General features: G+C 41.5%; 1 protein-coding gene across 4 annotated transcripts; it reads right to left on the bottom strand.

Annotated features, from left to right (window-relative positions):
- Positions 1-1,793: 1,793 nt before the first annotated feature.
- On the bottom strand, positions 1,794-103,094 carry cntn4 (contactin 4). Of its 4 annotated transcripts, none has more exons than XM_027005010.3 (23): positions 102,717-102,815; positions 88,702-88,838; positions 75,736-75,868; positions 70,130-70,305; positions 58,290-58,385; positions 43,953-44,156; positions 42,607-42,709; positions 42,227-42,411; positions 38,834-38,973; positions 35,527-35,656; positions 32,943-33,093; positions 18,792-18,919; positions 12,327-12,502; positions 10,941-11,058; positions 10,078-10,236; positions 9,418-9,567; positions 8,835-8,905; positions 6,518-6,752; positions 5,997-6,112; positions 3,332-3,554; positions 3,101-3,213; positions 2,725-2,893; positions 1,794-2,166 (listed from the first exon to the last, which is right to left on the bottom strand). In XM_027005010.3, exons 1-23 carry the CDS (start codon positions 102,725-102,727, stop codon positions 2,075-2,077), a joined length of 3,216 nt encoding a protein of 1,071 aa, XP_026860811.2. In that variant the 5' UTR covers positions 102,728-102,815; the 3' UTR covers positions 1,794-2,074. The 4 variants fall into 4 exon arrangements, with proteins under 4 accessions (XP_026860811.2, XP_026860814.2, XP_026860816.2 ...); XM_027005013.3 differs by having other exon boundaries at positions 10,078-10,227; XM_027005015.3 differs by lacking the exon at positions 102,717-102,815 and adding an exon at positions 102,822-103,094 and having other exon boundaries at positions 1,795-2,166.
- Between the last annotated feature and the right edge of the window lie 11,859 nt (positions 103,095-114,953).

Raw genomic sequence — 114,953 nt, 5'->3', positions numbered from 1 at the left:
TTGGCACTTCAATTTGAGGCTCTCTTTTGGAAATTGTGGTTCCTTAAACTGCCAGAGCACATTCATCCACTAATTAACCCTCCTTCTTGGTTCTGAATCGGTTGCAACGAACAAATCCACATCAAATTCCAACCAATTTTTAAAAGAAACAAAAACCCCCCAATAATTTAAAAAAACTTTATTCTTTGACCTGGTATAAATGCACACCAAATAAAATAATCTGTGGATTTTACAGTCAGATTTTTGATGATGTTATGATGTTGTGTACCGTGGGGGGTGGGGGTGGGGGGGGGGTAGGGACAGAGAGACAAACAGACAGATGGAAAGAAACAGAAAGAGAGGTAGAGATGGCTACAGCAGGCACACACATATACACAAACCCCTCGAAATGGACACCTGTATTTCTGGACTTTTGCATGGTCACAAGCCATTAAGTCTGCAGCAAATTAACGGATATGGAGAATAATACACCAACATGCAGAGTGACACAGCCACATTTTTCTCTTTTTCATTAGGTAAAAACTAAGTACAGCTCTTAGGAAACTTTTTGTTGTTTTTGTTTTCCCCCTTAAATATAAATTCTGAAATATACAAAAAAAAAAGCATGTTATACATTTTTTTTTTCCCTTTGAGTCTTAGAATTTCAACCTTTAGATGTAGCCTACATCTTATGAACCTCCACCTGACTAGATTACAAGCTAGCTATTATAGGGTACCAGTCCCACATGACATTGAGAGAAAGGAGAACAGAAAGGTCAGCAGCAGATTAATTATATCTTTTCTAAATGCAGTCCAAGGCCCTTCTACACGATACGCTGTATTGCCCTTAAGCCATGGATAACAGCGTACAATTGGTACAGTGTGAAAAAATTATAAGTGGTGGACTAGGAATGATGGCCCAAAACCTTCAATGGGAAACCCAAAACCCCAGCTGACTGTAAGCCCCCAGCCTCCTGCCCCAAGCCATCTGTGCTGTCTCTCGGTGTGTAGTACTACTACTCTGTAGCATGTTAGGAGATAGCACTAATGATGTGATAAGTTAAGGCTTTTTTTTTTTTTTTGAGGACCTGAGGATTTTAAGACATGAGACGAGGCACAAACGAGGTGAAGAGAAGCTCTGGACGTGTCACAAACTAAACGGTGAGGCCAAGAATGAGATGGCAAGAGAGCCATGTGAATGTCGATGTTGTTTTTGTGCAGGTGACAGCAGAGTTCGCTGATCAAGTCAAGGAAGTCGAAGCAAAGAGTCTTCAAAGAAGACCACCTCCATGTGCAGTATAAGAGACATTCTTGTAGGTTCCTAGTCTGTCACTGTTACCTTCTTTTTCCCTCTTTTCTTCTTCTTTCTTCCCAGCAGAAATGAATTCAGTTTAAGGATCCACTCGGGGTGAACGCTTAGAAGTCCTGGACAACTCTCGGTGTCTGGGCCCCTTAAGCAAGATCTATGTCATCTTACACTTTGTTTACTGCCACTGCTAAGGACTAATGGGTCTTGCTTTAAATGGTAAAGGATTGGAATACCTGCACTTCCCTATGAAACATTGTAAATGACATGCATCTACAACAATTTCTACACACCCTAACCTCATTGGAACAACAGAGGCCATTTGATCAGCTAGATCAAACCCCAAAACAGGATGAAAATGTAGTTATGGCATACAAAAATGAATAAGATGTATTCTAATATATATATATATATATATATATATATATATATATATACACACACACACACACACACACACACACACACACACACACATATATATATATATATATATATATATATATATATATATATATATATATATAGTGTATTATCTGCTTTGGTAACAACAAATTCATGTCCACCGACAGGCATCCTGTTCTGAACAGTCATCTGAACCGCAAACCCATATAATCATTCCGGTATGTTCTTTCCTTGGGACCTGTCCTTCTGACCTTTTTCCTTCTATAATATGAGCGGGTTTGATTGGGTGGAAGTTTTCATTGATCCGTCCAAGTCTCTTCTCTCAGAGTCGCCTACCTAACGAGAGTGTCTCGTCTGGAACCGGGGCACCTGGGCTGCTTTTTGTCATAAGGACGTCCGGGCTGTGAGGGACAGGGCTATTGTACTGAGTGCAGAGAGAGTGGACACACTGGAGGCAGATCCGATTGCGTTGGGACCTGGGGAGGAGCAAAGACAAAAGGGAACGTGAAAGGGTGCTTAAGGACAAATGCATTTAAGGGCAAACACACTGAAGCTGAGTGAAGTGGATGGATGTGGGAAGTCTTGGGAATTTGGAGATTATCTTTGTTGAAACAAGTAAAGGCAACATAACCACAGAGGTCACTAATCATTATTTTGAGAACAAATATGCTGTTTTATTCAGGACAAACACAAACCACATTTGGTGAGTGAGATGAATTCCACACTCAGTACAATCAGACCAAACACCAAAATGTTGAAAGCACGAACGTTGAATAAACTTTAAAATGTTGAAAGCACATCATCATAATAATTCATTAATTCAGTAATTCAGTCAATATTTCAGTAGTTTTGTGATGCAAAACTAATAGTTTGATGCGCACATGTTTTGCCAGTAGCTGGATCTGAACATAATTGTGTTCTGCATAATCTTCTCCTATTGTTGGTGTTTAAATTAGTGCACTCGTATCCTGATGCACTACCCACAGGTCCTCTTCCAAAGATATGTTTTTAATAGTTTGAGGAGGAGTAAGTACCTGATATTCTTGGGATGGTGATTTGTCTGCTGCTGCTTCCTTCTCCTCCCTCCCCAAATGGTTTGATCTGAATGATGTATTCCTCGTCAGGAGGCAGAGACAGCTCCACAGATGTGGTGTTTGTCTCCATGACTCGAGTCCGACTATGACGATTCTGCTTGTACAAAACCTACAAGGGAAGTGCACAGGTCAGAGGAGCGTTCTTTAAGGTTTTGCAAGAAGGCTAAAGTTTGAGTCCAATGATTCGGCAAGCAGAAAGATCCATATTTATGTGAACTTCATAGTTCAGTTTCAGTTCTCTTATTGATGGAGCTGAAATGGACTGCAAGCAGGTCAGTTCCATTATTGACAGGAAAAGAACCAGAATGCTGCTCACCTTATATCCCGTAACCTCCGATTCATTCTCCAGAGCTTTCACTTGCTCCCAATTCAGAATGATCTTGGAGTTGGATGTGTTCCACATGACCTTTACAGGGGGCTGACTGGGAGCTGGAAATGAATGGTAGAAGAAATACTTTTAGAGCTTTCCGAGGGGGGGGGGGACAGAAAACACTGTAAATCATTTTTCTTTACCAGTAATTCTGTGCTAGAGCATCCATCGATTCACCTCTTGTAGGCACATTTCTAAAACTTGTTTGCTTACGAGGCTTCTTAGTTGTCACGTTGACCGCAGTGCTTGGTGGCCCAGTTCCAGCGGTGTTGTAGGCCCTCACTGTTACATAGTAGGTGCTGCTCCCTCTTAACCCCTGAATAATGGCTGATGTCCGATTTCCCACCGTCCTTAGGACACTAGCCATATCCTCTTTCTCCTTCTTCTCCCAGTATCTCAACTGAAGAGATAAAACCATAATAATTCCTTCATGGCCAACTCAGCTCTGATTTATGTAAAAAAAAACAAAACAACAACCCAAAACTGAAATGCTTGTCCATATGATTAAAAATTCACACACACACACACACACACACACACACACACACACACACACACACACACACACACACACACACACACATGCATACATATATACACAAAATTTCTGTCAAATGCCCCTTGCAGATTAGAGTTTCTGCCTATCAGCTTCCCAATGGAGAAGGAGATTTGGAGGTCTGGTTAAGTAGCCACTGAAGTGTAAGAAGTATTTAAATGACACTGTCACGGGTGCATCATGAAAGGTGACATTTCTTAGCTGTCGGGTTTACTGATAATACCTGTCTGCCTCTCTCTCCCAGGATTGTCCTGGGATTGCCCTGGGAGAGAGCGGCAAAAAGGCTGGAGGAGAAAGCAGCAGGTGCTGACACAAATAGGATATGTCCTTCTGCTCATTGTGGAACTGTTTGCGGAGGATGAACTGTGCGGAGTGCATCATACACCTCAGTGTCTGGGCCTCCTTAAAACTACATACTGCCTTTGAATTCCCATGTTCTGTCAACTTAAAAATACATGCAGTCAGCAAACAAAGCCAAAGGTCAGTGCTACAAATTCAGTTATATATAAATAAAATATAATAAAATTATATATATATATATATATACACACACACACAAAGGGGGGGAATAATATATATATATATATATATATATATATATATATATATATATATATATATTCCCCCCCTTTGTGTGTGTATATATTCCCCCCCCTTTTTTCTTAGCATCATAAAAATTTGCTGCATCAGCACTGGCAGCACAGAGGTAATGGAGAAGAAAGAAAATGAACAAAACAAGTGCTTCAGGACCAAGGAAGACATGAAACCACTTGCAACATGCTATTAGGTGGGTTATCCGCTGCCCAAAATGCATGAACAACTTGACAGTCATCAATACTGCAGCAGAGCCAAGATTTAAAGCCTTATTAGTTACTCAGTGTAGCACAAAATCCCACACTCAAGCCACAAACACAAACATGGATTTTTCTGAGGGGTGGGTAATGGGGGGAAAATGAAAAAGAATCATTCTTGGGGGTGAAAAAAAACAAAACACCCACAGCACATTCGGTGCAGCCTTTGTGTGCTACGCGGTTAAAAACACAATGGAACAGCTCCATGATGTCACTTAGTATTAAAAGAATAGTTCAGCCACAATAAATGGGGTAACTAATAAAGAATAAAATCTAGTAAGCATTCGTTTTCAAAATAGCGTTCCTAGTCCTCATTCAGAAATACTGCTACAATGTATGTTTTAGTGCACTTCCTTTCCCAAGTACACCTGACTTAAGTCATTCACAATTCATAAGGCTTAATGAGTTTAAATGGATGTTGAAGCAGGAAAAAAATGCAAAAAAGAAGTACAGGTAAGGGCTCCTGTTGGACTGAGAGTCAGAAACGCCAGCATAATGTAAATTAGGGCTTCCATTTAAGCTGTTCACTGCTAGCAGATGGTGCAAATTGAAAGTGAGTGCGGCAAATGAGTGACTGATGAGGATGTGCATGCGCAGAGCCAATGCTTTTAAGGGTGGGGAAACCCCGTCAGTTGGGAAGGCTACTCATTCAATCTCATGTTCTTGTGGTTGGGAGTGGATGGTGTGTATTTATCCTTCTGTGTTTGGCATTTTGATTCAACTTTGGAGCTTGCCAGAGCAGGTGCTTTATGACATTCTGGGGATTTGCTTTTATCAAGTTTGATTAAAGTTTCAGGGTTTCATATTGATTATTGATTAAGTATTTTAAGAAATTCCAAGTGTCATTTTTATTTGTTTTATTATGTAATTTAGAAGTATCACGTGCACTGAATGAAAGTACATCAGGGTGTGGGAGATCTAAAGCATGCTTTAGTCTCTGTAAATATTTAATGCACCATTTTGCACATTTCATTAGTTTGGTTTAAATGAAAGCTAACTGCATCTATTTTTCTTTGTTGATAATATGGCTAATGTTTTTTTTTGGTTTTTTTTTTTGTGTATCTTTTATGTACAGGGTCATGTTTTTGTTCCTACTTAGATTTTTTCCTGTGTGTTTCCATGACATGATTTTATACCATAGCTTCACGCTTATTGATCACTTAGTGTGGCATGTGGTTTGAAGATTTTTAAGGAACAACTGAAGGCTTTATTTATAAGGATCTTAATTCCCATATCTAATATTAGCCATGCATGTGTGTTACGTGATTCCATTTGACACTGAGACCCAGAACTAGACTAGTTTCATTGCTTGCTGCCATATTTTTTTGTCCATAAAAAGCTGTTGAGTGAAACCTGATTCTGGTGGTGGTCTTTTTTAAAGGACACAAGGTCATACCTGTTACACATAGCATTTTATGCTATTTTTTTCTTGTACCTCATAGCCAAGAACACGCCTTCGACTCGTGCTCCAGGGGAGGGCTTTCCACATCACCTCCAATTCTGATGCAGAGAGGCTCTGTGCACGAATCCTGGTCGGTGCTCTGCCCGGCTCTGAGATCAGAGAACAACAGCTTATCACAGTTTGATCTGCCACACTCCTGAGAAAGAGCACCTCTTTTCCACTAATCCAGTGGGGAGACAAAGTGCAAGAACTGATCAAGAGCACCATGACGTCAGTGGAGTACCCCCAGGGGTGAGCTTAAACCATTAAAAATGTCTTATGATGAACCATAATAGGTTGAGCCTCTTATCTGACATCTCAAGTGTCTTGTTTCAAATGAAAATGTGAAATTAAACCAAAATATAATTCTGTATAATCAGAATTAGCCAAACAGGAGCATTTAACCATTTAAAAGCATGCTTTTTTGGTGCAAGGGTTCTTTAAGGTATTTGTAGCATTGCAAATATAGAGGACATGCACTGCAAGATTAGTTACAAAGATGTATGCAGACCCACCCTCCTCAGCAGAGTAGATGGTAACTACAGGCCCAAAAGGTCCTTCGCCCTTGTTGTTGTAGACTCCAACTTTGACCTGGAACTTGGAGAAAGGCTGGATGCTTTCATTCTTGAAGACGTATCTGGAGGCTTCAGCCGAGGGCACGGCTGCTTGCATCCATCCTGTGGCACCGAAAGGTCGAAATGCGACCACGTAGCCAAAGCCCGGGCCGTTCTGAAGTTCCTCTGGGACAGGCTGCGACACACGTGCACACGCACACAACCCAACCCCGCAGACCAGTAGACATGCAAGCACATGTACCCACGTGCACACACACACGTGCCAACATGTATGCATAGACACACGCACACACATGCAAACACACACATTATTAGCCCCCTCAGCATTGCAGCTCTTTTAGAGTTAAAACCCATCATAGCCTCTATTTCACCTCAACACTTTACAGGGTGTAGCATTTCCTTTACCAAGTGTGGTAGGCCCTAAAGGCCCAATGTTTAGACCCTGGCACGCTCATGTCTGAAATGGGAGCCTAGCAGCTGACTCCGCGGATGGCTTTTCCTGACACCTGCCAGGCCTTGACGCCTCACATGCTATGTGGACTGACACTCTCTGCTGGGAAGAGAGCAGCAATTCCTGTTCTGGTCTTACATATCCAGAGGCAGGCATACAGTGAACTGCATCTTCTACAACTGGCTGCTTTTGGTGCTTGTCAAAATGTAGATGGGAAATGGTCCCTAGTGCATCAGACATGTCTGTCATAGAAAGGGGCTGCGTTTCAGATTGTCGGTGTCAAATTTGATCATTGGGCTCTACTCGGTGCAGCCTGTATGTGGCCATATGTGTTTCCAAAGATGTTTGCCCTATTGCTCATAATTTTAAAAGCATGCTCATTAATGCTGCTTTTTAGAAGAATCTTACACGGCACTGCAAACAGAATTATTGAAACCAAATTAAAAATGTAGAAACAGATAGAAATAAGTAAGTAAACAAGGATTCTTTTGAAGGATTGATTTTCTGGAAAAGAAAACTCAAAGAAATGGGAGTGGTAAAGCTGCTCATGTTACTACATCACCTTCAAGTAAAAGATACGTGAACGAACACCACATATTCTCAGTTTGTTACGCCAACACACACATGTGCACCTGCTTTGAATATCTCTGCATGAAGTAAATGAATAAATGAAAATGTAAATGTAATCAAGCACTCTGCCTGCACCTTGCTGCTAAATAAGACACTTTACACAACAATTTACCAAAAATGAAGCCAAGAATACAGACATGCAAGTATACACAAGCGAGCGTGCCCTATCTTTAACATGGTGGGAACAAATTAAAATAATGAATAGGATTAAATGTGCTACCACTGCAGTAAAAAAGGTACTGAAGTATTGAAGTTATTATTTCAAAGACAAGGCACTTGCAGAGAATTCCATCATTTGGCAGTGAAATATTTTAACCTCAACAGACACTGCCGACGTTTCTCACACTTAGCTCTTCAAAACCAGAACAATAGAAAATCTGTTATAAAAACAGAATGACAGACAGCAAATATAATCTTTTAAAAATTGGTTCACAGCTTGTTAGAAAACTTCTTAATCTTATTAAGGGCTCAAAAGCGTTTCTTAACTTTCTCCAAGTTATTACTTCTCAGTTATTGCTTTTTAGCAAAAATGATATTGCCATGCCTTACACAAACCATTTTTTTACTGTGATTTCCAAAAGCCTAGATAAGATGGTGCCTAGTCATGTTCTGGGATTAGGTTTGTTTATGTGAATTTTAAGGAGAAAACAGAACTGACTGTGTCAGGAAAATCACATGAATGTTAACCTACCTTATAAGAACCTGTAAAATAGTCCTGGCATTTACAGGACATTTACAGCATTTAGCAGAAGCTCTTGATGTCTCCACTGAAGTAATTGGGACAAAGTAAAGTAATATGAAATACAAAATCAACAACTGAAAGAGTAAAAACTTACTTTTTGGTTAGTGAGGTAAAAGATAGGGTTAGGTTTAGGATTAGGATTAGATTCCCATTACATAAAGGATTAGGATTCCTATTACATAAAGGTGATTGCATATGTATGATCCACATATTAGAGGTATACTCCTGTAGCTCACCTTGTAGAGCAGGAAGAGTATGGTACTAGTATCACTAAGGTCATGAGTTTGATAAATATGTAAGTTGCTCTGGGTGAGTATGTCTGCCAAACTCTGTAAGTGTAACTTTATAAAAATTCACATAAACAAACGTGGGAGTGCGTGCACACACACACACACACACACACACACACACACACACACAGTTGGCCAGATTACCTCCCAAGTGATGACTAACTCTGAACGACTTCCACCTCCTCCGCTCACATTAGCTGGAGTGACTTTCGGGACTATAGGAACCAGGAAACACACACACACACACACTTAACTAAGGTAGGCCTGTTAGTTAACCCTTACTTCCACACCACAGATTATATTTAACGTCATTATGGACATTAACACAATCAAGATAAAAAACAGTGGGCCAGTATCACTTGCATTAACAATGAGTTCACCATTATGCATTTCTGTTATGTATTTAACTGTTTATTGTCTATAATCTTTTTCTCTTTTTATTTTGCATGTCATATAACATGTACATCATGCAAAAACATTATTTGTCCATATTGTGCATCTCTGGACTGGATCAAAGACTGAATTAAAAGTTTCCTGGCAAATTACTAGTTTATTTTGGTAAAATATTTCCAAAGGTGCAGTAAAATAAAACGACACCACTGAGTGCACCCATAATGGATCTCAATGTGAGCTTACATGCAACCTGCCTGCAGCACGTTTGGTTAAGCCATCTGAAAGAGCGGCATGTGTGTGGTGCAGGTATAGTGTGCATGCCCGAGAAACTTACGTGTGGCCTTTGTCCTCGCCTGCTTGGAGGGCTTGCTCGGCTCGCCGGTGCCCAGCACATTGCTTGCCAACACCCTGAACTCGTACTCCACCCAGGGGCTGAGCTCGATTACTGTAGCTTTCAGTCGCTGACCCCCCACCTCCTCTGGCACTGGCAAGGAACAAAGCACAGGCGGTTAATCAGGAGCTGTCCCGCCGCTAACGGCAGCGCTCTGGTTGTGCACAAGACGATAGCACAAACAATATGTTGGTCTGTGGCTGGAGAGACAGGTGGTGAAATGCCTTACAGGAAAACAAAGACCATAACACCAACACAAGCCATGCCTGGGGATCGTTAGGTTAGCAACTGTTAGCAAGGCTGCATGGCGACCTAACAAGGCTTTAGTGCTGAAGGATTTGTGTAACAGCTGTATATTTTAGTACATATGGAGCGTAGTATCTCTGCATAAAGAACATAAATGACTGCAAAACTACACCCAGAATATCAAAGTAACTGTCATTTTGTGATCACTGCTCACGTCATGTCCAAGTGATATTTGGCAGTGGGGGAAAAAACCAAACAAACAAAAAACAATGTCATTGGAATGTGGAGTGGTGGTGGTGGTGGGCGGCAGCATGGTGCAAATGATTTGATCAGACGCCTGCTGGTTAGAGGCCATACCTGTAGTGACAGCTTGCCAGCCCAGGGAGAAGGGGGTTCTGGCCTGGATGGTGTAGGCGGTAATTGGACTGTGATTATCAGGCCCGGGCTTCCAGGACAGAGTGGCGGTGGTATCTGTGAGCTCTTCCACATGGATGCTGGTAGGAGGCCCTGGGGGGCCTGAAATAGGAGGCAGCCACACACACATGCACACAAACACACACAGACACAGACACAGACACGCACACACACACACACACACACACACACACACATGGGCATGTTGTCTAAAGGCTTTCTTATCAACAGCTGCCTAAAGCAGAGAGGTCCAGCTTATAAGTTATGGCAAAAGGTGCCTTTTGTTTGCTTGAATCATTCCAATTAGTTATAGCTTCCTCCCTGCATCAGCCCGAGCGAGAATGGTTTGAGCCGGCATTTCTTAGGTCTCTAGGTCTCTCCGAATATTCATAGTGCACGTGGGTGGGAGTTTTTATTTCTGCAGCACTGCGTCATTGGCTTTATGAGCGTCTGTGAGGTAGCTAACAGCACAGATCCGCAAAAATGGGGATGATGCAATGAAAGAGAAAAGAGAAATGATCCCAAACATAATCTGTAAATATCATTTAGGCACCTGTGCAAGTGCACAATATTTATGCACTGGGGTGTTATGGGTGTGACAAAGTGTACATCCCTCCATCCTGGAGCTCTACCCTACTGAGGATGGATCTCACCTGGGTCAAGTCACCATACATGAACGTACCGACTGGCTGGACCAGGTGCTTTAAGTTAGGTGTGGGATTGAACTTTCGGAAGGAGATTCTCCAGGATCTTAGACAGATGTCCCTAGGGTGCTGTACGATACGTTTTTGCATTGCGGTTGGTACCTCTGACGATCAGGTCCGTGGCAATAGAGCTGCTGTCCACCTTGGTCTGCACAGCACAAGTGTATTTTCCTGCATGCCTCATTTGGATGTTCCGGATCATGATGTCACCCGAGGAGCGCTGTGGGGCAGAGTTCAGGGAACATCAGTCACTTATAAAAACCTGTGCTTCAAGATCCATCCACCAGAACCCACCCCCAGTCCACAAAGTCCATTTGAGCAAAAGCTTGAGATGACCTGGACATTTGGCTCTCTGCACTGATTCTTAAACTAAGAGGAGTAGCAGCCTGAATATCATTTGTGTTTCTCTCAGAAGTGTTGCCTTTCATATACACCATTCCCCATACAGTGAATGCACCAAGTAATGCGCGAGGGCTTTTAACGTGAAAATTAAGTGCACCAATTTCTTCCAAACTTCCTCACGGTGGAAGACTGTTGTGGTCTTACTGGTGTCCCATAATATGCCTTGAGTTGAGAGCCAAAACAATGAATCGGCTGAAGCTGAAGTAGTCATGCAATTCCAAACAAAAAAAGAAAGAAAGAAAAAATAAAAGATTCATGAACTTTTAATGAAAATCAAATAAAAGTGACTCTAAAGTGCTATAATAAACATGAGCACACGAGAAGCCCGATCTCACACTATATTAACACATTTCAGCATGTCATTTCCCATGCATAATGAGACTTTAATATTGCTAGATTCCTTTTTTTAATAAAAAATCATGCTCAAAACCTTCTGTGACGAATATAGCTGGAAACACTGAAAATGTTCAGGTGACAGTGCGAATCATTGCCACAGACTAGTGACCAAAGGTAAAAAGGTAAACCCAGCTGCTCTTTTGAAGTACATGCATGAGAAAGTGTGCATATGCTAGCAGATACGCACTAGTCTTCAGCACCGCTCAATGCAAGAGACATACATTTACAACACCAGTACTGTCCAAGACCAGAAAAATCAATAGTTTTCTGTCCCTAACCCTCGAACAGTTGCAGTTTCTTGGAAGATAAGAGTATTATAAATAATGCATTAGCCTTTGTAAGATAGAAAAAACACTAGGGCCACTATTCATTATGGGTAACAGTGGCAACTGTGGCCAGGAGAATAATGCATTCATTACTTATAATATGATTCCCACTATACAGCTATTAGAAGTACAGTAGTTTGAGTGCACTTGACAATAGCTATAATGCATTGTTACTTTGCTGTGAAAGTGATGCCCTAAATCTGTCTATACATTTTGCATGAATACTCGTTTGAGGAAAGTCAGCGAATCTTTAATGTTTTTGACATGAATAGGAGTGTTGGGATTAGTATGGAACAATGTAATGGTCCTTATTGGAATTATTCATTCATTATAAGCGAGCACTGTGTTTGACATCTGTACTTACTCCACCGACTTTCTCGAAGTATCCACCATGGTTGCCAAAATGAATGAGCTGCTCATTGAAGAACCAGGTGAACTTGAGCTCCAGTGAGGGGTCGTGGGCCACTTGGCAGGGCAGGACGATGCTCTCGCCCACGGTCACGTCCAATGTGGATGGCAGGGTCATGATGACGGTTGCCTCTGCAAAGTACAGTGTACAGAATTCTGCTTAATGCTCATCGTAAGAGCTAGCAGGCTGTGAAAACAACACAGCAATTCATCATTTGGTTGGCTGTCGAAGGCAAGTGCTTGAAATGTCCTCTTTACTCTGCATCATGCCCTACAAGGATAGCAAAGAATTGGCTGAAAAATTTGCCATTTCACATGAGCTGTATGAAAAAAGTAGAGAACATTCTCTGCAGAAGAGTAATTGGTGAGAGATGGTAGGCAGAAGGACGGCAGACCCTTCAAGGGCCCTCCAAGCTGCGTCATGTGTCACTGTTGGGGCTCCACCAAAGCCCTCGGAAGCTCTGTCTGTGCTGCCCCAGAATGCAGTGCTCCCTGTGTTGTGAGGGTGCTAGTGCTGTTTTGGTGCAAGGTGACGGTGAGAGTGGGGTGCAAGGCTGTGTTTCTTTCTCACAAAGCTCTTCAGCACATACAGCATATGTATGGAGAGGGACAGTGCAAAGGGACTGAGGTGGGTAGAGAGAGAGAGAATAAGAAAGAGAGAGAGAGGAAGAGAATGGATTTGAACTGAATCAGAAAACTCAAAGCTTTTTGTCCAACTGCAGAAGACCTCTTCAGCCTCATGGGGGTGCTGTGTGTGTGTATGTTTATATGTGAGTGGAATTTTTCTCCTGGACTAAATTAAGCATGGAAAACGACACCCCTATGAAGGCCCCGAATTTAGGTGGAACGTATCAGCTGGCCCATCGGCTTTCAATCTGCAGCTGAACATGTGGATTGTATTATAGGTCCCCTACATACGAAACAATCTCCCTCATCTCTTTTCTGATATCAGACGGTGATGGCAAGGCTATCAGGAGTGCTGCCGGGGGTTTTGTGCCAGACACAATAGGGAGGCGTCACTTCTTTTATTGCGCGGATGAGATCCCACTCCGACCGTCTGTCAGAGTGGCACAATGGCTGACAACACCGTGCAGCATGGTATTCTGATGGCAGCTCTTAAAGTGGATCTGCAGGCACTTTCATTCGACATGGGAATGTGTTGTCGAGAAGAAGGAATGGTCCTTGTGTCGGAAAATGCCGCCCGATGCCTTGTGAGAAGCACACTTCCAGGAGAATAAGGAAAGGTCTTTCGTTTCCAATCTGAGGGGACTTCCCTCTCTCTTGCTTTCTTTTTTCCGTGAGCTGTCCTTCCATGAAGAAATTTCCTTCATTATTGGTCTTTGTCTTTCCAAAGCGATGGGAGATCCCCTGATGGGAGGAAGGATGGGAACGAATAAATAAGGAAAGGTTATATTTAAACAGTAGTTATATTTAAGGTTATATTTATATTTTATATTTTAGGTTATATTTAACCAACCTATCAGTGACTAATCTGTTTAGATATTTGTAATGGAACAGCACGTTCTGTGTGAGAATATAGGGTAGTCCAGGTTTAGGCTATGCTCTACATACATACTACAGTGGACATTTAATAGAGCTCGCCACCCTGGTTGGGTAGTTGGCAAACCTTCTGATGCAAGATGAACTCATCTGTGCCAGACTGACCCGGGAGGCTGGCTCAGGAGACACATACGTGGAAAAGGGGCCTTATTATCCTACTCCATCATCATTTGTGACAGATTGCATGGACGACCCCTGCTTTATGAAGCAGACACTCCTGCCAGCACTCTCAAGTATAATCTGACTGATAGCCATCAATATAATACCTTGTTATGGACAGACGTTTGGCTCGCAGGATGGGTGGGGTGGGGCGGGTAGGCAACCTTCACTCGCTGCAGAGGTCTATCAAAGGCAAGGTGAAAAGATCTTCGTCACTCTGTCAGATTCCATGGCTCTCTCTGGGGGGCAGAGTTGCCGGCTTCTAGACCGAGCGTCGGTGGATGGGAAATTACACAGTAATCGGGCTAAAGGGAAAGGTCAGTGGCAGCAGGCCACGCTGTGTTTACACGCCACCATTTAATGTGGCTACCAGCTCAGGGCGCGGTGACAGGTCGGACATGTCTCAATCTGCAGGCTCCTCTGTGTCACACACACATGCACGTGCACACACTCACACACACACACACACACACACACACACAGAAAAGGTGTGCTCATGAATAATGGCTAAACCCTGCACAGTAAAACCAAAGTGAGGTAATGCTTCCATATTCCCCACGTTGCTCATCTGGTTCCACCTCTCCAATGGGCAGCTGACTAATGAAGGGGCTTCTCACAGGGGGGTATGAGCATGTGAAACTCAAGGCTTAACATGGAAAAGGATCAAAGTCAGCCTGGGTCAAGTGTCCCTATCAAGCTGCAATCTTCTTTTTGTCATTGTTATGCTACAGCCAGGTCATGACAGAGGTAACAAGTGGACGCCCTGAGGCCTGAGACTGACTGCATGAGCGGCACTGGTGAAGGAGGGCAAAGGTGCATAATCAGCGCTGATTACAGATAATTGGACGACACTCATGGTGGAGTTCTCCACCACAGCCCCTCCACTAAATGCAATGTTTTTCGAATTGATGCTGAACTGTTAGGTGCTCAGCAGTGTGGCTATCTGCTCTGAAGGTTATGGTATTGTAGCCACACAGCTGGTGCTACAGTGAAGTGCCTATTAAAATTTCCCCTATCTGTAAACCTGCTTCCGTGGCAGGGGAGGAATAGTTTAGAGCTTATTACTCAGACAAATCCAGTGTCCTAACAGGTTTTGAATACATTGTCTCATCTCAGAAATTTCCTGCCTTCATTTCAGAACAAGCATCACGGAAGATCGGGACAGAGTGAAGTGAGAGTGTAACAAACTCTGAAAACTTGAACGATGAATAAACTATGCCACCTTTCAGACACAAAGCCAGCTCTTCCAGTGATGACAATCTGCAGCCTGCAAAGAAAAGTCACACAACCCCCTCCCACAAACCACTGTCACCTTGACCAGTGCATTACAGTCACTGGGAATCAGCCAGTGAGCTTCATCTGCAGCTACTGGTCAGACTGGTAAAAGGGTTAGATGAAGCTCCGCCATGAGCATAGTAGCCACCATGGAGACACGCGCAGTAAGTCCTTCAACTCCTTTTTGCTCTTGGTTGTTAAGTCGAAAGGCTGCTATAACAGGCCTAAAGCTGTCCATGTGTTGCTGGATTGAGGATTTGGAGGAAAGCAGCACTTCTGAGTTTAAGGAAAAATGGTGTAGATACCACCAAAAAAAAAAGACACCACAAAATAAATGTGGTGGGCGCTGGGCATTGCTTTGAATAAATATTGTCTGATCATGTTTGGAAGAAGAGGCTTTGTCTGAATGAAGGGTTTCCCCATAAATTTGTCTGAGTGTGAATGTTCTTAAGGGCAGGAGATTGGATCCAAGGGTGGGGAGATATTCAGAAGGCACAGACATTTTGACTGGCTTTTATATTAAAGGCCAGACTTCCAAACACATGATTTGATCCTCTGTTAATCTCTGTCCAGAGAAAGTAATTTCTAATTAAGACTAATGAATGTGGTTAATATCCTCTTAACATTCAGATAATTGGGACATCACTTGAACTGATAAGTTGCCTTGCATCATTTGCTGTTTGGGGGGTATATATGTGTGTGTGCCTCTATGTACGCACGCATGCGTGTGTGTGTGTGTGTGTGTGTGTGGGTGGGTGTTTGTGTGAGTGTCTTGCATACACTTAGCTAGGAAGTATCTGATGTGACAGGTATTTTTCAGGTGTCATACCACAGCAGTCAATTTAAATAAACTACTGTCATGTCCCATAAGGGCCACCACAGTCTCCAGTATGCACACACACACACGCACCATGGGCTCTGATCCTCAATGAAATTGTGAATGTAAATTAGCCCATCCCATTTCCTGTGCATTATTGATACTGACAGTGAGGAACTAGATCATATGAGGGTGTATTTGTACACCAGCCGAGGATGCGGGAGCACTTAAATAGGATGATGGAAAGCAAATGCTTAGGGGAAGCTTGTCATACAGCGACCGGCGTTCCTCCGCCATGTCTATAAATCTGAAGATTATCACACAGTTCAGGCGAACAGACACAGGTGCATCTTCTGTCGCTGCAAAGATGGATAACAGGTTGAATACCCTGCGGCTTGTCTTTCGCAACATGCAGCAGCGTATTTGCCATGAGAGTAGCCTTTAAGAGCACAGGAGAGGTTGGGGTCCAAGCACTAGATGAACGGCTCCACGAAGAGCATGTTGGAGGGAGGTGAGAACGTGGCACAACGGAGTGAAAGGGAGCTGTGTCTGATTACCCAACAGCATCGGTGCGGAAGGACGACCATGTAAGGCCACGGTATCCATCTGGGAAATAGCTTTGTGTTACTATTCTTTCCTGTTCAAAGAGGCCATCCCTGATTAGAGACTGCGGATCTGACATATTAAAGGCTTCTGTGTATAAATACATAAGCAAATCTGTTAACACCTCTCCAAAAAAAAAAAAAAAACCCTGTCCAAGCTGATCTTCTAACAGCATCTAGATAGGATTGCATATCTGATTATGTGTGTAAATTAACACGCCTGAAACCTAGGTACTGACCTGTCGTGTTGTGTCTGCTGTCATTGTGATGTGAAGGAGACGATGAGGAATGGGTAATATATGTCCTCATTTACAAGGATTAAGTCAAGTGAGTCACGTTTCAGCAGATATAAGTGAACTCTGCTTCTCTCGCCCTTTCACTCAATCACACTCTCTCACTCTGTGTCACTGACCCATAAAATATAGTATGTATCAGGTACGAAAGGCTTATTTTAAATCATAGTATGTGAACATATGCTGACTAAGGTTTCACCTGAGCATACCTTTGAAGACCACATTAACGAGCTTCTCTGTGAGTCAAAATATGTTAAATACAACTTATATTTTGTACTCTTCAGGGTCTCCACTAAGTAGAAGGGAATCGGCCACCTTCAGCAATAATGATATGAGTCATAAAGCCTCTGCATACCAAATTCCCAGGTCTCCTAGAGAAAAAAAAACAGCCCAAGAGAGGAAATCCAAGCAGTCTCTATAGCAACCAGTATCAACCAATTGTAATAGGACAGCTACCCCAGAAGGTGTTCTAATATAGTTCCCACATTGTTGACTTGGTGTCTCAAAGGGACTTTTGGCGAATGCTAACTTGTGAGGGGCCAGGAATAAGCAAATTTAACAGATTGAACTAGTGAGTAAACATGACAGCATGCTCGCCTTGACTCTATTGTTGGCAGAGGAAGACTGCATCGAAGTTCAGACCCAAAAGGAATGTCAAGTATTCTGAGTGCTGGGATTTAAGCTCTACCTGAGCACACTAGGAAGAATGGCACTTCAATTTTCCTGACTCCGCACTTTTCGCATTGCTTTTTGTCAGTTTCCGAGAGATGACGTATAGCTGTCAGAGGCACAGTCACTTAAACCTACGACTGCACCTAGTTTAAGGCGACATGTCTGCCATTGTATGTTAATCAAAATCTTTCAATCTCCCAATTTTCTGTCTTGCCATACTCACCAATAATAGCCTGACACGATACTCATTGCGAATAGTGATGAAAGGGAGATCGATGTTTTGTTGACATACAATAAGTTGAGGTTAAAATATTTGACAGTAGGTTAATGAGATCGAACTCTCCACTGATCTGAAGTGAAGAAGCCCTTTGACTCATCTTTAATTGAGGTATTATTTTTTCTAACGCAATGAAGAGAATGTGCAAAACAAGAACTAAAGAAAGGGATTTAAAAATGTGCATCATATTGAGGTTTATGGAACTTTCTACCATTTTGTGTTCAGGGTCACGTTACTTCTATCGCCTCCTTCAACGATGCAAAAACCTACAGCTCCACGCCTTCTCATTCATATTAAACATGGCCTAAAAACTCTCTGCAGCAGAGACATGACATAAATCTGATCCAGGCTCCCCCAGGGTCTACCACGTTGTGTTTGAGACAGTGCACTCCGTTTTTGTCTCATTAGGAAATAAAGCATTTTTTCCCCTCTCGCTGCGGTTCAGCATCTCCTCACAGCCTTCCGCTAATCGGGCGGAGGGAGCCGGCGTGAGGCACTGCATGAGGAACTGCCGTGTTTGCCCAGCAAGAACACAGGGCACACAAGGCCATTCAGCTTTCCTAATTCAGAGAAACAAAAGCAGGAAAGGAATAGCTAGTAGCAAGCACAGAAGGAAACTGACTTCAAAGTAATGAGAGCAAACATGGAGAATGGATGCTCTGTAAAGTATGTTTGCATGCATCATTTGCTTTGTATTTTTTATTGTGTGTGTGTGTGTGTGTGTGTGTGTGTGTGTGTGTGTGTGTGCGTGTGCATGCATGCATACCTTTCACCATTAGCATCCCTGTGCTGCTCGCTTCCCCAAACTGGTTGTGTGCCTCGCACGTATAGGAGGCTCCGTCGGACTTGGTGATGTTCGCTATCCGCAGGCTCCCGTTCTCCAGGACGGTCACCCTGAAGGACAAACAGCTGTCCGTGACAACAGGCCAGGCTCCAAAACACAACCTTTACCTATCCAGAGGCAAAAGACTAGGCCAATCCCTTTCGCACAGCTAGAGGGGTTTGAAAGCAGCACAGACACAGCGTGCAGACACCCCAGCAGAGCAATCACAATGTCCCCTGCATCCAGTTTACAAATCCACTTTTGTGTCCTCTTTTCCGTGTTTATCAGAGCTGCCTGTAACTAGATGGACTTAAACAACAACAAACCCACCCTGAAGTAAGACAATAAAGCATTTCAGCATCAAGGCTGAAAATCACAGTAAGACAAAAGGCATGTCAGCAATGGGACCACAGTGCAAGAGACAATAAGGGATGTCAGCAAAAAAGAACACTAAAAGAAATGGTTCACATCTCAATGACTGCAGTGTTCCTTTGACCGCAGAATACTGTAAGTGCATTTACCGTTTTCATCATCCACTCATATAACACAGAATAATGCATACAAACATACATTTACCTGATGCTTTTATCCAAAGTGACTTACAGTTATGACTGGGTACACCTTGAGGGTTAAGGGCATTACTCAGGGGCCTGATAGCGGTAACTTAGCAGTGGTGGGGCTTGAACCAGCAACCTTCCAATTATAGGTCAAGCACCTTAACCACTGAGCTAGCATAAATTTCCAAATATACATAGTGAAAAAAAGCTTGTAACAGTTTATTGGGAAAGCTGCTTCTTCTAAGTGACAATCTTCTACCCAGCACTGTCTACCCAATGGTGCAGAAAAGGTCAGTGATCCTTAACAAAGCGGGATGCTCTCCAAGCTAACAGGGAAGACATGGATCTGTTGACCTTGAGAGAATAGAGAACAGTGAGGACTTCTTCATTAAGCCATGGAGCAGCTCTAATTATCCCAACTGCTCTGCTGAATCTGCAAACTGTAAATATGAAAATATGAAAAGGCCCTGGGCTGGGTTGTAAGAGAGAGAGAGAGAGAGAGAGAGAGAGAGAGAGAGAGAGAGAGAGAGAGAGAAAGAGAGAGAGAGAGAGAGAGAGAGAGTTAGAGAAGTGCACCATTAACAGCTCATACACTATTAGGAGTCTCTAGTGTGTGTATGCAAGTAAGAGAGAGGGAGAAAGAGAGACACACACACACACACACACACACACACACACACACCCACTCACACACCCAAACACAATTATGCTTTGTCGCATTAGCGATGCCACCAATTTGAAATGCTCTGATTGCTTGGGAGAGAGCATGCTTAATTGGTGTGGACAAAACATGGAATATGAATAATCCATTTTCACTAACTGTGGACTGTATTAACGAATGCGAAGGGAATGATCAAAGCAAACAATATATTTCACGGTAATTAACAAGGTTCCAGTGTGTCGAAATGTATCTGTTTGCCCAGAGCTTTCAGCTAACTTTACTGCATAGAATCACAACCAAACTGGAGAGAGGATATCATTTTATTTTAGAGACTGTGTGGGTGTTCCCCAAAAAGTTTGCACACAAAGCCTGGCGTATTCAAACAATTCAATAATAAAATTCCATGCTACCATTCTGTGAAATATATTGAGAGATGGTACAAGATGATGTTCAATGGCTTTTTTTTAATATAAAACATCCAAGAAGGAAATGCACCTGTAAATAAAGCAAAAGACCTATTCTTGATTGGTGAAGACCCATTTAGGGTTCTGTTCCAGGAAAGAAACTATTAGAATCTATTCTGGCATTGGATGTTATATACAACTGAGGATGTTTCTGATAACCTGAAGTTGGGCAAACCATTCTAACACTCATGTAACATAACACTCAGTGAGACAGGATGTAATGGGCAGGCATATGTTTTGAAATTGCAATTCAAATCAGAGACTAGGCCATCTATACACAGGAAAAGGGCCCAGTAACTTAGCAGACCTTTGAGAGACTTTATGAAGACAACTGGAATGCAGGGATATATATATATATATATATATATATATATATATATATATATATATATATATATATATATATATATATATATATATATATATATATATATATATATATAATCAGTCTTTTCTAATGAGACCATATGGCAGACTAGGTGTGACTGATAGTGGGATTGAGACAGAGATACTGCATGTTATTAATGCAACAGCCTGAGAATGTGTTGTGAAGATGTTTAGCCAACCTGCTCTTTAACAACAATTTTTTTATTCACAGTGTCTCCTTTAGTCTAACATTTGATGAAGATGGTGCATAAAGTTGATGACTTCAGTTGTACTACAATGGCAGGTACTGGAATTTATCCTGAATGCTACACTACATGTTTTCATGCTCATGGAAGTTTGTTAACCTGTGGCATTTCCTACTTTCCATTCACCAGTCTTTCTTAAAGCCAAAAATAACTATTTTTCACAAACTTCATTTCGTCTGTAATTAGAGAGGTTATCCCAATACATTTCAGTAAGGTAGACTTAACTTACAGAAAAAAGAATCTAAAAAGAATTTAATTTAAAAAACTTTCTCCACCAAGAAAAGATGTAGAAAACTATAATTAATAACTCTGAAGGACTTTACTCTGAACTTTTCATGGTGTAGTTCTGAACCCAAAATATAAAAACAATGTTTGCATTGTTAGGAAAAATGAATCACTGCTCACTGTTATGATGTCCATTATATCAAGTACAGTGGAGATGTTTTGCTTCTCTAACTTCTACTGAGGAAGCTCAAGAGACAAACAAAGAAGGCAACAGCAGCACAGCACAATATCTTATCTAGATCAAGCAATGACCTGGTTTTTCTTCTGGTTTCGCAGCTTCTAGGGATACATTAGAGCTTTCTCTCCCACATCTTCATACGGACAGTGTCTCTGTGTTCATCACTTCAGGGCAGCTTCTCCTGCCACACGGACTGTCTTTACCCACAGTGAAGAGTCTCCAAGTGTCTAATTCCCCAAAGAGGTCTGACATATCCAGGTTACACTCTCTTTGAGATTTGTTAAATAATCATAGCTGGTTTCAGGTGTAGGAATAATGTAGAAGTAATTTGTATGAAAGAGAGAGAGCCTAGATGGTGAAATCCGTGCGTGGGCTCCTGTGTGAACTAAGACGTCTGGGGTACGGTGTGCTGTGGAGTCAGATTCTTCAGCTCATCAATACTAGGCCCCAGAGAGCACTTCTGTCTCACACGTATGCACACACACGCACACGCGCACACACACACACACACACACACACACACATGCACACACACACACGTACGTCTGCAGCCAGCTATCCATTGAGTTAGTGCAGAGAAGAACGTATCAATAATTCACCAGCACAGTGACTCTGAGTGTGGCTCTTATCTCAGGATAACACTGGCTAAAGAGTACATCCATAACCTTCCTACCAGGAGGCCCATACATGTAGCTCTGGTGGATGGGGGCAGGGTGGAGGGGGGGATGGGCAAGCTTGTGAGCAGATCCCTGAACATCGGTCTAAATGTTGTCCAGCACGGTGCCACGTGTGTGAAAGGTTCAGAAACCCAAGGTGAGGAAGAGCAAGGAGAGTGTCATTCCTTTTCATCTCTGTTAGAGGGGGTGCTCGTAAGAATGGGCCATAAGAGTGTCCGACAGTGCTTTCCTACACTTTCTGCTGCTCTGTGAAGGGAAATTGAAGGTACTGAAGGAAACTTGCCTTGTTATCTACCCCCATGAAAAAAGAAAAAAAATCCATCCAGAATTCCATGTAGCTAGTCTTCTCATTCTTGGATGGCTTTTACAGATTTTATTATTGTTTTGTTTTTTAATCTAGTGGAATGTTTGGGCTCACAGTGTGAAGTCAGAAAAACATCGATTAAAAGCATGCAAAAACTGACCCTGGAGTTTTGTGGGTATGTTCTAAGTTGTCTTTGAAAGTGGGATTGCTGTGGATGTAATAATAAAATTATGGTTGAGCTCACATCTTCGGTAAGGGCGGCCCCGTGAGGTCGCAGCTTAATTGTATCGTTTAATAAACTTCGAGCCGCTCTCGTGCATGCCATTCATACTCTAGCTCTGTTCCACTTGACGTAACCTATCAACCCGCCACCTGTTCAGATAGAGCCGCTATCACCTGTGTCAAAATCCAATATGACCTATTCCAGCGGGACCCAAACCTAAAATGGTGATCCCTCGCATATACATGTAAATTTCATCATACTGTCCGATTACCATGAAAACATCATTAGTAAACATGAGGCAAGAGCAAGTTATTACTAGATCTTGTATACTACTTTGATTCTTCACCTCATGGTCGACGATATATTCAGGTGCACGCTTCTCAGAAGCCTATATGCAATCTTCATTAGCAGGGTAAATAACACCATGATGAGAATCAGGGTACGGTTTGATCAGTAAGCCCACTCAGGCATGTGGATTGGAAAGGGTGGGCAATTTTTTGCTTTCCTCAATAATTATTTTTTTTTAAACAAAATAATTAACCTTGTGCTGTGGCGCATTAAATTTGTTGTGCCTTTACAGTGTGGCAGCTAGACACAGCAAACACCTCCACCAACAAGCACCTGCTCTTCATGAACATATACAGGGCAATCCCCAGGACCTGTGACTGAGTGGAAGAGGTGGAAAATACCACAGACCTCAGTTGTGTTAGCAGCTTGTTCATATATCTGTATGTTACCTGAGTTATGCTTTTCACTCCACTATATGTTGGTCTTGGGTGGGTATTAGTTGTACCACACTGACATATGTTACTATGCTACCACTCATCCTAAATGACACTTTATAACCACCCCTCTTCTATTACCCTTCTATTAACCTTGGACTTGTCTTCAAAACAAACCCAGAACATCATACATTTCCATTTATGAACAACATTTTAAGAATTTAATATCATCAAACAAGACCAAATAGGCAATCGTGCAGGACTTCAGGAAAGCCATATCCTAAATTCAGCTGTGTAGCAGACTTTCACTACTTGAGGATTCTATGTCATGTTATCTGCATTTTCATGGCATTTTTTAGAATTTTATATTTTTCTCAGTGGTAATAACAGAGTGACAATGTGACAAAGACAGACCAGCCACTGAAATCAAAAGATTCTCACTTCTCACACCAAAAGAATAAAACAACAGGCCATCTCTGACCTACCCGCAGGTGGCATTTCTAATCATGATCGTATCGAAAGATTAAGCACAGACGGGAAGGAAGGGCGCGTGTGAGCCATCAGGGGGGAGAACAGCCCAGGTCTCAACGTCTCAGCCAGATGTGCACCGAAGTGTGCATCTACACTCCGGTCCAGTCCCAAAGCAAAACGGAAGGGAGGTTTCTGCAGAGGAGGAGAGCGAGCTCCTCTCAAGGGGCAGCTGCCTTTTGATTGCAGACACGTCGGACCGGGGCTCAGAACCTGCTGAGGTCTTGCAAACTGTTAAGAGGGACTGGTTGACGCACCTGCCTCTTCTGCCGTCTTGGCCACCTCAAGGTTAACCCCCCCTCCCTATTACATCCACATGAAAATATGTGCTTTTATCACCGGAACAGAGCAATCACTTGTTGTTGGTAGGAAAAAAGAAGGAGGGGGGGAAGGTTCTTTTCCTGACAGTTCTCCAATAGCCAGGTAATTGATATTGATTTTTTAGTGTATATGGGCCTGTCTCAATGACTCTTAAACTGCAACATTCATTATGTTGCTATCTGATGAGCACATAGCCAGAGGTTGGAGTCTGTTTTCAAATAAACCGAATGGGTTAAAGCATCCATCCATGCTTATTTAGGTGCCAGGGCAGTGGGGCTTCTTCCTTAATCTACTCTAAATTAAATTAAATTAAATTCATGTAAGTTTTATATATTGTATTTAATCTCTGAGCATAGAGACATAGTTGTGGGTTGTGCTGACAACTATATATGACAATAGGAGGACTCGGTGGTTCCAATCTTCTTTCTAACCTTCTTGAATACTGGTGCAGATATTTATAGTAGGAAATGAGCTGGAAAATGATCCATGGTGTTTCCTGCCAGTTCATGCTGCATTTCGTCAGCCAGAACTCACAGCTGAGTGCAAGAACACGAGTGTTGTTCGTCCCACATCGCATCTTAGGGGCTCACGGAGCCAGCGATAAGTGGCAACGATAACGAATGACTGACAGAAAGCGTCTAGACTCGTACTCTGCCTCCCAAGAACAGGCATGGTGTGTCTATGCGTGTGCGTGCCTATAAGTGTGTTTTTCTCTTTTCCTTCTGGTTGTATTAAAATAACAGCAGAAAGACACAGTTGCAGGCCAAAGCTGGAATGGCATTTCACCACACGCTCTCTGTGTTGACCCTTGTCTCCAGGCGACTATGTGGTATTATGGGTTTCCATGGAGATAAGGAGAGTCGTAATAAAAAGCCAAGGCTAGAGGGGAAGACCTGGGAGCTTCAGATGGAAGTACCATATTAATCTCTCTTTTGTAAAACAAATACAGACCAATGCCAAACATTTATTGTTATTGTAGCACAGGAAGGAGTCAGATTTGTCTGGGAGAAGGCATTGTAGTTTTCCCTACATAAAGTCAACTGGGTTGAAATTTTATTTTATTTCTTTCCCTTTAATAGAGAAGTACATACTGACCTGATACTTTCCTGGAGCTAATTTTCTTAACACATTTTTTGCTGTTCAATAATTCAGTGTGCTGATTTAGTATGGGAGCTCCTGATTCGGTTCAGTCCACAAGATGTTCTTCATTCAGATCTTCATCTGAAATAAATCCACATAGCCCTTAGTGGAGACTAGTGAGTGTGTGTGTGTGTGTGTGTCTGTTTGTGTGTGTGTGTGTGAGAGAGTATGTATATACCTGTGAGTATTTTAAAATGCCAAGGAAATACATACTGCTTTCTCTTATTTTTCCCATCTCCAGATAAACTAAACTGCTTTGTTACTAACAACACCACATGACAATATCCATGTATCCATGTTATACAGCTATTGTAATAAACTAGACATCATTGTAATCTGATTACTTCTTAATTTCAGGAGATGGTTAGATATCCTTGAATTAAAGAGTGCATGGAGTTCAAAGAGTATTAAAGGTGATGATCTCAATTAAGCCTTCTCATTTAGCCTGCATCTTTTCCCAGCTGAAGAAGAGAGACAGTGTTTGTAATTAAAGTAGGAGACAGGGAGCAAGAGAGAGAGAGAGAGAGAGAGAGAGAGAGAGAGAGAGAGAAAGAGGTGTTTATCAGAACTAGACACAGTGGTGTATAGATATATTCTGCAAATTGGTCTCTTGCTTTATTCCTTTCCATACATAGTAGTAGTCTCACTTTCACTCTCTCTGCCTCTCTGTCTCTCTTTGTCTGTGCAGGAATCCTTCCAGGAACAAAGAACATTACACGTGCGCTGCCCGAAATCTGCACAGGGACCAAGATGGATTACCGGTGCTGCGTTGGATGAGTCTTACTTTGAAAAATGATATCAACCCCCTGGTCCCCTAAGATAAAACTAATCCTACTGAGTCCAACATGGCATATGGAGCAGTAAAGAGCACAGTGACCTAATCTAAGGAAACATCTTTACCTTCACTTGTAAACTGGAGAAACTTTTTTATTTCATCCAGATGTATACAGTTCTGAAGTCTTTTTTAATGAAGAACAAGAAGAACTAGAAAGAAAATTCACAATGAGGACATTATTGGCTCGTAAAGACCTCCTCATAGAAGTTCTTACTTAACAAATGTGTTTTTCTCCTATGCCTTCAATTAATGTTGAGTATCAATTGTGTAAGTCTGTAAACATAACATTAGCGGCGGTCGATGGCCTGTCCACCATTGTGATTGACCAATTGACTGTTGAGAAAATCCATACATATGGATCTCCTGTGGCACAGCCTTGCGATGTGCCATATCAAATTATGCCCCACTGGTTAAAGAGTCATTTAGTCGACATTAGCAATAAACCTGTCTACAGGAAGTAATCCACATTCCTTTTGGCTTTTTTAAAGGGCAAGTGATGGGCTGTTTTAGAAACAGAAGGTTGATGTTAGCAGGGAATTACAAGCTTTAGGGCATGTTACAATTCTTTGCTGAGAAGAGAGTGCTCTCCTTCACATGACATTCCCAAGATTAAACATGCCAAATTTCCCTGGCGGGAGAAGAGGCCAAAATTTAAAGCAGCAAACATAAGGCATCCATGTAAATATTTGGGCAGGTGAACGCATCCCTTCAAAGTGAGGGAAAATCTGGATGATGGTGAAGTGTGTTTTTGTTTGTGTGTGTGTGTGTGTGTGTGTGTGTGTGTGTGTGTGTGTGTGTGTGTGTGTGTGTGTGTGTGTACATATGGGGTGGGGGAGTGCTGGTAGGACCTGATAGTCTCTAATATTCTAATCTGACATGATGGTCTCTTGCGAGTGATTTAGTCTCCCAGTTACAAGCAGATGTTAAATTAAAGCTTGTGCAAGAACATTACAGGAGAAAACAGAACAAGACATTTAAAACATGACAACCATCATTTGCTTAAACAGCAGCATTTCTGATCATCATGTGCTGATGTTATTTAAATAGTATGCTGGTGTAATTCCGGAGAGACCAAAGTGTCAGGCAACATGCATCAAGAGGCATCACAGAGGCTGTCAAATACACACATTTAGTGCAGGCAAACAGATCATAAATGCATCATAAATGCAGAGACAGGTAACAAGGTCGAAACCAGAAATTCTACCCAGATAAGAAGTGGAAGTTTGCAAGAGGCGTAGTAAATCATCATAATTTTGCCTTGTGTCATTAGAATCATAAGTATATATGACAGAAACAAAGGCTCAAAAAATATCAGGGGAGAGTGAGAACTGACGTGCTCCAATCAAGACCGAAGAAACTGGTGTGGACCAATCAGGAGTGAAGGAACTGGTGTTGAACAATCAGAAGCGAAGGAACTGGTGTGGACCAATCAGGAGCGAAGAAATTGGTGCTGAATCTCCCAGGGCAGGACCTCCATGCTGACTAGGTTCCCAGTGCCATAGTGTTATTAAATGGAGCTCCTTTTTCCACAGCAAGCCCAGTATCTGATTAGCATTTCAGTGATAAATCATTAAATGTTAGAGTGACGTCTCATCTTACTGTGTGTAAAGAAAAAAAAAAAAAAGACAAGGCCACATTTAAGAGCAACACAGAAAATCAAATTAAAGTTCAGTTCCAATATAACAAGACAACAGAGAATGGACAGGCTGTAATTAGATAAGTAAATGGATCTCGGCTATTGGGCATGTCCTCTGAATCAGGAATGACAGTGGCACTGCTGGCCTGCTGCTCCTCCTCCACCTTCGGCCCTTTGAACTAACGTTCAGCGAGCCTTGATTCACCTGGCACGGAGCCTTGGTGACAGATGTGCTTTTAAATGGAAATCATCCTGACAGCAATCACTTCATGTCCAAGAGTGTACAGTCGTGAAGGCTGACTCGTTCCCCTTTCCTCTGTCATGCTCTCTCTCATTTTTTTTCTCTCTCACTTGCTCACTCGCTCGCATGCTCTCTCTCTCTCTCTCTCTCTCTCTCTCTCTCTCTTTCAACACAGTGGGATGTACACGTTCTGCACGTGCCTGGTCCATCTGGAACCTTAAAGTTACCTGAAGGACGTGCTCCAACCTCAGCAGTACCCTGTGTCAGTGATCAGGGCTGCATGTACCAGCACGCCATCCCCCTGGGACATGGCCTGAGGACCTTCTTGGGTCACGCAATGTGTCGGTGGGGCCCCAGTCACCGCTAGCCACTGCTTGGAGATCAAAGAAGCGGAGCCTAAATTTTTCCCTTTCTAACTCATTCTTGAATACATTAGGTCCAACCTTTCATCTTCTTTAAAAGAAACAAGGTCTATTCTCTGTGGAAGCAATCCCAGTCACATGTAATGAAAATGAACTTACCATTAGATTGTCGCTTTGTTTATAATTACACCTCTGTATCAAACCCCTTCTGTCTTTCTATTCTGATATGAATGGATTTACGATGTGGAATATGGGACATGAACCCATATATAAATGACATTTTACACTTATGTATTTGGATATATTGGGATTAGTCCTCTATGAATGCTTATTTCCTGTTGGAAAATGCATTTAACACCATTTCCTGGATGCTGTCTAATGAAAAGGAAGGGACCTATAGGTAGGTCAGTCTAAAGTACAGATCATGGAAAACCATGTTAATCCACTGCTGTTGTGCTTTACTATAAGACACTATCCAGGAGCTAAAGGCTTGTTTCGCATCTGACCACTGTAATGAAGCCTCTTGGGTTGTGGAGTGTACGGAGTCATGGCTTTGGGTGAGCTCATTACACAGCACTGCCCGCAACACGCATGCACGTTAAAAAGAGCAGGGACAAAAAGGAGCTGCTGCCTTAACCGGCAATGGGCTTGCGCCACACTGTCTGTTTGTCACTGTGGGAGTCATGCACAGTTGCCCCTGAAAAGACCGGGAAAGAAAGATCATCGCCACATCTGCAACGTCAGCGACGAAATATCAACACACCCTTAATCCCAGTCTTAACTGAGAAACAGCCAGGTGGGTGACAGCTCATAGCTGCTTTTTTTTTCTTCGTTATGCTTAACATCACTTATTTCCCTACGGCAGGAAGCATATCGAATTTACGTTGGAAGCACTGGGCCCCTCCCACCCCTCCCACCCTTTCCCAGACAGTTGTCAGCCGAGAGCTGCTCTCTGTCATCTCAGCTGCTTCCTTCATCTGATGTCATCTAAAGCACGTCTCGTCTAAAGGAAGAAAAGATGGATGCAGAAGCCCCCCAGCCCCCTGCCTTTGCTCACTTGCTTTTTGCTCTCTCTCCTTCCCTCACTCTTTTTCTTTTTTCAAAAAAAAGAGAAAGGAGGAAAAAATTGTAGTGGAGGGAGGTTGGGCTCTGCTATGAAGATGGATTACCCTGCCAGTGACACAGACTCCCCTCCTTCCAGCTCTGCTGAGGAGAGCTCGCGCAATTAAGGCAATTAATCTTACACAAGGAGTTCACGCACACCCCGCTTTGATTACTCTCAGCTCCTAGACAGGTGCATACACGTGCACACACACGCACAGGTCCGCATAAAAGAATACGCCTGATTATTTATTAGTCTCGAGTGTCATTTGTAGTTAATGAGAGTGGCAGCTTTTTTATTGGTAGCTTTCGCAGAGCCGAGACCAGGTTCCACTAAGTTCATAGGGTAAACGGGATCATGGGCTGCGAGAGCGAGGTAAAAATGCAGTCAAATCTAATACTAGAGGGGTACAGCTGATATAATCGCTGTAATATAACATGTGAAGGTTGGATCAACAAGCCACATTTGCAACAAGGGTTTAAGATGGAATGGGTATGTGGGCACACACACACACACACACATACACACATACACACACACACACACACACACAAAGCAACCCACCATTCTCCAGGGGGTAAAGAGAAAGTCAGCATTTTCCAGAAATACATTCAGTTCCGCAAAAAGGTTCTTTGGCTGGCATCCAGCTATTGACAGTGCAATCCACCATTCTGACAAGACTTAATCCCCCACAATACGACCTACGATGCACATGCACAATGTGTGATCTACACATTTTTCTTTTTAATTACCCATGTGTCAAAGACCAGGTAAGTGGGCTGAACTACACTATGTTTACACAAAAAATAAATAAATAAATAAATAAATTAATTAATAATAATAATAATAATAATAATAATAATAATAATAATAATAATAATAATTTGGTTTGGTACATTGAGCCTGGGGTAAATAAATTAAATACAATTTATATATATATATATATATATATATATATATATATATATATATATATATATATATATATATATATATATATATATATATATAGAGAGAGAGAGAGAGAGAGAGAGAGAGAGAGAGAGAGAGAGAGAGAGAGAGAGAATGTGAGATTTCATCTCCACCATACTAATACATATTCAAACAGAAAGAGTGTTTCAGGAGTGTTTCAGGAGTTTCAGCAGTGTTTCTAAAACTTAATAACATACTATAATCTTGTGAAATGTCAATGCAGTGTTTAGTAAGATGAAATGTAAACACTTTGCAAAATAATTTAGTTGATTGACATATTTCATTAACTTCAATCAAGATCAAATATTTACCACTTTATGTGTAAATCTCACTTTGTATCTCACTTTATGTGCAAATGGAAATTTTATTAAAATGGGTAGCATCCTTGATTCAATTACGACAGTAAGTTTGGTTTCAAGTGACATTTATTTTACATTGTAGATTTCCACTGATTCCACCAACTTCTAAGTGAGTCAGATTAACAAATACCAAGGGAGGTAAGGAGAAAAGGAATATGTAGTCAGATTAACAAATACCAGGAGAGATAAGGAGAAAATTAATATGTAATCAGATTAGCAAATACCAAGAGAGTTAAGGAGAAAAGGAATATGTAATCAGATTAACAAATACCAAGAGAGGTAAGGAAAAAATGAATATGTAATCAGATTAACAAATACCAACAGAGGTAAGGAGAAAAGGAATATGTAATCATATTAACAAATACCAAGAGGGATAAGGAGAAGAGGCATATGCAATCAGAATAACAAATACCAAGAGAGGTAAGGAGAAAAGGAAAATGTAATCAGATTAACAAATACCAAGAGAGGTAAAGATCCTGTCTGTGCCCAGAGAAAAGAAGCAAAAGAGATTGTTCAGTGAAGTGAGAATGCAATGCTGAATTGAAACTCTATTTCAAAGTCACACCTTCTAAGTGCCGGGTTTGTGTGTTGAGTTTCGAACTACCTTGTTCCTCTTGGGTGCACACGCGCATGCAGAGAACAGCTGAAGGACACCAGCAGCGAACCCTCCATGCAAACATACCACCACTTTGTTTGACAAGCACCAACACCGACTTTGGATATGTAAACTGCAGGCAGCTGTGATGTGCTTTATTTCTGTCGCTTTCTCTTTTTTCTCTCTATATCTCTCTGTTTCTTATACATTTAAACACACACACACACACACACACACACACACACACACACACAACCCTGTTGATCTGACCCTCCCCCCCACCTCTTTGCCCCTGCTTCCAGTTTGGCCTGTCTGCTAGTTTCAAACTCGCACAGGGATGCAAGACTGCTGATAAGGGCCAGGGTGGCAGGAACCATGACCCCCCCCCAACAAGGCTGTGGAGAGAGCCTGATTACCGTCCAAGCCAGCCTCGAGAGGCTGTGGCCATGGTCGTAAACTCAAACTGCTGAGCCCAATAAGCCAAGTGTGTTTTATCCATCAGGTGCAACACATGCAAATATTGACAGTGTCATGCTATACTGAGGAGGTGGGATTTTTATTTATTTTTTGATGTTTGAAAGAGATACAGTCAAAGAGAAATGAGAAATCAGTTGAATAAAGGAAGAAAGAAAGAAAGAAAGAAAGAAAGAAAGAAAGAAACAGAAAAAAATGGAAACAATGCTAACACAAACATTTGATTTTTGATGTGTAAGCAACCATAACTCATTACTCAGTTGCCTGAACACAGTGATTCATATATTTTTTTTCACCAGGTATTTATGCTCCATGTACCCATTATTTAATTTGAGTAAAATTTCTTGTGTATGCTTTTGCGCTACTGTACCCATGTGTGTGAACACGCCACTAGTGGCCTATATCACAGTGACGCTTCTCCAAAACCTTTGCTGAGCATGCACTTCCTGGAAAACTTATACTGCACTGCTGCAGCTGGAGACAAATGGCCGTAATAAGCATGTGTGCTTTTGTTGCTGCAAACAACAGGAACAATGTGAACGAGACATTTAAAAAAGGGAGAAAGAGAAAAAGTGCTTGTTTTGAAACAAGCTAGCAGTGTGTCAGGGGGCTTCTCAGGACACTATAGGGGGTTATCATCTCGGATCTAGCGCTGCTTTCAGAGCCCTACAAAGGAACTTGTTACCGAGCGATAGGATCTGTGGAAGGACTACGGTGGGCTGGGGTGGGTGGGGGTGCGGTGGATGGGGCTGGGGTGGGCAGGGGTGGGGTAGTCTAGGCTGGGCTGGGGTGGAGTGAGGTGGGGGGGATTAGTGCTCCAAAGTACCTGCTGGTTTCTTTGAGAACCTCTGAGCCTTTCCTCCAGGAGACTGTACCCCATGGGGACATCTTGGGCCTGCAGTCGATGAGCACATCGCCTCCTTCTCTCACAAGGGTGTGACTCCTCAGCAGGTGTTCTCCGAAAGTCGGAGCCACAGCTGAAAAGCAATGGAGGGTGCATGGATTAGACCATACTATTGCACAGCCACTGTGCAATGAATGTTGTATTTAAAAAAAAGTTTATAATGCAAGTTTAAGGTTGATTATAAAGCATTGACACATGTGAAAGACTAGAGGTTGGCTAACACGAATTACACCAAATTGACTACTGACTAACTTGCACACATACAAAAGTTTACACACATACATACATACATACATACATATATATATATATATATATATATATATATATATATATATATATATATATATATATATATATATATATATATATATATATATAGAGAGAGAGAGAGAGAGAGAGAGAGAGAGAGAGAGAGAGAGAAAGATGAGAGGGAGGGAGAGAATTGTACAGGTTCCCAGAGAAACAGGATGTTTTGAAAAACGCTCTTTCATCAGCTGCGCAAGCCACTGTGTGTGTGTGTGTGTGTGTGTGTGTGTGTGTGTGTGTGTGTGTATATATATATATATATATATTTATCTGATCTGGCAGAGTTCAAATAAAATGGTCATGTGTGGGCACATCAACATGACCTGATCTGAGATCCAATCTGATGGCCCTGTTGCAGTGATACTCTCCTGTGTCACACGGCAACACCCTGGGAGTGGCAGGGTGGTACTAAGATCTGAAAACGAGTGTGGTGGTTTTGGTCTTCAAATGGAGTAGCTGGTTGAGACAGTCAGGACCTGTCATTGAGAGCCCGATTCCACTCCAGTCAGTGGTGTAACCCTCTGTAGGCCGGCGTCCAAGCAAGCACGAGTGCTCTCTGGGCAGGAAGAATGCTGATTTACAGCAGCACTGGCTAGATCCTGAACTGTGCGCTCAGCCTTCTCCTCTGAGCATGCTCAGCTGCCTGCACCCAGAATGCATCTCTGCATTTACGGTTCAAGGTGATGTGGTGGCTAGTTTCACATTCCTCAGGGAAGCCCCGTGTTTGCCTGCTCCCAGGGTGTGTCCTGCTCCCAGGGTGTATGACACAGGAGAGTATCACTGTTCGCTTTACAGTGCTGCAGTAATGGGTGCTGCCAGATTGGATCTCAGCTCAGGTCATGATGTGTCCACACATGACCACTGTATTTGGAACATACTATCGCACAGCTACTGTGAAATGAATGTTGCATTTAAAAAAGTATATATATATATAAATATATATATATATATATATATATATATATATATATATATATATATATATATATATATATATTAGTCACAGTCAACAGTGGCTCGTGATGAGAAACTGACCATCTCTCTCTTTTTCTCTGGTTTGAGAATCTCAAATAAAAAATGGGTTAGCTGTGTAGTCAGAAACCAGTAATGACCATTAATTAACACAGCGGAAGGTGTAAAGAAGGTACTTATACCTTCTAAAATGGCGGAAGGTGTATGTACATATTTGCTGATAGCAATGTTCTGTAATGTGATGTTTACTTACAACTCATCAGCAGTTTACTATATACTTCTTCAAAATGAAGTAAACATGTGCAAGTGCATGTGCACCTGTCTGCCTCGGCATGTGTATGAGTGCCTGGTCCAAGATGGTGGAGGTTGAGCTAAATATACACACCTTAATTACCACACATTCATTTTCTTTGGTTGGAAAAACACAGAGAAAATGTCACGTCCTTTCACCCCCCGCCCCCAATTCAAGTGCGTTTTTATTGTGATCATTTCCACTGTACTGCATTTCCACTGCTTCTCCCTCCGCTTTTTAAAAGCTACTTGATTTACTGAGACTGTCTTCAAGAAACCGATCTGTCAATTACTTCTCATCCCCTTTCCTTTGGCTTTCGAATTTTGGCTTTTGCCTCTTTGGCTTTTGAATTTTTCAAGCCGACAAATCACAAAACAATCAGACAATCAGGGGCAGTAAGATGAAGAGAAGGAGAAAACAGAGACAGCTCAGGAAGATGGAGGAAATGAGTGGGTTTCACGGCTCACGAGGGTCTGGCCATAGCCACAATGTACATCATCATTTTTCCTAATCGGGAAGCCCACACAAACACAACAATACATTAGACTAGACATCACTTAATGAGGGAGGAACTGATGGGAGGAAAAAATGTCACCTTCCTATAATGATGATATGCCATATATATGACAATGACAATTCTATTTCTCTCTCTCTCTCTCTCTCTCTCTCTCTCTTTCTCACACACACACACACACACACACACACACACAAACACACATTTTTTCTCTGTTCTCACTTGGCCAGAATCAAATTTCATTCAAGTCCTATCTTGCACAAGCTTCACACACAGCCACAATCTACACTAAGGGACAGTGCACACTTGCAATCCCTTTGTACGTGCACACAGCAAACTTGCAGCATGCACTAGTGTGTAGGGTCTTATTTCTTTCAATTCAATCAGGCTTATTGGATCATTGACACTCAGCAGCTTACCAATCACCCTGAGCTCTGCGTTGGAGTAAACCTCCCCGTGCTTGTTCCCGGCCACGCACTGGTATATCCCGGTGTCGGACAGTGCCAGGCGGCTGATGGACAGGGCGCCATTAACCACCTGCACCCTCTCCTGTTGAGTACAAAGATGAATTAAGGGTCTTTTACCGAGATTGCTAATCTGCATAAAAGCGGTCGGCATCTGGGAGCATGAAATATGCTTCTGGGCTGGCTGTCCGTATATTGGGCCGCTCGTTGCTAATGGGTGGGGGGAAAGGAAGCGAGAAGGTGGAGGGCACACTGATGAAAAAATTGACTGCAATGAATCTGTATTTAGTACTGCATATATTGTATGATAGTGTTTCCCAAGCAGTGTTAAAGTTTCGTTGGTTTTTTTGGTAAGAGGAGAGAGAGAGAGAGAGAGAGAGAGAGAGAGAGAGATGGAAGAGGAGGAGCTAGGTAGGTGAGCCTGGCTTATATTTTTAATCTCAAGGATGTGTCCCCATATTAGATCCACCCACACATTTGATGAGTGATCCTCTTGGGTATCATTAGATAAGAATAGATCACATTTATACACCTAAAAACTCAAAGGACATTGTTCTGTTATGACTTGGCACAGGATTGTTATAGAAACTGTTACAAATTTCAAGGCTTCTAAATATAAAATCACACTAAAAACCATCATAAACTCCAAGTCCACCATGTGTGCTTTAGACACCTCTCTCTCCCACTCCCATTACTATTCTCTGGCTCTCTGCCCTTGATCTCATGTTTTTCTTCAGACCTTGTCCCATAATGCTGTTAACGCACTTTTCCGACAATGCCTGTGGTCAGAGACACACACCGGCTAACCTTAAGCAAAACCTCAGCTGTTAATGTGCCACGTCTATGCGGGGGTACTCGCATAGTAGGGTGCTCTACCCTGCCCCAATCCAACCCTGCAGGGGCAATATAAGGGAGGGTGGTGGGACGGTGCCGGATGAGAAAGACGCGTGTGTGGTGGCATGCGTCTGTCTAGCACAGTTTGGCCAGTGCTATTAATTAACCTTGACAGTATTCTTAAATCAGCAGTTCTGCAAGGAGGGGGACCAGAGGGGGAAGCATATGCATGCCTTATGCTGAGTTAAAGTGATCGGCAACAGCTTTGATCACTTTGGTGCACAGGTGAGGCAAGGCAGCTGCTTGGAGCAACATCTGTGCTGTGGCAATGTGTACATTGTCGTACTCTATATCTTGGGCTGTTTTGACTGGTCTTGAGGGTTTAAAGATCTATAAAGGGAAAGTGAAGTGAAGACACAGTTGATCTTTGATTGAAAGGAATGGGCATTTAGAAGACTAGTTAGTGTATTTGTCATTATTGCATATCAAATCAAAGTCATTCAACTGCGTTCAAGTGCATTCCCACAGGCTAGCTTAGCTTAGCAGCTAACATCCCACCACACCAGTTCCATAGGAACTACAGAAATACTACAGTAGTAGTTCCATAGGAAGCTTCCAAGACTGACCAAGAACAGTTTTGAGCAGGTCACATTAGCAATGCTATATTTCAGAACACAGGGCAGAATGAAAAAGGTCCCCATTGATTAAGCATAATAAATGACAGTGAATGGCAGAACTTGATGCTTTCTACTTAAACAACATCAGTGACCTTTAGTTATCAGATTGATTAGGCAGCTGATGTTGACAATGACATTTGAAAATTGCAATACTCCTACACTGATTAATTCATTTACTTGACTGAGAAGCAGTGGCACACTATACCTTTCTGATGCAAAAGTCAAGGACCTCAGCTCAATCAAGCATTTAGCATTTTTCCAGCAAAATATTACTCGATTTAATATATATAGCACTTTTGATTGCTGTGTCTAGCTTTATAAACACAAGCTTCTGAAATTCACGTGTGCTTTGCAGGTATTGTGAACTGAATCAGTGAGAGAGTGACTTTTCCGATGAAGAGCCTAGAGTGAACTTCCCTGAATCTTGGCATTAAGACAAATGTATTATGCACAATGACATTAATACCTCTAATACCCCTGAATCATTCTGCTGGAGGTTGGAACTTTTCTTTCAATAAAGCACAAAGAAACCAACTGACAGAATGTTAATTATGCAGTGCTGAGAGCAATACAAAAGTGTTGGTGGATGGAAAGATGGCTTTTGCTGGGAATTCATTTGGACAGAAATATAGTCCCATTTCATATATATATATATATATATATATATATATATATATATATATATATATATATATATATATATATATATATATATATATATATATATATATATATATATATATATAATATAATCTTTAGATGGATCAGTGCTGTTTTGTTTGCCAACGTATTGCACAATGAAGTAAAGTGTCTTTATTTATTTATTACATCCGTGCTGCACTGAGGATCTAGCGATCAATCTCTACTGAATAATGCTGCTTCCTAATGGCGGAATTTGGTTAGAATTCTGGGAAGTGGAGTATTTTGTAAATGCATCACTCTACAGGCCAATAACTCATCCAAGAAGTCAACAAATAGTGGCTGAATATTATCAAGGGTTGTGTTACATTTAAAGAGATAAAGGTGAATCACAGTTTATTGTATTCCAGTGAATTGCTATAATAGAGAGAAAAAAGCAAGGAGAGCATGTTTAGTAGACAGTAAAGGTATATTAGCTCTCTTCCATTAGTCTGTAGGGAAAATAGGATTACATTTTGCTCTGCAATTTCACAGATTTAATGGAAGATCACTGTGCCTCTGTCATAACTGTGTCCTAGGATGAGTATATCATGCAATAGATTGTCTGCTGCTAGCTACAAGAGACCACATTTAAACAATTTTATTCAACAGAATACATGCATTAATTAGAAATGGATTAATACTACTCATAGGATGACTCAGCATTGCAAGTTCATAGTCAAGGACAAAGGTAGACTGGTAAAAATCATTCCAAGGGGCCTTGCTATTGTTAATACAAGTTAAACGTTGTCTGCATTTGGGTCTGTACCAAATGAGATGAAACCACCAAAGCTCATCACGTCTCACACTAAACATGAGACAGGACCCTCTGCTGGATGGGCTATCAGAGAGGCCCCAGAGCCACCATTAAGGGCACTGTAAGGAAATGGTACCAGCTGTTTCAGGACAATTTTCATAAAAATTCTCATGTAGTAAGAAAGTCTTGCCTGCTAAAGGTAAGATTATTAAATCACGGCTATGTTTTACTAATCTGTGCAGTATCTTATAGTCATGAATTACAGAGAGAGAGAGAGAGGGAGAGAGAGGGAGAGAGAGATAGAGAAATGACAAACCTCAGTGGGTTCGAGGTTCTCTCCGTTCTTCATCCATCTGTAGGAGGGCTTGGGTTTGCCCGTGGCCATACACTCCCACACCAGAGAGTCATCGATGGCCTTCTGCACATCCTGCGGCTTTTCAATCAGCTGCGGCGGAGCTGGCAGAGAAAGGCAGGCACGGGAGTCAAGCCAAGTCGTGCTCTTTGCCCAGCCAACAAACAAACAAACAAACAGACACGCACATAAACAACAAAGCAAAATGGCTGATCGGTGTTTACAGGATGAACCAGGCAAAGATGTGCCACTGAGATGTGCCGCACTGCAATGATTGTGAGTGATGGTATGATGGGGTGGCCCCATGAAAGGTACCGCCATTTTGTGTATCATAGGAAAACAACAACAAAATAACAGCTACAAAAATAATCAGAAAATTGTGGGGATTTTGTGTTTTGCTCCACTACACTGCTAAGGGCAAAGAAAGGACGTTAATCCGAGCATCATTCGTTTGTGTGTGGGCCATACCATAAACTACTTTGCTCGATGCCATTAAAGTAAATTATGCCTTAATTATACATGAGTTGTATTGATTCCTATCTTTAAAGGCATGTAACTCAAACCTGGTTAATAATTGAGCAAAAAACCCAAGAGCACAGTCAGAACATCCTTTACGGACATGGTTCCTGTTGGGAAATAAATACATAAATAAACTGCAGAAATAAATAACTTGAATAACTAAGAGAGACAGACAAACATACAAATAGATAGATGCTGGAGGTCAGTTTCATGCATTTGCGCATTGCATTATGGCTCCCCTAAGACAGATAACTTCACTTGTTGTATTTCAGCACATCTGTCATAATTATGCTATAGTGGCCCAGAACCAGTCAGAAAGAAGCGGATGTCTTTTGCACACTGTGTACATGATGGCACTGCAAGAACGCCGTCGGTGTGCGGCCTCTCCCAGCTTTGTATTGTTGTTTGGTTTCTCCCTTCTCTCCTCCCTACCCTTGCTCCGTCTATCTCTCCACCTCTAGGAGAGTATTGACTATCAGCCCCCATCGCCTAAATCAAGCCCGGCAACCCGACAGCCAGGCAAGCCCAGCCTAAGCCCTGCAGAACACCAGTACACCTAGGTTTTTGCCTAGCAAAGAAACTGCAGGTCAGCCTAATTGGAATAAGTGCAGCGGGGTGCATTGTTCACGGACTGACCCTAGGTTGATTTGACATGTCCTGGAATGTACATTTCCACAGCCTTTCAATAGGTCTGCTTTATTTTATTATTTTTTTTAAACTCCAACACACTGCAGCTGGTTAAGAATATCACAGACATGCTAAAATGGACAATTAATAGCCCTCCTTTTCAGGTGGCCTTTGAATAACATAAAAAACTGCTGTCACTCTCGCCTTGCGAAGCAGGCTGGGAAAGCACTAATCGAGTTGACATGGGCAGAGAGGAGCGGGTGGACACGTGCTGCGTGGCTCTCGGCGAGAGTGACTATGTCTCCCTCTGCCTCAGCACTGCTGGTGGAAGTGATAAACATGAGATACACTTATTGATCTGCACATTCCCAGGCTCTGCTGACGAATGTCTTGCAGGGCTAATTCCACGGGACTTCAAAATAAGATTACAGATTTTTATCACCTGGCTGAGAGAGAAGTGGGGGTGGGGGGGAAAGAGAGAGAAGAGAGAGAAGAGAGAGAAAAGAGCGAAACAAACACAGAGAAATCTAGTGATAGACAGAAAAAAAGAAAGAGAGGACCAAGGCAACCGCAGAACCTAATCGTAGTTAAAATACGATTCACTGCTATTTGGCTATACATGCACCACAGAGTCCTTTATTTACTGGCTAGTGGTACTTTCAAGTGTCTTGTAAATAACAGCAAATTGTTTAATGCACAGAATGAGTTATAACCACTGGATGACCATAGGTGACATACAGGCAGAAGCGGGAGGGGACCCAATTGATGAGAGTGCGGCTGGTGCTGAAGGAATATCAAGGCGAACGGTTGTAAATTATCAACCCTTCTCCAAACGAACTGAGGCAGGTGGGTTGCAGAAGTGTGCGTATCAGCAAAACACAATCCTTTCCAAATAAAAAAACAACAATAACAAAACAGGCTTCACGACAGGGTTATGCTAGCTTCCTATGACACAGGGCTACTTCTCTAATGAACCTACTTGTATAAATCAGCACTAACACACATTTTATGCTAATCCTTTAGTTCAATCATGGGCCTTTTTTTGATGAACCTGTCCCCTCGCATGCACATGTCAAGGGGAAAATAAACAATGAGACAACGAGGCTAATAAAACATTCATCTCCGCACAGGCTATTCCTGTAAATGGGCCATTGGGCATCGGTGGTTGCGGCAGCGGAGCTAATGCGAGCGCTAGTGCCAGCGAGAACTCCCATAAGAGGAGGATAAATCCCACTGCTCTGTTGCCTACAGGTACTTACTTAATAGGGAGCTGTCTCATATGAACAATGCGGCGGTGCCAGTGTGGCGGTGAAGGGGAAAAAGGTCACGAACCCTTCATTTGAAAGTCCATATTAAACATGCTTCTCCTCATATGCCTGCTGGACAGTTATCCATGGATAGGAGCACAGGGGTCTGGTCATACACAATGAAAGGCTTGTTTTTACCATTAAAATATATATTCAGTTAAAACAGACTATAGAACAAATGTGCACTAAAGTTTATTGTGCAATTCACATAATGCAGACGTGTGAATTACTGTAAATTCTGTAACCATTTTTCATTCCTAGGCAAACTACAGTCCTGTAGGCTTCGAGTTTTCTTGTTTACCAAACAGTGACTTCAAACAGCCACGTAATATGTTAAATATTTCATAATTTCCTCCATTACTGAGACAGTATAGTGTGGATTAAAGAATTTCTTCAAAGGGTTTGCAAAGTAAATAACGTAAAGGAACAGATTAAAATAAACCTGAAATTAATACATAAACAAATTCCTAAGGGATATAATTGAAGTCAACAGTAATAATATTACTGGATGAACAAAACCAGGTGTTTTTCTTGATCCACATATTGCGTTTCAGTGTGTATTCCTGGCATATGTGGCTCCAAGAGAGTAACAGATGATCTAGACTTGACTTGGATGTCAGTCCCTGTGCCATCTAGTAGAGCACGCAAGCACACAAGATGAAAACCAAGGTCGTCTCCTCATTCTTTTTAATCTGGATAAAAAAATATCATAGGGCCTTATGACTTGAAAGCTTTAATCATTTTGATGCGGTGGTGAAATGCGGAGTCGCCCACACTCCTCCTTACGCTGATTTCCTGATGGCTGCCATTCAGGGAGGGGCGTAAGATTATGACTTTTGCGCTGAAAGAACGTGACACATGGCAATATATAGTCAAATATCTGGTGGCTTGTGGGTAGCCTTACCATAGAAGGAGAGCTTTCCCTGCACTGAATTCCTGCCTTTCGAGTTCTCTGCAATGCACTCGTAGATGCCAGAGTCCTCCGGCTGGAAGTATGGTATCTCTAGCACGCCGCTGACTGTCCTCATGTCCACCTTTCGAGAGAAGGGGACTCCGTCCACCCGTCGCCAGGTTATGGAAGGGGCCGGACTAGGTTGCAGGGTGAGGTGGGTGATTGGTGGGGTCATAGGTAGAATAAATAGGAAGGCAGGAATTGCCACATTAAGCCTGAATGCACAACACTATTTCATTTATTTGACATATTATTTATTTATATATCCCCCTCCTCCCCAAAGGCAAGTAATTTGCAAATTATTAAGTTTTTTGCATGCAGCCATCACTTACTTGCCCAATGCAAAGCACTCCAATTTCACTGTGGAGCCTTTTGCCACCTGGACCACCTCTGGAAACTGCACTTCAATCTTTGGTTCATACTCCCCCATAACACCTGAAGAATAAAGCACTCATCTAAAGACACATCACCTCGCAGGTACCTGCTGAAATGCAGGCCTCATAGTTTTATTACGTCTGCAAATGTTGCTACATATCATATTATATTCTCACTCATGCTTTTGATGTTTGTCATCTATTTTTCTTCATGAGTCTGTTTTGGAGACGCTCTGGATGAGCGGCGTGGACAATGTCTCTGATTACGAGACGCTTACGTTATCTGGAAGCTGCTGGGCTATGTGAGAAAGATTTAGGCAGATCCTCAAACATTCTACCAAACTGGTTGATTTCCAGACCTGTAGGCATTATTTTCTACTGTGACTGACTGCGAGCAAGGCTGTTTAAATTGACCCAGGATTTCAGATTAAGAACAGAAGCAGTTCTCAGATGTGATCTGGTGATCTTTTTATGTTTGTCAAACTGACTATTCCTACTAAGAAAATGATGACTCATTAAATGAAAACATAAAACCTTGTCCCTTGTTACTTGTGTGAGGATTACACTGGCAATCATTTTAGGTATAAACTGTAGTATACACCAAGCAATCAAGACAGGACAAATGCATTAAAGCTTCTAATAGTTCATTGGTTTCTTATCAGATAACTACATTCATTAAAGCTTACGATATGAAACCAGATAAATTAGGAGCTATTGTAATATTTGGCCATTCCTTATTTATAACCCCTGGTGAATTTGACTAATCTCAGTTGTTAACCCATAAGTCAGGAAACCCACAATTAGATCAGCACAGAACAAATGACCTTTCCATTCCAGGAACTTTGATAATGCCAGCCCATGGGGTGACAAAAAAAATGTGCACGGTATCTTATCTTAAATTTTGCAAAGAAACTGCTCATTAACCTTTGAGTATTGTTTGTATACCATGAAAAATAAATAAAAATAAATTAAATTTTGGCAAAATAATGCCTATTTTGCTTTATTTAATTCTGAAATGGAAGTTTTCTTTTTGTGAATTCTTTCTAGGGCAGGGTTTATCTGTGATTCATGAAAGACGAAACTGTCAGTCATATACCTATACTGCTACTAGATTATTGTAACAAAAATAACGATAATTATAATAATAAATAAGGATAATAATAATAATAATAATAATAATAACAGAAAGAAGAAGAAGAAGAAGAAGAAGAAGAAGAAGAAGAAGAAGAAGAAGAAGAAGAAGAAGAAGAAGAAGAAAAACAAGAAGAACAATGAACACTTCCATGGCTGCCATGTTGACTCACCATCTATGCGCAGTATAAGAGGTGTGGGCGGGCCGTGTACATGGGTTTTTGTGACAGTATTGGTCACGACACAAGTGTAGTTTCCCACATCAGACGGTTCCACCTTAGCGATGTACAGGTTCCCTGTCTCCTGGGACACGAATCTTCGCACGTCCTGTTTCACGAATGATGGATACTCATTAAAAATCCAGCTGAACATCAACGCTGTTGAGAGAAATGGGGCGGGTGGAGAGACAAAAGTTGGCACTTAACATGAATTGAAAAAATATAAAGAGGTCATTTCACAGCTTGGAAAGCAGAGTATGTCGTGACATTTTCTCCTCTCCACTGAATCTAAATGGCAGAAGTCAGCACTGCTCATGAATCTTGTGCCTCCCCTGAGTTGCTAAATTAGCATTGGGGCTACATGCTAGGGTGAAAATTAATCAGGCTGAGGAGGGTTGTGGGGCTTGGCGGGTGAAAATTAATGACAGAAAAGGATAAGCAGTGTCCTGCCATTACTTGGCTTCCAGTAAAGAGGAGAGCAGAACTACTGTAATGATGCCTAACATCTTAAAATGTTTGCTGTTGTTTTTGAAAATTTTGTATCCACTTTTTCACCAGGAAATTAACAAAATAAGGTATTTAATCATAAGAAACTAAGGCATTATATTAGTGAATAAGGATTATGCATCAAAATGTCTTCTACCTGCACAAAAAAGAGGCAGAACATCACTCAATATTACATATCAATCAAATGAATAACACAAGATATTCATTGTGCATCCTGAATCCAAAAATAATACAAAATCTAAAAGTTATATGATGCTTTCGATGATTCACCATTCCACACAGTTCATTTCTATAAAAAAGGCATCTAGCTGCAACGGGCAGGGCTCTCACTCTGGGAAACAAGCTGGCTTAATTCACACTAGAAACATCCTGAAAAAAATTCTGCCAGAAATCTTGTTGACCTGTAGTTGCCACTCTTCATAGTCATTCTCCTACATGAAATGGCAGCATGCACTTAATGTCGTATCTAAAAGTGGAAGGTCACCCTACCGGCACAAAACACACAGCTAGAGACATGACCTTTGGGAGTTACAATTGCTTTGCTTTTTTGCTGATTCAATTACCTACTATGGCTGCCAGTCTTGGTTCTTTGCGAAAGACGGAAGAAACCAAAAGCTATGAAAGTAGCCTTTCAGTCCGTGAATATCAGAGCACGACTTGAGTCGACAAACACAACTGTTCTTTTGGAGAAAGAATGTTATATAGTGGAGTTGTATTCCTGCAACATTCAAGATCCTAAACGAATGAAACGTGATATTTGATTATGAAATAAGGCCTACAAAAGACCATGATAATATAGGTTAAGGGAGGCATGTGAGTTTTCCTTCAAAGTATATACAATGTATATTGCACAAGTTGTCTAAAATGAAAAAAAATGTTTTTTTGGTCTTCCAGCAGAGTCTCTGTTTGTCGTATCCCTCTTAAAGGTCTGTTGTGCCACCTCATGTGTCCCCATGAGGCTCATCATGGCTATCAAATCATATCAAGTAACTGCAGTGATTATGACGATCCCAATTTTCAATGCATTTTCATAATTTTTATGCCATCTCGTTATATTGCTTTTCTTTTTTTAAAATAACAATAACAATAAAGCACAAGCATAACAAAAAAACTAATTCAGAAAAGATTTAAAATTAATAAAAGCATTTTCTAATAGTACTAATATTATTTTATGTTTACTTCATATGTTGCAAGAAAGTTCAATTAGCACAGGGAATGGTACGGTTTCTTTAAGAGACCTACTATGTGTCTTGCTGTGTGACTAAATGTAGGTTCTGTGTTATACACTTGATGCACATGATGAAGTGTTCAGAGAAATAATGATTAATGAATCAGTCTGAAGAAGAAATGTTCCATGTCTGTTCTGTTTGTTCTTTAAACTGTGTGCTAACTCACTACCTCACTGAGCCCCTGAGGAGGGTGGGTGTCACTCGTGGGAAGAAAGTATTCCTACAAAGGCCCAGAAACATATGACACAAGTATCTACATATATGGTTCTTGCCGTTAGTAATGCTCTGAGTTCAGACAGGAACAGAGTACAGAGGACCCAGTCACAACATGACGCCAGTCTGAAAAAAAAGGGCCAAAAGTGCAAAAAATTGGAGGCAAAAAACATTATTTTGGTTATTTTAATGTAGCTTTAGTGTGAGTGAATCTTCAGTTTGGACTAAGCCATTTTCTATACCTTCTACACTATCTACACATCCACGATGTCTACGCTTCTAAACTATCTACTCTAACTATACTATACTATACTACTACAAAAGCGAAACTCTGGCTCCAGTCAGAGTTTTATTTCCAAGTCCTAGCGTGTTACCGGTGTTACAACACCAGCAGGCTCGTAGCAGAAGCAGTGCTACTGCATTGGGGGAACAGTACCTTACTCCACTGCGGCGCTAGGTCGAAAGCAGGCAAGTTTCAGGCTGGCTGGTGCAGGGCCACGGTTCCCATGGCTTCTGGAGTTTTTGCTAGGCAAGTTGAGAAGCCTTTCTCCCTGCTACCCATCTGATTTGTGCAATTAATACCCAAGACTTCAAAACCAGCAGCCAGGCACTCCATCAAAGAGCTGAGGACATCTGCTGCTGGAATCTGCCATCCTGTAGACCCAGTGAGACTTAGAATGTTTGACACTAGGATTCTGAATTTTCACCACTGAGACCTTACTTTATTTTTCATCAGGAAACCTGCATTTGTCTGTTTGCTTTATAGGCTGCTTGAAAACTATCCAGAAATGGGACTTCTTCCCGCAGTGGTATGCTTTATACCAAGAGGGATTTGATTCCAGTCCTCAGGGTCCAGGTCTTAGAAATTTTCCACTCTGCCTTTACATGAATCCAGTTACCAGTTACATGAATCTATTAAATCAACTAAGGGATTACAATAGCCAGGACTGGATTAGGATTCGTGGTCCAGATTTGAATGCCACTGTTCTAAATGTTCCCACAAATGAAATTTAACATTACATGTGAATAGTGAATACAGCCCACAAGTCTTCAGTGACAGATCTATTTTAAAAAAACAAAAAACAAAAAAAACCCTCTAATGTTGTAATGTTGTAATCAACAGTTCCCTGATCAAGTTGGATCTTGGCAGCCTGTTTAACTGACAGACATGTAGCATCTCCCCCTGCGAGCCCAATCAAGTCAGTTTGCTCATTAGCACACCGCTAATTACAGAAAGCAGTCTTGAAGGACTCCTGCCTTAGCTCTCTCGAATTGCCTGGTCATTCATCACAGTGTAATCCATAGTCACAGACCTGGGTCCTATCATGCAGAGAAAGGGAACCAGAGCAGGCTTTTCAAACTATTTTCCCCATGGTGAGTTTGGCAGAGTCCTGAGGGTGGAGGGAAACACAAAGGCTAACAGAACAATTGAGAGAGGCGCAGAGACCTGAGACACAATGAGAGGCAGAGGAAAGAAAACTTGTTTCTTCTTCTTTTCTCTCTCTCTCTCGCCGTCTTTCTATCACTTTCTATTTGACGCTTGCAGACACAATGATTACAGATCAGTATGCTGCTACCATACATGACTGAGAGAGGGATAAGATGTAATCAGCTAATGATTCTTTACTGTAACCGACTGCTGACTGACTCTTTTGGCCCCACTCATTGGCAATGATAATGTCACACTTTCAGAAATACTGCAGACTCTCTAAGTAATTGGATAGTAACACTTTTTTTGACTCAGAACTCAAGCACACTGAACATTAGGCTAAGCACAGAATGTCAGTCTTAATGTTCGGGTAGTACAGCGTGCTGGAACTATGTAGTAATCACAGGCATTTCTTGCTTCAAAGTCATTTCAGGGAAAAAAAAAGTAATCAGACCATCCACTCCTTGTTTGTTCTTAGCTCTGTGCTGTTACTTCAATAGTTTAGAAAGATAACAAAACATGTGGACTTGATTCTAGATGAGGCATTTGTTCCTGTGGTCTGTTGCTGTTGCTTCCTTGAGCACAAAAGAAGCATAATAAGGCTGAATAAATCAACTAGGGCCAAAAAATTGGATATGTCAAAATCAATATTTATGAACTGTTTGGATTTTTTTTAAGAAGCAAGAACCAGTATATTTAACAACAACAATGACTGGCATATCACAGAACCTGGTATGGTAGTGCATGGTCTTAATCAAGATATTTAATGAAGATAAATTTCTATACAGTTCAATCTCATTATGCAAGCACAAATGTGTCAATAAACTGAATGCACCAGCAAAAATCTCAGGGGACACAAGATGAAAACCACTGTTAAGCAACAAGACCAGGTAACACTTGCTTAAAAAGTGCACACACACACACACACACACACACACACACACACACACACACACACACACACACACACACAAAAAAAAACACCTGTTGCTAAGTGAAAGGAAACTATGGGGAAAAAATCCCCACAAGCCACCTGGCTGTGTGTGGCTGTCAATAGGACTAGCTCACTTGTCTTTGCTGATGATGTAACTGCAGGATGAATTCAGAAGCAGACAGGGACATCTTCACTGCTTAGATACAACTCAATCCTGCAAAATGTAATGCTTTACCTTACTGCAAGGCACTGAGCCAAAATATACCACCAAAGCCACTATGGGCTTTTTCAAGGCTAAAGAATGGAATGCTCCTGACTGAAAGTCATGACTTGAGCTCCACTGAGCATGCATTTCACTTACTGAAGACAAAACTGAAGACAAAAAGCTCCTGAAACAATGAGGAACAGGAAACAACTGCATTAGAACAGGGCTGATTGGCAGAGTTTCACCAGGGAAGATACCTAGCATCTAGTGATGTCTGTTAGCTGCAGAAGTCTGACCCTGTGCATGTGAACTTTGCTGTCACTTTGCAGTTTGATCCAGTGTGTTGGAATAAAACAATCCAGAAACGGTCACTGTCCAATTACCTACAGCACTAAATTGTATTGATATAATAAGATTGTAAATTACAAAATACACATCTAAATAATCATACAGGTGCATGCCCAACCCCTTCATTATACAAGATGAGAAGAATTTCCAAAGTTACTTTGTGATGGCAAAGGCATATTTCACAAATACATGTTCATTAATGTTTTTTCCTACCAGGTGCTCTTTCAATAAACTGATGGTGTTCCCAAAAAGGAATTATGAATGGTACATGAACTATTGCAAGAATATAGGGACATCTATAGGCTTTGCCATAAAGAAAGCTTGAGTCTTCTCTCTTTGGAGGAGAAAGCTTGAGTCTTCTTTCTGAGGAGGAGAAAGCTTGAGTCCTCTCTCTCTGAGGGAGAGAAAGCTTGTCTTTTCTCTGAGGAAGAGAAGGCTTGTCTTCTCTCTGAGGAGGAGGCTGTCAGCTGCTGAGAAATACAGTTCACATTATGGCAACTCTGCTGGGCTTGCAGAAGAAAACAACAAAAAAAGCTGTGGTGAAGTCAACAAGGAATGAAAAGGGAAGAAAAAGGATCTTAAATGATTTGTGCAAATTCATAGGCAGTCCATTTGTGTGTGTGTGTGTGTGTGTGTGTGTGTGTGTGTGTGTGTGTGTGTGTGTGTGTGTGTGTGTGTGTGTGTGTGCGCGTGTGTGTATGTATGTGTGTGTGTGTGTGTGTGTGTATGTGTGTGTATAGGTGGGGAATGTGGATATGAAAAATCCAAAAAACCTACAGAGGAGCAAATTCCTAACTCTTGAAAACAGAACTGTCTCATTACTAGGAAACGAATGCTGTGAGAGCCGCTACCATCTGATTAGTCACAATATCTACCGCCAGCTAAGCAGAGTGAACTCTTTTGGGTATTCACTGTTGAATCTGCAAGGAGCTGTCCAGCGCTGGTTAAATGAAGCAGCATACCTGCTATTCACCAATATCCACCAACCACTGCTTGCTGACTTTCTTAAAAGTTACCTCTGTAATCATTCCAAATCCAGAAAAAAAAGGTGATGGCATTTAAGGAAGTATTTTAGAAAAAATGTTTTGCACTTCCCAATTCTGACCAAGTGTACACAAACTGGTGTTTAACAGAGGCAGTACAAGCTTTTGCTCATGTTATGCAATTCTATTCAGATAGTCATTGTATCAAATGGTGGTCAGTGGGATCCAATGTTGCATTTAAAGTCTCCTCAGTGGATTAAATAACAAAACAAAACAAAAAAAAACATTGAAGTGAAAGTTTAACCGATTAAAAAACCACCCTGTTTGCCTATTAAGGCTATCCTCAGCATGGAAAGCCAGAAAAGCAATTAGTCCCCCCATAAGCACGAACTGATTAAGGTGACCGTGTAATCTAGCCTTAATGACAAACAAGCTCAAACTGCTTGGCCAAGCAGTCCTTAGGAGTATACAAGCCGCATCTGGATCTGGCGCCGTAACGTGCAAAGCGAGGCCCTCAGCTCCGTTCCCGCCATCTCTTATGATTAATATCAACACTCGACACCTTGCTTCTTCCACTTCATGCTCTGCAGTTAATGCCTCGGGGAGACACCTGTGCTTTGCCAGCACTTTTCCGTTCTTCTCTTTCAAATACAATACGTCGCAGACTGAACAAGCCAGGCAAAGCCGTTTGTTGGTAATCAGCCGGGTATCTATTTAAGGCTTCATTTTGCACCCTGTCACATCATATGGAGCTAATGGAGTTTGCACGTGTAAGGCGTGCCCATACGCGACGCGCTGTAACTGCACGCTATCAATATTGGTGCTCTCGGTGGATTTTAATAGCAACGCAGCTACCCGATCATCTTGTGTTAATAGCATACCTGAAGCGTGTCATGACAGCAGTACGCATCATCTGAGCTTTCTAGCAGATAAAAAGGTAAAAAAATAAGAAACACAGAACTACAAATAGTACATCTCTCCGGTTTCTGTGTGTACATGTAATTTATCATGCAATGGCAGATCACATGAAAGGTCATTTTGGCTTTATTGTGACAGAAGTATATTCTCCTTCAGTAAAGGAACTGGTTTCACATGCACTCATTTGAATGTTGTATTAGAATATCAAAAGTGCTACGGTGGCAATAGATGCAAGCGGGTGCCAATCAGCATGGTGTAATCTGCATAATGCTAATTGCCCCATATCATTATTAGCAACATTAGCATTTATGGCTAAGTAGGCTATTCTTTTAACATATTCTTTATTTATTGTGTTAACACTTGAGCATTTTTTGATACACTGAGCGTCAGTTAGGTTCAACTCTTAACTGCCACACTACTCTGTACCATCTTGCTAAAAGAGAACTAGAGAGAAAACCCAACACAACCACCACATTCACTCCACAACTCTGCTCAAGGTCTTGTGAATCCCTCCCCTTTTGTGCCTCCTTCTCTCTCTCCCTTTATACGCAACGAGATAGAATAATGCTTGCGGTGTGCTCCACCATGGCCTGGAACCCAAGAAGAGAGTGACTTTTCCATCCCTCTCAATTCTCAGGGTGGCACACGCAAAGACTTTCAGTCTTGGCTACACCTAAAAGCTTCTCTCTCCATTAGAAAATGGAGGGCAGCTACATTAGGTGCTCACACTAAACACGGTAATTGTGGAATATAAAGAGCATGCCGGGGTCATGTGGAGGAAGGCTCTGTGTTTGGGATGTGGGGGTGGGGTGTCCTGAGGGCTGAGACAAAGGACTTTGAGAGATAGGGGAAGTGACATGCCCTCAACAGCCTGCCTGTTGCTAATGGGAACTGACTGTGTGTGGCAAGTGGATTGAGATTTGATTCCACAGTTGCGCTTTTGAGGAGCGTGCGCACACACACACACACACACACACACACACACACATATACACATGCACCCACTTGTACACAATCCATTCTGGCCACTTAAAAGGGATGCTATATTGAGTGCTGTTTAACAGATGTTAAACAGACATACAATAGTCATGATTTTTTTGAAGGTGGGTCTTCTCCAGAACATTGCACTTTGACTGTGAGAGCTCTTTTAGATAAATTGACATTCAGGAATGTCGAGTGCAATACACTGTGGAAGCATGAAGTATTGCATTTTAGGGAAAATTTGCTTCAAATGACCTTAAAGTCAGGGATAATGTTGCAAAGCTAATACGGTTCCTTATCTTAATTCCAAGCCTAGCTAATAATCGGTTGTTTTTGTAGTCGAGAGTGAGTTTTAGTGTATTCCTGCAGGGCTGTGTTCACTCCCACAGGCACTGATGGATTAGTGCATGTGTGCGTGTGTGTGTGTGTGTGTGTGTGTGTGTGTGTGTGTTAGCAGGCAGCCTCAGGGACATGGTAGTGTGTAACTGGTGTCTGATGGAGAGACACGTGCTGTTTACAGACACCAAGTCAGCATTAAGGTGCTCCTGCAATTCTGTTGTAAGTCATACAAATCTTTATCAGCATATGAGCCATCATATGGAAATTTCAATGCGGCTTTAAGAAGCATTTGCTCTTTAGGTATCCTGCACTAGCATATATAAAAATATAATGCAAAGAAAATGTACTAAATAATAAGTCCTGTTTATATTCTTAATGAATTTAGAAGCCAGTTAGTACTCTCAGAAGTTTTCACATTCTCTCTTTTTAAAAATGTCTTCACATTTAGTAGGCTTTTTTTTTTAATTCCCGCAGTGTACAGATGTTTCAGCATTTCTATGATAAAAATCCTAAATTGATTAGGTTAATTATTAACACAAAATGACATTTGATTATATCTTAAACACTGTCAGACTATGACATCAAGTCATTAATTCAAAGCAAATCCAGATGTTTGCTTACATGCTACAACTAGGGATTTTTCTGAATTAGTACATTTGGAAGCTCAGTAAATAAACAAATAAATAAATTCCTATGATGCATGATATAGTTGCTTACTTTTTAACTTATAAGTGGTGTTGTAAACTCACGTCTCTTAGAGTCTTTCTGTAAAGGAAATTTTCCCTTGTGTGTCAATGCAGGCTGAACCATATATTTCACAATGCGTTTAAACATAGCTGGACCTTCCAGCAAACATGCTTGCGTGTGCTCAAAACGCGCATCGAAGGGAACTGCAGTCTCCTCCCAGCTCTCTCTCTCTTCTCTCTCTATACTCCACCCCCCATTCTCTCTTCTCCTCTGTCCCCTGCCAGTAGATCATATACAGCTCAATCAGCATGTGCGAACATAACCTCTGCATGCAGCCGACAGCCCGGGGAATGTCAGAGGCCAGCTGTCTTCTCTACCTCATGGCTCTCCAGACAGCCAGACAGCCTCCCTGGCATCTGGGCATGGGGTGTGCTGGCCAGGGTGGATAGGGGCATGCATCTCTGTTGAGCAGAAGCTGTTCTGGAGCCAGTTGCTACAACAGACCTACGCCGCTGTGTTTGCTCCCTACCACGCTTCCTACGGTCTAATTCAGGACAGGGGGTTGCCGATGGGGGCTAAGGAGAGGGAGGGGCTGGAGTGGGATGGAGATGTGGGGTTGGCGTGAACAAAGGTAGAGTGTTAACATCACTTCTCAAAAGAAGTTGGTGGTTTGAGGGGTGACAGTTTGGAGTCACATGATTATGCTACGTGTTTATGAATGTTTCAGTACTAATTAGCAAGTGACTGATTCTTGTCTCTTGGGTGTATTACAGTTTACGCTTGGATATGAAAGTGTGTGTGTGTAATACTTCATGCGTGTCCTTAAAGGGCACAGCAGCTAATGAAGCTAATGTCTCCAGTCAACAAGATCTCATGCATCTCCGCCCCCCGCCCCGCATATATTATTATCATAATATTACACTGCTTTTGTCATCTTTACACCAACATTCATGTGTCACCAAGAATCATGTGTCATTCAGGTGTCAGCAACATTCAGTTTACACTAACATTCAGGCGTCACCGAGAATAAGTTCCCCTTTTGCTTGGCTTGGCTTCTTTCCAGATTTTTCACCTGCTGCTCTCATTCTCAGATAGCTTATCTGAGGTCTGGACTTGAACTTCTGTAAAGCTGCTTTGTGACACAGCCCAACATCGGCATTGCGTGCTTGAGTTACAGTTGGCTCTTTAAGTGTGTCTTTTTATATAAGAAGTTAAAACAAGAAAGTCTATCTGGCTCCATTCATAATACCACTTATACAACAATATGGTAAAAACATAACATGCAAAGAATATTCCATGTTCTAGCTCAAAAACCTGATACTTGCAGACCCTGCACACAGCAGTCCTGCCCTGTGGAACTGGCTTGAAAGTGGCCAGTCAATCCAATAAAACAAAAAATAAGAAACAGTAGTGAAAACTTCAAGAAAAACAATTGACATTCACTATAAACCACTATTTTTGGTGTTTTTTCATCTTTTGATAGTGGATGTTATCAGTTTCTTAATTGAAACTAATATTTCATAACTTGGGCCCTGTATGCCAGATTCATAAACCATAATGGTAAGCATGCTACACCTCACAAAATATAGGACACAGTATTTAATTCCAATTCATGAAGTACCATCAGAAGGTGATAATTAGCACCAGTGTCAGCTTACTGCTGCACTTAATTCACCTGTGCCTGACGCAAAAGCCAATCAAAGTCAACATGTAAATGGTGCCATGCATATTAAAATCCTACACCAAGAGTCACATGACTGACAAACCCCAGTCTTGAGACCAGTGTTGCACTGAAAATTTCCAATTACATAAAAATTTAACTTATTTGTAAATTTCATCAAGACAGATTGTTTGAAAGCATGGTTGTGCAGAGCCGATGACTTCAATACCTCTTCTAAATCATGGCAGAGGAACATGTATTTTAACCCTGTCTTGTTCCCTTTGTCTTGGCTGTTCATTGGATGTTTGAATGACTGAATGTCTTTATGGATGTCTTTGAAAACCCGTATCTGCATGTATGTAGGTTTGTACTCCGTGCCTCCTCCTCTGTATGGTTATCCCAGCCTTCAAGTTTCTTAGCCTCTGTTATAGCCTGCTCCCCCCGTTTGCCTTCGTGTGCTTTTGTTTCTTTGTTGTCATGTATTCTCGGAATCTCTATGTTGGCTGTATGACCCTGGACTACCATAACGACTCTGAATCTGGATTTGTCCCTAATAAATCTTGCTCTTCTCCGCACGTGTCCGCTTCCTTACCGCTCACTGTTACAATGCTCACTCAGAACAGACCAAAAATGTCCCTTTTAAATAAATTAGTCAATTATCTAAATAGGTGCATGTGCAGAAATAACACCAAATATTGTTACAGAAAAGCTCAACTAATCCACATTAGCTTCTTACCAAGACATTTAGCACTGGACAGGTTTAGGTGGTATTTTTTTGCAGAGTGGTGTTCTAACATCATATGCAAACGAGGATGAAATGCAGTAGCACCCATATCATGCAAATGGTAAAATATACCAGCAGTCCACATTTATGAATGGGGAAATGTGTTATGGTGGCACTAATTACTACTAACATCATGTTAAATAGGTTTGTATGAATTTAGCCCCACATGTTTTACTACTGATATAATTTATTCATAAATGAATGCTAATTAACACTAAACCTCTTATTTCTGTTATGTTTCCTTTGGTCTGTTTATTTGGATTTTGTGGCCAAGTTTATGTGTTTGTTGTTGCTCTGAGTCTCAGACCATATATATAATGTACACACAAACATACACACTCACCAGCCACTTAATTAGGTACACCTGTTCAACTGATTGTTAATGCAAATATTTTATCAACCAATCACATGGCAGGTTCTCGATTCATTTTGGCATATAGACATGGTCAAGACGCCCTGCGGAAATTCAAACCAAAAATCAGAATGCAGAAGAAAGGTGGTTTAAGTGACTTTGAAGGTGGCATGGTTGTTGGTGCTTGACAGGCTGGTCTAAATATTTCAGAAACTGCTGATCTACTGGGATGTTCATATACAACCATCTGTAGGGTTTACAGAGAATGGGCCATAGAAGAGAAAATATCCAGTGAGTGGTAGATCTCTGAGCAAAAATGCTTTGCTGATGCCAGAGATCAGAGGAGCGTGGCTAGGCTGGTTCAATAGAAAGGCAACAGTAACTCAAATAGCCATTCGTTATAACCAAGTTATGCAGAAGAGAATCTGAATGCACAACACGTTGAACCTTGAAGCAGATGGGGGACAGCGGCAGAAGACCACACTGGGTGTTACTCCTGTCAGCTAAGAACAGGCAACTGAGGTTACAATTCACACATGCTCACCAAAATAGGACAACAGAAGATTGGACAAATGTCGCCTGGTCTGATGAGTCTTGATTTCTGCTGTGGCATTTGGATGGTAGGGTCAAAATTTGGCATAAACAACATGAAAGGATGGATCCATCCTTGTATCAACAGCTCAGGCTGGTGGTGGTGTAATGGATAATTTCTTGGCACACCATGGGCCCCTTATTACCAAGTGAGCATCGCTTAAATGCCTGTGTGATTCTATAATGTGGACCAAAATCGCTGAGGAATGTTTCCAGCATGTTGTTGAATTTATGCCATGAAGAACTAAACCAGTTCTGAAGGTGTGTGTGTGTGTGTGTGTGTGTGTGTGTGTGTGTGTGTGTGTGTGTGTGTGTGTGTGTGTGTGTGTGTGTGTGTGTATAAAATATTTGTTGGTATATCATTCACTGTAATACACTGATTGCACTGATGAGCCTGAAATTCACCATCACAGAACCTGAAGTGCAGCCTGCCCTCTTCCGCCAAAAGCAGTGCTAATCGAATGACCCAGACTCCTCCCGCAGATATCAATAAACTCCCACGACAGAAGGGGCCACAGCTGGCAACGAGCATGTCCTGGCTCGAGCAGGGACGTGCGCAAACCGCATGCTAATTCCTAGCTGGCCCCGACCGCAGGTGGTGGCGGTCCTGTCCAGATCCCTTGCAGTGTGAGCGTCGGTAGTCTCAAATGAGTGGCTACACGTACGTGACGTACCAGTGCATGGAAAGCAGTGGCCATGTGCGACCAGGTCATGACTGGGCCATTTCTGTCCGGGCTGTGCTGAACAATTTGGGCTCTGGAATGTGAATGTGATTTGACCCGTCTTGAGGTCAGACAAAAGTGTGTGGTAACTCATATAATCACGGCGCAGAAAGAGAAAAAAGAAAAAAAAAACAGGCAGACCTTGAGAAAGGGAGGCTTTCTAAAGGGACGATACAGGCTTTGTTACACATACTTGTATCTCAGCTCTGCTTCTCACTGACTGCTCTCTTTTTGTCTGACTGAAGTGTCTTGCACCAACTACTTCCATACCCCAGTCTCTGGCTTTTCCTACCCATCTGATATATTGTTCTGCTTAATTATTCCTGCCAAATTTTTGCTGAGAACTGGAATAGCATTTTGTATTCCTCTTTGTGCCATGACTCTGCTCTACACAAGCACAAGAGAAATAATTAAGGCAACTTCTTTAATCGTATTAATGGATCCCAACCCCTGAAGGCAAAAAAACATATTGTTTGCTGCATTTTGAGCTCTTGGTAAATATAGTGTTGAGAAAGGTGCGCAGAATATTCGCCAAACAAGTTTTACTTTAGATGTTGTGGAGTTGGTGGTGGTGGTGGTGGTGGTGGTGGTGGTGGTGGTGCAGCTGTTCCTGATCTGCCAGACCAGACCAGAGATTTGAAATTCTCAAATAAAACTGCTGCAACTGTCAATTAATAAAGGCTCCAAAACAGAGTTCTGCCAGGCATCAATATGCCTTTTTTGCTGCAGAAAAGAATTTTTTGATAAGCATCACTGCCAACACCATTAATAAGCTGCTAAAACACATGCCGCATACTGCCGGATTAATTTATATGGGCTATTACGTTGATATGGCAACGTTAATGAAGACTTCAGCTTGGGAGGTAGAGAGAGAATTTGGCTGTGGGTGTTACAGTAAGACAGCATAGGAATACAGCTGCTCAGAAAGCTTCTATGATGTTTATGCTGTATTGAATATAGTGCAGGATGCTGGCTGTCAGTGTGTGGAGATGGACAGGAGAAAGTAGCTCGCACATAAACACCCAAAGTCTCTGGAGGTACACAGGACATGCCCGCACTCGCTGGGAGAGGGACTGAGAGATTCAAATTGGAGCATATCATCTGCTACTGAGGCAACACAGCACTGGGAAGGGAAGCTAGGAGATATCATAGCTTTATATTTGTGTAGTTATCATTGGGTTGTGGGAGGAAATAAAGAAAAACAGTTGGGCTGGGGAAAGGGTTGACAGCTGTTCCTTTTGATTCCTCTCATAAAATCTGAACAAATTTAATAGAACCAGTTTCCCAACCTCTGAAGAAAGATAAAAGTGGGAAAGCCTAAAACATTAAAAAAAAAAAGATATATAGAAATAATAGAAACAGGAGAGGCAAAAAAGAGACACCCAGTTAATTGGACTTCAAGGCACTAACCTCCAGAGTGGGGAGGTGGCCCACAGAGAAGCACCACCCCCTGTCCCTCCCTCACAGACACTGCACTTCTCCGGTGAGTCTTGAAGTTTTCTAAGTCTAGGGAAAAGAAAAAACACACAAACAATGAAATTCATGAATAATTCACTAGGTTTTATATGTGTGTGTGAGAGTGTGAGAGTGAGAGAGAGAGAGGAAAGACAGAAACAGAGACAGAAACAGAAAGAGACAGAGGTAGATGGAAAAAGAGACATAAAAAAAGACAGTAAGCAAGACAGTAAGCAAGAAACAGATAATACATTTTACTGATTGATGTACTAACCCAAAGCTTATACAAAAGCATACAAAACATAGAATTAGCAGTCTGTTCTTGTATTTTGAGGCAGTGTAGATTTTTAGAGCTGTGTTGTTGCTCTGCCAGAGTTGGGACTTCAGTGCGGAGAGACTGTATAAACAGCCTTTAGCTCATTCGGTGGCTGTACCACTACCCATCATATGTGTTTATGCAGAAGACTCAAACCTCCTGCTGGCTCAGCCTCAGAGTTTGAGCATTTTGGTTAAAGTGGGTGGAAGCAGTCAAAGACTCCCTTTGGCAAGTCCACTGCTTAGCGTATCTTATGATATCCTGCTGCCTGAATGTAATGTGGCTGAATTTGAATACTCAAATGATGCAATCTGTGAAGAAACCAATGACGGATGTCTAGATGACTCAGATTAAAAGGACACAATTCAAAAATGCTGTCAGTAAATGAAAGCCATGAATCTTGTTTGCATACCCGACACTTTTTTGAAATGTATTATTTCATCCATTATTAGGTACATTTGCGTATTTCAGTGCAATATTCCATTGACAGATATAATTAAAAGAGAGTTAGATGACTGTTTGGATCTGAGTTTGTTGATAAGGCTACCATACAGAGATGTGGCTTAAATCAACTATGATTTAAGATTTACTGTGCTCTAAGATGATGCACATATTCTCCTTTGGAGAAAGGGAAAAAAAAAATTCCAAAAGATAAAAGGAAAAAAAACCAAAAAACAATTCTGAAACCAAAAAGGAAAAAAATAAAACAATCCAAAACAAAAACCCATTCAAAAACCAAAAAGGAAAAAAAAAGAAATTCTAAAAGATACTGCAGTAGGAAAGCACTTTGCTAAATGCACACAACATTCTGCTGTTGCGACAAAAATCTTGTGTTTGTTTCTGATGCTTTTGAGAAACAAACCTTAATCACGATGCATAAGATATATGAACTGGATCTATCATAGTGGGAAAAACAAACAAAAACCGAATGAGACACTCGGCTAAATGGTGCTACTGAGCTGCAGCACTAGGGCACCTGCCACTGAGCATTTCAGAGCTGTCCCCACTCTTACACACCTAAATTAGCATGTGATAGATGCAGTAACTTGCTGGTGCATTGAGCTGATGGACCGAATAAAATAGATAGATAGATAGATAGATAGATAGATAGATAGATAGATAGATAGATAGATAGATAGATAGATAGAATCACTCAAAAGTTGCAAAAAAGCCTCCAGCTTGTGCATGATCTAAAACAATTCTCATCCTCAAACATAAAAAATGAAACTCTTTCTCATGTGCAGTTTTATGGGATTCAACAGACTGATTATCCAAAGGTGGAATCAATAACAGGCCCCAAGCAGATGAGCGATCCACTGCATACCGCCATGGCAATGGCAGAATTCTGCCCAGCATAAGTCACACATCAATGGCTTTAATGTCTCCCCTAGTTATCACGCTGCCTTTCTGTTCTATTCTACATGGGTTCACCGGCATCCACCACAAAGCCATTCCAAAAATACTTCAGAAGCTGAAATTACCTCTTCCTCTGGAACTAATTTAGTTTTTGACAACTGATGGAAAACAATAACATGCCTAGGAGTCCTGGTTTTGACTCGTGGGACCACAGGGCGTAGAATGTTGGAGGATGGCAATTTGTGGAGTTAGATATCCTATGGTTGAGTGGCCTGTGATGTCTCAGGTGGGCTTTGTACAGAGGCTGCTACATTCCACAACCCCTCCACAACCCCTGTTCTTGATTAGGTGAAACGCAGTCAAAGTAGAAGTTGTTTAGCTCCCTCCCACTACTGTTTAGGGTAAAGTTCTTATCTGAAAAAGGAGGGTGTGTGTAAAAAGGAGGGCTAAATGTGTGTAATGGCGTCCTGTTTGCAAATCATGGCTCAGAGACACAAACGGTGTCATCAGTGTCTTTAAAGCCTTTGATCTTGATGAGGTATGTTCCTGGTTTTCCAGCTGAAAAAAATGGACCTCAAAGTTTCAAAAGCCTAACTTAACTTGAATGGTTCAAAGGCAACCAATAAAAGGCAGCTTCGCTTCTCCAACTATCATTATCTAAATCACAGTAATAATTATTTTGTGTCAAACACCCTTATTCACTGTCAGCACCTGAGGCATTATATGTAATGTTGAGACAAAAGTCACCCAGGCACTGAAATTCTAAGAACATATAATGCCCTATCAGAAGAATTAGCTCTCATTAAACTCCCTTCCAATATGCCTGACTCGGTGATGTCACCTGGAGCACTGGAGCATGGATGAAGGGGCTCTTTGCAAGCTAAATCGATGCTAAGTCTCCCTCAGTCTAGCTATCATCCTCCTCTCTCGACGCAGACTTCTGATTGGTTCCGCTCCAGGGCCAGAATTAAATGCAGAACTACAGAGGTCATTGATTTATGAAGAGTGCTATAAGGTCAGCTAATAAATGTCATGTTGGCCACAGAACAAGTCTATTAAGTGGCTTTGCCTTAATTATTATGTAAAATGTAAATCTCTCTCTTAAACCTTGGGAGCCACTTTGATTTAACAGCAAACCGCGGCACTGCCAGCATATTAAGAAAAGAAATTCACTTTTTTAAAAGCTTAATGTGGGATTTGCAGCCACGGTCCATCCAAATCTGTAATAAACAGGTTGCATTTAAAGTTCTTTGAGCAGAACTAAAAATAAATTAGCGAGCCATTGTTGAACATTGTCAAATAACTAAACAAATACACTTCATGGCTTGAAAAATAAATGTGCCAAATAAATACCATGTCTGTAGCAACCTCAACAGCATGGAAAAGCAAAAACCAAAATAGCACTAAGTTACATGAACTTCCAAGTCACATAAAACTTTCACTGAAGTATATTTAACAAAAAACCTCATTTGTACTCAATTACATGCCGTTATGCTTCTTTAACCCGTCGACACACAAGTTCTTATTCTCGTAAATGGTTCCTACACCCTGGGGTTTCCGGAGGCTGCTCGTGCTTGTCTGATGTATTTCACTGCTTACACACATCTGCAGAGTATCTGCAATGTACCGCCTAATCAGCAGGTAATAAGAGGGCAACGAGCTGACTGAATGCTTTGCTGAGTGAAATTTAAAGCACGACACTGTTCTTCATAATGAGGAGCTCCAAATTAAAAAATAGTGATGGTTTTCTTTGTCCAGTGTTTCTTTTAACATGCTGTTGGCACTTAATATACCTATCCCAATGCTGACTGTGTGTAATAATACACACAGTGTATTAAGGTGTGTAATAAGACCTTAATTAAAACGTGTCTAGACAGGCTGGTTATTGAAGCAAAGAATTTCTGTGAGAAGTTTTCTAAGCTATGTTTTTAGGTAATATACTTTCTGTTTGAAGAATTACAAAATATTTATGTAAGGTGTGATTTAAGAAAAATTGAAAAAGAAAGAAAGACAAACACAGAGAGAGAGAGAGAGAGAGAGAGAGAGAGAGAGAGAGAGAGAGAGAGAGAGAGAGAGAGAGAGAGAGAGAGAGAGAGAGAGAGAGAGAGAGAGAGAGAGAGAGAGAGCTCTCTGTCACCATTGGAAGGTACACTCGAATATGTTCCAAAATCACACACTGTCATGATGTGATTATCTAGTTTCCCATATTTGGCACTGGTATTGGTAAAAAGGCCTACTGTTTTGCTAAAATTAGTCTGCATTTCTATTTCTTCCCTGTTGTTTTTTAAGGCAGTCGGTTTTAGATTCTGTCCTGTGTAAAAAGTAGAGTAACCCTCTTCAAATAGATGCTAAATCTTTTTTTTATTTATTTATTTTTTTTTTATGCAGTGAAAAAGCCTTCAGGCAGATGATCTTATGTGAGCTATAAGTCATAGGGACTGATTTTAGAAAGCTTATGTAGGAATCCTTGAATTCGGCTTCTTGCTATCTCTTACTACTTCAATCTGCTGACTGAAGATTTAGAGCTGCAAGGCTTTAAATGCATCACATCAGAGACCTGTGGAAATCACACTTATTTGGTGATTCTCTAATGAGGGCTCTCAGATGGATAAGGGCGGAAGATATATCAACCTCCTGTGCACAAAAAGGGCTAAAGCTTTTACTAAGCTAAATCTTTGCTCTCACTATTCCTATATATTCACAACTGTCTAGAAAATACATTCATTTAAAAGGAACATTAAAAAGGAGCTATATTAAAATTTCATACTAAAAAGAGCAAGATCAGGCAAAACAGGCAAAATTGTTCATTTCCTAACCAGTAAAATCTGTAAATTGGTTTTCATTCACTCAGCTGATGGTGAGTCACATGTTACAGAATATGACCATCATAACTGGCAAGCAGCTAGGAAGGATTCAGTAGTGCATAAAAATATAAATATAAAAGACAGGGCTTTGAGTACAACCACCTGTAACATAAATTTGGTGGGTTTCTCTTTTTTGCTTATTTCCGATCAATACCTCATTCACTTTTATTTTTGCCCTTTTCTTTTTTTTTTGTTTTAGTTAGAAACCCGACCCATTCGTTTGAGCAAGCACGAGCCCAGCAACCCCACACGATCCTGGCACTTGCGCACGCGAGATCGCTGGCCTATTGGGTCCAATCTGGGCGAGGACAGACTGGCAACAAAGGCCTGGAGTGGCACTTTCATGTGTGGCGCAGGACAGGATGTTAGATAAAAGCCTCACAGAAGTCAGAAAATTGAGAGCCCACGAGAACAAAGTGGACAAACGCATTCAACATCTAAGGTATTGAATTAATTCCCCAATACTCTCCACCCCCCCCCCCCCCCGCACCCCCCAAAAAAGAACAATCTTTTTGGGAGGATATTTTGGAGGGAGATGAAAAGGCTGTTGTGATTTGTGGGTTTGTGAGAGGATGCACATGGCCGTTTTGAACAGGACAGCCGCGGGGCTTGCCATCACCATCGGGGGAGGAGCTTACCAGCCTAGTGATACAATCGCATCAAGGTGTGTATCAAAAATGGTCCCATCTTTTCTTCCCCATGTCCCCAAAAAAAGGAGCAAATGGAGTACTGTTGGGCGAGAGTTGTCCTCGGTGGGGAATCTGAGCAAAACGCACCTTTCAAACAACCGAGGGAGAAAAAGGGCGGGAAGAAAGAGCTGCCACTCTTTCTGTTATTCCTTTCTGTAGACCCGTATGCACTACAAGGCTACCATCTTAGCTGTCAGAATGCTAAGAGCTGTTTGTGGACTGGAGATTATAACAAATACAATATAAGTGCAATAAGCCAGGACTGAATTTTGTTTTGTTTATTTTTTTGCATTACGAGTAAGGTTAGTTGTGCCAAAATCGTGAGGCAAAATTATCCTTGTACCAGTAAAATTATGTGCTTTTAGCTGATGTTTTGCTCATTATTAATCCTAACAGTAACCCTGTAAAAATGGATGTATCATTCTTTCATTTGTCTCTGACTAGCTTGGCTGAGGCTTCTTTAGTGGCAAATCATGATGTTTTCCCCATTCTTGCCTAACACCAATCTTAAATGCATATCGCCTTAACGTCGCCACTATTCTTTGACATGTTCTCCAGCCCTACACAGTTGCTATCACTTACCTTCTATCTGCTATCACTTATCTTCATCCCGAATCTAGCACCAAATCCACTCTCTGACCATCTAACTGCAAAACACCCCAACAGTAATAAAAAACAATCCTGCAGTCCCCCCCAAACATCAGGCAAAACTGATGACAACACATACGTCAATCTAAATTAATCTGAATAACATGTCCTATTACCATTAGCAGTCATTAAATACTGGAACAATTTATCACCATTCAAGTGAGCTGTCATCCCTCCATAAAGACAAGTGATTCAGGCCAAGCAAGCACCACCCATGGAAGATCACATATGCAAAGAAGAGGAGGGAGTCCGTTCTTTCACAGAACTCATTCCGTTTAGAGGAAAGGCAATCCATCTAGCTGGCCAGGAACAATGAAACAGATCGCTTTCTTGGCACTCAAGATTGCATGATGAAGACTTTTTTTTAGAAGATGGCAGGGTGAAACGCACTGTCAAACACGCAGTGTATTTTCCCTTGTAAACCAGATAACTACACCTAACACCAGATCTGCTTCTAGCTCTGATCTCATCCGTACCTATCTATACCTCATACTATCCAGTCATTTTTAATTCTAAGTGTGTATATATATATATATATATATATATATATATATATATATATATATATATATATATATATATATATATACACACACACACACACACACACACACACACACACACACACATACACACACACACAGGGCCTTGAAAAAGTATTCATACCCTGTGAACTTTTCCACATTTTTTCATGTTGCACCTACAAACTTAATTGTATTTTATTGGGATTTTATGTGATAAACGAACACTAAGTACCAATTAATTGTGAAGTCAAAAGAAAATGATACGTGGTTTTCAAATTTTTTATAAATAAAAAACTGGAAAGTGTAGCGTGCATTTGTATTTTCCCCCCCTGCTGGAAGGTGAGCTACAATGGAATGGTTTAGATCAAAGCACCTTCATGTGTTAGAATGGCCCAGTCAAAGTCCAGACCTAAATCCCATTGAGAATCTGTGGCAAGACTTGAAAATTGCTGTTCACAGATGCTCTCCATCCAATCTGACTGAGTTTGAGCCATTTTGCAAAGAAGAATGGGCAAACATTTCAGCCTGTAGATGTGCAAAGCTGGTAGAGACATACCCCAAAAGACTTGCAGCTGTAATTGCAGCAAAAGGTGGTCCCACAGTCAGGGGGGCAAAATACAAATGCATGCTATACTTTCCAATTTTTTATTTATTAAAACATTTGAAAACCACATATCATTTTCTTTTCACTTCACAATTACTTGCTACTTTGTGTTCGTTTATCACATAAAATCCCAATAAAATAAATTTAAGTTTGTATGTGTAACATGAAAAAATGTGAAAAAGTTCAAGTGGTATGAATACTTTTTCAAGGCCCTGTGTGTGTGTGTGTGTATATATATATATATAGAGAGAGAGAGAGAGAGAGAGAGAGAGAGAGAGAGTTGGTTTAGGTGGTACTGGTCTCGTCTTTGCATGGTTCACAGGTGCACTTGCAAATGACGTGGCCGTGCTTGAATGTTTGATGGTTCATGAGACTGCGGACTCTCACGCTTCCTTTTCTGCTTTCCCCAGGCTTAGGAACCCCCACAGCTTAAAAGGAACCTGCTTAAACCGCCATTTCTTTAGGACATGCCATTTGACTTACTTCACTCCTGTTGGCATCACATCTAATGCTTCACAAAGGAGTACTCCCAGATAGGGGAACTTTTTCCTTTTTTTATGCCTTTATGCTTCTGCAGCAGCGGTATGTGATTATGGCCTTTTCACGTGTGTAACCTTGGTATCACCTTCACACATTGTATGGCTCTGTCACGATATGGCCCCTCCCCCCGAATGCCTCTGTGTGTGTGTGTGTGTGTGTATGTGTGTGTTTTTCAAAGTGGCCACGCCCTCCCTATGTCTCACACCTGCTCCTCATTGTGTCATTAGCTTACATGTATAAAAGTCTATCGTTTATATGTTTGTGTTGTCGGTGTTTAACCCGTTAGCCTATGTGTTAAGTGCTATATGTTACGTGTGCAAATAAATGTATGTTCTTGTGTCTGCAACTCGTCCCCACATCCTGCTTGAACCGCCTCGTTACAGAAACACTGACCGGTGAAGGATGCCTGGGAAAGGAAAGAAAAAGAAGGCTAAGAAGGGAAGTAAACGCCCTCCCACAGCCCTCGCAGGGAAACCCTCCATGTTCTTGGGGACACTCCTGACTCCCACAGTAGGGGAGAGCAGTCCAGGTGAGTGTGGTCCTTCTGCGGATGCTGGGGAGTCGTACAGAACCGCGTCTGGCCACCGGGACTGGTACAATGATGTCCAGTACTCTGAGTCGGACTCCGTAGACTCCTGTTATCCTGCGGAAAGACCCTCACTCATCCTGGCCTCACTCCAGATGTCCACAACAGGAGAGGAACCCACTGGACGATTTTGGGGAGGATCTTGATTATGGTCTGGGGTCGGACTCTGCTGAGTCCTACAGAGATCAGCCGGACTACGAGAACCGGCACTTGGAAGTGGACTCCGCTGGGTCCTATGACCTCTACATGGACGACCATAAGGACTGTGATGACTGTGGAGATGTCAGTCTGTGGTCGGACATGGGGTCCGATTATGCGGATCCACCGATGGAGGTGGAGCAGGTCCTCCATGGGGATTCTCTCGCGGACAGTGACGCTCGGTCTGTCGTCTCAGAGAATGACGAGCCTCTGGCACCTAAGAGGTGGCCCAAGACTCCGCCTAGGAGGTATCACCTAGGTACAAGCAAGCCAGCCAGCACGAAACACCTAGAGGGAGCCTCGTTCAAGGAGAGAACTCCCTTCGCTAGGGCACACAGCCCCGAACTCTTTCACCCGTACTGAAGCCTCATAGAGGCAAGAAGAAGGCAATACCAGTGCCCACTCCAGAGACAGGCAAGGTGGCTGGTGCGCCCCCTGTGGCGGGACAGCAAAGGTTGCCGCCCCCAAATTGGCGAGGGGCAATTCCCCACAGGCGGGTTGGACTGCAACCCAGCTGACAACTGGGTAACAGCCCGGGGCTCTCGCCGGCTTATTTGGACTCGTTAACTTGTTAAATAATGTAACCATCCCAGTCACTGTGTCTGTCCTCGTCACGTTGTTTGTACTAGTCCTTTTGTCCCCTTTGGTGTCTGTGCTTGTGCCTGTTAGTGTGTCCGTCCCTGTATCTGTTGTCATCTTGGTGTCTGTCCTTCCCCCATCTGTCTTGCTCACGCTGACCCGTGTCAGGTCGTTCTGTCCTCTGGCCTCGCCATTTGGCGTTGGTCTCGGGGCTGCAGCCCGATAGGCTGGTGCGCATGGAGTCGCACCGTTGGGGAGGGGCTCTGTCATGGCCCCTCCCCCTGAACACCTCTGTGTGTGTGAATGTGTGTTCGTCAAAGTGGCCACACCGTCCCTGTGTCTCACACCTGCTCCTCATTGTGTCATTAGCATACATATATAAAAGTCTATCGTTTTCCCCGTTTAACCCCGTTAGCCTGCATGCTAAGTGTTATATGATACGTATGTTCTTGTGTCTGCAACTCGTCCCCGCATCCTGCTTGAACCTCCTCTTTACAGGCTCCCAGCCCCCACCAAGCAAAAATAAATTTCAAGTTTAAGTGAACGTATGAGGATGACAGCTGTTTATTGATCATAGACATGACTTATTGCTATATTAATACTATCAGCATGATTAAAAACATTGACATTCAAATGCATTATGTAGCTCTTGAATCTGTTTCTTGTTATGAAATATTTATTGTTATTTGGCCATTACAGTGAACCTTAGCGATGATAAAACTGATTATGCTAATAAACCACTGATTTCTCAGTACAGAAAAGTCATGATGAATGGAGCAAATAATTTAATAATCATGACTTGCGTATTTCAAGTATGTAATAGATGTGGGTGTGCATAAAAGGATCTAGTAAAACTGGAAGACAAAAGATGATCATGGGGAGTTGGAAATCATTTTTATGACAATTAAAAGTCTACTGAACTCTTTATCATCTTTAATAAGTAAAAAGCTGAGATCCAAACTACACTATTTGTTAGTACTTTTGATAACTATAGGCTTTAACTTGGAATATAAATAAAACAAGTCCGAACTGGATAGCTGAACCCAGAGAAATATAATAATTCAAATGGAGCTTCACAGAAGATAATGACAAATATGAAACACGATTATGGCACTGTGTGTGGTTCTCTCTCTATCAGTGGTGCTTTAATTAAAACACCTCGCTGAACCCCAGAACTCAATTACCACATTCAGACACAGTGTGCTCTGCTGATGACAATTCTTCTCATTTCCTATGCAAGCTGTTCAATATCTGTGCAATCAGACTAGCCATAGTGAATAGGAAGAAAGGGGTGGGGCAGAGGGCAGCTGGGGGGGAATACACAACTGTACCTCCTTGAAGGACAGCCGAAACATCTCATTGATTATAACCCTTTTTGCTGCTGTTTCTAAAGCCCAGAAGGGTATTAGAATAATCAAATGTAATTGCATGCCAAAGAAAGCTTTCAATAAATGTTTTTGACAACATTTTACACTGAACCACTCAAAATATAAAAATGAATAAGTGAACTGACCATTAAAAGCTGTACTCCTTGTGATTTTTTATGAGTGTGTTTGGGGATAAAATCAGTCAATTCCAGTTTGTATAGCACAGTTTTAGTCTTGTTTGGCAAAAAGCCACATTACAGAACCACTAGTCAGTCGGCTCACGCTAGCACAGCACATGACCTGAGAATCGACTCCGCCCTTCTGAATTTACACCATGCACCACAAGTGGATGGGATCCCACGCATGCTTGTCTCTCAGCCATGTTCCCCCGCATTAACTGGTGAATCAGAAAATCTCCCGTCTCATAACATCGGCAGCCCTTTAAATGATTCTCTTGAACCTTCACTGCTCCACCACACTGCAGAGTTAATTAAGATATAGCATGGGTAATAAAGAAGATGGATGACAGGCAGGCGAAGGCACGTGCTCCCTCCTTGCCACGACAGCCTGAGCCTGTGTAAGGTCAGGAGTCTGGGCGATTGATGGATCTTTCAGCCAATCATCTTCATGTGACAGCGAACCTGCCAACAAACTGCCCACCACCTCCCTGTCGCCCTAAGCCACCTCATGCCACCATAGAGAACATGAAGAACATGACTGTTCCTACACATGGGCATCATCGTCTTCAGTCCAACAGGGGAATAAACAAATAAATAGACTGGCTGTTGACATAGGGATTCAAAATTCAACCTGGGAGGGCCACCTGTCTTCTGCTGTCTTCTGCTGTCAGGTAGGATGGGTTGGCTGACTAGAGAGTGAAAAAGGTGCCACTCCCTAATGGGTGGAAGTGGGTGGAAGAGGAGGACTGTAGGTGATCACTTAGAGGGAAGCTGCCAAGATCACAGCACAGTAATCATTTGGCTTCATTTTGCTTGGCCTTTTACTCAGCCAGACATTCTGAAGGACTGAAGATCAGGCTTCTTCGGCTATTAGACTCGAGTCATCGATGCATTAGAGTCAAAGCTGATGGTAGTGTTGATGGAGAAACAATGCTGCTGTCATATTTTTAGCTTTTTTTTTCAGAGTCTATGTTCTGCGCAGGAATTTGACTTTGCCCTCCACTATAAAGAAAAAGAGAGCCAGATAGATAGATAGATAGATAGATAGATAGATAGATAGAGATAGATAGAGAAAGCAAGAGAAAGAAAGTGAGAAAGACAGAGAGAGAACAAAACAGAGAGAGAGACAGACTTGCCAGTAGGTATACATATCCTACTATATTTTGATGGCTTTATCAGCACACTTGCATACCAACTGACACATCGTCTATGTCACAACTGCTTTGACCGTGACCCCCCTATGCCTACAGCCAACCTCCACCAACCCCAACTCCCTCCCACCTCCCATCCCCCCTTCACCAACTGATCCAGACTGTGATAGTGGGGCAAGCACATGGGTTCTCACATGCAAAGGTTAGGCTAGCCTCACGACTGACGACAGTCCCAAAGGCATTGGAGGCGAGGCACTGGTAGGTCCCGGCGTCCTGGTCTTTGTTCAGCTGGCTGATACGGAGGTTGCCCCCAGAGAGGCTGTAGTGTGAGCCGGGCTTAGGCTCAACGATGGTTCCATTGAGCTTCCACCTAAGAGAGCACAAAACAGAGACAGAGCGCTCTCGTCAGATATATTTAAAACTGTAGCCTTTTAAACCAATTGCATTATGGTGTTGTATTTTGGATGTAGAAGTAAAAGTAGAAGGGCTAGACAAAAAAATAGCTGACAATGCTAGTAGCAAAAGATAGGACCGGAGAGGTAACATTAAGTAAATGAGGTTATGCTAACCGATCCCCATGTTTTAATCATATTTAAGTGTCATTAACATTTCACATGTGGTATTTTGACTGTGTTCGGTAAAGCATTCCTTTAGTGACCTGTTCATGTCAACATGCTAAGTATTTACATTATGGAAATAAAGAAATGATATACTAGTAGAAACCCAGCATTTAGATACCTGATATTGCTTCACCAAGTCAGAACCTGCATTGTCCAAAAAGAAAAAAAAACAACCTTACGACCATCCATCTTGTTTGATGCCCAGTCAAACAGCATCAAAGTGGGGCTTAATCATGGCAGAGGAACAATTAAAACTAATAGCCACAGTGAGTATTCAGAAAGCCTGTGTTCTACAGAGGGCTAGGTGATCATTGTAGGAATGTGATCACTGAAGGATGTAATTCATTTTTGATGGCAGCTGATTTTCCAGTCTTTCTCCATACAGTCTTTTTAGAGCAAACAAGGCCCAGAAATCAATATCGCTAAATTCCAGGGTGCCTGTTCTAGAGCTATAACTCATTATTCGAGTGTAAATCTTCTGTTTCAAAATGCCTCTTTTTTTCTTCTTCGCCCCAAGTGACACAGAAAACTGAGTTATAATGATTAATGAAGACTGGCATTTTGAAATTCTGATGTTGTGTTCGAATGTACATCAATTTACTGTTTTTAACAGGGAAAGAGTGACCTATGTCACTCAAAATAAATTTGTTAGTATAAACATTCTTAGTCCTTCAAATATCATATGTATCAAATAAACACTGTGTTTCCTATTTGAATGTTTGATGTGCACAGATTCTTCACATTTACCTAAACAAAAACAGCGTCAACCCAATGTTGGTGTTCAGTCATTTGCACACGCAAAGATACAATCCACATATTGGCACATTGTGGGTGCTGTAGTCTAACACACTGAAGTGACTTTCTGGAAACTAATTAAGCTTAGTCCTATATTTCTAATAAACAATCCCAATTCAGTGCATAATCTGATTCAAAACTAGGTTTACTCTGAAGCTATTCTGTTTCCTCCAGTCTATCTCTGGAGACTTATTAAAACCAAACACTATGGTATCAAAGTAATCTTTGTATTGCCAGTGTTATGATTTGATAGGTTTCTTCCAAAAGTAAGGTTGTAAGCATGACAAACATTTTAGCACATTCTGATATTATCTGATAACAATGCAAACCTTATATAGTGCCACTGTGGCTGTAGGCTACTTAGACAATAGAGGTGTCATGAAGTGAAGGGTCCCTGATCAAATTACTGGCTCTTGATTCATTCCATTCATATTTTTCATATTCATGAAAATCAAGTGAATATTTCTGCATATATATGGAAGGTCTTAGTTAACTGTGCAGTTCTCCAGTTTCCTGTCTCTTCTAAATTATTTCCCTTTCCGATGTAAACTGTCAAAGCTGATCACTCTGAGCACCTTGGGACACACCGTGAAGTGAACCATTCGAATCACCCACAACAAGACAGATCAATTTATAAAACAAAGATCTCTCCAAAGATCTCTCTCTGATTTCTGATTGCCTGAAACTCTTGACTGAGCTCAATTGATATAACACAAACAGATACAAATGTGAAACTAGTCCATTAAAAATTGGATATAGAGACTATAGCCAAGTTATAAATGTATAATGATATAGATGTGACCAGGATTAAATGATAACCATTGAGTGACAACACATGCTTATAATGTTTATAAGAGTTTTGGTTTCTATGATGGTTTTAAGAAGCAATAACTATTTGCTAGTGTCATATTTGTTACTCTATAGGACCATTTGTAATTCTAAGCTCTGCTAAAGTACATGAAACATCACAGTTATGAAAGTGTGTTACTAGTTCCATTATTACAATGAATTCTGGCTGTAGAAAAGGATATCTGCTGCCGGAGAACTCTCTTCTTTGGAGGTTCAGCTTCAACTGCAATCGAACACAAACAACCCAACTTATCATGCTCTTCAGGGAATCTGAATACTAAAGTGAACTGTGTCAGGAATAAAACCAAATACAACTGGGGGGCAGTTCTCTAGAAGCAGGGTGGAAAATGCAAGCCTAGAGGAACTGCGTCAAGCTACTGATTCTAGCACCGTCTCTCAGTTAGAGTGCCAGGGAGCACTGCAATGCATGGATCAGTATTATAACCCCCACCATCCACCACCCTTCTAGGATAACTGCCAACCCTCTATGGTGTGTTAATGCATTGGGAAAAATGCAAAAGAGCAGAGCAAAGGATTGTGAGCTGGACAGTGACATAAAAACCTCAAAGAGTTGATGCGAGAGTTTATAGCAGAACCGCTTACAGTGCTGGAACGGATGTCCCATGACTGGACTTCAAAAGACTAGCCACAAGCCACAAGCCAAGCCAGTTGGTCAACAGTTGGGGTGAAGAGGATTTAAAAAGGCTGTCTGTGGTTGGGAGTAGTCAGTGCAAATTTAGCTTTTAAGATCCTGGGAGTAGAATACATAACTGCATCCAACAGCATCAGAGGGCTTGGCTGGCTGCAACAGAGAACCAGATACACAATGTGTACTTGTGAATCTAAATCCAATCCCTGTAAATCCAGATTTGACTGCCTGGTGCTCAACACTCTGCTCTTCTCCCAGATAGCAAGAAATTCACTATATGTGACTTTTTTCCCTTTGCCTCCTACATTTTTTATGACACGTTTTCAAATTCAATCCCTGCACAATTTTCACTCAGTGTGTTTTGTATTAGCAACAATTCATCACTAGAGATGCATTGTCAGACAAGGCGTTGCCGGTGCTAGGACAGAGTATTTGGTTTGATTTAATCAGGAAAGAGAAGAGAAGAGAAGAGAAGAGAAGAGAAGAGAAGAGAAGAGAAGAGAAACGTAACCAGTTTCAGTCACTGTAATATAAGTCGGCACCACTGTAACATTCGTCGTCAGGTGACTCAAGAATAACCAGCATCTTTCTTCTGAATTTCTTTAAATAATATTCATGTGGTGAGGTAAAAACTGCTTCAAAAGGGAAGGAGAGGCTATCATAAAAATATCAGGATCGTGGAAGGAGAGACCATCTCCATAAGAGAAGTCTTGCAGCTGTAATTTATATTAAGTTGTTAAACTTCAATTACATGACCTTCCCTGCTGTAACCTAAAGAGATGGAGTTTTTCATTAAATGTTGGAAAGATGGTAGTTTGCATTTCAGTTGCCTGAGCAGGTTCAGAAATAATCAGACAAGTTAAGATCTTATAGACTCACCAGTGTCTCTGTACTTAAGTGTTTGTCATTCATAGCTTTAATGGAGATGGAATAAAAGCCTTATGTGGCCACAGGTTAGGCAGGGGGCTGATATGCTTTTAAAAGAACCAGGATTTCATGTCATAAAACACAAATGAGTATGTTTAGCCATTATTAGGTTCAATGAATAACCTAGTTAGATTGTTGTTAAATGAATGGAATTTTTTGTGAACAGAAAAGCAAAAGCGAGTTTACTTTTCTACACACAAATACACACACACACACACACACACACACACACAGTAGCATCACCAGTGTTAAAAAATATCTACAGCCTAGAGTGACTAGTTTTAATATAACACGTTATATTTTTGTGAAACCCTTCCAAAACAACACATGGTATGGCCCACCACGTGCTTGTGTTGTTTTTGTTGACTGTTCTCACTGTGACTGCCCCTTATTATTACTGCCCCTTTAGTCAGAATTCTCACTTGTTACTTGTTACATGTTATGCTGCTGCATCCTGTTCTGTGCCCTGTGGCACTCGGGCGTGTGGTGTAGTGACAGCAGCAGTATCACGATGTTGATTAGCTGGGAAGGATATAAGGTGATTTAGGGAAGTTAGCATTGCCAAGAAACTTGCTACGATGTTCCATGCTCTGTGAATATGTCTGAAGGCAACAAGTACTACCGTAGGATTGAGTGTAATCAGAGCAAGCAACACACCGCAGCTGGGTCACTTCATTTACTCAGCACCTGCTTCATGTGACCATGTTCAAACAAACATTACGCAGCATTACAAAGCCATCTGGCTTCAGAGAGGAGACGGTTAATCTTAAATCCTCTGTGTAACATGTCCCTACCTCAAACCCCTTACAAACAGAGAGACACACCTGCTGTCTATATTCAAAAGCTACGAAACCCAGGTTTTATATACCTCCAGGCTTGTCTGCATTCTTTTAAAATGACTGCAGAAACGTGATTCTCGGGATTGAGGACAGGTTAGATTCTTCAGCTATCTTATGGCACAATAATGAGTGCAGCAGGCATAGCGCAGCGGCTATCAGTTTAATGACTTTTGAATGTGATGGACTTTGGAGCAGCCTGCAGGAAGGCATTCACCACATATCCAGATGATTCAGCCAAGTTGACAGGAAGCAGGAAGCAGCTTATTAGCTCGTCCATTAGGCTAGCTCCATCCTCGGGGAGTAAATGGACCTGTCGGGCCAAAGCGCCCCTCAGTTGCCGCAGTGAGAAGAATCCCAATTGATCCATACCTGGCACTTGGCTCAGATATAACATACTTGGCTATTGATAAACTAATGAAGCTTGTGGTCAAGAATTGGGGTTGCACTTTTGCGAAGTTCTACAGTACATAGTGTACATACAAGCCAGTCTTTGCAGCATGGCCTATTTATTAGAATTTAGGAAGACAAGTAATTGCGAGAGTTCAAATGTTCTTTACTTCTTTAATTATCTAATTTACTTCTTTTCATTTTTAAAATCAGAGCATTTTGGTCCTCAATGCCAAAAGGACTTGTGTGTAATGGGATTATATAATTACAAAGTGAGGTTATTTGTTAGACATGTTCTTTCCTGGGATGACTGGGGAACAACCGTAAGGGGCCTGACTTCATTTCTACCAAATAAACAGTCTTAACAAATAATGAAAATAAGAACTTTTAAGCTCCTTCCCTAGGAACTTTTGATTGTGTATGTACATACCTATATACATATACTCCAGGTAGCAAGGGATGTAGAGATGTTCAAAATTGTAGTGAACTACACTACGTTTCCAGAGAAACCTTGTTTACTACTACAATTTCGAAAAAAAAGAAAAAAAAAGTTTAAATGTAAAAAACCCCATTTATATATATATATATATATATATATATATATATATATATATATATATATATATATATATATATATATAATTTATATATTATCATTTTATCATGTGTATGGTGTTAATGGGTTCACTGTTGCGCGATGGTAGTGAAAGTTGCACTGGAGGTGGATAGCTCACCTATAAAAAGGTGTGGGTTGTCCTTGAGCCTCGCAGCTAAACACCACCTCACGGCCCTTCTCCATAGAGTCCACCGGGAAAACAATGCTGCCCGGCTGCTTGGTGAAAACGGGACTTTGCAGCACACTGTCCGCTGTCCAAGCAAGCAAGAGAGAAAGAAAGAGACACGATCAGTGAATTCCTCTTACCGACAGCCGACCTGCTTACAAAACAAGCAATTAGTAATTGGCTTTGAACAGGCCAACACTAGTAAACCATTAGAGGGAAGAAACCACAAGGAGACAAAACATATCAATTAATTCCGCTTGCCACTACGATTGTGGCAACAGAAAGGGATCGTTGGGGGACAGAGATGCAACTTCAGAAGCTATTTAGAGGGTAATAGGATCGCTGTGCATTTATACTGAACAACAGTTTGGGCTTGTGCTGTCATCTGTTTTTTGTCATCTTGAGAGGCATTTTTAGCCAATGTTAGAGGAGCAGTAGTGTTGTGGGCAAAGTGTGGGCAATTAGAACTGTGGTTTACTGCTCTTTCTCAGGCCTCTGTCTGAAATGACACACTGAAGAGATTTCTCCACTGCAGCACAGGAAAATGCTGATCTAAAGACTTTTAATGGGCAGGCATTGCGAGACCAGTGTCTACACTGCTGGCGTGAATACAGTCTAATGCCTCTGCATAGACTGGTCGGTAGCTACTTCAAATTGGCCTCCTTCAGCTACAATGATTTTGAAAATTAAAGCAATAGTTTGCCCACGATTGTAAAGATGACTAACCCACTCACATGCTCTCATTTGCATAATACTTGCTTGCCCCTACCACTTTGAATCTATAATTAACAATGCAACTATTTTTGAGTCAAAAAACACCTTTAAAGCAAACACCTACACAAGCAAAATTCATCATGTTGTACCTCATTTAACATGTAACCTCCATAGTAACCCTACTTTAAACATTTAAACTGATGCCATGTGACTTTGTAGGACTCTGTCAAGGTCATTTGGGCAAAGCCGAGTGGTTTCCCAGTAGGAGCCGGATTCAACTGGTGTGAATCCAACATGCAAAATGAGTCTCAAAGCCAGTCTCACTTTGGGACTTGTTTAAGCGGTGTGAAGCCCTCTGAAGGTCAGCCGGTGGCCTCTCGAGCAGTACAAGCCAGGCGTTTGCAGTCCAACCCCCCAGTGCCACTGATTTGAGTTCCATACAATAAGAGCACAAGCACTTAATCTAGAATATGCTAAAAGTTAAAGAAAACACATAGAGTTAAGAAAGCCACCCCAGCAATTTACGTTATCCTGGCGCATTGTTTAACCAAGCCACGGGGGGGTGGGGGTGGGGGGGATTAGGGAAAAATCCAGAAGTGAAAATCATTAACAATTTTCTAGAAGCTGCTTTTGTGTATGAACCACATGTGCGCAACATTTTCGATTCATGCTCATCCCCCAGCAACCTTTTCTAACTGCAGAGTATGGGGCAACTATTGATGCTTGCATGGAAGGAATAAAGAGGCAATTAACAACAATTTCCAATGTATGCCAGCAAAAACTCTGATGGAGTTTCTGAAGTAAAAAATGTGTCTGAATGTTAAAAGAGGAAGATACAATAAGTAAATCTGAAATTAAATCTGAAATTAAATCTGAAACTAGGTGCATTTTTTAAAAAACATTTCCAGTTATTCTCACTTAAAAAGATAGTAAATGCTAACTAGCCTTTTTTTTAAGATTTGTAATGTGTAATCCATGCTAGAAGCACAGCTAGTTATTATGTTCACTGACAACAGTAGGCACCTTAATCCTAATTGTCAGAAAATCAATTAAAATCTGGATTATCAGCATCTCTGATTAATCTAGTCTCTTTTGTTTGATGAACTCTCACTGTTAGCTGTTAAGTTTGTTTATTCACTATTTCTGCTGTTATTATTTCATGGAAGAAAATTACATAAGGCTACAGTCATAGAACTCAAAGCTGTTTGAGTGGCATCAGATTTATAGCATCTTTCAAGACTTCTATAAATTAGATTTATGAAGACATTTATTTGATTCCTCACGAGCTATCAAATGAATGTCATGGATACTGTTTATATGTATTCCATTTCAAGTGATTCATCTCTCCCTGATAAACAGATGTTGATAGTATTTATGCTGAAGAAGATGCAAATATATTCCACGAGTCACTTTGCAACGTTTCAGCAGGTAAGATGCATGGAGCAGTTGAATTGAGTGTGGTCTTAAAGTGTGTGCATGTGTGTTTTGTGTGTGTGTGTGTGTGTGCACTTGTCTCCTCCCAGTGTCAGCAAACAAGCGAGGAAGGTTTTTCAACATCGAGGTCGTCCGTGATGGCAAAGCAAAAGGAAGAGAATGTGGGGAGCCGGGTTGAGCCTCGTAGCTCTGGCTGCCTGCTCTGGAAAACCTCAGCTGCTGTAATTGGGCTTGTTTGGTTCTCTTTCCATCAGACACGTGTGTCATCCCAGCCCTGCTCTACTTCCACTAATTTCCCCCCGTGATATGACAGCCTGCTGCTGCTGTGTCCAAGGTGCAGAATCTCCACGCTGCTTGGGGTGCTTTACCCCTGAGGATGGAGGAAACTACTGTGGATCTGATGCTCAGAAAATACATACCCGGCTGACATAATGGCATCGTTGACATTTACGACGTATGAGGCAGAGCTGCTAGATTAAAAACGAAGGCATTAAGTCTGAATTGTTTCACAGATGCTTGTCTGTCATGATGAATAGCCTAGTGCATTAAAGCCAGTACATTCTTGCACTTAATCTAGAATATGCTAAAAGTTAAAGAAAAAATATTACAGTTGAGCAGGTGTATTTAAGAGAATGGGAACCTCTGGAGTGAACAGATACACACAAATACACACCCACACAACCGTGTGCGTGCACACACACACACACACACACACACACACACAAAAAAAATAATAATTAAAAAAAAAAAATATATATATATATATATATATATATATATCCTGAGAAACATTTGACAAAGCTTGCATCATACCATGCTCCTTGGCAACGCTGAACCACAAACTGAAAACACGCATGCTTTCCAGTAGAGTCAAGGGGCACTCTATGGAAACTTCCAGAAGCCCGATCAGCCCCATTATTTAGGGCTGCCGCGAGAGAGGAGCATGGCAAAGTTTTAATTAAAGCTAAGATCTTTGGAGGGAAGTTAAATGACAGAGTCAGTGCAATTATTCTCAAGCAGGTGCGGCGCATCCTCTGGGACAGAGTGTCTGTTCACTGCTGCAAAGGAACACCTCCTGTTTCCACCTCCCACACGTGTGTGTTGATCAGCTCAATGTCCCAGCCTAACAATTAATGCTGCTCACCCATAAAAAAAAAAAAGAGAGAAAGAAAGGATGTGGTGGTGTCTCGAGATAAGAATGCAAATGCAGCAGCCACTGACCTATTTCGGTGTTGTTTTTTCCCCTTTTGTATGTGTGACAAGAGCATCTTATGTCTGTGCCGTGCATCTTCCCACAGCTAGTGAATCAGAGGGGCTCCTAAACTGCACCTTTCGAAACACCAAACTGCTCTCATTTAGCTAGATCGTGCTGTGAATACGACCAGAGAGCGAGAGAGAGAGATAGAGGGAAAGATAAAGATAAGGACAGAGAGAATGACACAGAGAGTGAGAGAGAGAGAGAGAGAGAGAGAGAGAGAGAGAGAAGGGGAAAGGGAGGCAGCAACGAAGACTGATTCGCTTGATTGCATGAATAAAACATTTACCGATATGCATGCACTTGAGGTCTAAGGAATATGCGTCGAGCAAGCACAAGCAAAAAAACTAAACAAAGTGGATTCCGAATTCTAAGAAAAACAAAACAGGACAAAAAAAGTGTGGTGCAAGTATAGTGGGTTGGGGGGGGGGGGGGGGTGGATGGAGGGTGGAGCAGGTCTGGCAGTAAATCGCTGACATCACCAATTAGCAGGGGTTTGCCAGCATGGTAGGCTGGGGACAAGTGTGCCTTCATCCAGCAGCACAAAGAGTAATTGCATCCCCCGAGATAGGCCAGGTGTGTCCACCTGGAGCAGCATAGACTTCTGTTACTCAGATACAGTCTTGCCTTTCATCAACAAGCAGCCTGGCTCCTGCTAATACTGCCATCAACAAGATATCTGGGCTAATGAAAGCTATAATGGAGTCAATAGCGCGGAAACTGGAAGGGGACCGTAGCGAGGAGGGCATCGGCGGGCGTGCCTTTGCCAGATTGTTTTTCGCAGACTCAGGAGCTCCTTGGAATATCACAAGAATGCACAAAAGAGCCTCTCTCATTGATTATTCTGGGAGGTTCAGTCTCTTTAGAAGCCCAAATTAAGTGGTGGGGAAAAAAACACAATGCAGAATTTGATCTGGTTTCCATAGTGGGGTTGTGAGGTCTGATCTTTCAGGTGTTTTGGGATCTGAAATGAACTTCTTGCCTTTAATGATCTCTGAGGTGTATAGATCAGATCAGAACAATGTGGCCCAGCTGTGCAGAGTGGCCTTGCTAGCAGACTACTGATGCTGTTGGTTCGGCAACATGCCAACATGCCAACATGCCAAGCTGTCCACTGAGAAACTGCTGCCCAAAAACATAAAGCCCCACTTAGACTAACCAGTAATACAAACCCCTCCGGCCACTCCTTATCGTGATCGGTTAGGGTAAAGCTTGAAAGTAGGAAAATAACAGCTGTAGGTGAACTGAGGATTTTACTGCTGTTTCTCCATAACCTAGAAGATCTCTCATAAGTATCATGGGTGACTTACAGCAACCATTAGTTTGGAAATGGTGTGCAGTGAATAATGGTGCACTGAGCTTGTAGTGTGCACACCACCTGATCTCCTGCCAGAAGTACTGCATTATTCTTTAAAGGAAAGACATGAGAGAAGACATGACTGAAGCACTCAGTGATGTCATATATCTTGCAATATACAGTATGATCAAAGAGTACTGATAGGTGGTCAGGGGCTGTAGTGACTATATTGCAGATACGCAGATATGTTCATACTCGTGCCTAAGATTAAAGAGAATGAATGAGTTGTGGGAGGTCTCTGAAGAACTTGTCCCAAACTGTAAACAAATAACTATAAATAAATGGACCACAATACAAGCAGACGTATTATACAAGTGGGGAGGCTATAGGCTCATGGGCTTCAGCACTCTCCCAAAAATAAACTGCTTAATATTTCCAAAAATAAATAATTGATAAAATTTATGATTTTCCTTTTGTGGTTATTTATGTATATTATGTATATTTCTATCCAACATGGCTATGTCATGGGATGCTAAGATGAATCAGTTCACTTTAGAGGTTTTTCAAAGCTACTTTCTAAAATTGCCAAACTATGTAATCCATAGACATGTTGGGACAGACAAAAGGAGAGTCAAAGCAAGCTGCTATATCCAATACTCAGGGGTATAACCAATGGCACTGACTGCTAGGACTCGTCTGCTGTTGATTAATGAGGCACTAATTACGGTTTGCTTTGTCCAAGTCTTCCTAATGATCAGATTACAGGTTCTTAGGTCTAAGTCAGAACAGCAGTTATTAATGAAGACCATAGCAGCATAGTGCAAAAACCTTAATAGGTAAATCTAATTAACAAAAGAAAATGCAAAGTTTAATAATAATAATAATAATAATAATAATAATAATAATAATAATAATAATATCTTATGTAGCCATTTTGTAAGGTTTACAAAGTGCTTTACTACTCAGTGCTTTAGAGTAGAAAAAAATACAAAGAAAAGATACAACAACAAAAATGAAAGTGGTTTCAGTTTCATAACCCTACTGTGAGTATACTTAGGATTTCTGCTTAGAGAAATTTAAAGCCAGACAGTACAAAAATAGCTATAAGTAGCTAATAGACAGAATGGAATTATAGAGCAAGCAGGAAGTGTGTGTTCCCAATAAATGACCCATAATACAGGACCAGTTAGCATTATTTAATTTGCCTAATAATAACTAACTAGTACTAGGTTCAATACTTTTTAAGCAGCAGTAATATTTTTTTTTTTTTTTTGGGGGGGGGGGGGGAGGCAATCATTTAATTATCTTAACAATAATATATAGCCACCATGGAGTTTAAAGCTTCACCTGCTGTTAGAATATTGTTATTGGAATTGGGTTTTTAGGAACTGAATTAATTGTTCTGATCACTGTCATCTATCATACAGCCTATGGGCATTACGTAAATCAAGTGAAATTTAATTATAGAATTGATCCCTGGCTTTCTGTTTTACTGTATACATCAACAGAGAGACATCGAGAGAGAGAGAGAGAGAGAGAGAGAGAGAGAGAGAGAGAGAGAGAGAGAGAGAGAGACAGAGAGAGAGAGAGAGAGAAAATAATCCACTTCAGTATGGTCAAATCTGTTGTTTGCCTATGACCTCATATAAACTCTTCTAACATCACTGCAGATTCCAACATGCTTGGCAAACTGCCAAACTGCACAAGCCAATGATTATATGATGTATTTCACAGAGACTCAATAACCTTTATTTACACAAAGCAAGTGCATCTCTCCCTCTTTCCCTTTCATTCTCTTCACTCTCTCTCTCTCTCCCTTTCTCTCAGGGTGAGTGTGCATGTGCATTTTGCCAATACAAAGCTCTCAGAGCAGACGCTGCAGATGAAATCTATCTAGACTGTGGAAAATATCTTTTCAAAGTTTGAACACACTCTAAGGCAGATCTCTAGTGTAAGGATGGAAAATATATGCTTTGTGCTCTTGGTGTGTGTGTGTGTGTGTGTGTGTGTGTGTGTGTGTGGGTGGGTGGGGGGGTGTGGGGCCTGCAAGTAATACCTATCCTTTGATGTAAACACAAAAGAACTGGGTATATACGCTAAGGTGGGGTTAGTGATTTAACTACATTAGGTCAGCACCAACATGCCTTCTGCGATTAAAAAACACCTGTACCACAAAAAAAAACATAAAATGGGGGAACAAACATATCTCTCCAAGCAGTCCTCAATGTGAGCAGACTGTGTACTGCAAACAAGCCAGGAAAGAATCTGTCTAGGCAAAGGCGGTATATGCATTTGTGCATCATATAAGCCTCGGATGGAGAGTTTCTCCTGGTACGCTCTTGTGGATGCAGGCTGATAAGGCTTGAGGACCAGCTCTTGAAACCAGTCATACTGCTCGCTCCCCCGGGGGAGATAGGGCCAGCTTAAATTTACAGATACAGCCTTGCATCCTTTGGAAACCTTCCGCAGGAAGCCCGCGGCGGACTGCCACACGCAGCTTGCTCGGCTGAGTATTAGAAGAAATGCATTCTTCCGTGCTCGGTCTAACCCAGTATCTGATCACACGTGTGTGAATGGATTGAATGCAAAATATGATCATAAAGTGGTTCAAGGTCAGGAAAGGAGGAAGGAAACGTTGGCATTGTTCACACTCTACAGGAGCTATTAGAACAAATGGGGCAGGGAAACTCGGAGCCAGCTTGCCAGGAAGAACGCTAGAGAGAAAGAGCCACCCCTGAACATGTGCACTTTACATGTGTGTTGTCCTGGGCCCCGTTCCCGAAATGTTTCGTATGGTCATCTTAAATGAGCGACCAGGTGTTCAGTGTCATACTCGCTCTAAAATGTAAAAGTGATTTTTGTGGGGATGCTTGGAAACTCATCAGCATATATGTTAATTAGCATACAAAACATACAAAATTTGGGAAAAAGAGTAATGTTTGTGCAAAAATACTCCTTCACCAATAGGTGTTACCTCTCTATTAGATATCCCTGATTGATCTTTCATTCCCACTGCATATCAGAGTCTCACATATGACATTTGGTGTTTCACAGTGTACAACTCTGAAAGCTGTGATTGACACGAGTTGATCTATTCATGTCAGACCCCTGAACAGACAGGGCTGGATTTATGTGTCAGAGAACAGCACAAAAAAATATTCTTCTGTCAGGATTTTGCTGTCTCCAGTTCGAGAGCAATAAGCGCTCATGGCAAACTGTATTGGACCTCCCTGGAGACCGAGACGCAAGTCCAGGGACAGCAGTCCTCTGATCAGTGTAAAAGCCATGTCTTACAGCTGGGGGCTCAAAGAAATACCAACAAATCTTTTTAAGTAAAATCAGCTAGCAAAGCCGGTCGTGACTCCACAACCTGAATATCTAAGCAGCATACCACAGCTGTATAGCAATATAAGACTGCATGTCAGCCAATGGCTTAAAAACAAGAGCTTTAGGGCAAGTTTAAAGGAGTAAAACATAAATTGTAGTAAAGTGCCGAAGCCATGAACCTGGATTGGGAATGGGCTATGGGCACATTCCCTTTTTTTGAGAAACTCAGCACCAGTGTATGTGAGTTCAATTTGTTTCAGGGGTGCCAGGGATTTGCATGGGACCAATAGTAATTTATTTGCATAGAATTGTCATGCTGTGGTGATACATTCTGATCATGCTTGCATTCTTTCTCTCTCTCTCTCTCTCTCTCTCTCTCTCTCTCTCTCTCTCTCTCTCTCTCTCTCTCTATCTCTCTCTCTCTCGCTGATGCGGGCACAGCCACCAACCCCACCCTGGCTTCTATGTCCCTTTAATAACTAAATCAATCACCTGCCTGTGAGAAAACCAGGCCTCTCACCACACGGCAAGCCTATTTCAGGCCATGCCTGACAAAGGCATACCACCTCAAATTAGTTTCAGACCTAATAGACATAAGATTTATTTTTCACCTCCCCATCAAAACAATCCCCCCACCCGAATTGTGTTCAATGGAATACAACCTATATAAACTTCAAAGAATCTGATCTTATCCAATTTGTTAAAACCATGTCCGGGCCACTCTCTAACAGACACAGTAAATGAGAATGACAGTTTTCCAGCTTAGTTATGTATAGCCAAAGTGGTTCCCAAAATAAACGTGCTGCACCACGCACAGCTGGGGAACATGCGCTACATTGCCCACATTGTATCAAGGCGCGTTTGGAGTCTACTTGGCAATATAAATGATACAAGCAATATTTAGCTATTTTGCAGTTTTTGGAGAAACCATAAGGCAATTGAATATCTATTCGTCTAATTATCAGCATTATATTTTAAGTAAGGTGACTTACAAACTCCATCATACCCCCCCCCCCCCCCCACACACACACACACATACACACACATGCACATTGTGTGCACGTAAAATTAATTAAGATTCATTTTTCTGATTTCTTCTTAGAACACTAGGGCATGGGAATATATGCTGTGAAATGTGATAAGACACACATGCTCAACAGCTACAGCTTTCGTGAGCCAAAAATGATAGCCGCCCTGGAAATATGCACACTCTGGTGCATTATGGTGAATGGATTTGTTAAGAAAGAAAGGAAAAGAAAAGAAAGGGGAAAAAGCCATCACAATTGCATTCTTTCTTAACACTGAAAGCCAGTCGATGCAAGTCATTTGCTGTACCATTAGAATTTGTATTTGCTAAGCCAAAGGTGGCTCTGAGAGAGAATGCTGCTTAGAACATAACACGTTGCGCAAGGAAGTTTACAAAAATGCTGTTTATGGAATCCCCACTGGGCCTCGTCTTTACAAGCCATGAATAACTTGGTCACCAAACAACTGGTTTTGGGACTCCCGCTGTTCGTCTTTTCACCTGTCACCACTGAACAGAAAACCAAAAAAGAACTGGGCAAAGAAAACCAACTGAATAACAACTCTGCCAGGCTGATGGCCACATCCGAAGGTCACATGAGCGAATGAATCAAAGACAAGGTCCTACGATGCACTCTGCCTCAAATGGAGAAGCCCATCAATGACCAATGAAGAATTCTGTCTATCTGGAGGCTACAGGAGAGTATAGCCCTGAGGATCAAACATATTTCACTTAAATGTATGCTTGATTACTTATACAGTTAGCCACTAGTGCTGTGTCTGTAATGGAGATCTAAAAGACCTTGAGGTATTCTAACCCAGTCACTTTGATGAATTGCAAGAGCAAGAGCAATTTTGTTGGATTTCACATGAAAGGAGTTGAAGAACACTCTATACCCAGTAAACTAACCCCTACCCCCAACGTTAACCAATCTTAACTTTTTATAAGAGCTGTGTGCAGATTTGCAATGCTGGGACCACATCATGTATTCACAGCCTTCACAGTTTGGTCTTGGAAGAAGATGTGGATAAGCAGCTTCTCTGTTCTGAGCTTGGCAGAGGGATCCAAAGACAAGGAGATAAGCTCAACTGCAGCGAATAAGGCGAGCAAATATCATTAATTTAACATGCCGATTTGCAACATGGTGTGAAATGTCAAGTGGTCTGTTGGCAAGCACCGTTTGAGGTTGAGTCCTTTTAGACCAGTAGAGAGAGTGTCTTATGAGACACGATGAACGTGATACAAAATAACTTGAGACTCGAGACCTGGCAAGGTCATCACAGACACACTCAAGCAGCTGGGCGTGCCTGTGAAGACTTCATCCCCTCCCTGAAGGAGTCTCGGGACTCATTTCTTCCCAGTGAAATGCTACGCCGAGCTGAGACGGTTTGCCCGTTCGGATGTCGTCCCAGGTGCATGACTCAGAAATTGCTGAATGGGTGAGCCACTGGAGAGTTGACTTTTATGAAAGCACATTGAGGATAAACACAGACATGAAAGTGCCAGGCAGCTAGCAAAGCAACCCAGAATAAGAAAGAAGGTGCAGGCAAGGGATTAGAATGCGGAATCCGTCATGGGGAAGTGAATGTTTGTGTGTGTGTGGGTGGGTGGATGTATGTATGTATGTGTGTGCACATTGTGCTAGGGAAACAGCATGCTAGCAGGCCAGGCACTTGGAGTGATGTGCATGCACGCATGTGTGCATGCAGGTGCGTGCGGGAATACGTGTGCATGTGTGTGGATGTTTCTGCGTACATGTCCATGTCTGTGTGAGTATGTGGGCAGACAGTGAGCCCTGTCGCTGTGTGCTCTGAGAGAACAAAGGAAGACGTCTTGCAGGGGACAGAGATCACTGCGGCCACCTTTTGGCATTCTGAGCAGCCTCTCTCCCTGCCTGGTCTTTTTGAAGGGCTGCCTTCCACCTCTCTCCAGCTCTCTAGGTAGCTCGACCTTTTCCGTCACTCCCACAGACAGGACTTAAAGGAAGTACAATGCTAAAGTTGATTCTGCTGCCCACTACTAACTTTAACTGCAGAGAGAGACACTGCGATCACTCGCTACAGAGAGCTGTTGTATTGTATCACTCTTCCTGATCCAATGTGTAGTGGCAAAATTTCTGTGTGTGTGTGTGTGTGTGTGTGTGTGTGTGTGTGTGTAGGTGCGCATGTGTGTGTTTGTGTGTGTGTGCGTGTGTTTATTTCCCATATGATGTTATAGCCACACTATTACTTGTTGAGATATTCAGGAAGTCAAGACAGTCCTACATGATCCTACTGGAATCATTTATGATAAAAGTAAATGGTCTTAGGTGTCATGATTCAGCTCCAATATGGCATACATTAGGAGAAGAGTGTCTTATTACTGTTAGTCTAGTGGAGCAGCAACAAGGCCAATGTGACCTAATCCTGGCAATATTTAATAAGATGACGCAAGACAAGAGAAATCAAAGTACCTTTTGTAAAAATTATCCTGCAAAGCATATTCCCACTAATTAAACATGTCTAAACCATCCTGACTATGACCTCGGAAATTTTTGAAAAGGAAAACCCACATATTAAATGTCTTCATGAAACTCAGCTTGTATGAAAGGAGACTGCAGGTAAAGATGTAAAAAAAAAAAAAAAAGAAAGAAAGTAAAGTGTTAATAAAGACATCTTTCAGCAAAAGAGATATGTAAGATCTCCATATGATATAAGATCATTTTAACAAACTCTGAGTGAAAGAGAAAATGACACTTCCATTGTGCTTGTCCCTGGAGTCCTCATTTTCTCTTTTAGAGATCATAACCAGTGTGAACAGTGATGATCACCTGTCATGGAAAACTATCACTGAAAACTGAATTTCACTCTCTTTATTGAAATGAAGAATTTGTAGGTAATATTTAAATATTGTTTCAAAACACACTGCTCTCCCACCAAGTCCATACAATCCATATAAGGAATCTAATGTTCAAAAACACATACCCAGAGAACAAACATATTCATATATCTTCACCTCTAGCCTCTTCCACTTACATTGCAGTTCTCAAGCATATTTCGGCTCTGAGTACTTTTTGAATGAGGCACAATATGGGGCATTTATCTTAAATCTGTTTTAAAGGCACAGTAACAGAAACAACGTATTTAATTCTAAATGGAAAAGGGTCATGTAAAAATGAATGATGACTGTTTTTGGAACATAAAGCAACACAAACAAGTTGACATCAATAAAACAAAGAAAATGCAAGTAAACTGTAGGATATGGGCCCTTTAAAGATATGGCTTTGGTTTATGAACTTCATGTTCAGTTGCTTTAAAGGGGCAAACATTTCTGTGTGTACAGCATACAGTACACAGCCACAGGACACACATTTCAAATTTCACATTTCATTTGAGCTTCAAAAAACAATTTTGGTTTCTTCATTAATAGATAAATAATTTGTTAATATTTTATTTCATTATTTTATTTTAGTTTCCTATCTCCCTATTCAGTCTCATAATTTACATTCAAAGCAATGCTCCCAGCCACCAGCAACTGCCCTATTTTTCTCTGAGCCTTGAATCCTGTTGTTTACTTGTCCCATTAAATAAATAGCTCAACATATATATATATATATATATATATATATATATATATATATATATATATATATATATATATATATATATATATATATATATATATATATATATAAACACACGCGATTAATGTTTGCCAGTGCAATGTTTCTCAGTTAGCTAGGCCTTTTTTTTCCTTGTTTTTTTTTTTTTTTTTTTTTTTTTTTTTTGGCACTGCCACCTGCCCTAAATACATATGAATAAGGAGACAGACTTCACAAAGCATACATGTCACGCATGCATCAAAAAAGTTCATAATAAGATATTTTACCTGCAAGGCACCCCATGAATGACTGCAGCACCAGCAGTTTCCATAGCAACTTCATCTTCGGCTTGGAAGGGTCAAAGTCAGGTCCCATCCGTTCACGTATGTATGGAGTCCGTTCTAAACCTTCCTTGCACTTCACTCTGTCCACACCAAAATGGAAATAGGGATTTTAATGCATACAAAGGAACTCTGTTTTTGAATGGTTGCTACCATGTCACAGCACGTGTTGTTATTCCCATTTATGTTTTCACTAACAGGTGGTTTTACTTTTTTAACATAGTTAACATTAAGAAACCATCCACTTCACCATTATTACAAGGTAAGTTAATAAAGTGATTAAATTCATTGGCATTTTTCAAAGCAAAAGGAAACCTGTATGTGTTCCATTCTTGTCACTATGTTACCTTTCAACAATTTAGTCAAACTGCAATTTTCAGGTTTTTAGCATAGCCAATTTGTTGACTAGCAACTAAGATAAATGTTCATCTCTTTAATGTTTTTACTTGGTTATTTGGTTTATTAATGTGGTTGTTTGTATTTTTAAGTGAACTAATGTCATTAATAATGTTAGTTAAGGAGACCTTAATGTAATCATAAAGAGTACTTCATCATGTTCAGCAAGACATTTGCTCATTTTCAAGTCATGCTATCTAGTATTCCAATCCTGAGAGAAAGGTATACTAAGTATTCCAGTCCAATCCAATCCAAAGATAAGACAATCCAAGGGAACTAGGGTCACTTTTTACAGCCACTAAACCAATCCTAAAGCCCTGGGCCATTAAAACCAAAGTCCTCCACTGCCACAACCCTTCCTCACTGGTAGGTCCCCTGTTTTTAGGAGGGTGTGAAGATGGCCCACAGATGTTTGTTGTAACCATGGAAGTGGAGAGGCAAGGAGTCAAACTCTGTTTTTATTCCACAGAGATGGTCCCAGGGGTGTCAGTATGGAGTCTGTGCACCGAACCTGAAGGTTCATGCAGCGAGCAAGACAGAGAGAAATTTCTTCAAGAGCTACAGGCTCTTTGACACAGCAGGAACTCAAAGTAGACTGGATGGAGGTGTGAGGAAATCTATTGGCATGCGCTCAGTGGTCCATGCTGCCTTCCACATTTATTGAACAAAATTGACACCTGAAATGATCAGAGGCCATAAGTAGGCAGCAGGTTGGAAATCAAACATAATAAAAGGACATATAGTGTAAGAGTTACATGTAATGGTTACCATGTAATGGCATTTGCTCTTCCACTGTCTTCCACTGTTGACAGCTATACAAAGTCTGCATTTGCAAGCAAATATATGAGGCGGTATTAGCCTCCCCTGTTTGGTCTGTGAGTGAAACAGGTTTACTTTAACAGAATTTAACACTGGGGTTATGGAAATGCAGTAGCTGTAGCATCAGACTGCCTCAAACAGCGGACACCCTTGAAAACTAGAGACTGGAGTCCCACTACACCTGTCAGGCAAGCAGCCAGCAGCTCCAGGCTAGGACCCCTGCCATCGGCAAGTGTTAACGAGCCGTGAAAGAATCATGAACAAAGAGACACGTGCACATTCTGCCTATTACTATCGTGCACTCGAGCAGAGCATTTAACCCTTGTGTGCTCCAGGGGTACTGTACTTTGGCTGTACACACCGCATCAGTAATTTGAATCTGTAAAACAGCACAGTGCAATGCTTGTGAAACAGTTTGGTTTCCGGTGGTTTGCATGCATCGTGGATATTTCTGTCACATTGAAAAGCAGGGACTACATGAGTTTATTTGTGAGTGTTTATATATTGCAGAAAGGGACAGGTTTTAGCAAGATGGGGGGTGGGGGGTGGGGTGTTAATGAGCTGTTTTCATACCCCAGGTAGAAAAACCTTAATTACCAAACTTCCGTTGCATTCTGAGACTTTGACAGAATCACACATAACTGATATTTTGGATTCTAAGATTATCTGGGCTCTGACCCTCTTAAATTGTGTTTAAGATCAGAGGTAGGGTTGGAAGAAAGTATATCTGTGAAAACCATGAACACGATTTTATTTTAAAATAAATATACATTTAATTTGAGAGCCATGCTCCTAGGGAATTCAGGAAGATGATGTTGATAAGAAAACTACACTGTTCTATGTGACAGCTATTCTAACAAATGACAACCAGTATACTAATAATATACTGGTTCAAGAAGATGAAGATCTGCCTGTCTATAAGTTCCAGACCACACTGCACTGGCAGCATAGTGGAGTTGTAAAGTAGAAGGCAGCCCAACATAAATGGTCAGCCAAAATGTAACTTCAAGTTTAAGTACTTATCTTTGATCTGGTTGCAAAGTGTTCCCCCATTTTTATTAAAAGCATTTTTTGTAGACTGTTAATTTGTACTGTAATATCAGGCTTATGACAATCAATAAATGTACTACTCATGGTCAAAGAAGTCTGAACTCGCTGTGATTAGTGCAGGCCTGCATCTCTATTGTAATCCATGGATCTCTATATCAGCTAACCCAGCATGCAGGTTCTGTTGTGTTAGAACGAGTTCCATATAAAAGATTCCTCCACATCCTCATAGTATGACAGCTGAATGGACCTGTGGGGAAATTTGTGTGCTGCTTGGTTGTGAATTGCCAGCCAGAGGGAGCCAGATGTAAAAATGAAGCGGTGAATGCGAGGCCACCCCGCAGCACAGATAAAGAGATACAGAGCTGGGAGATATCAAAAGTCTCATTGAGAATAGCTAAGATTTAATACTTCAGGAGCAACTGTGGCCATGGTGACAGCTCACACAATTAAGTATACTTCCATAACCCACGGTTGGGGATGCACTGGATTTTTTGTTTGATGTGGTACTGTTGACCTGCCATGCTGACGTGAGTACAGTGAGTAAAGCAAAAGCTGTTAGCTGCACTATCCAGAGTAGTCATCCACTATTTCATATCGCAGGATCCCCCCAAATACTCGACAAACACTCCGACATCACCACTTCAAGGGTTATCCCAGATGGGAATGTGTATTGGCAGTTGTGACGATGACTTTCCTTTTCTCTGTAAAGAAACATCAACAACTTAAGCCAAGGATTTGTATGAGGAGATCACATATAATATTTAATCTCTATTTCAATCAGTACAAGCCTTCCCCTTCCTCCCCCTTAATCTCCAACCTCGGAGGACTGAGACTTTCATCGTTATCTTGGTCAGATATTGTCTTTCATTCAAGCATGGGCAGGAGTGCTGCTGTGTAGACGCTGTTGCCTAACAGGCTGCTTTATAAAGTAATCATACAAATTCTGTCTACATCTAGATGTATTCATTAAATATTCATATTATATTTATCTTGATCAGTGTAACTGATAAAAATCAAGCAAATTGGAATGTTGTAATAGTGTTAAATTAGAATTAGAAATTAAAACAAGATCTGATTAAAGAAAATAATTTCAATATTATCTTGTTATTTCTGAACTGTTAAAAAATGGTTGAAATAAAAATGCCATATTCTTCATTGTCAGGGGCTTGCAACAAACCCACAGCCTTGTGCAGGAGTGTAATTCCTAAGAGTGAACATTTTTATCAAGAAATAACATGAGTAGTGTGAACTTTTTAGGACTGAGCATTCTCGGTGTGACATGCTCCCAAGTCTCTCTGCTTTGTGAGGCCATGACTCAATCTGGCAATCTTCCACAGAGCTCTCAACACCAGGTTCTTCAAACATCCTTGGCTGCTGTTTGACTACTGCAGCAAACTTCAAAGACCAAATGTGGGTTTCAGAACCAGGTTCTTCAAACATTGTAGACCAGTACTTGACTGCTGTAGGAGGCTTCAAAGTCCAAACAGCCAAGTCTCACACTTTGAACCTGTCTGCACAGTCTAATGAAGTGCCTTTACACTGTGTTGGTTAAATTATACACTTTTTTTTTAAAATTAACCTATCACATTTCATCTTCTGTGCCCTCATAAATGTTAAATGGTTAATTTTCCTAAATATTCTGCATGATTAATTTGGTTTTGTGGAAAGGCAGATCTTGGTCTTGCTATACGCAAATGAGGAATAGATAGCAGAATTCAATGAAACCGCCCCCCAAAAAAATCAGATTTGGTACATAAAACCCCAGATGTCAGACATGTGAAGAGGTGAAGTGCTACATTTTCCATTTGTAAATGACATTTTAGTGGAACTAAAGTGTAACTTAGTGGTAAGTACCTTAATTATTTTCCAAGACAAAATAAATAGCCTAGTTAAGTATGATTTGGAATATCTTTTTTCCAAACTGACTCTTGGGCTCGTCTCCAGCTGCTCTCTTCAGTTTCTGTGGTGGTTTCCTGCACTTTCAGCAAGTCCCATGTTACTGTAAAGTCATTACATTTCAATGGGTGCTTTTAACTCTGAGCCATTCTGTCAGAAGTCCACATAGGCTAGTCCCATACCGCTAACTCCTTTGCTAAGCGCACACAGTAGAGAAGGTCCCATTCTGACTTTCAATCTGCCAATCCTCCATGTTCCTTCATCAGTTGGTTCCACCCTCAGAAGGGCTCTGGGTATTTGACACATGAATGCAGACTCTGTGAAAGGGTTATCTTTCGGTTTCAATAATTAGGAATGTTATTTCACTGGAAGACACCTCCTACTTATTTGACACCCCCTAATGTGTCTTCACAGAACCAGATTAATGTTCAGTCCACCAGGGTCTTTTTTTAAATTATTTCGCCTACAGATTCTGCCAAGCTCTGTTTTCAGGATAAGTAGAACACAAATTTACCACAGATTCATTGTTAAAATTCAATAACCACCTCTTTCTATAAAAACACAAGCATATTACTAATGGCTAAACAACTTGCTCATATAATGATGAATCTTTTGCTGCATACCAACTGTCATGGTGTTGCAATGTGGCAAGTTAAATATTTTATCAGCTATGCAGCTGGCAATATTAAATGATGATCCATAAAATATCCTAACTACCTATCTTGACCAGCCTAAGCTGAGATGATCTGCAATGAACAAAAAAATCCATTTTATATGAGGACTGGGAAAATGTTTCTTTTAATGAGGCTAAGGATAACTACAGCATTAATATCATGACTAGAGGGATACTGTGTCAAATAAATGAAGCCCTCCTTCACAAGCCTTAATTGGCACCCATAACTGAGACATGATATGAGTTAGGCTCGGCACAGTCCCAGCCACAGAGCATAGTATTGATCCTTTTTCCAAATGTAAATGTTTTCAGAAGACAGATTGAGTAGATCAGAGCCTATACAGAATTACACCCTTTTCTGAAATATTTCTGCAGGGTTCATTGAGGCACCAGCGTGCCAGGATCATGACCCTGTTGAGGACAGTTGAGGGAACAAAAACGATTCTGCTAGTCATTCATCCACCCAGATTCAAAAGCCATTATGGTGCATTATGTGGTTTCTAGAACTACCCTCCAAATGAACTAGAAAACCCAGTGCAATGTTGAACAAATTTTCCGTTAACCACCTGTAGCTAGATTATTGCCTTGTCTAGTTTGCCAAGTAGCTAGAGCAATTATTTTACATAAAGCTAAGATACGGTGATCTGTTAGTGTGAAAAAGATGGATTTTATCATAATGTCTTCTGCATATGTGTGCATACTGTCATTGTGGCAAAAAAAACAAACAATCTAATTGCCTGAGAGATTATTGATTGATTCATTCACATCATCTTGATTTACATAGCAATGCAAGCTTTCTCCAGCATTTTCTTTTGCTCACTTTTTGTGTTGGATGTAACCTTCATGGGTTAGGCACTCCCTGTCTTTGCAAATCCTGTTACCATGTCTGCCAAAAGAGCAGGAGAGAGAGAAAGTGAGTGTGTTGCCTTAGTACCACTTATTATATAATCACTATAATGAGCATGAGGCAAGAGCAGAGAGAAGCCTGAAGATTCCCAGTTAAACATTTTAATCAAATTTCTGACCCTTTCTCATGTATGTTTACATTCATGCATAATAGTTAGATTACGATAATAGATATTCACTGTAAAATATATATATATATATTTTTAAATTCAGCAAATTAAGACAAGTGTAGGGGAAAAATGTTTGGCTAAAGGCAAGTGCATAAATTTTACCAGAATGGAAGATATGAGTGTGTTTATAAATAGAGTGCTAGAAGCCTTACAACCAACCAGGATCTTACATTGACAGCTGACAAATGCCCATGCTTACCTGCTTACCAGCCCTAGACTCTCTTGGCTGCAGCCAAATCCATACAGTAACGTGGCATGTGTTATTGGTCTATAAAGTTCAGCAGAGCTAGAATCGGAGCTACTAGCAGAGATTGCAATGACACATCACTAGACTTTATGTAACGAGGTCATGGAGCAAGGCAGTGCCCTATCTGCGAGGGACTCAATATCAGTATGAGGTCAAACAAGGGCCAGAGGCAATCGATTGGGACTTCCTTTCAACCAGATGACCTGCCGAAGGCTCGGGAGACATACCTGAGGCTTCGTCGGCAGCATGCTTTCATCTTCAAGCTAAACTGCTGCTTAAAATTAAGATGAGCATGAGGCTAGCATGAGGTGGTGTAGGCTCTGAGGAAAACTGGATAAAACAGGTCCGCCGATCAGAGGATGCACAGCCTGAGCTGCACCACGTGTCATGGTCAAAGAAGCACTCATGCCTTTAGAAGCATTTAAGTTCACACTAGTGCTAGTCAACTGTGAGTCAACATAAGTGGTTAATGACACGTCATTTCAGGCATCCCTCGGTCATCCAAAGCCAAAAAAAGTGCCAATTCAAGAACAATGCAGACTGTCAACAGTCAACAACTTGCAACCATATAAGACAACAGCTAATATTTTTGCCAATAGAAAACTGAAACCCAGCAACAATTAATGGGGTTAGGCATAGAGCTAGACATTGATAACTGGTCCGCATCAGCTTTTGGTATTTTTTACTCTTATTACCAGATTTTTTAAGCAATCCTTTAAGAACCCTCCTGGGACTGAATCCGCCAAATGAGTCCGAGCTGTCTGCCTGGTTCTGTTGAAGCAGGCTGCCTTCTGATGATAGAGGTCCTAAAAGAGCCTCCCTTGTTCCTGAGAAACCCTGAGTTCCCTTTTGCCCATACTAATGCAGTACACTGCTTCTCATGGCTACTTTCCCAGTTTTTGGCCCCAGTTCTGTATTAGCTCTGTTGCATGACGTTTATAAAATACAATGCATTCAGTTTAGAAGAGCAATTTGAAAGACCTTTGTCAGGAAAAAGACCTTTGTCTTGTTGCAGCGTGTTGAACAAGGATCGGCTCGCTAACTGTAATTTCATTGAGCAAATACCCCCAGTTCATGTTTCCAGTATTGTTTTAAGGCTGTGTCTAACAGTATGTCAGAACTGCACTATATAGTACCTTCAAAACAGTGCACATTATATATAGCCTCTGCTTTTCACATACTATACACAAACAAACACTTGCTTTTCAGCAAGATAGTGGCCTATTTCCATTTAAGCACCTGTCTGTTATTTAACCCTCCAGAGGCATCGCTTTCCTGAATGTCATTTTTGCATGGCCTATTGAAATATAAATAGCACTTTATCACTTTTTATTTCTCATCCCATTCATCCATCTCAATTTCCAACCCTTGCAAGTCATGTCACAGTACTGACCATCCAGGTTTGCGTGAAGGTGGCTTGTGCTTTCTCCACAGAATAGTTCTGGCTGACGAGCCGAGCAGTACTGCCAAATGTATCAAATTACCACAAGAGTCTGTTGACTGCTTAAACTAACCATACAAGTGTGATGATAATCCATCAGAAGCACCAGATCTCCTGTCTGATACCTCCCCATCCTGCCAGTCTCATTGCTCTGCCTCTCAGCCACTGGCCCGCACATGGGAATTGAGACTTGACGAAATATAAATGAAGTGTTTATTTTAGGACTCTCAAGGCCTGGAGTGAACTCTCAAGGCCTGCAGGTGAAACCTGGAATTCATGGTGATCTTCTCTCAGCATATAAATCACGGGCAGCTTTACTGAGATAATGGCTCACTTCGACATGTCATATATCTTGAGAGTTTTTATTTTAATCAGAGAGCACACCCGAGTTGCTGGGAAATTATTATCATGTGATTTGCCTTGGGCGCTGAGGAAATGTTACTTGAGAGTTGAAAATTGTCACGTCTTAGTAGTAACAAGGGTCATGGCGCATCCTTTGTTGTGATAAGCTTAAACGGAACCTCTGGACCTCTTGAAACCTTTATATTGGCTCCCTCAAGAGTGTTGAGTTTTGACTGTAGACCTTTATCACTTATATGTGCAATATAGGGCTCTTCAGTGCACCAAACCAAAAAAAAAACCTTAGAAGAGGAATTCATAGTCTAATTCCAACACTCAAAACATACAGGCTTCCACTCTTTGAGAACAGTTGCCTGGTGCAGAATCTGAAATAGCTGTAATCCTGAGATATTTAACTGGTGCTCAAAAAAACGTGTATTTAATGTATAACTTACAGGTCATTATAGTTTGAGCATAGTGCACCATTCATTCTGTCCTGAAAAGATCCATGCCAAGCGATAAAGAACTTTAAAATCATGTCTGATCTAGGGGGACAGGCCATGACACTCAGTGATAATGCGGTGAAAATATCACACACAGCATGTTGCCCCAGCAGTCACTATTCCTGAATCCGCAGATGTCTTTTTGCAAGGAAGCAGATTGCTTATCTCTTCAAATTAACATAGTCACCAGGCATAGTCGCAGACACATCCGTCTCCAGCTTTTTGCTATATTGCTGTGAAGCACTGGCTGTTGCAATGACTGAGCCAATCTACAGCTATCTGAAGTTACATGTCGCTCTCTTTGGAAGGAAAATATCAGGAAGCAAATTAATGGTTAACAATAAAAGAGTCCCACCGCTCCAAAAGTGGATTGTTGAGTTGCGTCGCTATTATTTAGCTCACAATTAAACACATCCCCAAAGGTGGAACCAAGTTGCACCATGATTGCGTAAGAAACAGATGAGGATGATAGATGATATTTAGGATGGAGCACTTACAAAGAGCAACCCCAATTCTCCTCTCTATATTCTCCACTCTTATTAGATTTGAATCTATCAACCAATATCCCAAAAAGAGAAAGGAATTGGCCCATGGGGAAGCAGGCCATGGTCAAAAAGCAGCTGTTTCTAAAACAGCTAGTATGCATATATATTAAATGCCAAGAGGATTTGTAATTACTCAGTTCCATCCTTTTTTAGAGGTTCCCTTTAATGGGAACATTTTCTTTTTATCTTGTCATTGATCATTGGATGTTCTTTGATCCTCTAGAGGTTCAGAAGGTTCAGATAGAATTGATCATAATCAAGCATTAATTCTGATGAAAAAGCTACTGTATCAAAACCCTGAGGAAACACCTTGGCAAAATCAGTACAGAGTCAGATTCAGATACAACCTTGTAAACAGGAAGAAGAACTAAAGTGTAAAGAAGCACAATCACAGCCATTCAAACTAAATTTATTTTGTTCATTTCAGATTTACTGCTTAGGTGCCAGTGACTCTTACCAGCATCCTCAGACTTCTAATTTCAAGGTAAAACTTATATACAAGGGTCTAAATTCTACTTGCATACTATTAAGCAAAATGAGTATCTTTAAAAGGTTGACTGCATTTCCTAAAGAAAAAATAGCAAATGTTTGGGCCAGGTTGCTATTATGTTTCTAAAAATAAATAAAAATAAAATCTTTTAATGTGCAGATGGCATTATGAAATTATCTTCAATTATGACTGTCCACGAATCCATTCAAATGACTGGACATTAAGAAAAAACAGCAAAAAAAGTAAACCTTAACGATGGTATTAAAGTGAATGATGGTACTATTTGTATACAGTCTACTGGCATTCTCAAATGAGGACCATTACATGTAGCGAGGGAGTCAAACAATAAAGCTTTGTGCAGTTATACACAGCAAGGACGACTCATAAAACTGATGCCGACATGCTATGAAAAAGAAAATTACTTTCATGGGGAAGGAAGCAATGTATTGTCTTTTGAACTGTCAGAATGGGAGCTTAACATCAAATGAAGTGCATCTATTTGCTATGCAATGAAGACATTTTGCTGCCAAATCAGAAGCCAATAAAGTTGCTCCAAGTACCTTACTCATTCCAATAAGTGAGATGGCAAGATTTTCACTAATCAGGGTTTAGGCCTCATTGATGGAGACATGACTGGAAATTCCTAATGCGTTCCTAGTAACTTTTAAGGAGGCATAAAATCTTCAACCCTGATTCTCATGTGTTTGTGAGTTAACATAATGAATTTGAAGTTCTACTGATTACTCCATGTGAGATAAAACCACTCAATAGCAAACATGTTGGAACCAATAGGTTATTCCTTGGAATATGATCAACAAGCATTAATGTGATTCCTTTATTATCACTAAATACAACATTGTCTTTGATACTGACTGAGATTGCCTGTCAACTTTCTTGTATAGTTTTGAAAGCGTACAATACTCTCACTGTTTTAATCAGACTACATTTTACTAAGCACACTGTGAAATACTAAGTAAAATGTTCCCTGTTATATAAAAAAAACTGCACTCCATAGGAGCCATTACAATTGTAGTAGACCTTTTGAGACAGCAGGTGTGCCATTTCAAAAGTGGCACCATGCCTTGGCCAAAGGCAAAGGCGATTTCAAGACGGCATATAAAAAAGTTATACCCCTTTCAGACAGAACAACTCATGTTACTGAAGCGTTACTGTGCCGTCATAAATGGGCTCTGTCTGAAAAGCGTAATAAGGGAGAATCCTTCAGGCACCTTCTACCACATGGCTCCCAATCATGCTCAGGCAATGAAGAAAAGAGATTTTAGAGGTTGTTCCACAAAATGCCGATGCCCTGTCCTTCCTGTCCTTCCTGTCCTTTGTGTGGTGTTCTCCTCTTTTCTCTCATCTCTAAAATCACTCACTCTCCTCTTTAAAGCATCTTAAAAGACTCCCGGTGTGTCTCCTGTGTCTCTGGCCTCTCTAGCCCATGCTGAGTGCTCTGAAGCTTTGTGAGCTTTGGGCTCTGATGCCAGGGGTGGTTTTAAAAAAAGCCTTTAAGAACAGTGTATTACAGGGACCACATGTCCCTGTCAGCTCAACCAAGATTGGCAGTATGAAGTGTGATGCTGTACAAACAGCTGTAAAACACAAATTCTGGACCAAGCAACAAGATTTGTGAGAACCTGCCTAGCGGAGACTTCAGTTATGTCCATGATTCTGCCACCTCTGCACATACCCCACGCACAGCACACGAACACTCTCAGTGACCTATCGGCCCTCAAGGCATTCCTTGGTGTCAGACATAGGTATGTGCACTGCATCTGAATATGCTATTCTAGAACTGCAGATATGCATTAGAAAGGTAACTGCTCAGTAATGCTGTCATTGTGGATATGGTTGTGGTTGTGGTTGTGGTTATGGTTGGTTGTTGTTATTGTTCTTGTGTTCATCATCATGTTGTTTTTTTCTTAACCTAACTAAGTGCCTAGCCGGCACTGCTATCACCGCACACGCTTTTGATCCACGGCATCATCTGAACCCATCTCAGGGCCACTGCAGGGATTAGAGCTCTTCTGTAAGAGGCAAGTGTCAAAGCTATGTGGCGTGACCCACGACACTCACTCTGTAAAGGTTTAGGAGAGGAAAAACAAAAACAAAAGCCAAAACCCAAAACCACCAGACACCCCCCCCCCCCAAAAAAAAAGAAAAACAAACAAACAAACAAACAGTAGGTAGGGATGGAATTATCTTAATGTGCCACAAGAGGTTTGCAAGTCTTTCCATGCACACTGGCAAGAGAAACATCGTGGCTCTGCGCTTCCTCGCAATGGGGAAGACAAGGCACAGCACTGTTTACTTTTAAAAATCAGCAGAGTGCAGCAGAAAAAAAAGGGGGCGCGACTCCACTGGAGCCGCCAGGGAGTGACACGGAGCATTTGTCTTTGTTTGTGTGACTTCGCCCCGGTTTACTGTACAGCCAGTAAAAGGGGGCTGAGGAGGGGAAGTGTGGGGTCTATAGGAATAGAAAAAAAAAGAAAAGAAGTGCTAATGGACTTAACATGGAGAATTCGGAGAGAAACAACATTTCTGATAAGTGCCCAGCCGGGTCTGTTCTATATGTAAATGGATTCGCGCAGCATGCGAATGCCGTGTTTTCTCCTCACTCGAGCTGTCCGAGAGATTTACTCTCTCTCTCTGTGTTGTGGAGAGCTGCTTTCACTGCCAGGGACCATGCAGTAGGTCCTAAGAGGTCAGCATTTCCCCAGAGAAGGCTGTGCGGTGCAAGCGGCGACGAAATGGAAAAGCAGCGAAATGCACACAATCACCCAAGACAGCATGCTCCGCTAACGGCAGGAGCCACACACAGTGGTTTTCCAAACTGTCTGGCCTTGTTGACATTCACCTCCTGGACTGTCCAAGTTTTCCTAGAACAAAAGTTTTTTAATGTGAAGTCCAAGCAAGGAAGATGCCTACATATGTGTTATCTGACTCACCACAAGGGGGTCTCTGTGCACATGCATGTTTGTCTGTGTGTGTGGGATTCTAAAAATAATTTTAAAAGATATTCTTTTTCTTGAGATAAAGGAGCAGGGATACATAAATCAGGAATGCTCCCAATGATACTTCTACCAGCAGCAACCCACCAATGAAATTTTTATGACATGTCTCTAAATGTAACTACCCCAGAATCTTTTTAATGTCATTTTTGCACTATATCATTTCTGACAGGCTGCTAGGTTACAGCACACTCACCATGAAAAGACTGTCCTCTTTGTCTCTCTCTCTCTCTCTCTCTCTCTCTCTCTCTCTCTCTCTCTCTCTCTCTACCCCCTCTTTTTTCTTTTTTTCAGAGTTTGTGAGTTGTCTACCAAAAAGGTCACTGAGCACAATTCCCCTTCCTTCATGTCAACTTTATGACAAAGCATTCATCACACCGCCGTAAACCACTGTTTAATAATTCTAAAACACACTAACCATAACCTACGTATGCAGCATGATCATACAACGCATTGTACTCTTCATGGCAAGATGTTGTGCACTGAGAGTGATGGACATTACAAACCGTACATTTGAAAGCTAGAAATGGGATCTGAGGGGTCACATGCACACATCCAATATGATAGAGAGCAGACACAGAAAGCCTATGACAGGACCCAGACGCTGGGAACAGTCTACCCAAATGACTTCTGCTGAAACAGAATTCAGATCTATTAATTCTCAGTATCTGCTTTTGATATGAGACTAGCAGTAAATCAAAACTGTAACATGGTGCTGATAATTAATTTAGGGACTATAACCTGTAACATGCGGCAACTAATCACTTTGTAAACGAATGTATTTTTAAAAATTCTGAGTGGGTTAAGATAAATCTTGTATATTCTGAGAGAAGTTAGTGGTCAGCTATAATCAGCAAATCATAATGCGATAGGGGCAGTGAGACAGATTATCGAACATCTGCACTTATCATCTCTGAAAAGCTCATGGGCTACATCAGACCAGACGCTCACTGAAGTAATCATGATCCAGGCATTCATAATTTACCCTCACACACCATGGCAGTAAGCATCGGTAATGAACACCCGCTTTGAGGTTTCTATTTTGAATACACCCGCTAAACACAACTGAACCTTAGTATGAGAAAAGATCGAAAAGTTGCAAGGGTTTAGCTTCAAAGATAAGTTGGTTGATCATTCACGCAGCACTAACATTAATAACTATAACCTGCTCTCTCCAGGACTGTTAATTATACCTTTACCCCACACAACAGAATAAAATAAACAGGCCTAAAACTGAATGTTCAACTTAATCAAGTCTTATTATTATTATTATTATTATTATTATTAATAAATTTGTCCTGGTAATTGATAATGTGTAACACTAACCTAATAATTGTTCGGTGCAGAATTGTACCAAAGCACGTAGGCACGCTACGACATAGCATTCTCAGCGAATATTTTTTCCTTTGCACTACTGGAAGAAACATGTCACCGACTGAAAACAAGACAAACGTGCAATGTGGTTTACTCACACTCTTCGCATTTCTTTCCCGCCGTTAAAAACACAGCCAGCGCATTATTGAAGCGAGTCTCTAAGTACAGAGCAATCCACGACTGCCAACTAAAGACGCACTTACTATGATACATCGGCTCCTCTTCTCAGAGCGAAGCAAGCGCACGAGCGGAGTCTCGCGGTGAGGTTCTCACTGAACAGATCATCCAAGCGGAATAGACCTTTTTTGGTTGTCAGCGCAGTTACGATATAATGGACCAAATCTTTTAACGGGACTTGCCAAATATCTAACCACGCAATAAGGCGGTCCACGGTAACGTGAAGTAAGACCTATTGCGCTATCCCGTCCCGTGCATGCATCAGATCAACACAGTCGCGCTCCTTCGAGTGGCACGAGGTGGGCACCTCCCACGTTTTTGTGCTAAAGGGCTTGAATCGCATCGTCTTCACGCGATGGGGATGCGGCATCGAAGTGGGCATAATTATTTATACCGGACATGACTGAAAAAGAAAGACTCCTAGACGTATTGATTTATATTTGTTCATCTTTAGTATGGGATTTTATTGTCATAACTGTTAACATCCCATTAATTGTACTTGACTGTAGCGGATAGTTACTCTTTGATGATAGTTTAGAACATTTTTTATTCAAACGATTAGAGTAAAATTCAAACGCATACGGTTCCCGCCTGTTCACTTTAGTACATAGTAATATGATCAAAAACCTTTACAAAACTCAGATATGTTCCATGCTTCATAAATTATTAACTCCTTAATAAGAACACATCGATCCATCATGGGAGGAGTACATCTTACTTTTTTTCAATATTATCACATGAACCCCCACCCCTCCCGCTTCAAAATCACTGCACTGGATCGATGTGTGCACGTGGACTTAGGGACAGCAGGGTCCGCGGGTCAGCAAGAGTATCTTAAGCCTCTCAGTAAAGTGTCTTGATCAATAGCGTGGGTTTATTGACGTCCACCAACTCCCCGTGGCGCGCTCTGTCTACAGTGACAAATACTGCAGGGTGGCAAAGTGTGAAGTGTTTTGACATTCCGCTGGCAGCATTGTTATGTGCATTTGTGCGCTGTGGCTATGACTAGGTCTGCTTTGCATACAGTGACGCCAGGGAAAGCTGGGAAATGGAGCGACGGTGCGTGAATGGTAGTAGATTGTATGAGAAATGGGACTTCCTGTCTATCCACACTAACCCACATCTCACAGCTCTAGCAGGGACGGGCAATTGTTTATTTAGAGCATCACAGAAATGAGATAAATAGATTAAATGTATAGCTAAACATTACTGGTTTGTTTATAGCTAGGCTATGCATTTTGAACATAAGAAAACAAGAGTGTCACATGAATGAAAATGCAGATTCAGGAGCTCAATCAACAGTTACTAAAGATGTAATACCGTGTTCAATATGAAGAAGGTATAATCCGCTAGATGGCACAAGCTAACAAGTCTGTTGTCAAACACATCCTTCTGGGGAAAAACACTGTACAAATACTGCAGCTGGAACCATATCGCGCTGATAGTCTAGGTGTGAGTTTTGAGCTCGTTTTATGGTGTTATTTAGATAATTATGACAGCACTTTGTATCACAGTCCAATCTAGAGTGTGCGCAGCAATTTAGCTCCCTTCTATAAATGAATTCAACCTTTGATCCGCTTCAATTTTTCGTTATCCGCACATAAGCCCTAATTATAGCAAGTGGGATTTAAGAAAATCTTCTCCTTTTAAAATAGTCAATGGAAAAAAGCGATAATTAAAGGGGAAGTAAATTGAATTCCTGATAGGATTAGCTGGTGAGGAATGGAGGAGCAGTTTAGAGAGCCAGGCGAGTAGCAGCTGCTGCCAACCCTTTGCACCGGATGCTCCGGCTGAATTCAGCTAACTCTCCCTCAGAAAAGGCCACATGCACACAGAGATAATCGCTCGTAAGAGTTTTTGTTGTCCGATTATTGTCAACATGCCTAATTCAGTAACGTGGGCGAATACAATTAAGTAGTAACTGCTCTCAAAGAACCATTCTGCCCACTGCTGAAATGTTCTCAGTTTATATAGTCTCTGGGCATGTTTCACAGATTCTTCAGTTTATATATTTTGAATTAAGAGCACAGTGGACTAAGACATCAGTACTTAGGGTTGTGGTGGTTTGCACTTCGTCTCCGAATCCATCTGCATGGAGCTCGCAACTAAACATTCAGACTGAACTCATCGTGGACTCGCGTTGCTTTGCTTTCACGTCGCAGCTGCTAATGATTCGGAGACCGAGACATTTAACCTGGGGCTGTCCGTCTTTTAGCTACGAAAGGCAGATCCTGTGAACCATGAAATGGAGCGAGTTGTACTCCGCTAAGTGTTGAGTTATCTCACGCTGGACCAGGATAAATCAATTACCTGTCATCTCCATTTTACTGTTGTTAGGCAGGTGCGTATCCCTGCACGTATCCTCCTGAATTCAGTCTGCACGCACAGTGTTGATAATTAATACTAAGAAGTCTCCTTTTTCTAAAAGAACGGTATGCGGGGGATTATGAATTTATTTTGCGGAACATTAAAATGTAATGAGAGTGGTCAGTTTAATTTCAGTCTGGGACACCTTTTTAATGAAGAAAAACATGGCCTATAATTGAATGTCATTTTTTCCTCAGTGGATAAATGGACAGTGGCCTAGACTAAGTTCAAATCAGGACTTTAGTACTGAAACCCAAGATGTTTTACTCCAGATAAGAGTGGTGTCATTGGGGCTGAGTAGCACCTTAAGGTATCTCTTCTCTTTCGAACACAGAATGTGATCAGAGCACGTCTAAACATTAGCCAGATTGACTGCAGGCAGTGCAGATTTAGTCTTGCATTATGCAGGAAGTCTGTATTATCAGACCTTTTTATCAACGGCCACAGGCTTGTTGCAAATAATGACTGATATTTCCTTTCTATTTCTAATCAGATTTGAGATTGTTGCTGGCCTCAGTTGGCAGTGCTTCCAGTTCTGACCAGTGAAGCTGCCTAAACTGAGTGACATTTAGCACTGTGCTTAAATCAAGCGAGAAAACGCCAATATGGACTACATTGATATTGAGTCTACAGGATTAAGGTTCTATGAATTAAGTTAGACCTTTTAAAATAAAAGAACAACATCTGCTTTCTAAGATAACAAACACAAAAATTACATCAATTACTTTATGAAGTGGCTAAACTTCGAATTAGGAATGTAACATTCTAAGTTCAAAATGTCTCAGTTAACTGTTTAAAAATAATTTATCATGAAACTGCTGTTCAAATTATAATCCATGAATTTGAAATATCAGTTTAAAGAATGGTTATGTTTTTGAAACGTCTTGCTAAAGTTGGACACAACATATACAATGATCAATGTTCAACATTACTCTGGCTCCATTTGAATAATGTTCTTATGTTGGTATTCTAAATGTCAGCATTTCTTAGGAGCCCAGTGGCAAAATGTTCACATATCTGCTGAGGACATTTCCCTGCAATCAAATAACTCTATTCCATGCTGTTTAGGCCTAAATGTTAAACAGCTCTCTGTTTTGACTGCTGAGCCTCAAGCACACAGAAGGTAACACACCCTGTGGTAAGGAGGATCTGTCTTCAATTAGGACTCTCCTGTTGCCACTTTTTACAGAGGTGTTAGCCTTGAGTGAACCTGTGCTCTGTTAATGCTCCCCATAATTAAGACACTTTTTTTTGGGGTGCCCCTAAGTCACGCAGCACGATAAATCTGCAAAGCTAGCAGCCCCGAAATGGGTGCCCAGTGCACGGCGGTGTAAAAATCTGCAGTGGAAAACAATAAACAGAGCACAGTTAAAGCTCTATCTATCCCCGGACAGAAGAAATAACCCCCTTTTATGGGCTGCGCCTCAATGCAGAAAATTAGTTCCTGAAAAAGTCATTAGCAAGTTGCTCACTTTATAGGGTGACATGAACCCTTGTGCCCCATATCACCTGCTTTCTTCAGGAGGCATTTTATTGGTATAGGCCCAAGTGGGCCTAAATTCTGGCAGGCAGAGGGGCTTCTCAACATGAGCTAGCGAAACGTTTACTGGTACCTCTGTCAGCTCCCAGCCAGATTGTCTAATTCTTTTTCTTCTACAATAGAGTTTGCTAGGAAGGATTAGACTGATACAGAAGCAGAGAAAAGGCATTAATGTGAAGTGTTCAGATGTAATTGTGGGATGACAGCATAGCATTAGGCATAAAAGGGCATGTTAAGAATCTTCATAGACCTGGAAACACGAAGGCCATTACAGAGATTGTAAGTCATTTGATCTTAAATGCAGTCATAGAAGTAACGGGAGGTATTCAGACCATTATGCAGACCCACCAGGGAGTGTCCAGTACCATCTGCCGGATAAGATACAGTTGAAGTCTGTGTTAACACATGGATGGGCATCTATACTGTAGAATCCTCTGCTGGAGGATTTTCCTGAATAAAATCCTAAAAGCTCACCCGTTGTCAATGTCTAAGGGCTATGAAGATGGCAAAGCTCTAAGTAGCATCTCCTCCTGTGTCTGGAAAAAGTTCTGTTTGCCAGTGAGCCTTCAGGGGATCTTACAGTAAACACGCACGTTTCAGCCGAGTGATTTTAGCCTGCTCAGTAGCACATATTCTTGCTTGCAGCTCACATGTGTATGACATAATGTAGGTTCTAAAGACTTTATGCCTTATTACAATGTAATAAGACTTCAGCTCACATTTTTTCACACAGAACAAATTTTACAGCCACACTGTCACATTTGTGGTACTTCTTGAAATATAAAATAACAATAGCCTTGAGCACTTAGGGAAGAGCTTTGAGTATGTATTTTAAACGTGTATTCTTTACCGAGATGTGGCGGAACTTGCACTTGAAACGTTATACAAAAATAAGCATCCAGCATCAAAGTGTCCGTAATATGACTTGGCATAGTCTTCCTGCGAGTCAATGTGATCTCAACCTAGATAACGTCTCTCAGATGAATGCTTTGATGTTTGCGTCTTCACTTTCCCCCTCTTTTTTTATCCTGAATGTGTTAAATCTTAATGAGTGCTTTTGTTATCTGTCATATCTGCTGATCATTTCCTTCCTGGATAAACATGTCTGAGGGGGAAGCGTTAGCCAAGCCTCTCTCTCTCGGTGCTATCTCTGATCAGTTCTTACCGAACATGTGACTGACAGCACCGCCATCAGACCAATTACTTCTCATTGGAGATGTGGAACCGATGAAAAGGAATTTCTGTTTATTACCTTCAGGCTGTAGGGTGCAGCATTCTGCAAATGGTGAAATCTCTGCGAGACAAAGACCAAATACAAGGACATGTAGGCAGGCAAAGTTAAAGGGTGTTTTTAGTTTTTGATTCTTTTCCATAAGGGACTAACAACACTTCAAAATTCACAGATTAAAAGCCTGGGCCAGAGGACAAGCAGAAAAGATGACAGGATCCATGCTGAATAAATCCATGTCGCTCCAGTAAGTACAGTGATGACTTTTCTGATTGGTGGAGATTATTTTTGGGGGGTGAGGAAGAGGAGGTTGGTGGAGGGGGATGTCAGATTGTGTATAAAACAGGGAAAAGAAGGAGTGCTGAGTGAGAAATGAGTGTCCTCCTCTCACAGTCGACACTCCACAGTGGCTTGGTGATCTTCATTTCCTTGCTCGCTGTAGCACGACTCATCACGCCGGGCTGTTCCAGACTCTGCCCCCGAAGGCGAGTCCTCTGGGCGTTACATGAGCCCGGCCCATGTAGGCTGGAAGAGGACACGTTAACAAGGCCACGCGACATGTGAAACACCCACGCATTAGCGCTAATGCGGCTAGTACGGTCTGGAGACGCAGCAGGGAGCTGTACCCTTTTCTCTCCCAAAGGGTTTGTTTATTTATTTATTTTTTGCCACCAAGGAAAATAGACCAAGATCACAAACAGCGTGCATCACTCCCTCTCTTAATAAGAGCTCCTGTCTCCTTAGTTACATGACACTAGCGAATAGCTCAACTCGTTGTTTCATTTTGGAACGATAAGAACCGAACAAATGCTTTACAGTAGACTCCTGAAAGTTGAAATGTAGTCATTTGTGAGTCATTTCCCCAGTGAGCAGCCAATACTCTATTACATTGGCAGACGATGGGAAAACAAGCAAGCAATATTTTGGATGGTTACAACAGAGGCTCATTAAAATGCCATTGTGCATATGCACTGCAGGGTTGTGAACCTTTGTAATTGGTCATTGGGGAGTGTTCTCATAGGGGTCATCATGGGGGATTAAATTCCCCAATGCCATTATTAGGAGTGACACAAAAATAATCATCTGTCCTCTTTTACAGCAACCAAAAATGAAAACCTTTGCCCCTCACCCAGAGAGCAAGACAACATTTCCATTATGAACTTGATGAATGTCTGGCTGAATGTCTGCCATGACAAGGTTTGGTTGTCCCAAATGTCTGCTGTCAAATGTGATGGCCTGATGGAGCAGCCATCATCTAATAACTTCTAATAAACGTATTTTTAAAAATCCTTTAATATTGTTCCATTCAAACATGAGAGACTATATCCTTTCAATAACCCACACAAGACACAATATAGGCTACTTCCTTTGCATTTCTGTGGTCTATGGGACAAACCATGACTGTCAAATTTATCATGAAGTACTACAAGTGGGAGGTGAGGTAAACATCCAAAGATACCTCTGCACTCTGCACTGATCTGTATATGCACATACCTTACTTGCAAGTTCATCAGCGAAAACAAACAAGCTTTGTATTTTCACAATTTGGCAAGATTGGAAAAAGATTGCCCCATGCACATTTTACAATTGGTGAACTCATCTCAGACGTGTTTATCTGAAGAGCTCTTCCACCTAATGCTGCTGTTTGTTTTTTGAAATTGCTATTAGAAGTGTGCTGTCTGACAGTAGGCCCAGCTACTGGTTGATATGCCTCTGGCCCACAAGTGACGGCGTCACTGAGCACAAGCACCCGCTACTCACCCATGTGCAGGCCCTTAAATGAACTCACTTTCCTTCTGCGCCTCCCCAAGTTCCATCCTGTGGGCACCTGCCTTGTGCCAACCACTCCAGACTCCATCTCCATGCCTCCCGTCCCACACCTGTGCCCCCTGTGGTGGCATCGAGGAGATGGTGGTGCGAGGGGACAGTGTTGAGAGGGGATGGTGGCGTGTCTCCATGTATGCTGGTTAAGGACAGCACCTAATGAGCCGAGATCAGGTTCCTGCATTGCCATGCCATTAAGTGCTAAATGTTGAGAATTGCATTAGGGTCAGCCGTTGTGATGAGGGGCTGATAAGGCAGAGCATTGCTTTCTTCTCTCCTCCGGCCCACCCTCCCACCGTCTCCTGCATGGCTGGCTTGGCGTTGCTTTCTGAGGATGAATTATTCATCTGTTCAAATCATCAACTGCCAACAATGAAGAAGCTCTAATCACCCCTCAAATGTATTGATTTCTAGATCGTTCACATGATGGTGGCCAAGTAATGGTGGCCACACAGCAGGGGCTGAAAACCGAGAGGGGCAGATAAGGTAAAAGTAGTTTTGAAAGCTTTTTCCCTACAATTTTTTTTCTGACACCTATATCTGGCTGTCAAGGACAGGGATGAACAAATGAAGGTGAGAAATTGATCAGGACATAAAGAGAGATAGGATGAAAGGAAAAAATAGATATTTATAACTGACAAGGTCTTTTAGTGAAGACAAATGTGTTTGCCATGGTTATTGAAGATGACATCAAAAGCATGTTGCACTTCCTTGTGGAAACATTTTTAAATATCACATTTCATAATGCGTAATATAATGTGTGCTGAAAATATTTGCACACACAAGGCATAATAAATAAATCTAGAGCATTTATTGGACTCGTGACTTTGATTCTTGATCCAAAAACCAAGTAAATCTAAAAGTGGGTAATGGAATTTTAGGAGTCAGCAAATGTGATAGTGGCCATTTTAAAGCATTTTCACAGCTATTAAAATACCACATGAAACAGGATCATTCCATTTAAGACCACAGGAAACTCTCAGAGCAAAGTAGCATATATCATGCTGTCATATTTGGTGTATGACCTCTCATAAGGAGTAAGGAGTCCTACGACGTCAGCCACTGGTCAAAGTCGGAAGTCAACTGACACGAGGTCAGCAGAATGCGACAAGCTTCCTGCGCCCAAGGCTCCGCCCAAGGCACGTTACTCTAGAGCTAGCAAGATGCCACGCGTGACTCGCAGGGAGGCGGCGTCGATGTCATCTGAAAACACTCCCTCACTTAAGGCACACAGCCCCAGAGCTCATGTGCCTCTGCACAAGCCTCAAAGAAGCAAGAAGCAGACATCACCAGTGCCCACCCCAGAGACAGGCAAAACAGCTAGTGTGCTTCCTAAGACATCTGCCCCAAAGCTGGAAAAGCCACCGCCGCCCAAATCGGTGAAGGGCGATCCCCCACAGGCTGGTTGGACTTCAACCCAGCTGACAACTGGGGGACAGGCTGGGGTTCCTGCCAGCTTCCCGGACTGTTTCCTAACCATTTATGTAGTTATGTTCACATACCTGTCCCTGTCATATTTAATATGCCGGATACTTTGTCCCCCTTTGTGTATGTGCCTGTTCCCATCAGTAAGTCCATCCCTGTGTCTGTTGTTGTCTCTGTCCTGCTCGCACTGTCCCTTGTCAGGTTGCTTGGTCCTCCAGCCTCACTGTTTGGCGTTGGTTTCGGGGCCATAGCCCGATAGGTTGGCGTGCCAGGAGTTGCGCCATTGGGGAGGGGCTCTATCATGGTACAGCCCCTCCTCCTAGATGTCTGTGTGTGTGTGTGTTGTGTGTGTTTTGGCCACACCCTCCCAGTGTATCACACCTGTTCCATGTTTTGTGTCATTATCATGAGTGTACATAAGTATCTTATTTAGTCATGGATGTTGTCGGTGTTTGACCCTGCATTAGCCTGTATGCTACGTTATCTTTTGTTTCATGTCATTAAACGTCACTGTGTTCAACATGGCGCCCCTTTGCATCCTGCCTAGCCTCCCGCTGCTACAGCTCGCTGTACTATATGCCATTGTTTTGTCAAGGAAAGCTGGAAGATGACTTGATTACCAAGAAAAGTATGCATTTATATATTTAAGTAATTAACATAAAATCTACAGTAGAAATGGAAGGGAAATAGCAATGCTTACTTAGCCTGAAACATGCATATGCAGTTATATAGTGCTTATCAAATTAAGCACCCACTCCAGGAGTTGATGGGCCAGTATTCTGATGCAAGATGCTCTGCTAGTTTCAGTGAACAGCACACTGGAGATCTAAGAGTTCTTAACCAGTCAATCACTCCCCTCTACCTAAAAGGCAAGTTCTTTTTGTGCACCCAAATTTCTAGTGATTTGACTTTGGAGGGGCTCTCAAGGATAATGACAGAATGATGATTCTGAAAAAAAAGGTTTCTGCTGAAGCCATCCTTTTAAAACAATGTGGAGAAAGTGCAAAATGATATTAAAAATGATGATGATGAAAACAACCTCACATCAACCCCAGCCAGAGTCCACTAAATTGCATTTAGAACTCTGTGTATTCTGAGTATCATTTAATATCTTAGAAATTGTTTAGGATAAATCTCACTCCAGGCAAGGCAAAAATTCATCGCTGAAGTCCTGAGAATGTTAGGGTAAGTGTTTTAACCATGATATATTTGTTACATAATTGCTGAATATTTTAGAATGTTATTGAGTGCTGCCACTGTCCATTAAACTCTAAAACTCTGCTAAGTCCACCCTAAGTGTCAGTTATTGATCAAAAGCATTTTAGTCATTCATTTAATATAATGTTTTCTACTTTTGAATTTTGAGGCGCAGATACCCTTTAGATTGAAGAGCAATCAATTCCTACCAACCTTCAAAAAAAAAATACCCCAATCATTTTGCTGATTTCTTGTCCTCATTTTATGATTGGTAGTGGCTGAATGCCAAGACTGAATTGCATATGATAATTCAAGTTCATTCTCAATGAAATGAGAATGGCAATCTTCTAAGAGTATACACGGCGTTACAGATGAGCATGCACAGGTAAGCTGCATGGACTTATTTTGTAGAACTTTATATTTACACATGAGTGCTGTCAAAGACTCAGAGGAGTCTTTCATCTAACACTGCAAACATAGCTAGCAATGAGCACAAACCAACAGGGACCAGTCAGAAGGTTCTCACTGGCATAATTCTAAGTGCCTCTTTGCCTGGCCCCCATCTGTTATTAACAGCCCCAGCTCGTTCTGGATGAAGTATTTCTTCAAGACTGGCAGGCCTACAAATATGACCCAAAAAACACGGGCTAGTGGGAGAAAAAGCAAACATACTGTCTGTTTTCTGCAACAGAGCAGTCAGGTGGAGGGGCAGTGGTGGTGGAGGATCTCTGGGCATGGACCTCTCATATAAACATTTTAGCTCATGTCACAGTATGGCCCCTCCTCCCACATGTCTCCACGTGTGTGTGTTCATTTGTATGGCCATGCCCTCCCCATGTGTCACATCTGTTCCTCGTTTTGTTTCGTTATTGTGAGAGTACATAAGTCTCCTGTTTCATGTAAATAAATGTCACTGTGTTCAACACGGCTCGCCTTTGCATCCTGCCTAGCCTCCCGCTGTTACAGAAACACCAACCACCGAAGGATGCCTGGGAAAAAGAGCAAAAAGAAAAGGAAGGGGAAGAAAATGCATAGGCACTCTTCCCCGGCCCTTGCGCGGAAACATTCTACACTCTTGGGCACACTCTCCACTGGCACAAGGGGGGAGAGACCCCCTGGAGAATTTTGGGGGGCCCGGTGTATAGTCCAGAGTCGGACTCTGCAGAGTCTTACAGAACACCATCAGACTATCAGTATCCAAAGTTGATCTCTGCGGGGTCCTATTATCCCTATTATCCCTATGAGGACTATTGAGAAGGTTACAGGGATTATGGAAGGAGTAAGGAGTCCTACGATGTCAGCCCCCGGTCAAAGTTGGAAGTCAACTGACACGTGGTCAGCAGATTCAGAGTGCGACGAGCCTCCCGCACCCAAGGCATGTCACTCTAGAGCTAGCAAGATGCCACGCATGACTCGCGGGATAAGCTGCATGCATTTATTTTGCAGACCTTTGTATTTACACCTGAGTGCTGTGAAAGACTCAAAGGAGTCTTTCATCTAACACTGCAAACATAGCTAGCAATGAGCACAAACCAACAGGTACCAGCCGGAAGGTTCTCACTGGCATAATTCTAAGAGTCTCTTTGTCTGGCCCCCATCTGTTATTAACAGCCCCAGCTCGTTTTGGGTGAAGTATTTCTTCAAGACTGGCAGGTTTACAAATGTGACCCAAAAACATGGGCTAGTGGAAGAAAAAGCAAACATACTGTCTGTTTTCTGCAACAGAGCAGTCAGGTGGAGGGGCGGTGGTGGTGGGGGATATCTGGGTATGGGCCAGTGCCCGAGCCGCATCGCAGCTTAGTGAGGCTAAGGCAGTTAGTGCTCCTGGGAGCGCCAGTGATGCGGGGAGACTTCCGCCTCCGGATGAGCCACCCCACTGGACACCAGACACCCCAATCAGCCAACCTCCTGCCAGCACTCTCAATAACAGATAAGAGCCTATCTCTACAAACCAGATACACAAGCAATTTAACATACATGGTGGTAGGGCAGAAAAAGAGTGTCTCTCTTTTTTTAAATCCATCTTCTATCCCTGTCGATCAACAACAATGTCTAATAATATATTGAGGTACTGTGAATATGAGCGAGGATATTGTTTAAAAGAAAATGTTTATTTTTAGTCCAATGTTGTCTTGGGCAGCGTAATGTGGAATTTAGATAATACACCTTGCGCTATGATGATGTAGTTCAGTTCATCTATATCATTATTACATATGATAAACTAAATGAATGCTACATAATAGCACAGATTAATCATAAATGTTTGAAAGAATTCTCAAGAAACTATTTACTAAATTTACTTATGAAAAGCTTGTTTAGACTGCATTAACCAATATCCAAACAGTGGGCCACATGATATCGCATTTCTTTACAGTACATCAAATAGAGGTGTTGTTCACAGGCAGTTCACAGGCAGTGGTGAAGTAACCGCAGAAACCAAAGTGGAGTGGTGGCCATCCAGTGTTGGCCCCACAGAGGAGCCAGTAGTGACTGAAGAATGCTCATTTTAAGAAGGCCAAAGACAAACAAGGTGAAGGTTTATTTACAAATAAAGGAACTAAACAGGAGCTTAGATGT

This window comes from Electrophorus electricus, chromosome 7 (genome assembly GCF_041902795.1).
Source record: "Electrophorus electricus isolate QZ-2024a chromosome 7, ASM4190279v1, whole genome shotgun sequence".
NCBI lineage: Eukaryota > Metazoa > Chordata > Actinopteri > Gymnotiformes > Gymnotidae > Electrophorus > Electrophorus electricus.
The sequence above is the reverse complement of the archived record's forward strand: the minus strand, read 5'-3'. Positions and strand labels throughout refer to the sequence as shown.

What these genes read in the sequence shown, in the direction of transcription:
- cntn4 (XM_027005010.3), bottom strand. An exon ending in GCCACCTCCCCACTCTGGAG is followed by an intron (nt 44,157 to 58,289) that starts GTTAGTGCCTTG and finishes TTCTCTCAACAG; the next exon opens with CGTTGATGTTCAGCTGGATT. An exon ending in AGAACCTCGAACCCACTGAG is followed by an intron (nt 35,657 to 38,833) that starts GTTTGTCATTTC and finishes TGTACTCAACAG; the next exon opens with GAGAGGGTGCAGGTGGTTAA.